Raw genomic sequence first — 144179 nt, forward strand, 5'->3', positions numbered from 1 at the left:
TACAAGAAGAATGTTAAATAAATTGTTTATTTTCAGGTTTAATTCATTATTTGAAATTCAAGTTTTTGATTTCTATAAAAATATACGTATTCAAAAAAATTCAAATTTTTATCCGCGCTTAGCTAAGGGATATATAGAATTTAAAGAAACGGTATTTTTTATTTCATAAAAAAGGGTCGGAAAATTAATTTATAAGCGATCTACAACATAAAAATGAAATATCTTTGTTTCTATGTTTTACTGCTAACTAATGGATAGAAAGTTCGATATTCTTGTACAGGGTTTTCGTAGTTTTAACCGTACATAAATTAAAACAATTTCTTATACTGTTGATTTACTTATCTGTACTACACAATGGCTGGATGTCAATTATAAATAGTCGTCATGGCGTCTGAACTTATCGCAAATGTCATTAATGTCAAATTTCACATTCGCAGCGAGTGATTCGCTATCTTTTCGTTAAGTATTATGGCGATATATTTCATACAATTTGTAATTACAAAATAGAAATTTTTATTTTAGTGTTCTGATCAAGTTTGTTAACTTGGTGATTAAGAGTGATACAAACTCGTACCGAGAATGAGCAAATTAAATCCACTAGGACTTTTAGTAAATTATGGTGACTCGGATGAGGATATAGATGATGGATCACCATTATCTTCTAAACATAATGATTATGCGACTAGAAAAACACCAGCGGCTTATCCGAGCTACGAAGCCAGTTACCAAGCAACGAACATCCCTGCCGGTATTCATCCGGCTCCCATACCGCACTGTCGTAAGTAATTTTGCGTCTACATCATTTTTGTTCGTTGTAAAACGAATATGAACATAACAACTTAAATACAATAATTTTGCAAGGAATTATCGATTTTATGTGAATTCATTGTTATGTTGTTTAAATTATTTTACACTAATTTAATGCATGGAAGTAAAAGTAAAAAATTTTAATGCATGTTTTCTCTTCTTCTGCCTAGCATTTTTATGGCCAAGTTACGCCAGGGTCCGCCTATAGCATGTGTTATCTAAAAAAAATCTTATAATAATTTCCTCACTAAATTTCGATCATGACGGTCAATCTCAAAGACATGCAACAGATATAAAAGTGCATAGATGGAAATAACAAATGCAATTAGTCTAAAATCAAGGTGGACCTTTTTTTTTTTAATATACATCCTTTAAATTGACATCTTATATTATTATTAACAATAAAAAAAAGATAGAGGCATTTATAGATGATGATGTTGATGATGATGATGATTTATAGATATTGTTAATTATCTGCATTTTAACAGTTCTGTAAAGAAAAAATTGGCATACAAATGTATTTATTAGTAATCAATCCATCACATCCTAAAGTTAGTAAGTGAATTTTAATATTATATTGGTGGCGGGGCTGTGAAGACATTAATACGGCATTAACTGTGTTAAAGTTGTTTGTTGTTCTTACAGCCCCCACCACATGTTCTAAAGGTTTAGGTGAACACTTATAATCAAAATGTATTTAAAAATAGTATACATCAAAATGATATTATACTTACTGACGGATTGAATGATGGTGCTTATAAATGACAAATGGCAGAGAGGAATTTAGTTTTAATTTTTTTATAATAAATCTGCTTATCTACTGTTTACAGCATGGTCTGCATGTTATGATGAAAACAGCGGATTCACATATTACTGGAACCAGCAAACAAATGCAGTTACATGGGAAGCTCCACCAGAGTATATGCTTGCTCTCAAATTAGCACAACAGCAGTTACATATATCAGGTACAGACAATTCAATTGAATATATAATCAAACTTAAAATTAACTTTAGACTAGTTATTAAATACAATAGTAGAATGGCTAATGGCTTGTTTTAAACTTGTTTTGATATGCAAGGGCTATGTTCCAAAACACAGGTTCAACAGAAGTATCAGCTGAGGAATGGCAACTTTACCAGCAAGCACTAGCTGAGAAACAAAATTCACATAATAAGGTTATTGCGAAGACTGCTGTTAATACTACAAAGAAACCAGAGAAGGGACCAAAGGAAAAAAATTCCAAGACTCTCAAGAAAAGGGCTGCTAGCGATGACGAGGATGAGTAAGTTGATTTTGTTTCAAAATAATTATCACAAAATAACAAATGTAATGTCATATTTCAGTACTAAAGTTTCGATTACTAACCACTTTCATAATTATTGTGATAATAAATATATAATACTGCAATTCAATTAGCATGTAAAATAACACATATGTTAAAAACCTTGTTGAAAAAATAATCAATAGAAATTTGTTATATTATCATTACAATGTCCTCCATATTTATTTTATTTTAGGGCTTAGTATTTATATATTTCGTTTTAATTTATTCAGTTAATTATTTAAATTGAAAATAGAATTGACTTTGGAAAGCCCCTGCGAAAATTAAATAAGAGAAAAAACTCAATTTAAATCAAATAACTTGTGTTTTTAAAAACAATTGTTTAGCAACCATTACATCTTCTTTTATAAAAAATCTTAATTTTTGTGTATATTTTATACAGGAAAATCGAACTCATCACTTCCTACCATAACTCTGACTCAGAATCCAATGATGAATCAGAGAAGACTCCACCAGCCAAGCCACCTCTACCAAAACCACCGAACAAGTTACCGAAGCATCCACAGAAGAAACAAAAAACGAAACCTCAAGTAGAATTTGGTCCACCATTACCACCAAACCAAAATTACACGGTTCCTATTGGTCCAGAATTACCGACAGTATTGCCAAAAGAAAGTAAACCCAAATCACCAGAAAAAGTGGTTGATATTATATTTAAACAAGTAAGTTTGCATAATTATAATTCTGGAATATTTTTCAATTTGTTATTGCACCAATGATGAGAAATGAATCTGATATTTGCTCAAAGAATAACTATCCAAGGACTCTGGAAACTCTAACTTTCATAAATTTATTTAATTTATATTCATTAAAACAATTGCTAGCTTAAATATATAACCATTTGAAAACAATTTCAAACAAATTAGCTTTCACATGGTTCTTATTGTATTGTTTATCGACAACATATTTTTTCAAACGCGAAAATTTGTCTCATGTCTTAGCAATATTAAAAGAGCTTCCAGTGAAATTGGAAATGTTATCAAGCATTGTGATGGCTAAAGTTTTCAATCTGAGGTGCATTTATATATTTATTAGTTGTATATTCATTGGAATTCTACAAAAAAAAAAAAAACAATAATCAAGTTATCATTGCTCTAAAAATGTGACATGTATAGACTTCATGTACTTGACATTAAAACAAGTCAAAGTTAAGTTACTTGGTGGTAGGGTTTGAATGTAGAATTTGTTGAATGTTGACTGAGCCAATGTAACTACAGGAACAAGACATACCATCTTAGTTCCCATGGTTGATGGTCCATTGACGATACAAATGGATGGTTAAAATTTCTTGCATTTTCAATGTCCACCTCAGGTGGTTCCTTTGTCTACTTATTTTAAATGAAAAAAATATTAAAAATAAATGTTTAATGTATAAGAGAGGCTATCAATGTTAATAGGGTAATATGTTTTATTAAAAGAAAACGTAAATGTTTTTTTTTTTACTATTGAAACAGATTGCTCCACAAACATCAAAAACCAACGACGATGACGTTCAAGACGAAAAATGTCTACTGCAAAAACTGAGAGACAAGGCTAAATTATTGGAAAAACTCGGCGGTGAGCTACCTTCCGACATACAGAAAATTATAAAAGACGATACTAAATCTAGCAATGTTTCCCCAAGGGGTGAATCTAATGCCGCTGAACTCGACATTGATGATTTGTTAGAAGAAATCGAAAAGACAGAATTGCCTAAAGTTGTTAAATCGAAAGATAAAATTAATGAAAGGCAACAATCGAAACGGAACAGTATAACAAATTCGCCTAAAAGCGGCGACAGAACACCATCAATAGAAGATCTGAATGCACATTTTGCGAACACAAATGGACCATTGACCTCATTGTTTCCAAGCGCTGTAAATATAGATGAAAGTAAACTGGATATCAAACCAGAGCCTCCAGTTATCGTAGAAAAGGAAAAAAAAGAAAATCTGTACTTAATGAAATCAGATGTACCGTTAGAAAATATTGGTAAAAAGAAGTTGAGGATATCAAATTCAGTATTGCCAGAGCGTAAAAAGGAAAAGTTTGAATTACCAGTCTACACCACGAAATATTCCCAATTTATTGAAGGGTTCTCGAATGAAAGAACAGGTTTGGGTTTCACTAAAGAAGAAGATAGTGAAAGTAGTCCAAAGAATACGATAAATTATGGCAACGGTCTAACATTTACTAAAGGAGAAACTTTGAACGAGGAAAAAAAAGATGAAGATTTAGACGATTTGACTGATCTAGTGGAGGCCAAGTTGAAGTTTCTTAATCAGTTGCAGCCGTGCGTGTTGTCGCCGCTGCAGGAAATGTTGATCCAGATGCAGGTAAATATGTGCGCTAATATAACATAAGATTCTGCTTTGCAACTTATCTATATATTGGTTACAAAGGATATAAGCATTTCATGTTTATTTTGTTGATATAAGATTTTAAAAGAATTACAAAATCTTATATAAAGTATATAAAGTTTAGAAGAATTATAATTTTGTTTTTGTTTTATATATAAAGTATTACGCTTTTAATATAAAGTATTCGTGATGTGAGGTGTGTGTGTGTGTGTGTTAACAGACGCTGGTGTCGGCGTTCCGCGCGGGCGCGCTGTCGGGCGCGTACTGGCGGCGCTGGGCGCGCGGCGCGGAGGGCGCGCTGGCGCAGCACGAGGCGGCCGCCGCGCCGCCCGGCTGGCTCTGCGTCTTCCAGAGGTACGCCCGTCCCTTATATACCCGCCCGCCCGCCGCGATGCCCGCCCGCCGCGCGTCACACCGACCACGTTGGATCGCTGCTTAATGCAAACGAAAATTTTACTTCGTTAAGGAGAAAATCCGCGGTTTAATCATACAATCGATATGCTGTTCGGTGATAACTTTGTTATAAAAGGTTATTTATTATCGGAATACTGGTCATCAGTGCTCAGTGACATTATTATCAGCAAATTTATTTTAATTTGATATTATATATTTACAGTTATTGTTATATAGACACTACATAACTAATTTGCTACTTTCGAAATAAAAGTGGCTTGTGCATAGACAGAATTCCATTACGATAATTTTCCTTTTAAATACTCATTTAAACTTGACAGGTTTATGAGCTTGAACTCTACCACAAAGATCAGCAATTATTGGTAGCAAATTGTACTTTCATCGCATGTTTCCACTGCTCAGCCTCTAGACTGTTCAGTGCGCGAATACTGTTAGTTGGTCATTGTTTGATGAACTGCATAGATAAACTGACATGCAGTCATTAGATTCAATAGCTAGTGATGTTACTAAAACATATATAGTTTCATCCATCATCATGATGCTGAGTCATATGATATAGAGCTATCTTCCTCTCTTCCAGAATTATTTACTGAGTTAGCACTATCACGAGATTGATAATCATTACTACTTCCTACGTACTTATTATCATCATACACACATTGCTTTCTAAAAAAGTAACATTGCGTGTTTTTTCATTCGGTTAACTGGATGTTTAGGCTCTATTTATTGATAACCCATTGGTATCACCGCAAGGTCCAACAAATACATAAGGCTTAGCCTTTGGATTCACTTTTGCTCTGATCTGAGTACGCAATACAGATGCGCAAATAAGGAATATCTGTATTTATCTTGGTCCACTTTTCTTCAGGTGCGTCAGATGTAACAGTAACAGTAACAGTAACAGCCTGTTAATGTCCCACTGCTGGGCTAAGGCCTCCTCTCCCTTTTGAGGAGAAGGTTGTGGAGCTTATTCCACCACGCTGCTCCAATGCGGTTGGTAGAATACACATGTGGCAGAATTTCAATGAAATTAGACACATGCAGGTTTCCTCACGATGTTTTCCTTCACCGTTAAGCACGAGATGAATTATAATCACAAATTAAGCACATGAAAATACAGTGGTGCTTGCCCGATTTGAACCCACGATCATCGGATAAGATTCACGCGTTCTAACCACTGGGCCATCTCGGCTATCAGATGTATCGCACGGCAATGTTAGACGAATGTTTCTTAAGATAGACTGCTGTGTGACAGTTTCAGCCTAGTACTTATTATCAAGACTGGCATCACACATAGAAAACTATATATATAGAATAAAGTCACATAGATATGTATATACTGTATTAGTTTCGGGCAGTACTCATTCTACATCGTGTATGTTTGTTCCGTTATTGATTGGAAAGCGTATACATTAAAGTAATTCCTTCACCCTATTGACGACCTTGAGACTATAACAATACAATATCATGTTCAATGTTTGCTAATGATTTCAATGTCACTTGGATAAATATATATATATATATATATATATGTAATATATTTCCGAATTCGCGTATGTTTAAAAATGTCACGTGCAGAAACTTTATTGATGCAATCCAATTTGTGTCGGTGTGACGAGCGGCCAAGAATTCTAAGGTAATGATCACGTGGTGTACTTTTTTCTACAGACTCACTATGGTGTAAATATATTATGAAAATATTAATCTCTTAACTTGATTAATACGTGTATAGCTATTGAAAGATTGATTACAATTATTACATACATTTGTTGTTTTTGTATTGTATAAAAAGTATTTAAACGAATTTGATAGGTATATGTTCTTCATGCGTTTAACAACATACTTTATTTCATTGCTTCTGTGATATATAAGTACCTGATATAGTTAATAGACTAATAAATTATTCTTCACAATCGTAGTTTCTTTAAACCTTTTTATCATCCCGAGTTAATAATTATAAAATTATAATTTTAGTAGGTGATTCAGTTCTATTATGGAGTTTTGTGCATTGTTATTTAAATCTAATTTATATCAAAAGCATTTTAACACCAATACAAGTATGTAGATATATGTAGTGAAATTTATGGAAGAAAGAAATTAGAAGGTAGAATCGAAGGAAAGGAATGAGAAGGGAATAGAAGGCGACGCGCCGTGGATTTTGGTGAGAATACAAATAATTTATTTAACCTTTTAATTTCTTGATAATACGCTTTGATCTTTTTCCAGGTGGCCTCTTGTGCGGCGATTATCGTTTTGTGTCTGCAAATATAAGAAACATAACATATTGGGTGTATACTTAAAGAATGTTTGTTGTACATTTTTTTGTGTTTAAAAAACGCGAAAGGGTCAAATATATTTTGCGAAATGGAAAGTTCTATAAATTTCGTTCACAAAATTAGGTTTAATAATTTCGCGGCAGACACGACCTGGAATTCTCACTAGAGGGATTAAGTATGAACAGAATTTTTATAATATTAACGTCGTGCGAATATTCTTCCATTGAATACGGAAATACGAAACGCTAATGGAAGAGTTTTCGTTACAATCATGTTTATGTTTTAAGAATGCCTTGTGATTTTAATATGTGACTTTTTTAAGCAAAATTATATAAATTGGTCTGAGTTCTATTTGAAAGTAGAATATGAAATCCAAATGAAAACATTTTGCGTATAATTTTTTAAGACGTTTTTAAAGCTTTTAAAATAGTCACAGATTTAAAACAACTTGGTTTACCAAAAAACTTCTCCACAGTGGATATTTCTACTGTTCCCTTGTGACTGCAGGTCTGAGGGGCGGTACTGCTACCGTCGAGAGTCGGACGGGTTCGTGCAGTACGAATACCCAGCTGTCGCCAATACAGACATGGATATATGTACCACACCGCCTCACCCCAGTACGGAACCGAAGGTATGTATATAATGACGAATGATCATTATTATGTATGTATGTCACAATCGAAATAAATAAAAAATAGTAAATAATAAATAGTAATTCTTAGAAATAGCGAAGATAAAATCTCAGTGTTAGTTAACTTTGGCCATTTAACTATTTAGCGCATTTATAATATATATTGTGATTGAGATGCATACGCTTGCAAGCTAGTTCAATAGTTTTGTAGTACGAAATAAAATAAAGAACTGGACGCATAACGTTTACTGTTCAGACACGAACAATTGTCATACGCAGTTTTTAAATAATATATTTTTCAAATAATGACCCCGTTACAAACACCTATATTAAAAAAAAAAAAAACAATAAATAAAACTGTTCTTAATATTTTGGTTTACTTTCCTCATTTTCTTTCTTCGTTTTCCGAATAGGATATCTCCAAACATATTCATTTGTCTTAACAAGCGCATTAAGAACATTAGCAAGGAAATATAAGAGGATCAGTTCCTTTATTTACGAAATAAAATAAAGAGCTTAATGTACGAGTATAACGTTTACTGCTCAGACACGAACAACTGTCAATTTATAAATAATGACCCCGTTACAAACACTAACTTTATATGTATAGTGATGATATCCTTCTGACTGATTGCTACCACCGCAGCTTTTTCCAAGTTTATTATAGTAGGTCACACTCTTTTATTGTTATATTATATATATTTTATTGTTATATTATATATATATTTAATGTTATATTAAATTTTATTGTTATTATTATAGTAGGTCACACTTTTTTATTCTACTTTTTAGTCACTCCTTTACTGGAAATTAAAATAAATTCAGATTTTGAATATATTATATACGGTATATATGAGGAAATGATTTAAAAAAAAATATAAATATAGGTGGTAGGGCTTTGTGCAAGCTCGTCTGGGTAGGTACAACCCACTCATCAGATATTCTATCGCAAAATAGCAGTACTTGTTATTGTTGTGTTCCGGTTTGAAGGGTGAGTGAGCCAGTGTAATTACAGGCATAAGGGACATAACATCTTAGTTCCCAAGGTTGGTGGCGCATTGGCGATGTAAGCGATGGTTAACATTTCTTAGCTAGACTTACCGTGTAGCGTGACGAATGTATATTACGGTTATTATTAAACACGTTGATGTTACTGTCACTGCAATATCAGTGGCGCCAAGACAATATTAAAAATAAATAATAAATCATTTTAATAGCCGTTCGCCAGATTGGTGAAAACTGATATATTTTGCTCATTATAAAATTAAGAGGGACCAAAAGGAACAAGCTCGGCTTTCAGGCATTCATGTAGTTACATCAGCTGGTAACTGCTGCTGTAAATATTCTAGTTATGAGAGTATTATGTATGAACAGATATAAGTTTTAAAAGAGTACAACATGACCAACATTACACGACTTAGTACTAACATTATATTGATTTATATTGACAAACTGTGTCTACAAATGTGTAAACTTTTTAAATTTTCAAGGCGACTTGGCATTGACATAATGTACGGTATGGTATGGTATGGTATTAAACGTATTACATTAAGACCAATTAAAATTAGTCGTAGATACGATAATTGTAAATTAAAATAACACGGGTTACCATTTTACGATAAAATTTCAAACATAAGCCATGAAACGCAGATGCTACAAATGTGAATCGTATGAATGTGTAGCAGGAGGTGAACCCTCCACCGCCGCCCCCATCCCCACCGCGCTGTTGGCGCAGCACCCCACCGCCGCCCGGCACCGACCCAGGGCCGCCGGAGGCCCCTTCGCCGCCACGGATCGTGAGTTGGCTTGCTATGTTAATGCTGCAATCAAATAACCGTTTGATTAAATATATCAATATCATTAACATTCTAATCTTAGATGGAAATGTGTAAGGGCATTAAAATTGTGATTCGTCATATATTATCACTTTAATAAGAATACAAACCCACATGTAACTTTTATTACTTTAGCAAGAACCAAAGAAAGAAATAGGCGATGAACTGCAATCGTTCTACAACGATATAGCGGAGCTGGAGAAAACTTCGGGCTCAACGGAACCAAACTCACCCGAACCGCCGCCGCCGCCAGAGATCAGCGACAAAACTAAGGATAAAGAAAACAAAGTGGCCAGAAAGAAGTCGAAGGTAAAGAACAGTTTTTAAATTATTGATTTGGTTTGTGAAATCTTTTTTAATCAAGTTATTTTTATTGATAACGGATTAAAGTTATTTTAAATATTACTAAACTTCATATAGAATGACTGTATCACGTATCACGGCGAGTGCTCTGAGGAATTATTCTCTCTAATTCCTGCTTCCCCCTTCCTTCATAAGTCTACGCGAGCTGGTTCTCGATGTCACCGCCTAACTGAGACATCAATTCCATCGCGCACAAAGAAATTTGGCAACTCCTTTCTTTGTCGCACTTCTAAAAAATGGAATTCCTTATCAGCTCACGTGTTCCCCTCCTCTTACAAACCGGGTTCCTTCAAACGAGGCGTGAAGAGGCATCTTGCGGGCCGGCAAGGCGAATGCGGCTAGTGCAGAACATTCTTCCCGACTGTACTGGCCGTCGTCGCGTTTGGACTCTACTACCACTTACCATCAGGTGGAGTAGTCATTTGCCCTCCCGGCAAATATAGAAAAAAAACGAATATCTTAATTATTAAGAAGTAGCGATTAGTTATTACGAAGACCCTTGGAATGCAATGCGAATGCTCGATCCTACGATAATAATTTCAGTACATATGAAATGACTGGTATTTTGTATTTTGCGAGTTATATGTACATTACAGTTTTATTATATGTATTTAATGTTGGCATTCTTAATTTTTAATTTGTTTCAGATGAAGGTATCGTCGTCATTGGGAATGAAACACAAATCCGTATCGACACTGGTTGCGAAATGGCAGCAGGTTGCTGATGAAATAAACTCCGACTGAGTTTTTAAATCAATTGTATATATTTGTATAGTAATAAAATATTTTTGTTGCTCTATGACTACCAAAAAGCTAATTTCCAAAAAATCCGTTTTTTCTTAATGACAATTTAATATTTACACATAGCAACATTAAATACCATAGATGTTTGATTTTCAGGATGCTAGTATTGCCTTAAATAGATTTTAATCCGAAATATTTATTGAATATATAATAGCAAGTTTACATACATTTTATATTGTACATACTAGTTATATTTTTTACTAAACTTTAAATGAAATAAAATTTAAAAATAATTATATTACAAGCGTTTTATTTGAACCTTACGATTAATGTTATTTGTAGTTTAACTTTCTTCTATAGAAATTGCTAATTTATAAAGGAAAACTTACAACTTCAACAAATTATTCGATGTAAAGTTTTTTAAAATTAAATAGTTAAGAGGTGTTCTACAAAAATATACGATATTAAAAGTGTGTAATATAATATATTAAAAGAAATATTTAAATAAAACCTGGTTAAAAAAGGTTTTTGTTATTTTGTCACAACTATTGCTATCAATAATTCTAAGTCAGCCTAGTTCTCATAATGGTGTTTACAATTGTGTAGAAATCAGCTATATAACCAGATTTTTCGAAAAACACTTTAAAAGTATTGACAAGACGGGTTTGAGTCAAAAAAATACTCATAATAATTATTAATACGGACAAGAAACTATTCGGTTGTAATCGTAGATGCAAAGTAAAAATGTATTTTTTTATAAAATAGGGTAAATGGGCCACATGATGGTAAATGGGCACCACCTATAAATTGGTCCATTTATAAAATATTAACCACAGGCATTGTGTGAAATATATTTATTATTATTAGACGTGCAGAGTTGTTTTACAAAAACAATTGTTACTAAAAATCAAACATATTGAGACAAATTTAAAAAATAGGAGTGGATAAGTGCGTTCAGTCTACGTGAAAGAAGCCAAAATAAGCCCGACTAAAAAACTAGCAACGATAAAGTTAAAAAGAACCCTGATAACCAGATTTTAAAAATAACTTACACTCGCTATCGAAACTTGTCATAAGCTATTATTTTTTCAATGCTAACATGTTAAGAAATGATTTAAATTTAAAATTCATTTAATCTTTCTTAGGGAAATAGTAATTTATTCAAATTTAAATATTAAATAAATATAAATGATAATAAATAATATAATAAATTATAAGTTAGTTGTATATAAAGAAATCAACTCAGTGAGTTGTTTTTCATAATTACCGCACGTTATATATTCGAAACTTTTTAAAAATTAAGTAAAAAGTTTTTATATAAAATAGTTTGAATTTTTGGAAAGTACCAAAATGGAAATAATAAAAAAAATGATCATTGTCATTTTGGAGCGCTATTTATGAACCTGCGATGTATAGTTGTTAAGAATGATCGTGTCATTCGTAGATAGAGAATTAGTTTCTTTGTCTACGGTGCCATTACAACGTAGTACCCATTATTGCTGTCAGAAATATATCGATATTATTGAATTGTATGAAACTTCAAAAACATTATACTAATTATCACAGAATATACATATTTTCTTAATTTATTTGTACATAATTCAAATAAAACAAACGCTACCAAGCCAAATTAAAAATCCACAAAGAATTAAATTTGTTTTTTTATGAGATTGTGGTGTGTACCGTGCGATCGTGTCAAAAAATATTTGATTACGTTTCAAAAAAAAGGTCCAGGTTTGATGAATCCATTCCAGATTCAATGAATAGCAATGACTGAATAACACTTGATTTGTGAATATATTTTGTCTTTTGACATGTGTACAGGTGACATCTTCATTAATTAACGGATTAAAAATATTACAAGCAGGTATAATATCGTTATTACTATTTTAAGAATTGTTAATACGTTGATCAATTTGAAAAAAGTTATATTCGTTAAAATTTAGAAAAAAAATATGATGCAATAATTAACACAAAATACTTAACAATTGAATAAAAGAAGAATATTAATCAGTAGGACCCGTTGTTATTGTTATTATATTATTTTATGCTAGAGTAATATTTAAAATTATTCTTAATAAAAAGTTATTGTACGTTAACTAGTCTAAATTTGGAAACTGTGACTACCTGTAAGTAAAATTATGTGTACCATCTAACCTAAGACTCAGTTTAACAGTGTAATATAAAAATACAAGTAATTGTGTTGATGCCGGGTGGTTCAACTAAAATAAAATAAAAAAAAATCTTATCGCAGTTAAAACACGAATATAATAAACAACAATGATTACATTACCATTCATATCAAAACAATAACGAAAATATTTTACTATCCGCGCCTTGTATTGTCTTTGATGTTATAATTAAATAAGCAAGTAAATAAATAAATTATATTAAAGTACAAAAGACATCTTACATCAACAGCAGGTTTCGTTTCTTCGGCGAAGTTCTTCCCCAAGGCCGGCAAGTTTAGTCGAACAATGAACAACAATATTTGTGAAAGAAATAAATACTTAGATGGCTTCATATTTGCAAGCACAGTAAGTTTTATAAGCAGATTTTGAGATGATTCTGAAAAATTCTGTGTTATTAGAGTGAGAATTTTTAAAACTACCTACATTTTTTAGTCTTTTTTATCCTATTTCACAATACATTTTTAATACATTAGCTACGTTCTGATAGTGCCATTACTTTCTATGAGCGCATGTCTTCGATAAGCGAGAGAATTTAATAATAAAATATGTCGGATATTATGCAAGTGTGGAACCGTGATTTTGTAGTTTATTTTTCCCATGGTACTCTACGAATATTTATTATATTTTATGATTAGTCGATATTACCTAGACATGTCTATTTTTTTTAGTTGAACTTGATAAAGACAGATAGGCAATTACATATAAAAATTATATAAGCAATAAATTTAGGACAGGACATCCATTTTTCCAAGCTTGCAATGTATGTTTGTTCGGATGGAATCTTGAACTCAATTTTGACTTATTCTTCAACCGATTAGTCTGAAATTTTGTATACACGTTAAGTTTGGATGACAATGCATGGTAAATTGTGTGACGTCATTCTAAATCAAATATGGCACAACACCCAAGACGGCGGATTATTTTTAATGCACTCCTACAATATGGGTTTCAAATGAAAGGACTTGCTGAACATAACTCGAAACATAAAGTGACGTCACTCTAAATCCAACATGATGGACTTCTAAAGATGGCGGACTACATTTTTTATGCTTTTCTACAATATGGGTATCAATTGAAAGAACTTGCTGATACGATTGCTAGTTGAATTCCGTTGCTCCAATCCGTCTGTAATTTTGGTGTACTGGGGTTTCGGGATTCCTCGATTATGATATTGAGGTCGAATTATTCAAGTCTGTAGTACCCCAGTCTGTAGCATTGGTTCTGTCCCAGTCTGTAACTTTGACTGGTGTCATTTGTCGAGATAGCCATAAACATAACCATTATACTGGTTAACTCACTCACAATATGCAATCTTATAATATAAGTTAGTCACTACGCCAACGAGTCAGACAAAAATACTACTTAGTGTGGAGTCTAGAACGTAATGTATTTTTTCAACGTACGAGTGTTTACAGCAAGAGCCTCTCGTTAAATACGAAAATATATATCAAATTTCTCTGTCATGCTATCATAGTTAAGTTAAATACAGAGTATAAAAAGGCGTATATATATTTATTATTAATTAAAAAAATACATTAATTTATTATCGTGTATTTATTCCTTGTAAATTTAAGTTTAGTTTTTGTAGTGAGATTAATGACTTTTTAAACATAAAATGTACCTTCTTATAATTTTTAAATAATAATGATGTGTTACACAACTCAACAAAATAAGTCTTTGCCTATTTGCCTATTATTACAACCTTGCCTGTAATGCATTTTAATCTTATTTTAATTTTATTAAAAGAAGTATCGAGCTTCTTGCCTGTTTTTTTCAGTAGAATCTACATTTCGTTAGTTTTGCATTAATTTAATTCTTTACGATGATATGAAAATAATTTAGCAAGAATTTTGAATTTACATTTTAATTCCAATATTCATGGATAAAGAGCTTAAAAGCTTTTGAACTAAAAATCCTGTATATATGTAAATAAAGCTAGTGGTAAATTTATTCTCACTATTCAGATTTGGTCATCGATTTTCTATATTTTTTACATATCACGCACTGAATTTAGTACAGAAAAGCAATTTTATACTGCTGTATTGCTCAAATGAAGGTCAACTGAGCAAATCTTAAGAGTCGTAACAACTTAGATCCCATGTTTGGCTGCTCAATTGCAATTTAGGGAATTGCTCCTTGGGTAAAGATAGTCATTTTCCTAAGAGGCTTATTTCCTCGTCAGTTTTTCTGCTATGAAATATGTAACATGCACACTGCTGTTTTAATTAACGCCTTAGCCAAGCAGTGACAGTTTTATCCGTGCAGTGACGGAGAAAGAATACATTTCACTGCCTCTCTCTTTCCCATGGGTGTCGTAAGAGGCGACTAAGGGATATCTGAGCGACCATCTGCTCATCTGGTGGTAGGATGCTAGCATCCGCCTGGCTTGTTACCACCATACGCATGGTGAAAAACTCGTGAAGTGGCTTGCAGCCGCGTTTCGAGGTCAGCCATCGTACAGCCAGTGCCCGAGCGAGTATTGCCGCGATGGGTGTTGGTCCAGTGGAGACGGCTGTTGAACCAATGCCGGGGAAACTGTATTGACCTGCCGGACAGGGAGACCTGAAGAAACGGCTGTTCCGCTGGCCGCCCGTGGCATAGTACAGGGGCCCGAGCGTGCCTAACCAGCTCGCGAGGCTGCCCCACCAGGCCACGCATAATCTCGGGGTGGACCGTCGTGCCGGTTGGTGACCGGAAGGTGGGGTCCCGGCGGCCACTTCCGGGGGGGTTCGGGGGCCCTTCCGTCCGGCGGATCAGTATATTTTCCCTTTTGGCAACCATTTGGGAAAACACGCCTCCATACTTTGCCCATCCCTATCGTGGCAATACGTCGCTCGCTTCACGTCTCTTTTCCTTATTTTTCCAAATGGTAGCGCAATTAAGAAATAACGGTCGTTCAGCGGTGCACACCCCCACCATACCCACGCTGTTTGAGGTCGAGTTCTCTAACATCCGCGGACTCCACGCTAACCTCAACGCTGTCCACCACCATCTCGAGACAGCACGGCCAGCAATGCTGTTTCTCACGGAGACGCAAATACTCCGCCCTGCCGACACCAGCTACCTTAACTATCCTGGCTACATGCTAGAAGAATCTTTTAAAGCGAAAGCCGGAGTATGCTTGTTCGTCAGGGCGGATGTTTGTTGTCACCGATTGCACTGCTTGGAGGACCCCTCCTTCTCCATGTTGGTGATACGTGTGGACCTGGTTCGTCAGAGTCGAGTCTACGTGTGCCTCTACAGATCCCACAATGGTGACTCCACCATTTTACCCTCATCCCTCCCTCTGTGGCATACCGCTGATGATACAAAGTAAAATCGCCATGCTGGGGATGGACGTTCGCTGCGACCTTAGTCCAAGGGATTACATCGAGGCTATTATAAAAACAGCTTCACGAAAACTCGGAGTTCTGAACAAGGTGCGGCGTTTTTTCACGCCGCAACAACTGTGCCTGTTATACAAAACCCAGGTACGGTCTTGCGTTGAATATTGCTCGCACCTTTGGGATGGCTCCGCTAAGTACCTACTGGAGGCCTTGGACCGGTTGCAGCGACGTGCAGTACGCATTATTGGCGACGTAAAGGTCACAAACACCCTTGAACCTTTACAATTGCGTCGCGAGATAGCAGCACTGAGCGCTTTCTATCGACTGTGTCACGGCGAGTGCTCTGAGGAATTATTCTCTCTAATTCCTGCTTCCCCCTTCCTTCTTAAGTCCACGCGAGCTGGTTCTCGATGTCACCGCCTAACAGTGACATCAATTCCATCGCGCACAAAGAAATTTGGCAACTCCTTTCTTTGTCGCACTACCAAAAAATGGAATTCCTTACCAGCTCACGTGTTTCCCTCCTCTTACAACCCGGGTTCCTTCAAACGAGGCGTGAAGAGGCATCTTGCGGGCCGGCAAGGCGGTGACGGCTAGTACAGAACATTCTTCCCGACTGTACTGGCCGTCGTCGCGTTTGGACTTTACTACCACTTACCATCAGGTGGAGTAGAGTCATTTGCCATCGCGGACATATATATATAAAAAAAAAAGTGGGAAATTGCCGACTGTTATTTTACAAAGGTATGAAGATAAACTATAGAAAAATTTGATTGATAGCATCAAAGTCAATTTCTACTAAAATCTGGTATTATGAGTAGTTAGAATATGTATGTAATTTCGCCTTATAATTTATTTATTTTATTTACTTGTTTATTTTTTTAGTTTGTTTTGGTCAAATCTTGCAAGCTGAATTAGAACAACTACTCCTTGTCCTACGGAGCTGAAGCATATTGGTTCAGTTATGATGCCAATGTATTTTTATGGTAAGCATCGCTTGATTATACACCCAGTATTGATTTTAGACGAAGGAACTCCTCAACGGTTAACAGTATTTACAAGAAATCTTATATATAAATAATAGTAATTTATTTATTTCAAACATTAAAATAATTACCAAATCGTAAAAGTAAAGCAAGCTACATATTTAAATTTGAGCCGTGTTGATTTTATCATTCCTACGCAAAGGGTTAACTGACTTAATAAAATTGTCAACCCTCACGTGTGTAATTTTACTGACATTATACTCCTAGGTGTTGAGTCAAAATTTTTGTATTTAATCTTTTAGGCGAAAAAATTTAACGAACGGCCTTAGAAATAAAAGAACGAATAGTATCCTACTGCGAATATTTTACCTAAGGACTGTGATGTGACTGAAAATTATGAGATATTGTGGAACCTAATTCGTCACCCAAATATATGTCTGGCTGACGGTTTAACGTATCCTAGAAATTATTGAGTAACACACGTCATATTCGTTAATATAGCGAAGATAGATAGAACTTTGTGACAATTTAATAAGAATATACATCTTGTAACGGTTTACAACAAAGTGAAAATCTTATCTTATATACAACATAAATGAAAATTAACCTCCACCTGTGTCCTCAAAAGAAATTCGTTGTTTACAATAAATATTTATTTATATGTATCGTGATAGTCATTAGGGTAAAGCCGTCGATTATCCAGTCTAGACTGCGAGTGACTGGAAAACGGGTTGTTTTTGTTTGAAATATAGAGTAATGTCAACGACACCACAACACATTGTTGACTAACTAGAATATTTTTTTTGTTTTCTTTCAAGTTTCTATTTATTAATCTTATGGGTTATTTTTAATATACATGGAGCATACATCTGTGCAAACGTATAAGTACATTAAACTTAGTGTGTGTGCGTAAGAATGTTTTAATCGCGACAGTTAATAACAGAGAAGAAGAGAAGAAACGTCAAGATAATGATATATTTAAAGGTGTGCTTGAAACAAAAGTTTGTGAATACTTCAAGTACAGTAGAGTTATTCTGTAAGTAAAAAATCGAAATTCAACACAGAACAATATACATGAAATTTCAAAAAGTCATATGTGATTACAATAAATATAATATTTAAATGATACACGCATCAAAAAAGACGTATTGACGTGAGTCGGCTTTTAACATTTTACGATTGATTAAAAAAGTAAGTTCTTACAGAATAGCACTTTAGTTGTCACAGTGCATATGATTGTGTCATCGTAAAATTGTAAATACCGTTAGATTATAATCGATCGAAGTGAAACTCTTAAATCACAATCTGTCGCACGTTAAATTTTCAACTGTCCGTTCTGTGTCCATAGATTTGAGAATGAAGTAAATGTAATTTAGGTTATGTTCGGTGACTAACACAAACTTTTTTATTATTCAAACTAAGTGCAGTTTGAATTTTTTGTTTATTCTTTGGTTAATCACAGATTCATTTTACTTCAACTACAATTTCATATAACTAATTCTAAAGCTGTGTGTTATTTTCAACACGAATTCTATTTACAATCACCGAAACACTGTTTGTTTACATTCGACAACAAACGAATTAACAAATAAATATGGCGGCGCGGAGCACATGACGGTTTCACTTCGATAAATTATAATCTATCGAAAAAAATGCGTTAAATTCTAAGCAGTATGATACGGTTGAGCTTCTTTCGACAGTTTACAATCTCGCGATATAGATTATAATCTAATGGTATTTACAATTTTACTGTGACAATTGTATATTGTTGCTTTGGAAAAAATGAATAAATTAGGCGCTTTAAAACAAAAGTACTCGTTCTATTTTATCAAGTAGGTCAACCGGGCTCACCGCTACTTGTAAGCAATTTTTTTTTCATAAATGTAACGGATACTCGTAGCTTAGATTGGGGTCAATGAAAGTAATTTGTCGAAATAAATTGTAAGTTACTTTGTTAAGTAAATATTGGTTTGTGGTTGATCTTGTGTGTGACCTGAGAGGTTTTAATGCTAGCGCTAAAGCAAGATATATAGTGATATACTTAAATTCTTTAAAATATTAACATATTAATTACGTAAGACTAAAATTAAAAGAGAAAAAACATATTTGCAGTATCCATTCCCACGCTCATGTGATATCCTCAATACACGGCTTTTGCGTTCATTTTATTTATTGAAATAGAAAATATTTTTAATATTTACGTTATTGTGTGGGTTCTATTCATGTGTCAATGTGTGTAATACATATGTATTTCATATTTTCGAATTATTTCAATATATGGTAAAACTAAACCAAACTAAGTGAATTCCGCCCTAATAAATCAATATTATGAAATTAATCATTTGTTAATAATAATTTGCATGAGTGATGCAAACAGTTGGGTAAAAGTAACCTGTACCTGTATATCTTTAATGTTGTAACTGACGAGTTGGTGGATATAAGCAATCCCTGCAATACAATACATTATGTAGACAATTTTTTGCCCGTAGCATCACCCGCAGGGTATAATAGCACTCGAGGGCGATCCACCCTGGGAAACTCCAGGCGGAGGTGCTCGCGGAGGTGTACCGCTTCCGGGCCGAGGCGAACAAACCGTCCAGGGTCGGCGGAGGTCAGGCGGATCAGGGCTCTAGTCCAGCAGGCCCTGATCACCCGATGGGAGGAGGACCTGGAGTTCCCCACGGCGGGCCTGGCGACAGTGGAGGCGGTACGTCCCCACTTGAGTCGCTGGGTCAAAAGGAAACGAGGCACGCTCTCGTTCAGGCTGACGCAAGTGCTTACCGGACATGGCTGTTTCGGTAAGTATCTGCACGAGATAGCGCGGCGGGAAATTATGTGGAATGGAATTAAAGTCCATTAGGTATCACAGCCGTAGCTGAGGTATATAAAAGACTAAAAGTCTTATCAATAAATCAATAAACTAGAACGTAGTCCAGTGGAAAGCACAGTCGTAACTGAGGTGTTTATAAAGTAGCCGTAGCCACAATAATAATAAAAATAAGGAACAAAGTCCAAGGGTCAATCAGTCAAAGCTGATGAATAGCCGAAGCCAACAACACAAAGGACAAGCCCAGATAAAACACTTGTTCTCATACCAACTCAAGCGCACAACCGCCAGACGGCCTAATGCAAGCATAACGCTTTACGTTTATATCCACTGATGTGGAGTGCCGTTATTATAATAATATGTATTAATTCCAACCATTGTGGAATAATATTCAATAATATAAATATTGCTTCCAATGCATAAGGTGCCACTCAAGTGATAATGTTTGTGATAATGAAGTGATAGTACATACATATATTTGTGATAAGTATAGATTCAGTTCGTTACAATCATAATAAAGATTAATAATGTTTATACAAATCGGATAGGCAGTTTTGCGTGAATCTAGTATAAACAAATTTCTGTATAATATTAATGTGATGATGTTTATATAAACAGCTTATTTTTTTAAGATAATTGTTTATTATTTTTATTATAAAGCAAAGTAGATACTTCGCTGAGATGAATTAAGACAAATTAAAATCAATTATGAATGCTATTAACTCTCAATTTCTGTCGTTGCGCCCCGCAAACGCTGCCGACTGTCACTATTGTCCCCTTCTCACTGTATTTTGGAGATCAGCTGAAAGCTGTGCTAAAGATGTCTCCCCCAAATAATTAGTGGTTTAAAATTCTTACTAAGTGCTTCTACGCGTTTAATTGACTTGAAGTTGTCAAGTTATCAATTATATTTCACATTAAAAAACAGAAAACAGAAAAACAGATTTTTTGTCATTACATTTTTAAAATCAATGGGATGATACACAATACACATGTGATTTGGTACTAGACATACCTACTCTAATCTCATTAGCACCTTAGTATTTAGATCCTTATGAGAAATAGGATGGAATGGCGGAAAGAAAAGAATTTTTGAAATATTAATTTCATATATACCTAGTAATGCTAAATAATAACACTATTCTTCTGACTTGGGTATCTCATTGCAAATATAATAATCTAATTTGGTTTTGTTATAATTAATTACTACACATTATTGCGTTGTTTTTATTGATGAAAATCACTGTTAAATATTTTACACATTAAATAAATGTTACTTCTATAAGCAAAGCTATGTATATAAAATAATTAATAATATGCGTCGCTGAGCCTCTTAGCTTGTTTTCGAAGAGGATTCAAAGTTTATTTGACCAGCTGTACTGCGAATAGGCATACATACATATTTTAGAATTTCTTAGACATACCGTATTTCACAAAATATCTTCTATAAAAATTGAGTACGAGATGATTTGAAAATAAATTAAGTACTTGAAAACATAGGAGTGCTTGCCCGAAATTGAACTCTTAACATTTCTGAACTGTAAGGAATAATTAGATGTAGTATGCACGGAATCAATATTGGCTCGTAGCACGGACATAATTGTATCTTCTTTTAGATGTTAATGTATAACGGTTACTGAGTTTTGAAGTCTTGGTACTTTGTAAAACTTCCCTTCCTTTGTCTTTTTTTAAAAAAGGTAATCATCATCATCATCAGCCCTTGGCCTTCCCCCAATATTAGCCATGGCACGCCACTGAGCTCGATCTTCAGCTCTTAATATCCATCCGCTGCCAGCCACTTTGCGTATATGGTCAATCCACCTAGCTAGAGGGCTACGTTTGCCAAAACGTGGTCTCCAATCCAGGACACGTCTACGCCAACGGTTGTCGTTTAAAGTTAAAATATACCATATTTAACTGTCAGATCTGATATAATTTTTTTATGTTTGAAAATGGTCGAATCGTTGAAGCTGATGATTTATATAACATAATTGTATTGTGATTTACATGCGTAAATATAAAAACCAATAAACTTTTTTTTGGAAACAATTTCTATTTTAATTATATACATATATAACATATAATTAAAAATAGACAATTAACCCTAACCATACATTATTTAATTGCATTGATTGTGAATAATTACGTGGATAATTAAACACCAAACAAAATAACGTTGTCAACGCTTTATATAATCAGAGTTACACAGTTGTTTTATGAAAGGTACTTCTTGATTTTATATATATTTTATATACTGGTATTTTTAGTTCTTTACCAATTAATTTCTTAGTGTTTTTTTAATTTTTTTAAGAAAAAGGATCGAAGGGTATACAATTTTTTCATGGAAATTATACTTTTCTGAATAAACGAAATATTTTTTCAAGATCCAGTAAAGCCTGAAATCTCTGAAAGTGATGTATAGCTATAAGAAAAAGGTCTTAAGAAACTAAGACCTTTTCTTATAGCTATACATCTGTGTAAACTTGTCCCGTCTCAAATTTCTTCTTTGTTAGACAATAAAGGTTGAAATGAATATTCATTGCTTTTCATGTAGAATTTGTTAATTTAATTTTAATAATTAATTATATCTAGTGTAATTTCTATATAAGGATATATTTTTGGTGAAATCTATCTTTAAGTGCTTTACGTTTCGTCACAAATATAAACCAACTACCATTAATATAGAAAAAAATAGCATTGGATTTATACTATGGTATAGATTTGCAAAACGCCTTTGGTACAGTAATCAATTCCATATTATTACAAAAGCTCAGTAGCATAGGAATATCGGGGATAGTTTATAAAAATCTTCAAATGTATTCGAGTAAAAATTCCTAAATTGTAAAAAATGGTCTATATGAAAGTATTCTATATCCCTAGAATACAAGGTTAAATTTTTGGACAACTGCTTTTTCTAATTCACAGAAATCCCACCCACGAAATGAAACTACAATGTCACTTGTCCCTTTATCCGGTCGATACAATAATCTTTTATACTTGAGGAGTTCAACAACCGACATAGTGAGTCTCGGACTGTATATACTGCGCGTTATCCAGGTTGATAGTGCCGTCAAATCTAACAAGATTGCATTATACAAGATCGACCTGATTTGAGCAAAATCCATCGCCATCGTCTCTAAAACTAGCTACATTATGTTTAATGTAAAACATAAATAAATAAATAAATAATATAAAAAACAAAGATTCACACCAATATCCCACTTAAAAGATCTACAAACTGCGCAAAATAAGAACGATAAAATGCTTTATAATTATGACCGACAGACAGACAGAAGATCTACTAGTATTATACAAAGACAAACAAAATTCACGAGTATTATACATATATACTAACAACAAAATATATAACATTTGATAATAATAATAAAAAAAAACTTAATAAATCCATTCAAACAAACGTCAGTTTCAGCAAAATACATCAGGTACAAAGTCTCAACAGTCGCAGAAGTCGTACGTACTCGTTCGTACTGGTCGAAAGAAACATAGAAACATACTTTACTATAAAAACTTCCTGTTATAAATACACAGATACTACACTGTCAACGATATCGTTGAAGAGCAGCTGGAGTAATAATTTTAATTGTTACTTATGACTGCTGAACGAGGAGAGTATTACAGATATCACTGTAAGTATTTATGAATCAATATTTTTTTAACTTATTACATATTAAAATTTTGGCTGCCGACCAAAAGAAGTGTGATATTTATAATTATTGTTTTATCTGTAAGTGAATGTACAATTCTTTGAGTAAATAAATTATTTAATCTTAATCTTTTTTAGTGACTTTATATTTGTTTGATCTACTTTTACAGTAGCGCACAAAATGAATTGTCAGGATTTCAAACCGTGATCACAGATTAGGACTAATATTGTCTGTCCGCCGAACTGCCTTAATTCAAAAATAAGTCGTACATGTTTCGTGTTTTAATTTGGATTAAATAATATCCATATTCCAATATATGAATGTTAGCGTACGTATAAAGCCCTATAGAATAAATTTACTGTAATTCTTCATCAAAAGTTTGTTAGATGACGTGTATTTGAATTGCTTGTAATAGCGTGTCAGCGTGAAATGAAAATGATAAGCTGAATACAAACTATGAAAATTGGAATTGCTTTTGAGGTTTCTTTCTTTACTGTCATATTTTATTACTTCATACAATAAACTTAAACTTCTACCGGCTCAAAATAACATTTTTGAAAAATAAGCACCCTCAACCTATATAGTAGTTAATTTTTTTTACAGATTAAAATTAATAAAAAAGAGTAATTAATATTAATTATTTTATATGAATGAAAGGAAAAATCAATATAACTGTCGTAGTTTCCCTCTGGTTTGAACTGTTGTTCTTAATCCAAACGTTATTTTATTAACTTTTATTTTTAATATATTTTATAAAGTTCGATGAGGCACATACATGTATCCATAAACTTAAGCGCTACAACCAGTTGTATAATGCTTTATTCCTCAATGACCTGCCAACTGTTTAATCAGTATTACTTGCTGTACACGAAATATGGCAATACATACAATTATTTAAATGAGCTTGTCAGCTTTCATATCTGATAATATAATATATTTCTATGATTATAAATTATTAAAAGGATGAAAGCAGCATTAAAATTTATTTCATAAAATTAAATTCTCGATCTTACGAAATATATGAATAATATGCAATAAAAGAAACTATAACACCTATAAACATATTTATAACGCTTTGAGGAATACTAAAATGAAAACTAAGAAACCAAACGACTCTTATCATACCTATAAATAATAGCCTAGAACATCGTAGCACACGACGCTCAGTGTATCTACAGCGGCCGATCGTAGCTGACGTCTACGGATTAACCGTGAAGCGCTACGTCATTTCGGTTTTTCTTTTACTATACGTGTTTGTGTTGAAACAATGGTTGTAAAATTTATTATTTAAGTTATTTTTTTTTTTAAACATATTGTTAAAATGTTGAAATGGACAGATCTATGTGATTAAGTACTGATTGATTTCACCGGCTGCTGATAATGGTAAGTAAATAATGTCCGCTTCAAATTGATATCGATGTAATTGAAAATACGATTGGTTGAAATCTATACTCTATATTTGAATTCGATTGCTCGGCATTAGTGGTTAAGTTTCGTTGAATTTAAGATTCTCGCTGCTGTTTCGTAACTTCTTAAATATACTTCTACGTTAGTTTACAACCGTTTAATTTAAATGAACATTTAATGTTTTCTTTTCAAATTTTAATAAATAAAACGCATATATATCGTATATACGTCGTAGTAAAAGGCAAATGAATGTCGTTTTTTTAAATTTAATAATGGAAATACATTTTTTATTATATATATATTTGCGATAAGCGTAGGCGGTTTGATAAAATTTTCGAGATAAACGGAATTTTCCCCCAACATCAGCTTAAGAATTAAACTAATCGGAATTATATTGAAATAATTCATAAAATAATCATTTCATTGTGTATATAAAGCCATTTCGAGTTCGATAGAAGATTGAACATATTGATTAATAAACTATTATCGAAATGAGTTAAGTATCGCAAATGGCCGTTACGGTATAAGTTAAAAGACATCATAATAATAGTTTTTTTTTAAATACTAATTCCAAAAGAGAATTACTGATATGGAATTTTACTTCCTATGCTATTCTTTGTAATTCACGCAGGTCATGTTATACAATATATCAATATTGGTACTATAACATAAATAATAGCTTAACATACTTTTAAACTAAATTGATGATTAATAGTAACTATTACTGTTTTTAATTTTAAGGCGAAAATAATTGGGTTGAAAAATAGACACAATAAAAAAAATAAAAAAACGAGGATAATGATAGGAGGAGGAAATAGGGAACAACTAAATATTGGGCTTCAAAAATTTATATCAAGCAATTTCAAGCTCTGACCTTCACGGTGGTAATTCAATTGCATCCATTATTGAGACATACATTACAATCTATCGCTCTCTAACTGTCTCATTTAATCTTTATGAATGTACTTTATGTATGTATCTAATGTTTTTTTCTCACTGAAGGAATTCACGGGCTGGGGCGGGTTGGCTTATAAAACCAATATATTTAAACTAGAATCTCTTATATTACGCCTAAGTCCCTAAGGAAATCATAGTTCAGTTAGTCAATTATAGTTTAGTTGCGTTCCAATTTATACTGGAAATATATAACAAAACGAAATATTGCTTATAACTTGAGCATGACAATGTTTAATTGAACCACCGATGAATTGCTTTGTTTTTTTGTTTGCAATTTCGATAGTTAAATTCAGTTTCTCTCGGTCAGTAAAGATTTCTCTAGATTCCCTTCAATATAACTTAGAAATCTAGGTCATTTTCTTTGAAAAGCTCGTAATTTGTTTTCTTTATGAGAATATTTTATTTCTTTGATTTGCTTTTTGTTGTGTACTTCCATTGGAATATTAAGTCCATTTAATTAAAGTATAATATTTTCCATTTATTTTCAAGGCAATAAAATGAAAGTAAGAAATCATAATATTTTTTTATAAAATGACCTAGTTATAGATTAGGTATTGTATGTATTCACGCATCGTTCATCCGATTGAATTAAAACTTTGTGCAGTTAACGGGACTTGTGTGAAGGTTTCTATCATAGCTTCCTCAACGAAATATAGAGGGCGCGCGGGTTACATTTTTATCAATATCATTTTGATTACAACTAAAAGAAAGAGTTTCAATTACTTTGCTCTTTTGTGTGCTTTTTAAGTGTATTATTATAATTGCAACGCAATATGATCATTGTTAAATTTTATATGTTACATTACATACAATGGGTTAAAAATTTCTTTAGTCGCTATAGTAATCGATTTTATTATTTGGCGATGTAATGGACAGAGCATATTTTGTTTTTAGGATGTTTGAAGTTCTATTTGTAACTTGGATATGAATGTGTATGACTATGACGAAGTCGCTGGTCTAGTAGCTAGATTTATAGCTACTAGACCAGTTGAACTCGTGGTTCTATGTCCGATTCTCAAATAATAAGCTGTGGGTTTTTTAAAAAGAAAAACTCAGTAGCCCTGAGTTTGGAGTACTTAAATTCCCGTGCATTTAAAGACGTTGGTCTTACACATGAACTCTCTTCGATCGTTTCAGATTGCCGTCTCTACGGCATCTATGAGGTTCGAATAGCACATATGTCCTATAATATCTTCGGCATTTCGAAATAGACGTCGTGGCTAAAATGGGTCAGAAGGATATCATCATTATAATTGATTAGATAACTCTCTTGTTTTAACTCATAAATATTATTTATTTACTATAAGCTTTTCCATCCGCTGCTTTGCCCACATATGAGTGTGGGGAGCATGTGTTAGATACCCTATTACTTAACTAGGCTCTCCTTAATAACTCTGACAAAACATATGTAATTTTTTATGATGATTGGTTGAGAGGTTATTGTGTTTGTTACGCTTTGTAACAAATAAACTAATTTTCGCATTTATTATATTAGTAAATTTGTTAACGAAACTGTAAAAAACTGTGAAATAAAAGTAATAACAATATCAAGAAAATAATTTTATTTTGTTATTTTTGTTTTGTAATCAGATATAAAAGTGAAACGAACGACGTTTTTGTAATAACAAGCTATTAACAGATATGAATTTCTTGCTGTGCATGAAACTTGACCTTACTAACAGATCTCAACAGAAACTGGCGACTCTCAGTTTAAAATTTTAACAAAAAGTAGTAAATAAGCTCATTAATGTGTTGAATTTTAACATTTGCAATCTCCATTAAAGCCACGCTATTCTAAGCGTCAAACATCAGATCGCGAACGCTCTAGCTTGATGATGACCTTAAGAAATTGCTAGTTTGCCCTCATTGGAGTGCAGAGGTCAGATAGCAATCATGCTGTCAAGTGGTGACCTAAAAATACCTCTAATTGTAGTACAGGATAAAGAAAACTTTTTAATTAGATTTATTAAAGTTTAGCTTTGACATTAATCAATAAGTTCTTTTCTAAGCCATTCTTTATATTTTCATTGGTAAGGCATTTTTTAAATAATACTTTACAACAGATACAAGATATTTTCAGTATTAAGAAAATATAGTCCAGTATATATAGTGCTCTGATATATAGTATACGGCCTCAGCCTTATCTATCTAAGCTATTTATAGTTACTATGTGAAATTCGAAGGCTTAATTCTAACATCGTAAGCTGGAGACGGGCGTTGCCGGTATTCATAGACACATAGAGAGAATAGTCAAATACAATATGATTTGATATATCCGGTGTAGGTATTAGGTACAAGTCGAGCTGGCTTAGTTGTTAGAGCACGTGAATCTAAATTGAAGATTGCTGGTGCGAAACCGCGCAAGCTTCATTGAATTTTCATGTGACAATGGCGATGAGGAAAACATCAATTTGCATGGGAGTAGCTTGATGGAATATGCTCAAATATTTTCCTCAAAAGGAGAAGAGGACTTTTCCTTACTATAGCGTTCCTTTTTTTAGGTATATCTCAATATTTGCTAAATAATCAAAGATGATTATAAATTTTAACATAATGTCATTCATCAAAGTGGTAACAATAAATTTTGTTTGATTTTATTTTCAAACATGTATTTTATTACGAATTATAACCTTACCTATATCTTTGAATATATATTGATTGAACCGTTCTTGTAGAGCTACATTTGTTTGGAAACATAAAACATTTATGACGGAATCGATATCACGTAAGCTTTTCGCTTGTAATATGTAACAATCGCTTATTAAATTTTAAATACAAAATGAAATATTTTTAACGGTAATCTTCTATGTAATAAAGGCAAATAATTGAAAAAAAAGTTTTTTAATATATAAAAATAAAATTTAACAATAATAAATTTTAAAGCTCATGTTAAAAAAACAATAAATAAAGCATATAATTTTGTACAAGGTTTCATAGATAGTAATAAAAGCGCTTGCGAGTTAGTATGGCAGTAAAAGTATTGATTTTGGTACCCACTCTAATAGGAATATATAATATATCATTATATTGGTATTAAGAACAAGAGTTTTGATCGAAATAATGTGGTTTTATTTTTTCATCTTATTTATAGTCAAGTAGTATAACTTTAATTTTACGTTATAAAGCCTCTTTCAAGATTAATTTTGTTAACAGTTGGTGATAGCTTCTACTTCCGCTTAAATTTCTCTCTTGATATTGGCAAGAATATGGAGACATTAACCTTAAATTTCTTTGAGACAAACTTCAGAAAATATAAAAAAAGATTTTTTAATAATGACACAATAGGCTTAATATCAACGTATAATAACGGCTTTAAAAGTAATATCTAGTAAGTGTTATCCATTGCGAATAATAGGAACACATCGCTAGACGATATCTGTAATCTATCAGCAGCTGACGTATCACGTCATGTTAAGCAGTTTCTACTTCCGCTTGAATTACTCCCTTGAGATCGGAAAGGGCAGATGATATGTTTTTTTTATAATAATATATACTTGTAAAATGCCTCTGCTGCAACAGTCTTCCTTCTGGCTTTTCTTAAATTATAGAAAGGGATAAAGAGCCTAATTCATCGAAGGGCAGCAAAGCAGAGGACTTTTCCTTTTTCTCAGCTCCCGGCTTTCGGTTAATTATAAATTTTATCTATTTTATAACTATTTATTTCTTAAATTGGAGCTGAAAAACCATGTCTTTAAATTCAATTTAATTTGTTGACAAAATATACTTGTCGGTTCTCCTGAAGACCTTTTTACTATTCTCCAATTGAAAGTATAAGTTCCAGCTTCGTCAACCTTTTATAAGGACTTTGTCACGGATGACACTTGGACTTCTTAATCAGACCGGTTTGAATATTGCTATTTCGTAAAAGTGGATTATAAATAACATTTTGAGTGAGTTTTTTGGTATAAAATTTTATTTAGCTGTAAAGTCTTCTTTGTCCATACATATATAGGTTGGGATAAAAAATAATATGAAAACATAATACTCTTATTTGTATTGTGACCTAAATCATTTTAATCATAATTAAAATAATTCAAAAAAGAATGAACATAATTTTCATTAAGATTTACTCGAATAAAACTTTGAATATCTCGAGCGTACATACCGAAAACCTATAAATTCTTCCAATGATTTATACGATAGTAAGCCCCACTAAATCTCCCGTGACGGTTGGAAATATCTTCTCCTAATATATTTTGAGCACGTGGGTTTTATCAGAATTTCTTAATACATACCTTCACTGCGTTGGTATTTGGACATCTGATTCCTTATTAGTTAAGAATTTATTTCCCGGTGATTTCGACCATTATTATTTAAGGCTTTTATTAAACATCGCCTTTTAGTATGTGTTGGATTAAAGTTTTGCGTATGCTTTAGGTGATGGTCGTTAATAATACATTTTGTATGGTAAATATTAGTAATGGATAAAAAAAAAAGTTAAAAATGTTTTCTTTAATAAAACTTATTTATACGTGGGCTTGGTAACTCGAATACTTTGTTCTTTTTTAATCTTTTTTAGGAGTTTCTTCAAAGGAGGTAGGTTAAGAATTGCGAATAATATTATACAAAGTATTTTACCGTTTGCTTGATAAAATTTGCTGGTCCCCAGGTAAGTGCCATTTACCAAATAGATATATATATATATATTACTATTTGGTATATATATTTATATATCTATTTGGTAAATAGATATAGTAATATATATATGTTCCTAAGATAGTCATGCAAACTAGATTTTTTTTAAATAAAGCCACTGGAGATTCGAAGATCTCTACTAGACATGAAATTGCTTTATAAAGTATTTAATGAAAAAATCGATGACGATAGACTGTTGAGTAGATTTAATATTAATGTTCCTAGAAGATATCCGCGCAACCTATGTCCGTTCTTTAAAATTGACCGCACTCGAACGAAGCATGGACAGAATGCTCCAATATCGCGAATATCGCGAGAATATAATTATTGTGTAATTGTGTGAAAGTTGTGCTTTGATCGTTCATGAAAAAATGTGATTTTTCTTTTAGTATAAACTGTTAATTTGTTTAAAAATTTAATTAGTTACAACCTATTCTTTCTATTTTTGTTCTTTATTTAAATATTTTATTTTCTGTTTTAATTCTATTTTTGATTTGTATATTTTGTAATTGTGTCTGTGAATGGTGTGTTCTCCTGTAATTGGTTGTGCATAGTTAGTTTTAAGTTAATGTAAAAATTGATTTGTATGTGCGTTATGTACAACTATTGGAGGTCCAAATAAATAAATGCAGACGGGCTATGTTGTCAAATTAAGTGAAATTTGAATTTCGAGATACACGTTATCGCCTAGTTTGGAAGACAATTGAATTATTTTTGAGTATCAACTATCGCCTACCACATGTACCTAGTTAATGTATTATAATTGTGTTTTTATTTTAATTTTATTAATTCTTTTTACTTAGTTATATAAAAACCTTGTTTATCTGTAAGGCTATATTTTTTTTTCTCAATAAAATCAATTTTAAACTCGTTACAGGCGCAGATATTGACCACAGTCAGACTGCACACGTTGTCGTCTGTTTGCTGTGATATATCTTTGGTATTATTTTATTTAATAATTAATTATTAATTGCGTTATCGCAAGGATTAATCCTTCCTAATATAACTCACCACTGCGTTGTTGGTCTTGCTTTTGGAATCACACGAAGTAGAATTTTACTTTGTCAGTAAACCTTATTTAAGGAAAATATTAATACGTAATTTATTTTAGGAAGGCAAATAGGTCACGTCATTGTAAGTGGTCACCTATGCAGCAATGTAAGAGCTATAAACCACTTTTGCACCGGTCTTAGATGTTATGTAAGGAACATTTCACTTTTTTTCACTTCAACCATAAAAGAATTAATGTGTGTTTTAATAGATTTACTGATGAAAGATGAATAAATATATGTACCATCGTTTATGTACCATCGGTGGTATATAAACCTTGTCACATAGGTATTGAATATTGAACAATTAAAGATTATTTATTTGTCCATTCTCGCTGAAGCTATATATTAAATAATTCAATTTATTTTGTTACATGTTGTAGTATTATTTGAAATAGTTTTTGTAATTCTATAAATTTGTTTTTGCTGTTCTATAGTTTCTATGTTCTCCAGAGTATAATTACCAATATTTGGCAATAGTTTGTCATAGTGATCACTCTAACTTGCTAGTACATTGGCCAACTCGAATCCCACTTTGTACAAACATTTGTACAGGACATTCTATACGATTGTTTGTCATCTCAGTGTCTGTGTTTGTATACACGGCATCTTACTGGATGTTGAGTGGATAGTTTATTTGTTTGTGTAATATATTACATATATGTAGTAACGCGGTAGTCTGATTTTTATTTTGGAAATTAAGGATTTAAGTGTATATAATTCCTAAATATCCTATGATTCATGTTTTAAAAAAAGTACCGTAATTAAGACGTATGCACGTAATCATTGCGTCTTAATCTTTATGTAAGTTACAAAAATCAGGTTTACGTAAGTAAAATGTTTGATTAATTATGAAATACCTTTTATTCTTTTCAAATAACAAAAAATCTTTCTGTCTGTTTTATATCCGAGTTTTATGAAGATAAAACAATAATACCTCATTCTGGATCCTTCATCAGGGGATTATGAAGCCGCGGCGAGACTGGACAATCCTTTAATCTTGAAAATATGACTAGCTATGACTTTTATACGAATCACGAAACTTATATTCTACGTATTGGTATAGGATTAGTGATACAAAATGTTAAAATTTAATAAATTCATTTTTAAGAATATAAACTATGATATTGGTTGTGTCTGCTAATGAAATATTATGAATTTAATGATATAACTCTTCTGGTCATTATATTCTATACAAATTTAACTTTGAAAAAATCGTTTCTTTGTCTGTACACATATTTCTTGAAGATGACTGCCTCGTTGGTCTAGTGGCTTGATATAAGGCCGCAGACCCGGAGGTCCTGGGTTCAATTCCCAGGTCGGGACAATAAAAAGTTATTGGGTTTTTCTGTTAGAAAAATTCTCAGTAGCAGCCCGGAGTGTGGAAGTTGGAAGTGTGTACACTCCCGTGCCTCGGAAAGCACGTAAAGCTGTTGGTCCTGCGCCTGAACTCTTTCCGGTCGTGTCGGATTGCCGTCCCATCGGATTATGAGAGTTAGGGAATAGAGAGTGCACCTGTGTTTGCGCATACACTTGTGCACTATAATATCTCCTGCGTAGTTGGCTTTTTTTTTTTTATTTTTTTTTTTATAGAATAGGAAGGCGGACGAGCATATGGGCCACCTGATGGTAAGTGGTCACCAACGCTCTTAGACATTAGCATTGTAAGAAATGTCAACCATCGCTTACATATCCAATGCGCCACCAACCTTGGGAACTAAGATTTTATGTCCCTTGTGCCTGTAATTACACTGGCTCACTCACCCTTCAAACCGGAACACAACAATACCAAGTATTGCTGTTTTGCGGTAGAATATCTGATGAGTGGGTGGTACCTACCCAGACGAGCTTGCACAAAGCCCTAATCTCTCTTGAGATTGGCCGCCGTGGCCGAAATCGGTCTGGAGGACATTATTATTATTATTTCTTGAGGATTAAAGGGTATACATATAGGTTTAACAAATAGAGAGCAAATATATGGTTAGAACGTATATTTTTCAATTTTTTATTTTTTATTTTTTATTGTATAATTTTTTTTCTATTTATTAAAAAGTTGATAAAGTTGAATAAGATTTTAAATAGGCAATTTTGTCAGCTTTGGTGATTATCGTTAGTATTTGACGGTAATTGTTTTAGCCCCCGGAAGTTGATTGATTCACTGTTTAATCTACGTTATTGCTACGCTATCACTGATTTATAATTGCTTATTATCTATGTTATTTGAATGTTTTAAAAGTTAATCTTGTTTGGTTGCAATGAGAATTAATAGGTCACGTCACATTGCTTAGCTAGTCTAGTTGCTAATCTTGCAACAAAGCCGGAGGGACTGCGTTTATGTAAAAGAGAAAGAGATAGCAAATAACGTTTGTATTGATCAATGTGATTGAACAAGTGAAGAGATTCATTGCATAATCACAAAAGTTACGCTTCTTTCGCTCTGAATTCATTTTATTGCGCTTTACATTTCTTCAAAGTAATAAATTAAAAAATAACGAATATCTATTCTACCAAAAACATCACTTTACAGTAATAAAAACATAACAACTACTGTTAAGGATATTATATTTCTATTGAATTCAAACTATGTTTATACTTTATTTACTTCCATGTATCAAAGCCATAATACACTTTGATGCTAAATATATGCAATATAATGCGGATAAATAAACTTTATCTACATATTTAGTTACAATAAATTTTATATTACAGTGTTACGCCGTTATAAATGACAAAGTGTGAGTCGAACTTACAAACTAACAAGTGCAAGAAACACTGCTGTGCTTAGAGCACTGCTCTCTTGTGAAAAGGTGGACTCTTTTGGTTTCAACGGTCTTTCTTGTCCAAGGAGTTGAGGTAGGCTATTGCCTTCCTACTCTTATCGAACTTGATGGACATTCGTGATGGAGGTAAAATACTTGATGAACTAACACTTGTTCCCTGGACATTACGGGAAAAGTGTGCTCAGTAACGTCGGACGCTACATGCGTTGACACATTTGTCCCGTATCATGTCAGAGAAATAATGATGAAGGTTGGTTCCGTGGACAAAACTGAACCGAATAAATGATGCAAATATTCGTTTTTCATTCCAAATTATATAAACACTTCATTCCTTTGACACTTGAAACACTAGGACTTTGGTTATAACAATGGTTTTCGCACTACCACTAGTACAAAAACTATTATTATATATATAATATCCCGTTTTATTGTTTTCGCACATTTACTTAAAAAATAAGAATTCGTTTATTTACCCTATTTTCGATTGACCGAAATTAGCTCATCCAAATCTGTATAAATACCTTTATAATTTATGTCTGATTTAAAGCAAATAGGCTGTGGCAGATGTTCAGACTTTTTTCTTCTCTCAACAAGTAAGGCTGCTTAGCAAGGCATATGTACTTTATTAATAATATTATCATTATTCATATAATTTAATTCAATCTTTGTTAAACAACAAAAAAAGATATAGAATTTCATCCGTAAAAGGGTTCTCTACCATGACAGAGACCTACACCTAAGACAGAGAAGAAAATAACGTCTGTAAGTGAAAATAAAAATTAGTCGAAAAACAGAACAACTTTAACCTTCTGTAGCACTGGTGCCACGGTAGAACTCGTACTCGTAAATATACCGATATTTCATGTTTTCCATTGAGCGGTAATAAGCGACGCCAAAGAAAAACTAATGAGGAAAAAACAAATAAATGACTGTTTTCAAAACTCAAATAACACTTACTATTGTGATATACATAATGTGTATACGTGTCACCTACACCCATAATTAATCTCCTAACAAACCTATTTATTTTTACAATGACAAAGAATAATAAAGCGTTTCTTAGAAATCAAGAAATAAATATACGTAATACAGTTCAATTGAGCGATTTCTTTTTCAAGCTAATGGTAGACTTATGATAATGTGTAGGACACAATAGTTAACATTCTTAACTTATTATCTGTCTTAGACGAATATTATATTAATATTATTGTCCTTATACGGATTCTGGCACAAATTATCGTACAAGTAAACTTAACTATTTAAGGAATTTCCATTATACAAAGGGCCCAATATCCCAATAAGAGATCTCTTTCAACTAACCTTTGAGGTATTGAAAGGAGAATAAATTATGAAGATAGATAAAAATTGTACAAAATAATATCAACATCGAATATATAAATTAAAAAAAAAACTAAAAAGTTTCATACCAAGTAATACTTACATAAAGATAAATACTATGTGTGAAAAATTAAAATGAATTGTATTAAATATATGACGTCTATTTTGCTGTTTTTCTAGAAACCCACGGAATAAAATATTCCGGATATTCGTTTTATTTTCATGTAGTATTTATTAGCCAAATATATTTCTTAGTACAAGTAAGATCATTTTACTTTATATGAAATTTCAAAGAGAAGTCATACAGATTTGTTGTAATGAGTTTCTGAGATTACACCGAAAATTCCTATCGCACCTAAGAATGAATAGAAGGGTCTTTGTTGACACTAAAAGGACAAAGGGTAGCCGATCATATTCAAAGGCTCGAAAAAAACAAATTGAACCCTCCTTTAATTTTAATTGATATATATGTATAACTTTTGAAAATCGTAACCAATGAGCTTACTATAAATACATAAAATATATCACACAGTCAAGTAACACAGATGCTCAAAAAAGTTGACAAAATATGGAAAAAATATTTTTTTCAATTCATAACATGTACTTGCTAGTTCCAACAAATCGGCTAAAAGAAAACCATTACGGTAAGGCTGTTAGATGGCGGTAGTAGTTTTAACGAAGTATTATAGAAACGTTAAAGTATCATGAGGCCTATATTTATTTATATTACTTCTCTACACGGTCTTATCCTTCCTTCACTTACATACATAGGTGGTGTAACAATAATGGTATTTTAAATATTTGATTTACAATCTATATTCTTTTCTATTCCGATAAAAGTATTGTTTTAATTAGTAATATTCTCCATCTTAAAGGAAATATTAAACCAGCAAATATTTTACTTCTAGGCTATGCCTAGTGTGTGTTTTTGATCCTTGATCAAAGGTCTATGAAACGAAGTAATTAGAAAGAATATCTAGTAAGCAAATGCCAACTTTGTTATCTTTACCTTGTTCCACTTAAAATATTTTAGACAGTGTCATAATTAATTAAATTTACATAACGCAAAATTTCCATTCAAGAAAACATCAATATTATCAGAAGATTTCTGATATGAAAATCTTAACTTTAACAAAGGCCTGAATATAAAAGTCAGGCTAATTTAAGCGTAACTTTATTTGAATAATTTTAATAAAAGAAATTCAATAAGTCGCTTCGTTAGTCTTATTATACTAAGTAATTTAGCACCGCCTTAGTATATGTCTTATGTCGGCTTGTCGGGTTTTTTGAGCACCAAACAAGAGGAAGGTCTTCATCAACATTTTAGCATTTACGGCCTGATACCTTATCTCTTTCAAAGAGTTATCTCGATATTATTATATAAAAAAGTTTTTTTATGTCCTAAATAAACGAACTCGATAACATTGTTCATTTGTAATAAAGAACGTATATAATCTTATAAGATATAACACTAATGCATTGCATTTAAGCTAAAGGGGTCATTATTTATTTTTATTTAGATGGTAATAACTGGAATTAACTGGAACCTTCTAAGTCGTCATTATGTTTTATTACTTAAGAAAGCATTACGTGAGCTTTAGCTGTAATTATATCATATACTTTATTCCACAAAAAAGTGAAATCTATTAAGCATTAAATGGTTACCGGTTTGAATTATAAAAATTGAATGTAAATAATAATAATATCATTTATTACAGGCATAAAAACAATACTTAAAATTAACAATACAGATTAATTGAAAAAAAAACCGACTGAGTTTCAGTGTTATTCATAAAAAAATATAGAAATAAGAGAAACCAAAAAATATTTTCGAAACATGTAAATTCGTTTAGGCGTTTAAAAAAATACATATCATTAACAATTTTAAGTACGCACCGTTGTTTTTTTAGTTATTTTTGTGGTTAAATTTCGATTCTGGCTTTAAAAGTTACATTAACTTATTACCTGTGGAAAGTGTAAACTAGCTGTGTAAAATTATAACTAAATTCTCAAGAATTCAAATGTTATTAACAAAAATATTATCAAATAATTCTAACATTCAATGTGCTTATGACCTACGACAACTCGACACTGCTAATGTTTTTTTAACTAAGTTCATATTGAAGAAACATTGTGTATTTTTTCAATATTGTGAAGTTTGGTGGACGAAAAGTGTCTAAAAACTGTGTTGAAATACTTTATTGCCAAACATACCAAAGTGCAAGTAGTAGAAATAAAAGTACCCACATAAATTATAACTACAGCTAGAGTTCGTACAAAATATTGATCTCCTTAAGATACACTTTCAAATATTCACACGATTCTACAAGTTCTTCAATGGTCTAGAGGAGCGGATATCGGAATCACGCTAGAACTCAACATTGTGGTCGTGGGCCAAACCTCAGCACTGTGTCCTTTTTTAGTTTAAAATAATGTTTAAATATTTCTTAAAATGTCAAATACATTTAATGTTTGCAAGTTGAATGTACAATTAACAAAAAAGAATTAACTGCGTTAAATGCCAGACCAAGTACCACTTTGATTGTATCGTTCAGCCTGGGACCAAGTAGCCCGTTGTACGAGGACAGTGGATTTGTGCGAACTGTAAGAATAAGTACCCCCCCCCCCCACCATTACTGGAAAGTGGTATCGCTATAACGGCTAAAAATACCTAAGAAAGTGTTGCTTCTAACAGGGATTGGCTGTCAGAAATAAGGAACGAAGTGCAGGAAATTATCATTCAAACTGTTAGTGTTGAATTGCAAAAAAAAATGTGATGAACTGACCGGTTTACAAAGCATACAATCATCTATAGAATATTTATCGGGTCTCTTTGACATAGTAAAACAAGAGTTGGAAGAAGCGAAGAAGGAAGTTCAATCACTGAAAATAGCCAATAGTGAACTCAGAGAAATCGTAAACAGTCACGCAAATACAATCAATATATTAGTTAAAGAGGCAAGAGCAAGCAATATTGAATTGCATTGTATTCCGGAGCATAGGGGTGAAAACTTACTCAAAACTGTAGAACAAATTAATGGGAAGAGTAATAAGCACCAATATACCTGAAGGGAGTGTAGTTAGTGCACACGCGTAGCAAAATTAAATAAAAAATCTTCACACCCTCGATCTGTTATTTTGAAATTTAGCTCTTCTTTAGTAAGAGAGAAGTTTTTGGCAGGAGTGATTAATTTTAATAAAGTGAATAAAAACGACAAGTTAAGTACAGCACATCTCGAAATAGCTGGAGGGAAGAAACCAGTGTACATTTCAGAGCATTTATCTTCTACAGCTAAAGATATCTATCAGCTTAATAGATTTATATTTTTTGCACAGTATTGTAAATGGAGGTATTGATTGTCCAAATTTGTTGAGCAGAGTTAAATTGGCAGTACCAAGGTATAACGCTAGAAGTTTCATTAAAAATAAGCAAACTTTTAGTCAAGGGTTTGCGAAAAGTAACCTGGGCAGGGCTGCAACTATTAACAGAATAGTTATTGCATGTAATAATATTTTCAAAAAAGTTTCAATTTTTTATAATGACGTTTACTTCTTTTTTGTTACAATTTCTGCATGTATAAGTAATTATTTTGATATTGTTCATATAAAAAACAAAAATCGTGATTACAAAAAAGGGTGACGGGTTAGGAGGGTGAAAATTTGGGGTTATATGTATTTTTTGATGCTAGATCAAAATAAAATATAAATAAAAAAATGTCTAACAAATAAAAAATAAATAATCTGAATAGAGCTACCTAATATACCTTATCAGCTAGCGGAATGAAATATACTTTACGACCTATTCTCAGACCTCCCAAATATACATAACAAATTTCATAAAAATAGGTCGAGCCATTTCGGAGGAGTTCGACCACAAACACCGTGACTCGAGGGTTTTATTAGATATTATCGTTTATTTAATCAAATGTATTTAATCTAATAATATCATCGGAATCAGTGAATTGAAAATCATTTTAATTAATGAGCAAATATCTATGTAAATATTTGTTATTTTGAAATATTATACAATAGTTGTGTACAACTGTGAGAGTTACGATTCAAAACATTTTCAAGTGTTCTTGATATATTTGATAATCGCGTAGTTATTTTTTTATGGTATAGGCGGTCGAATAAATGGGTCACCTGATGATTATTGGTCACTACCGCCCATAGACATTTGAGATGTAAGAAATAATAACCATTCCTTACATCGCCCATGCGCCGCCAACCTTGGAAACGGAGATGTTATGTCCCTTGTGTCTGTAATTACACTGGCTCATTCATCCTTCAAACCGGAACGGAACAATACTAAGTACTACTGCTTGGCGGCAGAATGAGTGGGCGGTACTCACCCAGACGGGCCTGCACAAAGCAGTTGTTCGTAGGAGCAGTCATTTGTTTTTTTTCTATTATTTATGAAGGGAATCTTTGTGAAGGTATTTGAACCCTCGAGGACAACTTTAATTATATTCCTAAACTTATCGATATGAAAAAAAACAGTAATTTAGTATTTTATCTGTCTATATAAGAGCTATATATAAGAGCTTAAGAATAGGTATGTATGATATTTGTCAAATAGATAGCCTGAGACCTAAAAAATAATATAGTCATATGAATTACTAAAAGAATCACTAAAATAGCGAAAATTTTGACGCGGATTGTCGAAAGGTAGTATTAAATAAAAAAGCAAACTAACACCATTTTAATTTCCTACTGCTATGATGAGGCGTCCTTTCCTCAATTGGATATGGTAAGCTTATTCCAGCCAGGATGTCAAATATTATATTATTTTTATATAAATTTAACACAAACGTCGATATTATCTACATCATCCATCAACGATATACTCTATCATTATGTAATATCAATATGTGTGTATTATATATTATACATACACATATATGTGTCTTATGCTACGAGTTTCAATTAAGGAAAGCGTATTCAAGATGATATCAAACATATTGTAATTAAGTGATGAACTATGGTATTTGTTTTTCAATTAACAATATATATGATATACTAGCTAAAATTAGGTGGCCTTTTATCCAGTAGTACATTTACTGGCTGTTACTATATTTTGACTTTATATATATAAATATTTCGTTAAAATAACTTAAGAGACAAAGTTAATGGCGGTGATTAAGGTTAAGTCAGGTCAATTTATTTAACGTCTCACTTTATGAGGTGTCACAAGCCCTGGGTGATTTATAGGGTCCCTACATTAAATTCAACAATTACCTTCATTATATTATTACAAAGATGGCCCATTTGTTTTATAAAATAATAAGAAAATAATAAAAGAGCTTGATGTCTCTCAGAGTGCTTTCATAGCAGATTTTTTGGCACTGTATGCATATGAGTAGAAATATTATTTACAAATAAATAATTCGTAACTCTGGGCTACTGAGAATATCTTGAGAGAAAAACTTAATATTTTTTATATTATATAATTTATAACATAATTTATTTTAATTTAAAAAGCAAAATTAGTGTTTCGCTTCTATTTATATACATATATGCGTGTTACCTTAAATTAAATGTAAATAAAGCCATCTCTGGTTATTTCGAGCCTACCTTTATCTATAGAAGATTAATTGTGACAGTATTCGTGTCTTAAACTTCACCGATTCTTGGTAAAATCGATTTAGTATGTCAGTGGCTAAAGACTTCGCCCTATTATCAAAACTTTGTTATTCGAAGATTCTAAGTGATTTCTTACATATTGTAGATTATAATTTTCTAAGGACTTGCTCTGGTTTTACACAATAAATGCTCTTCGTGAAAAAAAAACACATTAGGTCATATTAAAATAATTCGCCCCGGGGAATATTTATACTAATATTTTTTTTACTACATAAGTGTTACTTTCCAACGTTATGAGCTTTAAAATTTCAGAAACAAGCCTATCATTCAAATTAACATACCACTGAGCTATGATCACGACTACCATTATGAGGTAATACCATCACAAAGGTGCACTCACTCATCAGAGTTACGGTTTGAAAGGCGAGGGAGCCAGTATAACTACAGGCACAAGGGACATAACATCTTAGTTCTCAAGTTTGGTGGAGCATTGGAGATGTTGACTTCGAGGCACAGATGCTCCAAGCATATTATTATCGACGCACTGAGCATCAGAAATGTGGTATCCACATCACACCAACGATGGAGAGGAGATGGAGGGCAAAAAAACGGCCACTACTCCTTTAAAAAATGGGAGGACAGTTTAGCCGAATCAACTGCTATTCACCTTACGATTGGGGCAATACGGCCAGTGTTGCAAAAAAGGTTAGAAAGACGAAGCGCCTGATACCTGTGGAAGATTGCAGAGCCGTTCGCAACGTGTCACGCATGTGGTGCAAAGAAAATAGTACCAAACAATTTGTCTTCACTACATATAAACTCGTATATATGTATTCATCGTCCATGTTATACAGAAGTCCAATCTGTTTTGGAACTTTGGAAGGAATTGAATAATTAAACAAGGTTGATTTGTATCTTCGAAAGGCAGTTGGTGTTGCTTATTATGCACAAAGTATATACAAAGCCAAGATGGAATTGAAGATCATCGGTTCAAACTCGGGCAAGAAGCACTGGGTCTTAATGTGGCTAATTTGTGCTATTATTCATCTAGTGCTTTGTGTTAAAGAAAACATTAGAAAAGTTTAATAAAATTTTGACACGTGCTATTTATTACACAACGCTGCACCAACTCGCATTGAAACATAAACTCTAAACTTTACTTTTTTTCAATGTACTTATCTCCTTGAGAACTTTACGTAGCGCATGAATACATAAATATAATTGGTACTCGAGTTTGAATAATCAGGTTAGTTTTGTAAAATATTCAACGATAAGAAATGGCGCAGTCTATTCGTTTTTTTATAGAAAATTATAACTCGTTGCTAGACAAAATTTGGATTTTTGTCTTATTAATGAGGATCGAACCTTTTGGAATCAAATTTGAAGATTGTTAACACAAAAAACACTCGATGTTATTTTTACGTTAATTTTTATAAGCAAAAATATTGAAGTAAAAATTTTTTATTTTTGGATAATATTGTGATACTAAATTAAAGGATTTAACTGCCCGGTTTATTGCGTCTACTCGTAGGTGAAATAAGAATGGGCTGAGTTGGCTAGTTTAGTTTCGTATAGATACTTGGAAACGCGATTCAAGGGAGAATTTAATTGAAGTAGTATCGTGTATCGATCTGTAGAGCTATTATGTACGAACAAATTCAAAACCCACTACAGAACACCATCTTAAAACGTCAGATAGTGATATGCGACATTGACTATAATAATAATGATACGGGACAATGTGCGTTGTAATAAAAAAAATATATATTTGAAGAAAACGTAAGTCGGTTTTAGCATTTAAAATGCGAAGTTTAGTTTTAGTTTTACTGGTGGTAGAGCTTTGTGCAAGCTCGTCTGGGTAGGTACCACTCTCACATCAGATATTCTACCGCAACACAGCAGTACCTGGTATTGTTGTGTTCCGGTTTGAAGGGTGAGTGAGCCAGTGTAATTACAGGCACAAGGGACATACCATCTTAGTTTCTAAGGCTTGTGGCGCATTGGTGGTTAAAGCGATGGTTAACATTTCTTACAGTGTCAGTGTCTAAGGGCGTTGGTGACCACTTACCGTCAGGTGGCCCAAATGCTCGTCCGCCATCCTATTCTATAAAAAAAGTAAGTTTTTAAAAAATATAGCTGTTTGATGTTTTTTGCTTGTGCTTATAAATTCTCAAAAGAAGTGTCTAGTCAAAAATTTTGTAAAAACATGATTAGAACGCATAAAATTAGTATTTGTTGACTATTATACATATATAACCTTGAGTTTCCATTCCGAACTGGTGGGAGCTTTGCGTTTATTTCATGTGATCATTTTGTAAGCGATTTAAACGTGTTTGTAAGAGTTTAGAGGAACTTAAATAAAGAATATTTACATTCAATTATACGAATAAATTGAGGCGTAATTCATACATAATTATAGAGATTTTTATTCATCTCTTAAAACCGTTTGACATTCTGGCATACAATTTATCCAATAATCTTTATCTATGAGTTACTTGATTGATTATACATTTTCAAAGGAGACTAGACATCTGTTCTGGATATATTATAGAGTATGTACGCAAACACAGTCACACTATCGATCTCGAGGTAAGGCGCTAGACCAAAGGTTTACGTCTACGTGCTTTTCGAGGCATGATGGTATTAAATAATGTATGATATACAGGACTCCGATATGCTACACATTATAATATCTTGTTCGAAAAAACTCATTGTAAAAAAATATAATTTCAAATAAAATAAAATCAAAATATTTTTATTCCAATAGACTATTACAAGAACTTTGGAATCGTCCAATGTTGCCATGGCTCCGGAATACTCAAACTCGGAACTCATTACCTACACACGTATAAGCTACACACTAAATAGCCGTATAAGTAGTTTAATAATTGGTAATTTAAATAAATGATCACAACTGTTCCATCTTGAGTAGGGTAAACTTTGACAGGGTTCCGGAAACTAACACGATATACTTATATAAATGAAGCAGATATTTCAGAATTTATTCGATCACCGTAAAATAAACTTTACTTTTAAATATATATTATACATAAATACTGTACTTACTGTTGCTCTCGTTTTTCTATATTCCTTTGTGAAGTGTAAAAGAGATATATTTATTTAAATTTATTTAGATATATATTTTTATAGTATAATTATTACAGACAAAGACAAAATACCAATTACTAAAAATATAAATATAATAAATGCCGAATAAGATGCCGAAATGTACAAAATAACATAAAATTGTATTATGCTGATAGTAATTAGTCGTTTATCGCTTACCATGGGAGTTTTATGTTTATTTTGTCTGTTATTAAAACAACACACTTAGCTTCGCTTCACTCCCCACGCTCTTAATAATGAAATAGTCGATGAGTGATCCATCCAGAGGGATTTGGAGAAGGTATTTTTTTATATTTAATAATTGAAGATGTTCTAAATGTAACATATTGCTTAGTTTTCTGTAAGTGCCTAGTTGATCTAGTGGCTAGCAAGTGAGGCTGCACATCCTTGAACCTGGGGCGTTACCAAGGCGTAAATGATCACGAATACACCAATTAAAGTTTATCACCCGTTTTTTTATTTCCAATGCTGTCTGATAATATTTAGCTTACTACTTACATATGTATATGACAGTCTGAGAGTCGACTTAGATGAGGTTAGCGTAAACGTCAAAGTATGTATGAAATGTGCATGCATATATGTAAAAATATTTACTTAATGTCTATCATTTTTATATAAAAAACGTTACGTTCATTTTTTTCCTGTTCGAATTCGAATTTGAATTCCTAAAACTATGTCATATATTTTTTTTGTATAGATCACAGTCAATCATATTTACATCTATGTATTATATATTAATATTATAAATGGGAAAGTAAGTCTGTATGTTTTTCTTTTACGGCTAAGCCACTGAGCCGATTTATCCACTGATTAAATTTGTATGAAGACTAAACAAGCAGGCGAAGCCGTGGGTAATAACTAGTTTGAAATAAATATTTGTTCGACAATCTTAAATATTATACCGTAAATGTAAAAAGACATTTTACATTTAGGCTTTCTCAAAGTATGACGTAGACAAAGATGTGAATAATAAATGACCAAATATATTAAAGTGACGATGTAGATATAACAGCTCCACGGTGACACACGTCATACAAAGAAGTGGTCTGGAAATAGAAAATCGATGGTACTTCTGTAAACGGACGACACTTATAAATGTACAAAATGTCAATTATAATTAGCTTTCCTGACAAGGCTTGGTTGGGGGCTATTTTAATAGAGAATGATAATAGATCAGAGAAAATATGAATTATATGAACTGCGTTATATGCCTTGGTAAAATATACTGTATTAAAGTAGGCTCTTAGTATCCTGTTATTTTACAAGGTTTATTGTATAAAACGCTACTACAGTTTCTAAATGTAGATTTTACCGAGACCAACCGTCAAAATATTGTAGTATTTTCCATCAATTATATAACATAGATATGTTAATAAAAATTAAGATATGAAAATTAACAAATAAAATGCTACAAAGGGGAAAAATGGTAGTGTAGTTGTTGAAATAATAGTACATTGTTTTTTCGTGTAGATGTAGCAACTTATATATAGTTATCTAAGTTACTAGTTGGTTTACCTGATCAATAATAAAAAGGTCTACAAAAGAAAGGTGTGTGAGCGTCATATAATCTAGGTTCAAATAAAGATACAAATGAAAAGAAATAAAAATATCGCTTTTCAATAATAAATACAAAAAATAAACACAAAATTCTTTTCGCTCGGCATTTTGTTTTATTAAATATTTTGCTTGTATATATTTGAAACAACGTAATTCAACGAAATAGTCGTTTTAGCCTTGTTGAAACACTGAAATTCCAATATGTGGCGTAGGTTTTCGAGTACATTTCGTTTTATTTAGCGGATGAACAAGACTTGAAAACGTTATACTATTTCAAATAATTTAAAAAAACCAGTTAAATTTTTTATTACAATAACTTTCCCTTATGGTTATGCTTAACCTTTAATGACGTTGGAGTTATATATTTTATAAATTAAAAAAAAATGACTAGTTTAATTAAATACCTTCTATCATAAAGCGTAATATATTTTGAAGAAACATTTGATAATTGGTTAAGTAAGCAGCTGATATGAAATCAGCAGCATAAAGTCACCTTATTAAGAATAAACTTACACGAAAACACTTTTCACTCTTGTGCAAGTAGACGATAAATGATATATTCAAGTTTCAGCAGCCAAATATTTCTTTAAATAAGTTAGATAGACAACTCCCTAGTTCCAAGGTTCGTGAGATACCTACCCAGCCGTAAAATCTGCTAATTAACTTTGCTATTTCAAGTCTGAGACAATTTACAAGGCTCATGTATTATACACGGTAGGCAGGCAAGCCTGGTAGTTCAAACCTCGCTCATTAGACGGCTTCTTTTAACAAGCAGTTACAATAACAACTCCTTACTATGTCAAGTCGTCTTTTGAAGTCGCAGTGTTGTTTCGATCGTGCTGTTTTGTGTGGAATGTACTTTGTTTTCTTAAGCATATTCGTTTACAGTTAAACATTCAATTTAATCACTTGTCTCAAAGTTAAGCGTGTCTGTAAATGGCCCAATGCTGCGTTAAGGTCATTTGAGTAAAGGTATAGAGCCTTTTTTTTACGCACTGGAAACCTTCAAAAGGTACCTGACTTATTTAGGGGGCTGAATTATGTGGGATTTTTATCCACTAAAACCACTGCGATGGCCGTCCTCGGCACTGATCGGAGAAGCTAGGGTATCGTGTTGATATAACACACATGCGGCCCCTATCCGCTCGTGGTTCAGCGAAGCTCTCCTCAGGGGGCGAAGGTAATTTCGCCCCCCGCACTCCTCGCTAGTGCGTACGGCAGCGCGAGGCCATCTCGGCTACCTCGGCTCCTCAGGGCCGTCTGACATAAGACACGCGAGGCCCCCACATCACGCATCTACGGCCCCAGGGTACTCCCTATCTTTTAAGCCCCGGGCGTCTGGGCTGTGGGAGGGCCGAGACGACTCCATCGTCGTCTCCGCTGAGCAGGATTGGCCCTTTCCCGTTCCCTCTCCGCCGTCTCCTTCTGGACTATGACGGTCTTACAGCATCGCCAACACGATTGCTCGCAGGAACAATCCGACTCCGACTTCATGGACCAAGATCTCCCTCCCCGCACTAAGCACGAGGCACGCCTCCAACGTATGCTGAGCGGTGTCCCGGTCCATGTCACAGTGGTGACACATCGCCGTCGGTTCGCGTCCGATCTTACACAGGTATTCTTTCTAAACAACAGTGACCGGTCATTACCTGCGTAAGCCGCAGGAAGGTGGCTCTTCGTTTTCGTCTCATCCAGACTTTTAAGGCTGGCAGGATTGCTCTGACGACGCGTTTGCGCGCGTACTGTTCTTCGCAAAGACAGTCGCGTCACGTCGCAAGAGCCCTCCGGTGTTCCCGTCGCTTCAACGCCTCGAGCACACTTGAAGAGGGCGTGGTTTTACTGTTCTGGCGGAGGATGCGGGGTTGATGGATGGTGATAGACCCATCGACATCGACCCACGTCCATATCCGCCAGAATATCTAAGGGCGGAAAGCGCGCTAGGACGGTTGCCGCCTCGTATGATATCGCGTGACATCCCTGCATTATGCGGACTTTTGATTTTAGTCCTACAGCGGCGGATGCCCGATAGCCTGTGAGACCAAACGGATGCCCCGTAGAAGGCCATCGATAGCACGACACCGTTATAGAGACGGCGAACTTCCTCCCTCGGTCCCCCGAGATTAGGCAGCAGTCTGTGCATGGCACCCGCTACCTTCTCGATCCAGGGGGCTAGGCGCTCGAAGTTCTCTTCGAAGCCCCAGCGACTATCCAGGGTGAGGCCCAGGTATTTCATGTACCTGGCCACCTGGACGTTGGAGTCACCAACGCGGACGTACGGCCAGTTCCCTGCTCCTCGGCAGTTTGTGGAACCATAGCGCCTCCGTCTTATGGGACGCTATCCGAAGGCTCAACTCGCAGATCTTTTCGACGACGATACTCACCCCGAGCTCGGCGATATCTTTGGTTCTCTCAAAATTCTTTCCCGTTGTCCAACCAACGTGTCGTCTGCATAGCGAACGATGCTAACACAAGGTTTAGAGCCTATTCCAACATGCTGCTCTAGTGCAGGGTACAGTAGCATGTGATAGATTTACAAATGGAACTTCTTTATGATGTTTTCTTTTTAGTGTTGAATTTTTACCAGAAAAATCATTTGCAAAGGATTTGCCTGAATTGATTTTTTATGGTGTTGATCGACGGACGGATAAATGCGCCACCTGACTTTACGTGACCACCGCCCATGGACTGAACATCGGAGAGCTTACATGTGCATTGCCAGCCTTTAAGAAATGTAGGGTCTTTTCTTACAGGTTTCTATGTCATATCATATTATATTCAATTATTCAATCGGCAATTTATTTTTGCAAAAGAATAACATAAAAAGTAAAATTTTTGTTTTCAATATATCGAACATTTTTTTAGAAATTTTCTATTTTATGTTACATTACGCAGAAAGTTTTAAAATAATAAATAATGTCATAGTGAATAATAATGGTAATAATATAGAAAAAAAAACAAAACAATAAATATGTAATACGGAAATCCGATATGTATTCTTCAGTTATTAAATGTTGAATTCGTATAGAAATTTTAAATCATTTATTTCAACATATTCTGGCTTAATTACCTATTAATTACTTGTACGAATTTCACGTGACTGAAATCGATCCGATCGAATCGGATGGTTTGCAGGATTAATATCGGCTTGGATACGTTTTAATTATATGAATCGTATTCACATTTGACCTCAAATTAATATGGTATTATATACATACAATAGAACAATTGAGCAGATTACATTCTGACATCATCTATCTATCTAAACCAGGTTCACCGTTTGCTCTCCTCTTACACATTATTAATAAATAACATTTAGAGAACATACATTCTATTATATACAGAATGTATGTTCTCTAAATGTTGTTTGACGAATTGAATTCATATAATTTACATAATGTTGTATATAATAGAATATTATACAAACCTTGTGTTTTCATTGTCGGCTGGTATCGTATTACGATAGAATGGGTTTCTATTTATTATATAACATAACAAAAATATAAGCGTGTTACAAACCATAATACACTATTTTTATAACTTAAACTTTTTGGAAACTGAATGGATTTTGAAACTGTATTCGTATTAATTGGAATATTAGTCCTATGAATTATTATAACAGTTAAAAAAAAAAAAACACTTTAATAACAAAATTAAAAAATATATCATTTTAAAAGCATTACGTGTGTGTGAGTTTGTGTTTGTACATTTATGTTCTCGTATATATGTTCACAAATTTAGTTGGTTGGTTGGTAATGCTTTGAATACATATTTACAAAAAACTCAAATTCAAAACTAATTTCATCTAAGGCTGTAATAGCATAATTATTGGCAAATGATTTTGTTCACTTTAAATTCAAATGATTTGTTTTCTCTCATAATTATTTTAACAGGACTGAGTAATAACTGATAAACTCACATATTTGTTTTCTTATGTTTTAAGAAGGAGCGTATTCATACCAAATCAGCGCTCCGACCAAATAATTATCCAACGGCAACATTCAATTACATTTTAGTAGAAAATTCAAAAATAATATTGTGAACAGATTAGTTTTATTTATTTGATTTATGGTATTCGCGCGGAAACTACTAAAATTAAACACATTGATATGAAACTTTTAAACCTTCATTATCGACGTAGGCTAGATATTTTACAATATTTGACGCACAGCCATGCAGACGAAGTCGGTATTAAAATCAATGGTCCACGTGCTTTCTCTACTCTGCTCTTTGAATTCTATGAAATAAAAGCTATCTATGAAAGATAATATTTAAGAAAAAGGGGAAAAATTACAAAGACTGTGGTTAAGTTTAATTACGGTAAAGCATTAAATCTTCAAAATATATAACATATTAATTTTGAATGTTTTATCATGATAACCAGATTCATACCAATGGTTTCTGAATTATACTATACGGGTTAAATAGATTGGTTGGCAAATGTTTGTATATTTCATGATTGGTTAAATAAAAATATCTCGGTATAAAGTCCTTACTTTGTCCGTACGAAGTCGGGACGGGCAGCTAGTACATGGGACACCTAGAATTACTAAAACTATATAATCCTTATTGATCGTTTATAATCATATTAAGCTATTATGTATATTTTATTGGAGCTCCTTTCATATAAACAACTTTAGAGAGACAAATATAAAATGGTTCATTCGAGATATAATCCTGTTATAACTTAATTCTTGCTATTTTCCATGTACAACTTTGAGGGGGTAATTGCATTATTCTAAACTGAAATGCATAATCTTATAGTATAAACATGCATAGTATTAATACCGAGTCTCTCTTATTGCGCAGCCAGATTATTAGGAGCTACGATTAGCTTCTATTAAAATATTACGAAACGTGATACTTATAGTTTGGTTCTATGGAGATATAAATATTAGATATAATAAGTTGGCTTATTTCGCTACCTATCATAAAACTTCCAAAGTGTTCGTTGGCCCAGATTACTGCCTTTATTTGCTGCCAAATTCATATTTTTTTGTATTAATATTGTTTAACGCGTTTATAGTATTTGTTTGCAATGTTTGAATCAAAATGTTACAAATCATTTCACAGTGCGTATTTAATCTAAAATATTTACTAAAACACACATACATACACACACACACACACACACACACGATCGGACAAATGCCCAACGTATATAACACATGTAAAGATTCTATAAACAACTGTAAAGCGTTTAAATTCAATCAAATGAACGATGATAGAACACATAAAAGACAAACACAATAACATATATATATGTTAAATAAGAATTCTCTATCCGCTTAAATTTTCATTTCTTTTCCAAACGATAAAAATCTTTTCACGTGACTTTTAATTTAAAAATCTATTATAAGCGAAATTCCATCTGGTATAATTAAATGTTATACAAGAGAAACAAAGGAAATAATAGAAAGAACCCTGAGCTAGGTCTGCAGTTCTAGTTAATAATTTTAGATTAATGAAAAATTACTTGTACAAAGTTGGTTTCGTATAGTTTTGATTGCAAAATTATATTTAAGTGAGTTTTTTGTATGTATGAGATTTTATCCATCATGATGAACGTATTTAACGTTCATGAAAATGACATTTTCCACACTCCGTCCTTTAGATAGGTCTTCCAGTTTCATCTCCAATTTACATGCTATTCGTACCTTAAATACGATGCTGTGAATTGTGTAAAGATTGATTAATTTAAAGGACATTTAAATATTTGATTGAATTCATTTGTTTTATCTTTTATTTATTCTTTAAATTTAGCTGCCGGTAAGCAGCAAGGTAAATGCATAGACTAGTTTTATTTTTAGATTCCGAACGTTGCGGCGAACCTAAGCTTTATCGCTTAGATCTCTAAACGCTTTGGCCAAGAAAATGCAATATCCGTAATATAACAGACTCTTTTATATACCTAAATAATTGCTTACTAATTTCGTTCATTAGTTGGATTATCCTTGAAGTGGTTATCTTTAGGCTTGGTGGAAATCAATACTATAATAATTTTTAAACAATTCTAAATAGTTTTTAATCTCTTCATATAAAGAACTCTTAAAACACGGTTTTCGATTTGCTAACACTAGTGAAACACGTTATATCGAAACGTCTGTCAATCGCAGCAGAAAATACGTTTTTTTGTGCCGGTCAATCTCTCCGAATGGTTACGAATAGTTCCGAATTTAGGTAAGTTCAAACCTATCTACAACTTGATATTATTAAAAAATAATAATCAATTACAAAATTAAATATATATATTAATTTATAATTTTTTATATATATTAACATCTTTTTATTTTGTTTTTTGCTAGGCATATGCATAAGCATAGGTTGCAGTTTTTACCGCAAAGAGTCAGGGTCATTTGTATTAACTTTGCGCTAATTAAAAAAGTTTTACGTCTCACCGGCCAGCGATATCGAAAAATTAAGTTGATATTCGAAAGGTCGGAGTTATAATTAAGCGAGGTATTTTGCAGCTACTTTCAAAGTTTCATAAGATGACATTCTAAAATAACCATTATAAATTAATTTGGAGTTTCTATCGAAACGTCGAGCAGAGTAATAAAAAAGAAATGCTACTTAAATAACATACACTGCAAAGTTAAAGGCTAACAAAATTTCATAATTAGATTTTATAACAGATGCAATAAATATTACAAGAGAAAGATTCATTGTCTATTGAATGTTTAATAATTCTCGTATAGTTATATAACGTACAATTTAAAAAAGAAAGTAAATTTAACTTTTTAGATGTTCGTGGCATATATATATATTTTTAAATATATAGGCTAGCGCTTAACTGTTATCACACCTAATGGAAAGTAAAGATACAGTCTAAGGTGGAGCGCGCTTGCCTAGAAGACGCTATTCACTCTTAACTTGAAGGTAATCATATTGTAGGTGGTGGGGAAAACGGAGGTCGGGAGGGTATTCCAGACCTTAGCGGTGCGTATCAGAAACGAGGAAGCAAATTTTTTCGTACGTGTCTTCAGTACGTCAACTACGTACGGGTGCAGATCTTTACGATGCCTCGCAGTTCTGTGGTAAAAAGGTGAAAAGGTATATCAGAAATAAGTAACGATTAAAACAGGAAAATAAAAATAATGACGTAAGAGAAATCGAGATAATTAGCTCAATGAATTTAAGTTCATATATAAAGTAGTTTAAATTATTTTACAAGAGTTCTCAAGTGACGAAAGTTAAATTATAGTTTTTTACTCGTATCTTAAATTAGTACGTTTTCTTATGGAAAGAAAACGTCAACGATACTATTTTAATTGTTTAGAATCTTTTTATTCTGAGATTACAATAGTTTTTTTTTAAATAATCCTATTTCATACTATGTAATGATTTTATGTAGTATATATATTTATTTAATACTAGTGACTTGATCAGGCTTTGAACGGATTTTTAATTAAAATAAGGATTTTAATTCAAATTATATTTTCAACAATGAGACAATATAAACATTTTTTTTTTATAAAATAGGTAGGCAGACGAGCATATGGGCCACTTGATGGTAAAGCCCATAGACAATGGCATTGTAAGAAATGTTAACTATCGCCAACATCCAATGTGCCACCAACCTTGGGAACTAAGATGTTATATCCCTTGTGTCAGTCATTACACTGGCTCACTCACCCTTCAAACCAGTACACAACAATACCAAGTACTGCTGTTTTGAGGTAGAATATCTGATGAGTGGGTGGTACCTACCCAGATGAGCTTGCACAAAGCCCTACCACCACTAAATATCCGCTAACCGATCTATTCGCCCATACTGTATGTCGTACAACATACCCAGGGTTTTTTTTTCAGGTATCTTATTTTATTACTATATTTTCTGTTGTATTATGTTGTTATTGGTATATATGTGTGTTACCAGTATAAATAAATACACAACCCATCGTGATTTTAAATTTCTAGTAAGAGATAAGACCGCACTTTGTATACCTATTTTTGCTAGATTATTATTTACTTATTTAATAAAAAAATAAGTAACATTGCGATAACCCACAAAATCTTCATTTTTTGTTCAGAACAAGTTTTGAATCTTTTCACCATGTTGCTACACTACGTGCTTTACGTTGAAGTGACATGATATTCTAACAAAAGAGATTCAAGAGTCTTGTAAAAGCCTACTCGTAAAGTAACACGAGATATTCCGATTGTTCTGTTGTAAAATATTTTTTAAAAACCCCATTTTTGATATATGAAACAATTATGTTTACAGTTTGAAATTCTAATTTAAAATAAAAAAAAAACACTAACTTCTTAATCAAGCTGTCACAGTGATGTATTGTTCTCTTTGTGGAACATATAAAGATAAGAATGTATGTACGTATGTCCTAAGAAAGTTTTGTTTTGTCGCTGATGTATGATTCTTAGTCCATTGTACAAGCGGCTTAACTGTCGACAATAAAACACAAAGAATGTTTTGTTGAATACATGGAAATATACAATTATTGTTATTATATACTCTTCTCCTATTCTAACGCCTATTGCTTGCGGTTAGAAGGGTCAGTGTACTAGTGAAATAAGCACAGGATTTGTGAAATAATTTTTATCTTTTACAATGATATTGTATAAACATAGATTAATATCTGGTGTCTTATTTGCCCAACTACCCACATATAATAATAATAATATCCTGGGACATTTTTCACACACGGCCATCTGATCCCAAATTAAGTTTGTACAGAGCTTGTATTATGGAAACCAGACAACTAATATACTACATATACTATTTTTCTTTTGTAAATACATACTTATATAGATAATTACACCCAATGATGTTTCTCACAGAGACACAAATACTCCGTCCTGCCGATACCAGCTGCCTTAATTATCCCGGCTACATGCTTGAAGAATCCTTCAAAGCGAAAGCCGTAGTATGCTTGTTCGTCAGGACGGATGTTTGCTGTCACCAACTGCGCTGCTTGGAGGACCGCCTCCTTCTCCATGTTGGTGATACGTGTGGACATGGTCCGTCAGAGTCGAGTCTACGTGTGCCTCTACAGATCCCACAATGGTGACTTGGAGACAAGCCGATTATTTGACCATCTTAGTCGGGCGGCAGATGATTAAGGAAACTGCTCGTTTCCTTAAGTGGAATTGGTGTTTTTGGGGGATTTTAATGCTCACCATGAATCATGGTTGAAATCCCTCAAAACTGACCATGCTGAAAGGACTGCTCAAGCTTTTGCTCTTCCCAAGCTTCCCACTTCTGCAAGCGGTTCCCAAAAAAGGGACTCGGTCTGACCCGGAAAATTATATTTACTTTGTAAGGTGATGGAACGGATTCTAAACAACCAACTGATCCATTACCTAGAAGATCACTGTCTAATTAATGATCTTCAGTACGGGTTTCAACCAAAACGGTCTACAGGTGATCTTCTAGCGTACGTAACACACCTCTGGGGTGAAGCTATCGACAAGCATGGGGAATCGTTGGCTGTCAGCCTCGATATCTCCAAGGCTTTCGACAGGGTCTGGCACAGAAGTCTTCTCTCCAAGCTGCCGACATATGGTCTGCCTGCTCAGCTTTGCACCTGGATTGATAGCTTCCTACACAAGCGTAGCCTTCGTGTTTTAGTTGATGGTTGCGCTTCACAATTCTTTGTAGTGAATGCTGGGGTCCCCCAGGGATCTGTGCTATCTCCCACACTCTTTCTTTTTCATATCAATGATATGCTCTCTCTTGGGAACATACATTGCTATGCAGACGATAGTACAGTGCATGGTGGATACCACGGACGCGCAGTGGCTGGGTGAGCGGAAATTCGCTCATCGCCAAATGGGGCTCTGATAATCTTGTTGAGTTTAATGCCAAGAAAACACAGGTATGCGCTCTCACAGCGAAAAAGTCAACATTTTCCCCTCTTCTCTCCCTCTGTGGCACTCCGCTGGTGATACAAAGCAAAATCGCCATGCTGCGGATTGACGTTTGCTGTGACCTTAGTCCAAGGGACTACATCGAGGCTGTTATAAAAACAGCTTAACGGAAACTCGGAGTTCTGAACAAAGTGCGGCGTTTTTTCACGCTACAACAACTGTGCCTTTGTACAAAATACAGGTACGGTCTTGCGTGGAATATTGCTGGCATCTTTGGAATGGCTCCGCTAAGTACCTACTGGAGGCTTTGGATCGGTTGCAGCGCCGTGCGGTCCTCATTGTTGGTGACGTAAAGGTCACAAACACCCTCGAACCTTTACAATTGCGTCGAGAGATAGCAGCGCTGAGCGCTTTCTATCGACTGTATCATGGCGAGTGCTCTGAGGAATTATTCTCTCTAATTCCTGATTCCCTCTTCCTTCATAAGTCTACGGAAGCTGGCTCTCGATGTCACCGCCTAACAGTGACATCAACTCCATCGCGCACAATGAAATTTGGCAACTCCTTTCTTTGTCGCACTTCCAAAAAATGGAACTCCTTACCAGCTCACATGTTCCCCTCCTCTTACAAACCGGGTTCCTTCAAACGAGGCGTGAAGAGGCATCTTGCGGGCCGGCAAGGCGAAGGCGGCTAGTGCAGAACATTCTTCCCAACTGTCATTTGCCCTCCCGGCAAATATATGTTTAAAAAAAGACTCGGGACAAACAAATATGTATCCTGGGTGGGAATCGAACCCACAACCTTCACCACGCTAACCGGCTCGTCAAAATATAATAATAAACAATATTAAAAAATAGTAAAATGAAGTAATAGGTTTCAGTTTTTGTCTATGGAACTCTAAAACGTAGATCATCTACGATACTACGGTCGGGTCTACGAGTGTCGTGTCAACACTACGCAGAGCTACACGATGGGGCGTGTTCTGATTGAAGTGCTTTGTAACTGAATAGTTTGATAGTTTTATATTGATCGAGTTTCTGTGCCCGCGATTCTCTTTACCTAAATGCTAGAAACACCCATCTTGCTTTTTTTTATTTTCATTTTCTATCACCTGTTAAATATTTCTTTCATAGAAATATAAATTACTAGTAAAAGCAAGTCTATAAACATATTTAATTAATTGATAAAAAAATACTCTTTTTTATAATATTGTTTATCGTATCTAAATTTATAATAACTTCGATCAACTTCGATCGCCATTTATACTAAAATATGTCGAAAAAATAGCGGTAAAAATGTTCATGTTGTATTATTTTCCTACTTCAAAACCCTGTTAGCTTCTGATTTACCTGACATTCAAGTATCATTATAATAATCCTTCAACCACAAAATCTGAAAAGGGTCCAATGAAGGTTAATCCTAAGTGAATTAAAGTGGTGGTTTTGTATAGTCAGTAAATATAAAATTTAACACAGGCTTACATATACATACACGCAAATACCCATAGCAGAGTCGCTGGAACAACTCACCGAAATGCTGCGTAGCCTAGGCGAGTCTTCCCGGTGTGTCGGTCTCGGTATAAACTTGGAAAAGACCAAGGTCATGTTCAATAGGCATGTCGTGCCGGGACCGATATACGTCGAGGGGAAACCTCTCGAAGTTGTTAGTGAATATACCTACCTAGGACAGATAATACAAGTTGGTAGGAACAACTTCGAGAAGGAAACCGATCGAAGAATTCGCTTGGGATGGGCAGCATTTGGCAACCTTCGTCAAGTCCTCAAGTCGTCTATACCGCAATGTTTGAAGACGAAAGGCTTCAACCAATGCGTCTTACCTGCCATGACATACGGTGCCGAAACGTGGATACTAACTGCGGGACTAGTCCACAAATTCAAAGTCGCTCAGCGTGCTATGGAGCGAGCTATGCTCGGAGTATCTTTGAAGGATATGATCAAAAATGAGATTATCCGGAAAAGAACCGGAGTCACCGACATAGCTTGCAAAATTAGCAGGCTGAAGTGGCAGTGGGCTGGTCACGTATGTCGTAGAACCGATGGCCGTTGGAGCAGACGAGTCCTAGAGTGGAGACCGCGAATCGGCAAGCGCAGCGTAGGGCGCCCTCCAGCCAGTTGGACCGCAGACCTTAAGAAGGTGGCGGGCACCAACTGGATGCGAAAGGCGGAGGACAGGGAGCTTTGGCGCACCTTGGGAGAGGCCTATGTTCAGCAGTGGACAACGACTGGCTGTTGATTGAAAAATTTGAACGAATGAACATTTTTAGTTGTTATTGTTAAGATTCCTTAAATGTTTTATTAGATAATTTAAATTATAACAAGATTAGCTTTTGGTTACAGACATCTCAATTCAGTTTTAAAGTCATATTTCATAGCGGTGTTTGGCGGTGTGCAACTATTATTTACGAAAATCAGTATGGTTTAACTGTTTAAACAATCCTAGCGAACAATTTTATTTTATTATATATCTAGCAATCATTTTTTTACTTTTATGTACGCTTATAACGTTTACAACATTATTTTTTATGTACGTATTTAACAGAATATGTATATTTTTTAATTTTATAACCAATCATAAATCAGCGCTTATTGTTTATTATTATAGTTTGTTATCATTGATCATAAAAACTGAATTTGACTTTGTTTTGAGAATCAGTTGTTACAAATAGTTTCATTTAAACTTAATTTATGACAAAACCGAAATATTTTTTAATGTTTTCGATTAATCTACATAATATTGCGAGGAGTATCAAAATAAACGTCACTAACAATTGTTAAGTCAATTCAAATTGTACACAAAATTTGTATTAATTGTCAGTCCCTCTGAAATACATCTAGTATTTTCATTTCCATATTCTGTTACTGAAACATTATTATGAAAACACAATTGAAATTGCATTCGGAAAACCTTCCATGTTCAAATTTCATTAAATCAAGAATTAATTCTGTTGTGTTATTATAATTTTGGTAGGCGTTACGATTTCGAGTATCTTGTCAATATAATTTTGGCCAAGCATGAGATTTACGAATAAGATGTAAAATCCTGAGGTAGATAATTACACTAGCTCGAAGCACAGAAGCTGCTTGGTTAGAATAACATATATGAAATCTATACGAGCATGCACAATGCCACAAATAGTGAAACTGTAAGTTAAGTTTTAAGGATTTTTGTACGTATGTTGATTCGAGGTTCAGCTTATTTTCTTATTAGTCAACTAGCTATCACGTATTGTCATAGTTTGAAGTGTAATTATTTTTTATGATATAAGCGTTTTTGAATTGTCATGTTACAATATTACATTAAATTATAAAGTCAGCACCGATTCGGATTCAAAAAGAAACTAATTAGTCACTTACCGATTAGATTAAACGTTTGGGTATGTATGTGGCCATCATTTTTGTATTAAGATTGAGATTCAGTACCCATATCATCGTCAACCCCATATGTCAAGTTATATGGGACCACAACATAAAAATATTTCGCATATTCTCGCACATATAAAGTCCTAACCTACACAAATAGAAATAAGCTCAATAAATAAGTGTGTTAAAGATTTCCTTACGAAGGCTTGATTTGGGAAAAAGGTAGAGACTGAAACACCAATTACTTACCCGTCTAATGAAGGTATACGAAAGTTCAGCAAAAAGTTTTAGCTTACGCGAGATTACTTTGCTGCAAATGAAAATACCGACGAGATTAATCTCATGTTATAAGGACGACTACGTAATTCAAAAATATATTGCTTGTAGAATTTCAAAGAGCTGATGACACGGCTTAATAAGTTAAGTCGCGCATTTGATTACTTCAAACTGAGGAGTTCGCCATTGAGCAGTGGAATGAATAGTGTAGTCATAGGTTCGGGTAAAAAACAGACGGAATCGATATATTGCTGTAACGAAAAATAGGTGCCTTAAAATGAAATTCAACTATTATTAGAATGCTCTGAGGTTTTCTTTAAGTTAATTACGGTCACGGCGAAGGCGATTGTTCTTTAATTAACATATTCGAATGAGCCTTTACGTTGAATTCATTCCTTTTTTTACTTAACGAAGCTAAAATCTTTTACATCTAGCTTCTTGCAACTTTGACTAATTATAAATAATATACCATATATTTGTTATGAGTCAGTATTTATGGGTTATTACCTGGATTATTAACCAGTGAATTGAAATGAAAGGTCATGGATTAAAACAAAATTAAGTATTATAGAGTTTTTATGAGCTTTATTTGTATGGATAGTTTATCTTGTTATTTACATTGGATAAATTTCTAAACTATTTTCAATTTTAATTTGTGCAAAAGTATCGTTGTTAATCGTTTGTGTTCGATACTGTATTGTTATTCAACGTAAAAAAATTACAGGCAATTTGTAGTCAAACCGTTATAGTTTCTTTTTCATATCAATAAAAGTTTCGATATTATTTTTTATTTTATTTATTTATTTGGGAATTATATATATAGGCCTCTGCATCTTTGACAGATGATTTAAGCGGCATCGCGAAGGCACTTGCGTTCATGACTGAATAGACCAATGCGAGAGAGGATCCTCCGGCCGCACTTCCGACAAGTGTATGCGCCCCCAGATGGGCGGGGGTTTGAAGCATTTGGGAATTATACAGCGTAATATAACACATAAACATTTGATAACAAAATAAGTCTCACATAAGCCAACAAAGTTTCCACTTTAACATTGAAACATGGAGTGAACCTAACCAGAACAAGTTATTTAGCAAGTATTAAAGTATATAAAATAAAGTATTATCAAGTTATTTAAAAAGCAGAACAAAAAAAATACGATGAGAATATTAATACATTATTTGTATTATAAAAAATAACTCTTGATTGTCTTCGTATTTATCTTGGATTATATTACTAAATTCGAGGCGTCACAATAAACAATTGTGTTTATGCTATTCGATATAATAATGAATATATTTATTAATAAAAAAAAATAAGGTTCATTTATGCGGAATGATCGTGAAAATCCATTTGGAAAATGAATAAATTATGAGCAGAAGCATACTCGCTACGACTCGAATGACGATCGTTTCTGAGAAATTGCCTGAGTAGCATTAAGTAATCGGTTTACTTGAGAACACGTTTATGAAATATGCGAGTTAATCATTAACTATATTTCACACGCATACGATCTTGATAATTCTTGCTCATTTCTTTTACATCCTTTTGTATTAAAAATGTATTTTTTGCATGTTTTTGATGTATAAAGAAGCAGGGTAAGCATTTGTTATAATGAGATACTATGAAACCGTTCACACAGATTTATTTCTGGATATAATATCAGTGTACCTTTGATATATTTTGATCCAACTTAGTTAAAGCTTCGGTGATCAATTGACTTTTTTGTATGTATATATTATTATTTTCATTAAACGCCATAATACTTAAAGGAATATTTCTATTTCAGATATTGTAATCTGATATAAACAGGAAAAAATATTTCATTAATGTTTGATGATAATCTCATTGCGTTTATATTTATGCTTTCATGAGAACAGTTAATTAATTAAGTGTATATAATTTACTTTTATTTCGAAGGCCTTTTCATAGTCTTAAAGTCGAGAGTAAAATAAAAAAAAACTTCTGAGGTTCTTCCGCGTATCAATCGTATTCTTCCTATTTCTGATGTGGCTTCATTTTCGAACAGGTGATAGTTTTATCTTGAACAGTAATATAAATAATGTGATGGTTCTTGTTAAGAATTTTAAATGTAGAATTTAAATGCATATCCCTCATATAAATGCAATAAAATTGATCTGATTGAATAATTTAGAATGGTCTTCATCCATGACAACATTTTTTGTCTAATAAAAATGTTGTCATGGATGCCAAATTGCAGTGGCATTATTATACTTATGTGAATGAATTGGTAATAAGTTGGAAAACTTAAGTAATAAGTTACCTCTGCAATTTTTTTATCACAAATATTTTTACTTTTGATATTTACGTAAGTCCTTCACCTGTTTTAACGTATGAATACATAGATTATACTATCTTTTATTTGAACAAACAAGAGCCGAAAAATGGTCAAAAGAAATTTAAAGACAATAAAATAACAATGAAATAAACAAAATTTTACTTAGATTCAATTGCGTGTTTATTCAAAATGTATTATTGTATTTGTTATGATAGCTGAAGGTGTCAATTGATTTAAAAATGTAACAAATACCTTAAGGTACTCTTATAAATAGGATCACGATAGTTTCAACTGGATTTTATTGAACTGTTTGACAATGAGTGACAAATGTAATAATAATACATAAATTTATGATAGATTTAACATTAAAATAATTAATACTATTTTTGGTGTAAATGAACTGATCTTAGTTTATACGAATTGACGACACAAACAGTTTACAGTGTGTTCGTATGTAAAAGGACACGCCCACGATCAATGAGACCATTAGACGTAGGAATATGGATGGGTTTCTATATCGTAACTAATGTAGCCAGTTATGTATATAATACAGAATTTACTTGCTCATTTACTTCCATATAAATAAACAAAATTATTTATTAAAATTAAGATCCACACTAATACATAGACTTTTTCATATTATATTCTGACATCTAACAGGTTTTACGTCAGAACATTTTACAAAAAATCTTTTATATAGTATTTTTATTGATGATATATTTATTAGAAGATTTGTCTGATATATCGTTTGTCTTCTTATTAATATAATAATGTGAAACTATGTTTTTATTAAGTCCTTTTTTCACGCATTAACGAAGCAACGGATGTATATCTATATATACATCATCATCATCACCCTTTTCGCGTCCATTGCTGGACATAGGTCTCTCCAATGACACGCCACTGAGCACGATTTTCAGCTCTCAATCTCCAACCGCTGGCAGCCACCTTGCGTATATTGTCACTCTACCTAGCTGGAGGGCGTCCTACGCTACGTTTGCCAAGGCATGGCCTCCACTCCAGGACACGTCTACTCCGACGGTCGTCGGTTCTGCGACATATGTGTCCAGCCCACTGCCACTTCAGCTTACTAATCCTTTGGGCTATGTCGATAACCTTGGTTCTCTGTAGGAATTGAAAACATTAGGAATTCGATCCTTCAGAGAAACTCCGGGCATAGCCTTCTCCATAGCTCGCTGAGCGACCTTAAAATGGTGGACCAAAAGCACTGTCAGTGTCCCCGTCTCGGCTCCATAGGTCATAACCGGTAAGACGCACTCGTTGAAGACTTTTGTCTTCAAGCATTGCGGTATCCGTGACGAAAAGACTTGACCGAGTTTTCTATACGCTGCCCAGCCTAGCTGTACTCTTCTTTGTGCCTCCCTCTCAAAGTTGTTTCGACCAACTGCAAAGTTTGCCCAAGGTACACATACTCCTGAACAACTTCGAGAGGAACTCCGTTAAGAGCTATTGGTTCCGGACTGACGTGTTCATTGAACATTATCTTGGTTTTCTCCAAGTTCATCCGGAGACCAATTCGCACAGAATTGCATGTCCTGCACGGTTTCTGCCACGATGATGATATCGTCTGCAAATCTCAAGTGCGAAAGGTACTCGCTGTTTATGTTTATGCCCCGCCTTTCCCAGTGCAGCGTCTTGAACATATCCTCTAATGCATTAGTGAACAATTTCGGTGAAATGACATCCCCTTGTCTCACTCCTCGATGCAAGAAGACAGGGTCAGACTGCTGATTCTGTACTTTGACGGTCATAACAGCAGCGTCATGCAGGCCTTTCAGCACTTGGATGTATCGCCAATCGATTTGGCACCATTGTAAGGACTCCAGAACAGACCAAGTCTCAATAGAGTCAAAAGCCTTCTCATAGTCCACAAATGCTAAGCACAGGGGCTGATTATACTGTTCGGTCTTCTGTATAATCTGCTGCACTGTGTAAATGTGGCCTATGGTTCCGTACATATATACTAGATCAAGTAATATAAACTCTAGGAAAATGTCGAGATAGATCTGTAGCTGTATTATAAAGCTATTGAAAGTTATGTTATTTGTTAATTGTGACTGCCTCGTTGTTCTGGTAGCTATATGGAAGGCCGCAGACTCGGAGGTCCTGGGTTCATTTCCAGGTCAGGCTAGTAAAGTTATTGGGTTTTTCTGTCAGAAAATTCTTAGAAGCAGCCCGAAGTCTGGAAGTTATAAGTGTGTACACTCCCGTACCTCGGAAAGCGCGTAAAGCCGTTGGTCCTTGCATCTTAACTCTTTCCGGTCGTATAGGCTTCTCGTCCCATCGGTTTATGAGAGTTAGGGAATAGAGAGTGCATTTGTGTTTGCGCATACACTTGGGCACTATAATATCTCTTGCGCAGTTGGCTAATCTCTCTTGAGATTGGCCGCCGTGGCCGAAACGGAGGACATTATTTGTATTACAAAAAACAATACGAAAATTATACTTTACTATTAGCTCATAGTGAAATATTTTTATCCTTTGTAATGTAAGTGGGACTACCAGAAGTGATTAATATTTAGAATTATGCTGAACTAAAAATCTATTTATTATAAAACGTGTTGACGTTGACGATCACAGACTCGTAAATTGTTTTCGAATCAGGAATTCCATTAATTAAATTACTCTTAAGGTTGGAATGTAACGATTGGGTACGTAACACCCAATTATCGCTTAGTGTACCGCTAAACAGCACTATTTATTTTTACTGGTGGTAGGGCTTTGTGCAAGCTCGTCTGGGTAGGTACCACCCACTCATCACATATTCTACCGCAAAACAGCAATACTTAATATTGTTGTGTTCCGGTTTGAAGGGTGAGTGAGCCAGTGTAATTACAGGCACAAGGGACATAAAATCTTAGTTCCCAAGGTTGGTGGCGCATTGGTGATGTAAGCAATGGTTAACATTTCTTACAATGCTAATGTCTAAGGGCGTTTGGTGACCACTTACCATCAGGTGGCCCATATGCTCGTCCGCCTTCCTATTCTATAAAAAAAAAAAATATATTTAGTATTGTTGTGTTCCAGTTTGTATCGTGGTGAGCCAGTATAACGTAAGATATAATTTCTGTGTTCCCAAGATTGGTGATGCGTTGGCGACGTAAGAATGGTGAATATTTATTACAGCTACACACAGAACAGGCAGCCTATTTGTGGGAAAAGCTGATAGCTATCATAGATTAAAAAAAAACATCTACAGTGCATCACCAGTAACAACTGGTGGTAGGGCTTTGTACAAGTTCGTCTGGGTAAGTACCATCCACTTGGTATTTTTGTGTTCTGGTTTGAAGGGTGAGTGAGCCAGTGTAATTACAGGCACAAGGGACATAACATCTTTGTTCCCAAGGTTGGTGACACATGGGCGTTGTAAGCGATGGTTAAGATTTCTTACAATGCCAATGTCTATGGGCGTTGGAGACGTATCATCAGATATGCTCATCCGTCTACCTATACTATTAAAAAAAAAACGAAAAACTGGTAATGTAAGAAATCAAAATTACCATTTAAAATAGAACACAGTGGGAAAAAGTATACTAAGTGAAGCTGTTGCTAGGGTTGGCAGATTTTAAAACCGATAGCCGTACTGACGAGCAAGTTTCGCTGGACATTTGGGTAAAAAAGCCGGTATTCGAAGTTGTGTTCTAAAACTCATGTTCTCTAATCACATATATGGTTATGTTTAAAAATGCAAGGTTTTATTGTCACCGTCGCTGCTTTCAGCTGACTCTTAGTAATTGAAAGCCGAGTCGATATATACGCGTGCATAGATGCAATAAGCGTGTATATTTAGTTTATTTTTAATTTTCTGTCGTATAATACTTTTTTGTCGTATAAGACCGGGAGCCTTGGCGTAATTTGGGAGAATTTTTATTTTCAGCAGTGGACGATGATTGGATGTTGTTTGATTAATTGATTGATAATACTTTTTTATATTTAGTCAGTTTGTTTAATAAAGTAGCATATATTTGCATATATTTTGAGACAACAAAAAATTATTTTATGTAATCGGCTTTTGTTATCGGCGGTTAAAGAAAGAGTGAACACCTGCATAATATTTGTGTATGCCAAGTAATGCAAAACAAACAATGTTGAAACATTTTCTTAAAGTTAGTTCAGTGATTTTTTATTCCCTTGGTCAGTAAAGCAATGTTAAAATAAAATACACATTACATTTTTAAAATAAAATTCAAACACATTTTCAACACTGACGATGTATTTGAAAACGCCAAGATCGCATAATTTACTGCCTTTCTAAATGTACCGCACACGTGCAGTGCATGCTTTACACGACCACTTACGACGGGTCTGATAGAATCTAGCACTTAATGGGCTCTTACAGCATAGACGTGCGTCCTATAACGCTCACATGTATTACCAGCGATGATTACTAAAAATAAATTGTAAATCAAAAATATTAATCAAAATATACTTTAGGCTCTCAAACACTTTAAAAGATTAAAATACACAGTTATTATATTTATTTTATTGCTCAGAAAGTAGACTCCACCGGACATTTTATGCTTATAATCAAAAGTTTAGTCAAAAATAGCAAAAAACAAGTTACTCCATTACAATTATTCAATTATGTTATAATATTTAAATTTTATTAAATTAATAATTCTGGGTGAAAATTAACAAATTCTGATTTTGTTCTTTTATATAATATTATATATTCTCGTATGTGTATATTATTTTAATGAGTATTATGCTTAATATAACAATATTTTTTAATATGAATTAACATTTATTTATCTGTCCGTTAACGTTCTTATAGCGAATGAGAATTATTATTGTTCTAAGCCAAATTTATATCAATATAAAAGGTTGGTCATTTATAATATAAAATAATTTTAAAAAATAGCTTCTGAAGTTGATAGTTGTGGAACGCAAACTTTAAGCATAGACTCAGAAAACTTCATTCCATGCTCACTGTTAATATATAAGTATTTCTGACTAGCCGAGATGGCCCAGTGGTTAGAACGCGTGAATCTTATCCGATGATCGTGGGTTCAAGCCCGGGCAAGCACCACTGTATTTTCATGTGCTTAATATGTGATTATAATTCATCTCGTGCTTAACGGTGAAGGAAAACATCGTGAGGAAACCTGCATGTGTCCAATTTCATTGAAATTCTGCCACATGTGTATTCTACGAACCCGCATTGGAGCAACGTGGTGGAATAAGCTCCACAACCTTCTCCTCAAAAGAGAGAGGAGGCCTTAGCCCAGCAGTGGGACATTAACAGGCTGTTACTGTACTGTACTGTGACTACCCCAAACTGACTGTCAATATATTTTTTTATGTATCTAAAATAATTCTAATTCTTCCAAATGTTAGCTTTGTAATATACCCGTAACGGAAAATCGGTATTTGCCAAGTAAGGTAAGGAAAATCTATTTAAATATGTGCATCGATTCCAAGACCATATAAAACTAGCCTTGTATAGAATAGATACGTTTAAATTGCTCACAACTAAATATTTTTATACTCTTTTGACATATCGATTTGTATCCACTAGAAGTTATTATTTTTATTTCTATTACATAAAGACGTAACTTAAATCGTAACCTATGGTTTTATTATTAATATACTCTGTCACCACTTTGTCGCTTTGGGTTTCCTGTAATGATAGGTGTGGGATTTCAATAAATAAATAATCAGTTTCATTATTAAATACTTAGGCAATAACTATTTGAGATTTTCGGCTAGATGTATAAGTAATATAGATTTTTGTTATGAACTGACCTTCAGATTAAAACATGTTTTAAAATATTTTATGTGATACGTATAGACAGGTAAGTTATACGAATGATATATCGGCGCTATAATGGACAAATTTTAAGCTACAGTAAGACCGGACAGCGAAAACGAATGCTTGGAGAGCTTACATTCATTCAAGGAAATGGAAATAAAATTAGTTGAAGAAGGTGCTTTTGTATGTTCTGAAGTTGTCTCAAGAACCTCAGTATGGATCCGAAAACAAGTTCAAATATTCACAATATAATGGAAAGTGGAATTTACAATTTATAACCCGCCAGCTGTATGTAACAGAAAAGTTTTTTGGGTATAAGTTAGTCATTAAATATTAATTAACAATCATCCAAAAAGAATCTTGGCGTTTTGACTTTTCACGTTCAAATGAATAGGACAAAAATTAAAAAAAAAATTACCGCTCAATCTAACTTGGTCGCTTTTACGATAATCAGTTGATCGTTAGAACTCAAATTTCACACTCACATTTTTTTTGCCAACTATCATTGTCATCATACCCCTAACATTTTATTTTGACAGAGTGTTATTTACCCACTTATTATTCTTTAATGAAAAGCCGAGATGGCCTAGTGGTTAGAACGCGTGAATCTTAAATGACGATCGTGGGTTCAAACCCGGGCAAGCACCACTGAATTTTCATGTGCTTATTTGTGATTATAATTCATTTCGTGCTTGACGGTGAAGGAAAACATCGTGAGGAAACCTGCATGTGTCTAATTTCACTGAAATTCTGCCACATGTGTATTCCACCAAACCGCATTGGAGCAGCGTGGTAGAATAAGCTCCAAACCTTCTCCTCAAAAGAGGAGGCCTTAGCCCAGCAGTGGGACATTCACAGGTTGTTACTGTTACTGTATTCTTTAATCACTAATTGCTAATTTTCATGAAGTATATTTATATTGTAATAATCAAACTGATTTATTTTTAAAATTGTGACATAAAAGCAAACTTGAAAGAATATAAATAATTTATATTTGCGACAGGCTTGCTGTAAGTTACGCAGAAGTCGAAACGGTAGTCATAAATTTGCATCTTAACATCATACCATAAAGGTTGTCCAAGATATTAAGTACTTTGGTTCAAAAAAGTTGTAACAAGAGTTTCCTAAATAAAGGACATACTTTTATGTTTTATGTTTCTGTAACGATAATTTCTCGCTTCAAGAAATAATTTCAAGAATAAAATATAATAAGAAATTGATTATAAAAAATTACTCCACTAAACTACTATACTAAAAGACTAATTATTAAAGGACTGCAGCTAGTCGTCTCCTTATTAAGGTTAACAATAAAAATGAATATATAAGATTGCCTATTATAAAAAATAAAATCGTTGGAGTTATCAGTTTAGTAGCTTTTCAACGTAAGATAATCTCCATTTAAATTTGGGTTAACTCATATAACCACAGTGAGAAGATTATCTATCTATTCCAGAACTTTATTTGACGTTCCAATTCGTCATCAAATTTTAGTTTATTGTACGTTATATATATATTTACTAGGAAGCTGGCAAACATTTCGGTATATGATTTGCTCATGTTTCATATCGAAAGTAATTAAAGTTCAGATCAATACGAATCGCTTTAATCCAGTTACTTAAAGTTCTATGTCGCTGCGTTTTGAGTTATAGCGTTTCAAATTTGTATATATGAAACGGGCTACTAAATAATTTGCTCAATCATGCATCTAAGTCTGATGATGATGGTCAAAATCAGCCTGGAAACAAAGACAATACATGAGGACGACATCCAGGATTCTGCATTATTAATATCTAACGTTTTTTTTTTAAATAATCTGCCCTTGGTAATCCTGTCCTGGGATGTTTGCCTCGTCGATTTTCTTTGTTTTTATATTTTTTGTAACACTTTTAATATAGATTTTATTACAAAACGGTGTGGCGATGCTCCAGGCGACAGGATTTATATGAATTTCGTATATCCTGTATATCTTTAATCATCTTTGCTATTGAATAATAAAGTGGTTTAGTAAAATAGGCTAAAGCTCAAACATTGAATAATATATGTATACGCAATAACGAAAACATTAAAATATCAACAACAAAATCAATACTTAGCAAAACGGCAATGGCTACAAAGGCAGGTATAGATGTAAAGGTATAAACAGCATAAATCCTTCTTTGACCGTCTAAAAGGTTAAAGGCTTTAATACTTCAATGGTTAAAGTCTAACGTTCAACAAAGTTAAAAAACACACGTTAAAAATGGTGGCATGATGGTAGAGGTTGTCCTCAATGTTTCTTATGGCACTACTAATCCATTAATAATGTCTGCTACATGAGCAAATAATATTGAAATTTTATTTGACAGCTATAAAAGCTTATTAAAGTTTTTTTTTATTGAATAGGTAGACTTACGAGCATATGGGCCACTTGATGATTAGTGGTCACCAACGCCCTTAGACATTGGTATTGTAAGAATTGTTTACCATTGCTTACATCGCCAATACGCTATCAACCTCGGGAACTAAGATTTTATGTCCCATGAGCTTGTAATTACACTGGCTCAATCACACTTCATATGACAACTAAATATTAAAATTATCTATAGGATCGTAGAGTTTCATCTTGTCATTCCAATTCAAAATTACTGTTCTTATATCAATATTCTGAAGTGTAAGACAAAAATACTTTAAAAAAGTTTACGGATTTAAATCACTTTAATTATAATGAAATCATATATATTTTATAACATAATACGGTCAACCGTTAAATATATGTATAAAATATATAAAATACAAAAATGTCGAGATAGATTTCTAAAGATCACTTTGGTTTTGAAAATATACTTAATTAAAATATCATAAAATTTGAAATAAACTTATCATATTAGTCTATACATACAGAAAGGTTTTATTTAAAAGAAAACTTCATAAAAATGATGCTGGTAGATAGCAATCTATGTAGCAAAATAAACGATATATTTACTCTTTATAGCCAAGAAAGTATTTTATATCATACAAACTTTGCAAAAAAGAATAACGAATGTCTCAAACATTCGGCAAAAGCCTCATACGGTTTTTTTCAAAAAAGCTTATAGTTTATTTTACTTTTGTAATGTCAGAAACGATATTACGTCTAATAAAATTGATGACAGCTTAAGGGTCGATACTACGTGGTCCTGACGACTTTATTCACTGTAGTCTACTTTTATGTGACTTTTCTTTCATTTATATGATTTTGAATAGTCAGCAAGTAGCAAGTACGTTCATTTATTTGTTTAATTGCCTTTTTGTTTTCACACAAATCAAACTGTTATGTGCGCACATTTGTGCGTGTTGTGTGTTCGTGTTTATCTAGTGCATTTGTAATTGTGTTTTCGTTTATAATAACTTTCTTATTGAAAGCATCATTCACATCGTTTGTCCAACTATATCATTAGAGTAGGACATCATTGTTTTTAATTCACCTGAATTAAATATATAATTGTTAAATATTTTATGAAATATTAATACGCTTCTTTTAAGTAATTGCCTATATTTCAATTTCAAAAAGGATTAAATATATTAAAATTCATTTATTTCTAAATCCAGGTTTAATTCAGAGAAAATTGTTGTTAGTTCACAATAGAAATCAAGACTCTTTCAATACAAAATGGAATCGTTATTGTTAATAGAATACATTCAACGATATTTTTCATACAAGTATGTTGTTGTAATTTTCACAAAGCTCATGGAATCCATACAAATATTCACTCTTTGTTGAACGTTAGACTTTAACCATTGAAGTATTAAAGCCTTTAACCTTTTAGACGGTCAAAGAAGGATTTATGCTGTTTATACCTTTACATATATACCTGCCTTTGTAGCCATTGCCGTTTTGCTAAGTATTGATTTTGTTGTTGAAATTTTAATGGTTTCGTTATTGCATATACATATATTATTCAATGTTTGAGCTTTAACCTATTTTACTATACCACTTTATTACTCAATAGCAAATATGATTAAAGATATACAGGATATACGAAATCACTATAAATCCTGCCGCCTGGAGCATCGCCATACACGCCGTTTTATAATAAAATTTATATAAAAGCGTTACAAAAAATATAGATTATAAATTGGATTTTACTGAGTGGTAGAATTGGAATTTATAAGACTTTTTTAACGAAGCCTAAAGCACTATTGTGCCATACTGCTATGCTGGCAAGGCTTGATATTTTTATATATAGATAGGTAAATTCTATTTGTTTAATTTTTAGTTCACATAACGTCTTTGAAATTATATAGAGTATTGTATAGATTTGATATAATATTGTATAGATTCAGAAAGGACGCATGTTATATTAAATTAGGTTGCAGATTTATGAGACAGCTTATTATGTCAAAGTAATCTAAGAGAAAATTTTCATGTCAAGGCGCTTTCCAAACGAAAATTTACTAAAATATAACACATACAAAAAACTTTGTATGTATGATTTGTAAATTTTACAAAATGTCTGCGGAAAAGTACTTCATTGGCCTTAATAGGCCAGCCATTTATGTTTAAAGTTAAATATAATAATCGTTATTAAAATAAATTAAATATTAATTGTATCCGTTTTCAACGTTGTCAATAAAACCATTTTCCAATAAAGTTTTAAACTTTTTATAATGTTCGAAAATATGTTAAGATGTATTTTTATGCGGAGACGATAGCTTCACTCAATTCTAATTGTATTATAAAATTACTTTGTATCTCATAATTGAAAAATATACTTATGAAATATGTAAGATAATGATTTATATATGATAAAAAACAGATTTTTACGTATTCTTAAGTATTATAATTAATTCTGCAAATATTTTTTAATCCAATTTAATTTAAAATAGGATTACGTAAATAATTTTTTTATAGTATAGGTTTGCGGATGAGCAACCTGATGGTAAGTGGTCACCAACGCCCAAAGTCATTGGCATTGTAAGAAATATTAACCATCGCTTACATCACCAATGCGCCACCAACCTTGGGAACTAAGATGTTATATCCCTTGTACCTGTAATTACACTGGCTCACTCACCCTTTAAGCCGGAACACAACAATACCAAGCACTGCTGTTTTGCGGTAGAATAGGTCTGATGAGTGGGTGGTACCTATCCAGACGAACTTGCACAAAACTCTACCACCAGTATTACGACTAACGATTACATAACGAAATATTTGAAATTCGTTTTATGAGAGTGAAGTAATAGAAAGTACGCCTGTGCTTGCGCGCATACTTACGAACTATAATATTTGTTTAGATAACGAGTCTCCTTTGAGATTGGTCTTTGTTAATTGTCATCGACTGCAGGACGTCATCAAATTATTAAGAAAAAAAACAGCTGCTTTGTGAAGAATAAGAGTTAGTAATGTATTAATATACCGGTCTTTGTATTTTTTCTTACGTGAAAATGCTTATATTTGTTATGTCACAGTTTCTGATAATACAATCAGCTTAAAAGCAGAACAAACAAACAAATCCACTAACTCAATATAGATTTATTAGTATTTGTGTATGTTAGAAAAGAGTTCGAACGTATAAGCGGATTATAGGTAGCAGATGTCGTTATGTTAGAGATTTAGCTGTAATTTAAGAATTGGAATACAGCAAAAAGTAATTTTTGCAGGTTTCCTTATTGTCGAGTTTTATCACGACAGGCAATTAGACGACAAGTTTAATTAACTCCTCGTATACGATATTCCAGGAATACGAATTCAAATCGTGCCTCTGCATTTTTAGGTTAGATATTTATAGCTTATATCGTTATGGGAATGGTTAATTGAGGATTAAATCATAACATTCAAAATCGACCAGGATTTTTAAAATAAAAGATTTTAGATATTGTAGGCGATGTTTATAACATATATTAATAAAATTAGTGCCAATTTTTTTTTTTACGCTGAAAACACGCATTCCTTTGGGAGGGGGTAGGTGGGACTCGCCGATAGTAAGTACCTGCGTCAACCTGAACAAGAGCGTACCGCCTTTTCTTTTGACCAAGTGACTCAAGTGGGGACGTGCCACTTTCATTGTCACCAGGCCCACCATGGGGGACCCCAGGTCTGGAGTTCCTAAAGCGCATCGCCCACGAGGAGCGCTGCCACTGTCCAAGACACGCTCTTATCGCCGTACGATACGCTCTTATCGCCCTCACTGCTATAACCCTCTGTGACCTCCGCAGGAGGGCCCGGTTGTGAGCAGTGAGCTCGTCGACCCATATCGGGGCACCGCACAGTGCCAACGACCTCACTACACTAGCATAGAGGAGCTGGCATTGTGGTCCCACGTTGGGTAGGAAGCGGCCCAAGGCAGCGGCGGCGATAACGAGCTTCGAGCCGAGTTGCACGAAGTGCCTGAAGCTTCATCGTCCGTCCAGGATCAGGCCTAGAGACTTCATCTGGACCTACACCTTGATCACCATCCTCCGAACCGTGATACTCGCCCCTCAAGAGGGGCCTCTCCGTGGACCGTGGAAGAGGAGAGCCTCTGTTTTGGATATGGAGTTCACTAAGGATCTATCTGTAAACTCAGTAAATTTATAAGATTGTTAAAATTAAATGTGTTTTAGTAATTAGAATGAATTATTGAGGATGATGAGAAAGTAAAACAAGTTATTATAGTCATCACCATTATTCACCTTTATTCTATTGATATTTTATTGCTGCAGTATATAAGCGGTATGGGATTCATTTGCGGAGTTTTTAGCTAACCCATTAGCTAGCTAATGTCTGACATGCATTCGCACCCTTGTGTTTAAGAGTTTACGTTTTCGGTTGATGAATACGCTTACTTTATCACTTTATGCGTTTAAAGTATATAAGAATATTTATCTGAATTCTTACAATTTTTAAAAGCAAATGTTATCATTACAATTTAGGTTATGTAAAAACGTTGTTGTTGTTGTTATGTTGTATTATGTGTATTCGTTATATATTTCATGAGATAAAGGTAATTAATGTCAATATGGTGGCAGAGTTTTAGTCAGTTCTGGTTGTGTCTTGGGTGACTTTTCGGCTAGCTAAACTATAAAAAAAATATATTTAATAGAGGTCCTATCTCTTTTGTGTAGTTTTTTCTTATTATTATTAGGAATAAAAATATTGATTCCAATTAAAAAAAAGACTACAACAGGAGTTTGTTATGCAATAACACTAACCCATCACCTTAATCGAAAGCATATCATAAAATATGTCAAATGTGAGACTTTTAATGGGTTAATTCGAAAAATTCCAGATAGAAATATGTTCCGAGTCGACTCTCATAGTTGTAATGTTCGTCGAGAGGTCCGACGTGATACCATTGGAAATGTACTGGCATTCTACGTGGACGGAAAACAATATTTATTACTCTTACGCGTATAATAGAGTTGTCTTTATTTGTAATTAATCTCGTAATATTTCTTTAATATAATTATTATTTATTCACCCGAATACTTTTCGAAATTGCTTAATGATGGAATATGAGCTGGCAAGTAATGAAGACATTTGTCATTATTATTTTATGAGATACAGTGTATTTTCCTCTGATGTTTCTCAGTATTTTTAAAATTTAATTGAATTATTTGAACGATGATGAGCTCATTAATAAGCTTTAGCACAAAACATTGTATCTGAAGAAACATTGTTTTATCATGGCACGGCAATTGATTCAACTAAGCTTTGTTGATACTTAATTATTTGTGTTATCAATTATTTTGATGAGACAAATAATTGAGTTGTTATTCTTGAATTGAGTTTTTACTTGACTTGGATTGAGAATATCGTGAGTTGTAATGTAATATTATAGACTATTACCGTAAGAAACAATTTTACGGACTTAAGTTTCTGTTATATATATATATAAAATACAAAAAAAGAATTAGGCACACGTCAAATTCATAATATAATGATTGATGATATAGAACTTCTCAGCGAAATATAATAAATTGGCTAAGATCTTAAAATCTTAATTACATTTAATCGACATTGCAAAGTTTGATCTAATAAGTGGTGCGTATTTACACAGCTTTGCTTTAAAGTCGGTTAAACTAATATCAACGCGGTTGTGAGCTTAAAATGATTTAATTAGTGTGTTTGTGTTGAAACACGTTTTCTTTGTGTGAGGGCTCTGATTATATTGTACATCTATATACTCACACACGATTAAAATTATGTTTTCAATTATCATTAAGATTTATTTCTCGTTTGTATTTATTTAATTGTTTAAGTTACTGCTGCTACAGGTGTCAATGTAGACCAAAAAGCACATTGATAACCCTTAGTCGAATAATTGTAACTGATTAATTAAATTAATTCCGTCAAGGCTTTATAAATCGCCTCCGTCGAACAAACAGTAATTGATTTGAAAAAGAGATAGAAGCGTTTAAATATTTTTATGTGAACTTTTTTTGGCAAGCATCATGACACTTTCTTGTCTTGCCCTCTACTTATTGTAATATTTATTTATTTTGATTATAACTGTATATGTAGTAATTTATTTTTAGTAAAATTCTTTTAATGACCATACATTTCGATGCTTAATAACATGCCAGGTGTCCCGTGACATTTTGTGTTTGGTATTAGATATTTAAAAATTTATGATTCAAATGATTCAAAATGTCTCATATCTAACCTAGTCTTACATTAATAAAAAACCTGAATAAGTCATATATATTTTTAAATGATGCAAAACTTAAAACATTAATTTAATTCCTCGATTTATTTAATATCTAATTAAGTTTACAACTATAAAAAGGGCGAGTCCTGCGGGTTTTGTCGTGATGATGGCAATTACCTAGGAATGAGGATGGGTCCTAGTGTGGAACGTTATATGTTTTGACACATTGGGCCCGTCTCATATCAGGGAAACAATGTTAAAGGCCGGAGGCACCGCAAAAAAAGCTGAAGCGAAAAAACGTTGCAAATATTCTCTTTATCTAAATTATTTCATTGTTCCGTTACTGGTGTAATAGTGCAAAAACTTTTATTTAAAATGTAACCTCTCGTTTTAGTGCCGCTACTGGTGATGGAGTGATGGTTTATTTTTGGTCAAGATGATCGGAATTGCGATTCGAAGGTAATATTCTGCTAGGATTCTTGTCATCATTCCATGAGGTCATGATTTGTAAAAAATCTTATAAATAGATATATTTTTTATATATTTTTTTATTGAATAGGTAGTCTGCCTATCGCATATGGGCCACCTGATGGTAAGTGGTTACCATAGATATTAGCATTGTAAGAAATGTTAATCATCGCTTACTCATCGCCAATGCAACACATACCTTGAGAATTAAGATGTCCTGTCTGTCCTGATGTTATGTCCCTCGTGCCTGTAATTACACTGGCTCACTCACCTTTCAAACCGGGATACAACATCACCAAGTAGTTCTGTTTTGTGGTAAAATATCCGATGATTGGGTGGTACCTACCCAGACGAGCTTACACAACGCCATCTTTAAAAAATTAACAAAGAATATATTTGGACTGTATATATCTTTTATGTCGAAGCAATGAAAAAATGACTTAGTTTACTTAGGTTAACTTATTAAATTTATGTAGTCATAATCAAATAATAATCATCATCAAAATAATAATACGAGTACTAGTAAAAATATGAGTTTTATGACATTATAATTCAAAAAGGACATTTTTGGCTTGATTACTTTTCGCTCTACTGGGACGAAATCCATAAGAGCAAATTATAATTAAATCTCATAAGGTTAATAGATTATAAGGTTAGTAAAATATCAGCCATAGTACTATAACTTAGCTAACATTTCTATCTTCTACATAAAGCAGTCACTGCATTCTTCCTATTTTCGGCTCAGCTTTGGTTTCCAGGAGCCTTTACCGTGCATATCTATTCTAAATGGAAATTAGTCTCATAGAGAGATCAAATTGGCAGCCCTGGAATTAATTTTGGCATTTAAATTTCAACTCCAGCTTGTTAGCTAATTTAAGACTAGTTGGTGTGGTTATGTAACGATTGGATGGCCCGGGTTTCTAGTGGTGGTGGTGACCACTTACCATTGGGTGACCCATTTGCCAGTCTAGCGACCTATTATAAATACTGACAAAACAACTCAAAATAGCTATACTTTGTATTGATATGGTCCAATTTATAGGGCCACTGGCATTTACTAGTGTAATAATAGTCCTGAAAGACACACGATCTTAATCCATTTGGGTTTATAATAAACCATGGATTACCAGAAGTTGTATTTTTCCGCCAACATTCTCATCTTATTTTCACCAATTCATTCTCATTCCACTTTCATACAGAGTTCCACCATCAAAAATGAATAATCTTGTAGCGTCGGGTAATTATGATAATAGGCAACGCGCTTCGTATCCAATTTGCGATCTGACGGGACGTGTAACATCTTCCTTTTATTAATGATTTAATTTGTTAGTCCAGACACACGATACTTAATATGTACAATCATTAGCCAGAGTTTCCTTTTATCTAGCTAGCTTTACGAACTTGCATAATTACATAAGTGGAACGTGGCTATGCTATGTACATTACAGTATGTATGTACACTAATGACATTTATGATTTTGGGAATTCTTATTATTATTTGCGCGTATCTGTCTTTCTGTCTGTCTCATTTACAACAGATATAAAATATTACTCATAATCTATTAGTACTTAATATATTCCTTACATTTGAAATTGGCATTTTGTACGGGAGGAATATAAAGTCATTTTTTTTATAAAATATATTTAAATAATCAAAGTATGCACCGTTGTTATCTATGCACTTTTGCCATCTCATAGGTAGTAAATTGATCCCTTTACTAAAAAACCCATGGGGGCGAGAATCAATAAACTCTTTGAAGGCGGTTTGGACAGCCGCATCGGAGTTGAATTTTTTTCCTTGTAAGAAGTTGTCCAAATTCCGGAAAAAATGGTAATCTATTGAGGAAGGTCCGAGGAGTACGGTGGATGTCGCAGACATTCCAATTGTAGCTCATCTAACTTAGTGGTTGTTTGTTGTGCAGTGTGTGGTCTTGCGTTGTCGTGAAGCAGCAGTGGCCTAGAGCGATTGACCAATCTCGGTTGTTTAGCAGATAGTTCTTCTTTCGTGGTTTGCAGTTGCCGACAATAGATATCTGCCGTAATCGTTTGGCCAGATTTTAGAAAGCTGTAGTGAACGACACCGGCGCTAGTCCACCAAACACTCACAAGTATCTTTTTCTGAGTCAATTTTCGTTTAGGGCAGAATTTGGCTGGGTCTCCAGAGTTCAGCCATTGCGACGAGCGCTTCCGATTATCATACAGTATCCACTTTTTATCACAAGTAATGATTCGATTTAAAATCCCTTCATTATTGTGTCGGTTGAGCAAAGTAACACAGCAGTCGACACGTGTTTGCAAGTTCGATTCACTCAATTCATGAGGTACTCATCGTTCAAGTTTTTTTACTTTCCCGATTTGCTTTAAGTGGATTTATACATTTTTATCACTTACCCCGAAGCCTGCAGGTATCTCTGAAGTACTTTGTGATGGATCCGCTTCCACAATAGCCGTTAAATTCTTCATTTTCCACTTTGGTCTCCGACCGTCCACGGGTTTGGTTCTGAAGGTCGAAATTTCCAGAACGAAAACGTTGAAACCAAAAACGTACCATGCTTTCTTTTGCGATACCAGCGCCGTACACATCATTAATCATTATTCTTCGAGCTGTGTTTGTAGCACTGGTGCCACGGTAGAAACTCGTACTCGTAAATATACCGATATTTCATGTTTTCCATTGTGCGGTAATAAGCGCGCCAAAGAAAAAATTAATGAGGAAAAATCAAATAAATGACTGTTTTCAAAACTCAAATGTACCAGCTAAATGAATTTATCAATTTGAATTTGGAATTCTTAACCAAAGAGGAGATATTTCTGATCAAAGTGGTCAGTACGATAAAACGCTAATTTCATATGTAAGGACCTAATATATATAGCTTATTGGAAATCTATTTAACGAATTTATAATATAAGCTGTAACAACCTTACTTATAAGCGTTGTTTAGCGGATGATTAGTTAAACAATGTTGTGTCTTCTTCTTTCGAATGTCAAATCAATAATGTCAGATAGAGCGAAATCATTGCTTATAAAAGAAATATAGTGAAATATATACTATTTTTCATTGAGAAGAGTTATAGAGTATAACTAAAAATTTTCTTAAGTAAAAGTAGAAATCCCAACAGGCTATTACTGTACTGTAACCAAAATATTTGCATATAATTGATTATGAATATATTCAATAAATATTTTGGGCGACGTATCATCGATATACTAAGCGAAAAATGTCTCGTAAACTCAGTAAGAATTCAACTATTTTTGTAAACTATACGTGTGCAATTAGACATGTTTTCCGAATTATTACTTCTTTATTTATAAATTCTAGAAAGTTAAAAACATATTATTTTATTGCAATAGAAATAAAATCCCACTTCAAATTTGTCGATATATAATAATTGTATAGTATTTTATCATTATGACCTTTTCTTGAACGTAAATAAATATATAATAGGTTTTTAGTATATAATAAGCACACAAGAAGACAAATGTTGTATTTTTGATTTGGAAATTTTTGGTATGAGTATATACAGTAACAGTAACAGCCTGTTAATGTCCCACTGCTGGGCTAAGGCCTCCTCTCCCTTTTGAGGAGAAGTTTTGGAGCTTATTCACTACGCTGCTCCAATACGGGTTGGTAGAATACACGTGTTGCAGAATTTCAATAAAATTAGACACATGCAGGTTTCCTCACGATGTTTTCGTTCACCGTCAAGCACGAGATGAATTATAAACACAAATTAGGCACATACAAGTTCAGTGGTGCTTGCCCGGACTTGAACCGGAACGATCGTCGGTTAAAATTCACGCGTTCTAACCACTAAGCCGTCTCGTCTTTTATAGTAACCATATATATACCAATAACTTGTATTAGACCCTCATTCGAATCTGGGTTTTCGGGATCTGCCGCCTTATAAGCAAACCATTAGACTAAGGGGAATATATAATCAAATAAGTACTCGTTAAAAGTATCAGACACTGACATTTATAGAGTTTATTATTTATTAATATTCTTTTAAAAATGGCTTATAACGCAATACATAGCGATGCAAATTTAATGTGAAGTGCGCATTATCTTAATAGTACTTCGCGTCTGTAAGCCTCATGCTCCGCGGAGCATGGTTGATTGGATTACACTGAAATGTTACGTCATTTATACGGCAACATTTTTAAAAGTGAAAACTTGACCCCATTAATATATCCTGTGTTTTTTTAACAATTACAAATGCTATGCATTATGTATTTTATACTAGACTGTTTATTGTTATTAGAATTTTTTAATTTAATTGTGTTGCATGACTTATCGTAAGAACAGAAAAATATCATTAATGATGCGGTATTTGAAACCGTGATCATTACTTTGTTGTGATTTAAGTCTATCAATTGAAAGAAAAGAAGTTACTCCTATAAAAGTAATTCACAGATAAAGGAATTATACTTATATTAATTTTGGAATTTAAAGCGCTTTGATGGAACATATATAGATTTACATATAATACTATTATTATATTTCTCCCGCGTATCCTATTCTTTTTTGTACCACTGACAACGTGTATGCAAAAGCGGATTATAAGGAAGTCTAAAAATTATCAGTCTGTGTTGTTCATATAAGCCGTAACATACGAGTACATTGCTAAATATAACGCTTAAAAAGTTGCATATTAAATATAATAAATATATAAATAAAATTAAAGAAATATAATGAAGTTTTGACTGAAGCTTATGTCGTTAAACTTAGTGTCGGTAAAGTTGAAAAGCTGTCGAAGCAGTGTGTAGTAAAATTTTCTTTCGTAATGTATAAGTTATGCAGACTAAATTAATTAGTAGCAGAATTTAGAACATCATTTATTTTTGTATTTTAATATTTTGAGTCAAAATTTATAAACAGTAAAATTTTAATACAGGTAGAATACACACTGTATTTTAATAAAACACTAGAGAGTGTGAGTAATAGAGAGTAAAAACTGGGTAGGTTATAAATTGTGTGATTATATTGAAGAAATAGAAGAATTAGAAAATATTTTTTGTCTGTGTTCAACATATTACAGGTCTGAATGAAACCAAACTTATATGACTTAACAAAAGGGGTCGCCGACATAGTCGCGGGTCTAATGTCAAAATATATGAGACTAGCACGTTATGGTGACAATGGCTTAAATAAATGCACTTTGGTATTGGTAATGAGACTAAATTTAAATAATAATAACGACGATGAAGATAAATCATCTTATGGAAAAAACATAAGATATTTTTGACGAGATAAATAAATAATATTAATTACAAACTGTTTCCTTATGTGATGTCTCAAAAGCCGTGAGTACATGTTCGTTATATAAAATAATGCATAAATAATGCGATTCAATTAGTTGCGGCTGTGGATTTACTAGTGGTGGGAGTGCAATTAAGATAATGCACGGGAAACTATGCTCGCAATTTACACTGCGATGCGTTGCTATAATTGTTTTGTTTATACCGCTAATGGGTTCTACCGCAAAACTTAAGCAATTCGGCTAAAGTATATCGAAGATGTATCGTAGAGATGACTTCGTATTGTTGTTAGATAATAATATTTATAAATCATAAAAATATTGGTATTGTAAATATAAATTATAAAAATAATCATGACGTGGATTGGTGGAACGAATTAATGTACAATTTTGTAGTTGAAATGTAATATCGTTATGTACGGTCCTAATTCTATATTCGGGTTTTATTTGTAAATGACTCGAATATATCATTGAAGCCTTTCATGAATATTATGATTGAAATTCTGCGCATCTGCAGCCGAGCAGACCTCATACTCGAATCATTTTAATTGTGTAGTAGTCTGGTTATTTTATCGGAAATGCAACCAAATTCCAAAGTATTTATATTTTATCTAAACAGTCATTATGTCAGCCTCGATCAATAAATCAAACCTTGTAAATTGGTCGCAACAGTTAAATATATAATTAATCGTATAGTCACGATTTATTTGGAGTCGGCGTATTGTTTTTTTATTACTTGAAATTGCAGCATGTAATCGTCTTACTGGTTGGTAAATGCCTCCTTTCTTTTTCGTTGTGAATAAATTTGGTAGATTTTAATCCAGCACATGGTGTATGAGAATTATGATTGATGATTAATTTTTTACGTTTTTCTTTACCACTGAGCGAAAAATTAATTATAAATACCAATTAAGCACAAGCGAGTCATTATTGTTCTTGGCGGTAATGCTCTTTAAGGCGATTTAATTTTCGAATACATAATGCCATCTCTTATAATTTTATTACTAACTTTTTACTCCATACAACAACGGAGCTTCAAATAACAGGAATATAAAGCATAATTACTGACTGGTGCTCTGTTGGTTAAGAAGTTGTAGTAAAAAACTTCTGAGTTGGTTTTCTTAGTTCCGACCCTAATTCAAGTAAAAGTCAGTTTCGTAAAAACTTCGCCCATCTTTACTTTTCAAACACAGCTAAAATTATGTTAATTTTCGTCAACATAAGCTAATTCGTGTTCTTTTGTCAAATGAATTAATTTAGTGTCATTGTAATTATATAATTTTAGGAATACTTACCGATTTCGGCAACGGTGGCAAATTGTCTTCTGCGCGGTACATGATATTGTGGTACAAATTTGTGCGCAAACTATAAAGTATTGTCACTATTTATTTACTCTAATAATTCGATAGTCGGCAAACACAACTCGACCGCTGAGAATGCTTTTACGTGTTTTCTAAGCACGAGAGTGTAGAAACTTCTTTATTTTGGGCTGCTACTAAGAATTTTTCGATGTAACTTATTACTGGCCCGATCCGGTGTTTGAACCTAGTATCTCGAGGTTTTCAATCTTTTAAGCTAGACCGACAATGATATTAATATAAATAAGAACCAATTTGGATGCTGTGTACATAAATATCTTTAATAGTTAATTAAGTAACTAGGGAGGAATTGCTATATTTTATCAAATATTTAACAACTAGGCAACGATTTGTCTTATTTAAGTTACATTAATTATATAAGTTTTGGAACTTTTGCTCAAATATGCTGGTATTCTAATGATTTTTCTTTCACAATATTTGGGAATTTATTTCTTTATCTTGTTCCGAAAATAAACGTTATTGGATTTTGTTAAATACTATGTTAAAGATTGATAAGCTTGCTACCGTATCATAGCCAATATATTTGAATGACAGTAATTACTGGTATGTTTACAAGACAAACGGTTTCTAGGCTAATGGCTTGCCGTATCGATTTGTTGAACCTACCCTCGTTACTTGTGTTACTCGCCGTCGTCCAGTCGTTAACTTTAAGTTCAGGCTTGAAAAAATAGCGTTTTAAATTTGTGTATCCTGTATGCAGTATATAGTTATATTATAATATGTTCGTTTTTGCTTACCAAAGCAATTAGATCGTTAAAAATACTATTTAAATCTGACCTTTTTAAAAACACATGCTTTTATATACAGTATTCTATCTTCATACAAACAGTCGGAATGCGTGTCATACCTACGCGCCTTAAGTTCGGTACACACTCGGTTCACTATATTTAAGAGTTGCTAACTGTTTTTGAGTAAAATAACGTATATATTATGATATTAATTTAATGGAATTTAATGTTATTTTATTTTGTTTAATGTGATTTAATCTAATTTTATTTTATATATTTGATTTAGTCTAATTTAATATAATTTAATATGATTGATTGTTTGATTAGTGTGAATTTGAATTGATTTGATTTAATTCAGATTTGTATTATTGTAATTTTTATCTTTTTACTATTTATTTGTATTTAAGATCCCTGTTTGGTCGAAATAAATTATTTTATTATTATTATTATTATTATTATATTTGTTGAGTAGAGAAAAAATAAAGCATTAGGAAGAAAAAAAGTATTTAAAAAAAAATCTTACCCTGTAGACATATTTTTGTATGCCTCTAGTACACGCTAAATTTTTATATTCCCAATTTAAATTTATATAAACAAGCAACTATTTTTTTAATAAATTTATAGATGTCATGTTTCACGAAGTATCTATAATCGTTAATAAATATCCATATAAGTGTTTTACTCTACGTATCACAGTAAAGATTGAAAATAGAGTATTTTCACATAAATTTATTTTTATGCAAAATTGTAAAGTATATTTAAAAAAAATAAAGGATACGTTACTTAAAGTATGGTTGGCAACCTTAACTACTGCGCCGCAGTGACGAATGAACGGTGTGATGATTGTATAAGTAGTAAGCGTGCGATTTGCGTGTAATGTTAATTTTGTAATTATAATTTTGCATACATTTTGGTAGTTTTTTATTAAATTTATTAATAAAAAATCAGTACAGTACAGTAACAGCCTGTTAATGTCCCATTAGGCCTTAGCCTCCTCTCCCTTTTGAGGAGAAGATTTGGAGCTTATTCTACCACGCTGCTTCAATGCGGGTTGGTAGAATACACATGTGGCAGAATTTCAACGAAATTAGACAGATGCAGGTTTCCTCACGATGTTTTCCTTCACCGTCAAGCACGAGATGAATTATTAACACAAATTAATTAATGAAAATTTAATGGTGCTTGCCCGGGTTGAACCCACGATCATCGGTTAAGATTCACGCGTTATAACCACTAGGCCATCTCCGCCTGTAATAAAAAATCGCAAACCTGGAAATAAAATCAAGTAGGTAGATGAAATTAAAATACTATATAATACAGCTAGGTAGGTATTTATTTCAAGGACAATGCCGTGCTTTTACCGTCTTCATTTGAATGATTATATTCATTTTAATGATATACCTTGATAAGAAATAAAAACAAAAATAAGTGCATATAAATTTAACAAATAAATCATAAGAAATTTAAACTTTGAAAATGTTTGTTTCGCCGTTTATTTATATGCTTATCTTCCCGGCACGGATAGGATAAGAAGAAAAATGTATTTTGGATAGGATTTGCGTAAATCCGTTCTAAGTGAGCGTCTCTGCCGAGGAAGGAATAACTGTGACAAATTTTAAGTCAATCCGGCGAATAGTTTAGAACACATCGTGTTGAGTGATATTTCGCTTATATATACATAATTAAATTTAGATTATCACGGCAGATCTTGTATAAAATATCGTATAAATATGGATATTATTGCTAGGAAGCAATTTTTAAAAAACACGACTGCCTTTCTTTTATCTTTCATTACAGAGATTATGATCGCACTCTCGAAAACATTATTGAGTTGTGTGTTACTGTGCATACACGCGCTTGTATACCCACATACATACAACCACCTTACACACATACAAGCATATTTAATACATCACATGAAGAGTAGCCAAGTCTTCCTTTAAGAATATGCTTATAGCTGAAATTCGATCAGAAAGTCATCAGTTTTGAATATCGTCAATATTGTCACTTTATGACATGAAAATGACATGAAATTTAACTGTAACGATTTAGGGTAAATAAGGTGGGTAAATTCTATTACCAACCTGCAGATCTCCTTATCTTCAGATCTTTTTGTTTGTGTTTGTCTTCGCCAATTTCATTGAATTTCTCCGAAACGGCCGACGCTTATTAAATTACACCGCACCGTCGCGTTATTCGAATGACAAAATTGTTGCTTTTATTAAAAAATGGATTATAATGTTTTTTTTCTCACTGTCACGGGACTGGATATAAATTATAGGGATGAAAGACATAATTGGCAAGGATTTTTTGGAAAAAATATTCCTTTTAAGTAAAAAAGCGATGAATAATAAAATGCTTGGCAAATTCGTGTCGAAAGGCTTTTGCGTAATTTACGGATACTGCGTGGGTTTGTTTGTTCTATTTATATGAAATAACTTCAACATTATCTTCTTATATTCAATTTAAGCACAAGTAAATCATAATGTTTTTTTAAATAATGATAACTAATTCAATAAATTCGGGTGTTGCAGGTGTCTATGGGCGATGGTAGTCACTTTCCATCAGGTGGACCTCCTGCTTGTTTGCGCTATCTTACATAAAAAAAAAACTGGAGGCTTAGTAGATCCCACAAAATGTTTAATTAATGTTTGTGTACTAAATAACGCAACATTAAAGTCTTACAGTAAATATATCATAATAGCAACAAAGATTTAGTCATTAAAATACGCAAAATGGTGCCTCGTTTAGATGTATTCCAACCACTGGATTATAAAATTGGAAAAACGGCAGAAGACAGAAGGCTGAGCGACATGACGATCCATTTACATCTATGAAGAAAATTGAATAAATTTTAATAACATATGTAAAATAATACACTCATATCTGGTTCTATTACATTCTGAGTTCTAACTATAAAATAAAATTACTTACACAATGTATGTAATTTTATTCTATTTTAAAAACTGTGTTGTGCTTCATTCAATTACTTACAAACATAGTTCAAAGAATCTTCATTTTCAAAAAAGACGAACGTCACTTACATGAGAACAACATGACATAAAGTTAAATATAATAATGGTCGCCATATAGGTAGGCACTGAGCTAACGAGATATCAAGTAAGTTTCTTATGTCATCAGTATTAATTTTTCAAAATGTAGCGTTTTGAAGAACACATATCATCTGTTACTTCGAAGTGTTACGCTTTACTCAAAATGATTTATAAGTTTAGACCATTTTTGAGTGAATCAGCGCTATCAAAACTTGTAGAATCCTTGGTTCTATCTCAGTTGGACTACTGTGATGTTCTTTATGGCCCCTACTTTTATAAAAACACTGAAAGGAAAATACAGAGGATACAAAATTCTTGTCTAAGATTTTGTTGCAATATACCTCGATATTCGCATATTACACCTTATTTAAATTCCAAGAATATATTAAATATGAAAATTCGCCTTACACTTAAATTAAATAATATCACTTTCACATTAAAATATCGTAAAATTCCCAATTATTTGGTGGATAAACTTAAATGGTCTGAAACAAATGAACCCAATTGTAGATTGAGCCGAGTTCCGCGACTAGTACTGCCTAGACTACATTTGCAAGCATTTAGAGGTAGCTTTTGTTTCGTTGCTTCTATATGTTGGAACGATATCCCACCCGATTAAGTACAACAGTACAGAACAGTACGTCTCAAAATAAGTTTAAGGCACAATGCAAGCAATGGCTTCTATCTATGCAAAAGACACAATGTGTCTGGACAAATGTGTGTAACTAAACTTCAATACTTAATTGTTATTTTGATTGTAATTTATTAAAACATATATCTCTATTTGCTTAAACATTTTAAATATTATTATTATTATTTTGTTTTCATTTTTTATTCAATATGAAATATTTTCCTTTTTCTAGAATTTAACAAAAAAAAAACCTCACTATTTTAGTAATGCTTGCATGTTTTTTTTTATTTTAGCCTATTGGGCGTGCTATAAAATTGTATTAACTTTTATTATTTAAGTAATTTTATCTTCTTTTACCTTTTACTGCACTGAATGTAGCGTTTGTGTTGGCAGCATATGTACAAGGCGTAGACTGAAAAGCAGCCTAGCTGAGACTACGACCTTTTTACCAAATTATCAAATATGATATTGTTAACTCTTTTTTCATGGTTTTGTACCTTAATTTTTTTTTGTCTTTGTTTCTTTTTGGTGATTATTATAAGTTATTTATTATTATTATTATTTATTACTTGAACTCTTTAATTGAGCTTACATTTTATAGTAGGTAGTAATTTTTTATAAAGTTGTACTCCTTCAAACGTCCTTCTTTTCGTGCATACTTAGTTCTAATTTTCGGGAGAACTAGTAAACTAGATCGGCGGGTGCTACGCTTATTTACACAAAGGGCTCACAAAGGGCAAGTCAGAATGTATGGATTTAATAATGATTTTTTGTATTAAGATACATGAGTTATATATATATAAAGCTGTCGTAGGTTCATAATCCTTGTTTCATTGTAAATTTTTGTTGTAAGTGTTAGAGAGGGATATCCAAAAAGTATTTTTACTATTTTATTTTATTTCCTTTGAAGTTCTTGTAATTTTGTTTTATACAAACATACTTCGCGGTTATAATTTATGGCGTTGCTATTTTTAATTTTGGTCTGTTTATAGGTATTTATTTAAATATCAAATAAATTCTAAGGCACCGAAGCACTTTGACATTTGCCCCCCATTCCGAAATTAAATTGTAATTAAATTATTTTTGACTGGCAGAGCCGGTGCCTTGTAAATCTAGGTATAAATGTTTAAATAAATTAACACACTTAATTGTGATTCATTAAGAGATTTTTGGTGGTTTCATTATTTCTATTACATAATCAATACATTTAAATCAATATTGTAAAGAGTTATTACGCGATTTACATTTTACGTTCACTTCAATAGTATATGATGAGTTTTAGTAATATAAAAGTCTAATTAATAAAGGATAATTATAAGATAAGTAAATATAAGATAAATAAGTTTTCCTTTAATTCGACTTCAACTGTCATTAAATAAAAAATAAAATAAAAATTTTATTCGTATACTAAAACTTATTTAACTTTCATACCTCATAACGCGTTTAACAACTTCTAAATTACGAGTACAACGGTAATTTGCATCGCATAGTACCTTTGTGATTATAACATAGCTTAATATTACAATGCCAAGTTCCAAAATTATGTAATTTCATTAATTCAACAAGAAGTAGATATTATTCTTTCTAAAGTTTGAGGATTTTGACAACCTATTTCGATGTTATAACATAATATACGATGATAAATAGACACGCACTCATAAATCGATGATTACGAATGATATTTATAAGCCTGCGTTAGCAATTCCGAGTGCGCTCATACTTTATATGATAATGTAAAGTTAAGTAAAGGGTAGATATGTATCCCTGAGGAGAGCTCCGCCGAGCCAAGAGCGGAGCAAAGCACGGGAGAGGCCGCGGATGCGCTATATCAACACGATCCCGCAGCCTTGCCTTTTCATCGCAGTGGTTTTAGTGGGTAAGAATCCCACATAACCCAGTTCTCCCCCCATGGGAGCTGGGTACCTTTCTGAAGGATTCCACTGCATGAAAAAAAAGGAAATGTATGTGAGTGGTATATTTAGAAGTCAATGTACACCAAATTGTTTATATTTAAATATGATAATAATGCATTGAAACAAAATAATAATGTATAGCATAACCATTTAACCTCAAGTGGGTCATCTCGTTACATTGTATGAGTTCGTTGTAAATATAAAAAATACTGTATTCTAAAGGTCATTATTATTATTAGTAATAATTCTAAAAGTTATTACTGGAAAATATTTCGGCGTGTGTATAACGGCCCATTATATTAATTTTATTACAACAGTACCGTTTTACTTTGAGCCAACATGCTAAAATGTTCTAATAGAATTTTTATACCTTAATTTAAAGATGGAAACGAAAAGCATTTCAGATGATTATTTTGCTAACCGTTATTAGGATTCGTAATATTTATCTTATATCTTTGTCTCTGGATATGAAATACAATCAACGATAAATTTTCATGCTTACGAGGTATTTAACGATTTAGTAACTGAAAAATAAAACATATTTATAAATCATCTCATAAACTGATTGTCTACTTGTTCTTTATTGTCTAATGCCGCTATTTTACTAAATTAATTTCGAAATGTACTAATTTTCAGGTTTATCTATTCCAATTTTTTTTAATATAATCTAAATACGAATAAATTTTAAATTTATATTTAAAATTTTTGTGCTCTAGTTATACGAGTATGCATACGTGATATGCTTATTGCTTAATGGCACAAACTTTGGAAAATTCTATAAAATTTCTCAGAATAACAAACAAGAACTGGTTTTTATAGCATGTTAACGGAAATTTATTAAATGTTTAATAATCTATGGTTTCAATAACATTATATCATTTGGATGTTTAGTTATATTTATGTATGTATTACGGTGTTTTTGTATTATATTCTTTTACATACTGAGACGGGTCAGCAGTATATTTAAAATTTTTGTGCTCTATTTACACGAGTATGAATACGTGATATGCTTATTAAATTTATAGTTCACTATTTCACAATACGTAGGCATTTTAAAACAATTTTAGGAAAAATGGTTAATTTAAGGTATTATATTTTTTTACATGACGTTTTTTATACACCGTTGATGTGAAATGTTGTTTAACTTTCCCCAACTACTAAGCCTCTATATAATTTGCGTAGTTTACACTATTCATGGTAAACTTTTGTTGTAAAAACAAATAGATGGTATAATTCTGAAGCCCGTTTTATTAGTATTTCACGTTTGTTTTGTATACGATAAACATACTAGGAAGTTCCTAGTATGTTAATTTAATTTATTAATTGACTCGGATTTTTTTCCAATTGGTTAATAAAAACCTTTTCCCTGTTAAGGCGCTAGAAACGGATAGCTTGATCAACCCTTACACATTGATACAATGTGAATTTAAAATATACGAGTGCACATAAATATTTAAATACAATTGTGAAATTTTTATATTAATTGTCGTCAGTAGTCAAAACACTTAAATCATATAATATAATATTTAAAATCAAATAATTAAATACAATATATTTACCTATTCTATATAATCATCTAATCTGTTACAATTTAATGTACATTAAAATGTATATTTACTTATATAATAGCATATGATTTTGAGATATTAAAGAGTATTAATAAAAATATTGCGTATAAAAATATAAAGATATATTTATTTAGTAAATATCAAAGATGAAATGTGTCAGTTTCCACCTACTGGCAACATGTAGGTGGGCGCCAAGCACTTCCTACACCTCGAGGCAGATTAACACCCACCCACGCACTTTTTTTTTATTCTACCGCCAACAGTACGTTATTTTCCTTTGCTCGTGATAAAAACTTTTATGAGCTTCTGCATCTAGTCCATCGGCTTCGATCGGGTCTATCTGATCATATGATGTAACTCAAAATACATACCGAGCTAGTTCTTACTATACCAAATGACCATGACCAATGGAAGCCGATCGATAGTGTTGATGAGCACCTTAAGGAAAACAGCAAGTATAAAAAAATTTTTAAATCCTTTATTCGGTACCGTAACCTTGGCTAGTGTAAAGTACTTTGTGCAGTGGTGACTCCCTCCAGATCCATTTACCTGTTTATATAACCTTTTGTTTAACTTCAACTGTTAGTATTTTATGCTAATTTCTTTCAACCAATTAAACTAAAATTTTATACGGATTTGAGAGCGTGTGACAACGCGATCGACATATATATGTTTTAGTAAAGATCAAATACTTGAAAGATCATTAATAAGAGTTAACAATTATTAAGAAATGTAACTTTAACAAGTTCATGCAACGATTGTGTGTAAAATATTCGTTAAATTGTCACTCAAGTCGTGCACGCTCAATCTATCAGAAAGATTTACAATGAAGTAGCAGATGTTCACCGCAGCTGGTCGTCTCTTTTAGCAAATGCAAAATAGTGTTTGAGCTATATAGTTAGAGTTTCATGAATTCATATTCATACAGTAAAATATATTATATTTTATACACAAACACTTCTTTAGTGTGTGAATACTGAAGCATAACTCTTATAAGGGTGGGGCAGCTTTCGATGACATAAAATTTGCCATGATATACATACGTACATATCGGTAATATCGATGGTGTTCACATTAAATTAAATCCTGTGACATGACGATTTAAATGTTAAAAGGACCTTTTAAAATAAAACATTATTTTGAATTTACGTCATATGAAAAAAAATATATTCACAAGTGATTGTAATTTTTCGCATAGTCTAATTGTAAGTACTAATTTTTATATATAAATCTTAAACCTCTCAAACTCAAACGCAAGGAAAAACCAACCAATACATATTTTATATATTCCTTAATTAAATCTTTCGATTACATAAGCTATTTTGTAAAGTAAATAAAAACGAAAAAACTGCGTCAATATAGATTGATGTAATGAAACGAATTTTACGATACCATTCCGCTTGTAAAGGATTGGATTGTTTCTAACGGGGACTTGCGTTTATTGCCTAATCTAGTTTCACCCACAAATGTTTATCGGTTCCGTTATTGAGAAATAAACTTAAAGCATTAAATTTTCCGTCACAGCTGGTAAAGGTAAGGAGGGTGTTATTTATTAAACAATTAATAAACAACTTGATTTCAGTGTAGTACATGCTTAGGTTAGTAAACAGAAAAATAAATAGCCAAATGGGATACCTGGACGTATTTTAAGAAGTGTAAAATATAATTTTCAATTATGGGATCTATAATTCTATATTATACAGTACAGTACAGGTTGTACATTTGTAAGACACTTGTTCAATCTTATTTCAAATAAGACCATAAAAATATAATGTAATAGCTGCTCGATCCGAATTTGTACGAGTAAAATATATACAAATCCATTCTAAGTGAGCGTCTACGTCGCGAAAGGAGTAACTATGTTAAATTTCAACTCAATCGGGCCTATGATTTCGGTGATCACGTGATGAGTCAGTCAGTCATTTCTCTCTTTCTGTCAATGTTGATAAGATATTCGAAAGACTTTGAAGAAATTGCAGGCATTGTTTAACTAATCACTCGATAAATAAGAATTTATTAAATAAGAACGTTCTTGCTTAGCAGTAAAATAACTTATGAACATTGATAACTACTCGAGTAAAATCTCATGGAAAGGAAAAAAAACTCCTAGCTTACTACAGATTCGGGAAAACGGTAATGAGATTGGCATAAATAAATTATATTAAGATAGCTTATGCTTTCAAAACCGTAAGGGTCTTAGAGTTAGGCATACTTAAATGTCGTATATTTTATAAGATTATATATAATAAGATCAAGTATCATTATAGTAGATATACTGAAATTTTGTGTAAAATTTACAAGTATACCTCAACTTTAAAAAAACATTTTTAACGCTTGCGTCTTTGAAGAAATATTAGAGTAAAATAATTAGTAGCTTCAGCTTGATTTTTTAATAAATTTGTATCAAAAGTATTTATTATATAGTAATGTTTACATTCAGAAAAAAAAATTGGCGTAAGTTTTTAAAGATTATAGTTATACTCTTACTTATATCATTCGAATCACTTACAGACGTTTTTAGCGGGTAGTTAACTAACCAATGTCTTCTTCTTTCAAATGTCAAATCAAAAATGTCAGAAAAAGCCAAATTCAGTGCTTAATTAAACAGTTGTTAAATAACATCTACAAGAGGGGATTAGCACTCGTTAGTGAACAAAAGTAAATTTCAATATTTCGACAAAAAATTAAAAAAAGTAATGGACTGTATGAAAATATGTTTGTGTAGAAAAGTGTGGAGGTTTATTATAGTAATATTTATGTAATTTCAAAATTGTCCTAACCTCAATTACGTACGCAAACATACAGGCATACATATTAATTATTGCATTCTTGTATAGTTAGACTGGATTATATATATATAAAGTGAGAAAAACAGAAAAGAAAATTACACAGCAAATAATTTAATTGTCAACTTCGTTCATACAATACAATGTACAATGTAGTTTCAACAATTACAAAATCCTTGATCAACTAAAGCCTTTTTTTCACTTTATCACGAGCTTCCGAACGCTCAAATGGTCTTATTGAGCTCGCTCGGGCTTTTGTTCACACTGATACTTTTAAAATAAGGTTTAAAGGAATAAAAAGCTTGGAATCGAATAGAATATACGTTAGCCGTATGGATTTCAATGAATAAATAGATGAGTGAAATTATTTTCGTATAAGTGTTTCCTTATGTATGTGTGTTTAAAGACTTGTTGATGGCTTGCTTGTAAGTCTACAGGCTCCTAGGTTCAAAATACAAGCCCGGGTCGGGCAAGTAAAAAACGATTGGGTTTTTCTGTCTTGAAATTCGCCAGGTGCCGGTTTTTTGCAAATAGATTCCTGGAATCAACACTGTATATAATTTAAATTGAACGATTCTATACAGAAAACGTACACATATGTTTAATAATATGTATATAATATTTAAACAAAATAGCACTTGCAATGTTTGTCCAAAAATTTAACATTTTATAATATTTAACTAAAACTAAAAACAACAAAAACCCTTATCACTCTTGAATGAATATAATGGATTATATTTAAAACGGAATGAAAGCGGCTAATGATCCGAAGTGGCAAATTAATTCAGCTTGCTTTGATTAATGGCGCAAACTTTGGAAAATTCAATAAAATTTCTCAGAATAACAAACAAGAACTGGTTTCCTATACAATGTTAACGGAAATTTATTAAATGTTTAATAATCTATGGTTTCAATAACATTATATCATTTGGATGTTTAGTAATATTTATGTATGTATTACATTGTTTTTGAATTATATTATTTTACATACTGAGATGGGCAGTACACGTGCATTTTAACTAAAACGAAAATCAGAAAAATCACAAAACAAGTCTCAAAACCAAAAAAAACTTATCCTTTTTTTATTTTTGCCGCCTGTATCCCGTTATTCGACCAAATTAAATTAAATATAGTAAATTCTCTGATTAATTTGAATTTTAATTCAAATCATGCTTGACGGTGAAGGAAAACAACGTGAGGAAGCCTGCATGTTGTGACAAACATGTGTTCCTACAAACCTGCATTAGAGTGATGTTAGAATAAGCTCCAAACTTCCTTCGGAAGGAAAAGTCGCCTCTGCTCAGCAATGGGATATACGTACATATACAGGCTTTTACTTAACTTTTTAACATATAACCCATCGTGAATGTAACTTAAGCTGGCCTGAAATTCACGATCTATAGCTTTATAAGCCAGCTACTAGACCAACCATGCCTAAAACATTAATATTATACGCGTGACTAGCAATAACATCGTTGCATGCCGTTATATTGTACATACTTTGTATTGTATTGTGCGACTTCATTTTATTGCGTGTCAACTTTATCATCGGTCGAAATAAATTATATTAATATTATTTTATATTTGATAACAAACTTCAAAATAGCGTCTAAAATTAATTTGAATGAAAAAAATATTTTTTATTATTTTATTTTATAATTTTATAATATAGGTAGGCGGACAGGCAAATGGACAACCTGATGGTAAATGGTCATTATCGCCCATAGACATCGGGAGTGTAAGAAAATAATAACCATCCCTTACATTGCCAATATACCAGCAACCTTGGGAACTAATATGTTATGTCCCTTGTGCCTTTAGTTGTTTACACAGGCTCACTAACTCTTCAAACCGAAAGACAACAATAAGTATTGCTGTTTTGGGGTAGAGTATAGTTGGTGGTACTTACTACTTACCCAGAGTGGCCTGCACAAAACCCCTTTCACCAAGAACTTGAATTTTGTAACAGGACTGAGTTTTGTAATAGATAAGGTTTATTAAATAAAAATTTACTTTATTCAAGTAGGTACTTGCGAGCACTTTTGAATCGTCATGTTACACCATACATACATACATACATACATTCCACCGAGATAAACCGAGAAGAAACTCATTATTTTACACATGTAACTTAATTTTTGAAATGGAGTAGGTGTCTTTTTTTAAATTAAAAATTGTTGCAAAATAAAATTAATTAAATCTATATAATTTTTGTTGTTGTTGTAATTCGCCTTATTAATCATTTTAAAAATTCAAGGGTTGCTAATGATTTTAAATATATGGACAATTTATTATGATCGTTAACGAACTCATGTCGTTATTTGCGGTTCCGGAGGTCAGGCAATGTGTACACATTTGAAATTCAATCATTCATCCAATCACTCGGATCAGATGTACTGCGTCGATTTATCGATTAATTTTACAACACGATTGAAACAGAAGGCCTTAATAGTGAGTCACATGCAATATAGTTAAAAAAAAGAATATATAAATTTTTATTACTTTAACATATTAGTCTTGTGAAAAAAACAGGATTTAAAATAAAATCACTCACATATCAAAAGTAGGAAAACAAACTTATATAACAAATAGATAATCTTTGTTTACGTGTTATACTAAATACTTACGCCATTTCAATATTTAACTTGTTAAAGCTCGTTAGGTACCATACCTTTTTATTAAATGTATATTATAATATATATAAGAATATATATATTAATATTAATAATAACGATTAATCTACTAACTAACTATATAATATACTATTGCATACGAAACTACATTACTCACTTACATAAGAAGGTCAAGTCAAGATCATGCCTGTTCTCAGTTCCCAACGCAAAAAGGATTTTCATGTCTCAAAGAACTGATAGTTTTCAGTTCTCAGCGAAAGAACTGATGTGTAATTTGTCTTTGTCTTACTTTATATAGAATGCAATTCAGTTTTTAGGCTCCATTAAGTAACATCGTTTATCTCTATTCTTCGAAATCAGTATCTGTGACATATTTTATTTTGACATTGAGATGTAAGTGTTTTCTGGTAAGTGAAAAAAGGAATAAATGTATCTTATCATTATTGATGTAATGCATCTATTAGCTTAAATTGGGGGTAAGATCGACTCTATTCTCTCCGCGCCACCGCTCTCTACTTCCTTGTATTATATATTTCAGTATATTTATACCAACTGATATATTTATTTTGTTTATGGAAACGTATGTTTTTACTTATTTACTCCATAATATTTTATTTATAATATTAATAACTCCATATTATTTTATTTATTGGTTTTCTTTAATTAAATATATAATTTTTATTATGATGGAATTATCTCTTACAGTGGTCATCTAGTGATTTTCGTGATAAGCGCATCGAAAAATAGACAAAAAATTTACTATCTTTTCGTTCATACAGAAGAATGAACTTTCTGATCTTATCTTCTACTTCTAATATGAGTTTAATATAAACTTCTCAAATAGTAAAAACAAAATCTTTATACTCTGTATTCTAAATCTTGAACTTTGCATAATATATATGTAAAACTTTTGTTCCTAAACAAATTTGAAGTTTATCTGTTCCCCAAACTTGTAGTTGCAAGTTTAACTTCGGCTTACATAGGTTTAGATATAATGCAAACCAAACAAATTATATTATATTATTATAAGTATATTTCCCTTTATGAGATATCCTTAAAAAAACAAAATCAACAGATAAACTGTTAATTTTATCACATATTATCTAAACATAGATTAATGAATATAGAACACAATAAACATTTCATCATAATACTGAAAATTAATAATTAAAAAATAAAAAGCCGAGATGGCCTAGTCGTTAGAACGCGTGAATCTAAACCGACGATCGTAGGTTCAAACCCGGGCAAGCACCTGAATTTTCATGTGCTTAATTTGTGATTATAATTTATCTCGTGCTTGACGGTGAAGGAAAACATCGTGAGAAAACCTGCATGTGTCTAATTTCATTGAAATTATGCCACATGTGTATTCTACCAACCCGCATAGGAGCAGCGTGGTGGAATAAGCTCCAAACCTTCTCCTCAAAAGGGAGAGGAGGCCTTAGTCCAGCAGTGGGACATTAACAGGATGTTACTGTTAATGTTACATAATAATAAAATAAAACTTTCAGCCGTAACCTCGATAATCGCAAAAAGGAAAATAAATTGTAATGATATAATCATTTTTCTACAAAATTGCGATTGAAAGATCATAAATAAGGTAGTAAGGTTTTTGTGTATCTTGAACAGTTTTATTACAGCACTTGCCTTTCGAAATTTCGTCAACTTGTAACATAATTGTCATTGATTTATAATTGAGAACTGATGAAAGTCGAAATTAATTATATCGGAACGGGTTCGGAATTTTGTCTTTCATTGAAGCATTTTTGAGATATTGATCGCGATTCGATTACGAGCTGGGCCCGAAACTTTTCATTTTCGAAAACTTTCACTATAGAAATAGTTTCCGTATTCCGTTTGGAAACGCTTTCGTTGTTCAGAATAAATTCCAAAATATCAGCTATAAATTTAACCAAATGTTATTAAAGTAATGAAAAACGAATGTAGTGATAAAATTGAATTTATTTTCTTCACAAGCTGTATTCTTGAATAATCAGAAGATTAGATTTTATACATAGGGGAAGGAAAAAGTAAAGCTGAATGACGAACTTGAGTAAATTTGTTTTTATATATAACGTTTTCTAGTCCACGTGCTAGAATAGGGTCCAACCCGTCTCTTTAATAAGGAAAGTAGGATTTACTCCAGCGTGATATGTAAAGGCGTTACGTAAAGTTTGTTTGTGAAAAAAATGTAACATTTTTTATACAAAAATAGAGTGCTTTTGGCTGCAAACTGAAATGGCTTTACCAATCATTCAATTACTGATATTCAAAATTTTATGCCCTGTTCGGCTAAAATGAAACACGTTAGGAAAATTGTAGATACTAAATATACTTTTTGAAGTGATAATGCCATTTAACATTATAATTTTATTTGAATATCTGAAGTTACTGCCAATAGTAGAATAATAAGTTTAATCAGTTTTTATTTGTTTATTAACTGACAGAAGGTTTGCAGTATAAAATTTTCGAAAAGTTACATTTAAAATAAACACCTTTCTTTAAAAGAACGAATGTCACTATTTTTCTTTGCTTTAGCGTTTTGCTTAGCGTGGCCAAATATATCAGTTTAAAGGCGTAGTGGTCAAACCGAATTACCATAAAACTCATTTAAACTGGGATGCGTAGTGCGTGCGGGCTTAACAATATCCGTCTCACTTCCCTTGTAATCACGTAAGCAGGTTATTCCAGCGGCATTTTAACTACATAGCTGGCGCGTTTTCTCACTATTTCCTATGACGTCCGAACGATGTATTGCCGAATGGATCTGCATCATTTTTGTCTCTTTAGGTATATAGGTATATATTATAGGTAGTTAGTTAGATATTTTTGTTCGCATTGTTTTTCTACGTAACATTCGTTTTTGTATTAGGTGATAATATAAACTTGAACCGAAAGAACGCCGAGGCTCAACAGTATAGTAATATATAAAGTAATTACCCACTTGGGAAATCAGATGAAATATCTATTTATTTCGTAAATCTTATTGAATTGAACAATTGAATAATTTTATATTTGTCACTTTAATTAGAGCTTTCATTAAAATTTTCAATATACAAATTATAATAATATTCATTTTTTTTATCAAAGTAAGGTGTAATTTTTTAACAATTCATCTATTACTTAAGAAAATGTTTATTTGTACAATGTCAATTTTAAAGCGGGTGTAAAAAGTATACTTAGATTATGAATAAAATATAGCTGGAACTGAATGAAATTGAATTTCAATCTGTGTGACATTCGCGAGAACTAAATTATGAAAAATGTAATGTAATAAATGTAGCAAATTAAAATGAACTTAAAAAAATTAAATGTTAACCCTTAAAAACAGTAACTGTTTCACTGTTGCTGAAGGATACACGTGGTAGATTTTCATCGATCATATGGAGGTTTTTCATCACCACCGCGCAATGGGCCACTGGGCCGCTGCGCCATCACAGCTCAGTAGTTCATTTAATAAAATAAACATCAATATTTTAATAAACAACTTTAAGTGATTTATAAGTCACAAACAAACGGTAACGGTAACGGACGGTAAGCCATCAGTTGATAAGCACTATAATTATTGATTATTATTACCTACATAAAGTAAAAAGTAAAAGTAAAGTAACAGCCTGTTAATGTCCCACTTCTGGGCTGGCCTTAGCCTTTCTTTCCTTTCCCTTTTGAGGAGAAGGTTTGGAGCTTATTCCATCACGCGGCTCCAATGCAGGTTGGTAGAATACACATGTGGAATAATTTCAATGAAATTAGACACATGCAGATTTCCTCAGGATGTTTTCCTTCACCGTTAAGCACGAGATGAATTATAAACACAAATTAAGCACATGAAAATTCAGCGGTGCTTGCCCGGGTTTGAACCCATGATCATCGGTTAAGATTTACGCGTTCTAATCACTAGGCCATCTCGGCTTTTTACCTACATACGTTACTATATTTTTACAAATTTAAACAAGACATGACTTACGAAAAAATAATGTTAAAATTCTCTAGGTTATTTTTTTTATAAATCGTCTTTAATCTTGTGTATAATTTGTGATAAACAACATGTCCGATTTGTACCAAAAAAAGTAATATCCACTCAGAACAATGTTCAATGATCTATTCTTTTGTACAATGAGGGGAAAATTGTTTTGTTTCACTTTCGGCTTGACAAGGCTCTTTATCGATGTTAAGAGATTTATAGCTGATCCAGGGAACGGGATTATTATGAATATAACTTGCATTTATATCTTTTAACTTATAATTATATGCCATAATTAAGTTGACAACATCAGAATTCAAAATGAAAATATAATTTATTAAAGTAAGTATTTACAAGGAATTTAAAATTATCCTTTGAGAAGTGAAGCTACCAACGGTTTGGAATGTTGATTCTACCGAGAAGAACCGACAAGTATTTTTAATTACTCTTTTCTAGCACTTGAATAACATATATGATTTATTTTAACTTCCATTTTAGTCTTCCAAAGATTGACAACAAAAGAGTATTTAGGATTTGCTATCCATGTATAAAGTAAGTTCGTACAAAATCTAAGATGTATCTTATATTGCCAGTGTAGTTACAGGCACAAGGGACATAACATCTTAGTTCTCAAGGTTGGTGGCGCATTGGCGATGTAAGCGATGGTTAAAATTTCTTATAATGCCAATGTGTATGTTATGTTCCACTACAAAGCAAATGCATTTATTCATGTTTCACTTAATTGACTTAATGACAATTGTGCCTATAAATAATCTATATAGAATATTACAACCCGTATTTAATTAATAATAGCCCTAGTTCAATAATCTGCTATAGGCACCGTCTGCACTATATACAATAGTTGTGCCACCCTCGCTACAATTGATATTATCGTGTAAATGTGTTTTATTATTTTATAACAATGTTTAATAACGATAATAAAACTTGCCTCTATTACACTGATGTAATCCGAATCGGCTGATATCAAGAATATTTCCCAAAATGAGCCGGTTACCTTAGACGCTTTATAAATATCTAATTTTATTTATCATACTATAAATATGACTAATTCAGAATCGAAGACAAAAGTAAATTAAAATATTTTGATAATAGATTTTTTTATATGTGACTAAATAGTAAATATTGTAATTATTTGTCTTATGAATTATATAATAATATTACCAGTGATAAAATTAGCATGTCGTTATTTAGTTGATTATAAAGTACGTAAACGTTATTTAAAACGGGGGATATTCTTTGCAAAATAGAGCTTGTTTCTTTAAGTTTATGTGTAGACAATGATATACAAATCTATATCAAGACTATCTGCAGCAAAACATTAAGTACGGACACATTGCAATAGTATAGAATTCGTGAAAGTGTAATCAGGACTAAAGTTCTATCATTCTTTAGAAAAGAAATACAGAATTTCTTAAAGCGGTCGCATTTCAATTTGTACCGGGCCTAAAACATCAGGGGAGAAAGATTTATGGTCGCGCTATTAAAAAACTGTTACTGTGAGGCCGAAAATGTAGAGCTTTTTCTGTATCTGCTGAATGTTAATGAAGATATAAATATTCAGAGTTAGGTCGATACTGTTAAAAAAATAAACTTAAGGACGGGCAGAAATAATTTTGTTGCCAGTAATATTTAAAATAATTTTAACGAATGAAATAATACCTGTTTTATCGAAATTTGCAATTTTTGTAAGTAAAGTATTGAGAATATATAGAAATTCAGAGAATTATTGTTGTTTATAACAAAATATATTATGTTTATGATCACAACAATATTGGTACTACGACTCCTTTATTTTGTTCAAAGATTAATTATATGAAATATTAAAATTCAAGTCACGTTTAGCGATTGAACATTTAAAAAAATCTTCTAATATTCGACGTGCTTCTGATGGAATTTGCGCTAAATTAAGGGCGATTACCTCAACAGTGAAGTTTTTCAAGTATAATTTAGATTTATTGGGTGCGCTTGTAAACCAAGAACTTAAATTGAGGCCTTAGAAGTGCCTTAAGAACTTTCCTTATAAATCTATAAACATCGAAACTGAATACAAATTCTTTTCAAGTTTAAATGAGATCGACTTTCTTGGTTTTGTTTCTTTTACCGTTTAAATTATGTGCTTTATGATTAATACATGTTTTTGTTACAGATTTCTCAAAGGTCAATGACATTCAAACAAAGTGAATTTAGCAACATTTAAGGGTTTTGAAGGGTACAAATAATGTTGCACAGAACATCTTCTTCGCGACGGCGCCGAGCGTCTCGCAGTGCTGCAACTTCTCCTCAAACTAGATCTCCAAGACCTTCAGCTCAATCTTCTCGTCGAGCTTCTTTGGCAACAACTGAAACTGACGATGAACTAGAACAACCGCCACAAAGAAGTCCCCGAGCAAGCTTAGCACCAGATGCGGCACTAGAAATATACCATCGAAGTCCCCGTCACTCCCTCGTACCAGAGACAAGATCGGCAAGGAACTCCATTACGCCAGAAACAGCATTAACAAGAAACACTTTGGCACCTTCTAGAAATAATTTAAGCGTAGAACAAGCTTACGGATCACGATTAAGTTTAAACCCGCAGGATTTTAATAGAAGTCCAAGAAATAGTTTAACCCCTGATATATCAGCTAGGAGTCCTAGAAGGAGCTTGGTTCCAGATGGAACGTCATGGAATCAACCGCGAAATTCTTTAGTTCCAGATGTTGGACGTAGTCCTCGACATTCAGTTGCCAGTATACAAATTGACCCCGCTCGGGCTCAAAAAGAAATAGGACCAAGTTCTCGAACTAGTCCCAGAGGAAGTGTAATTCCAGAGACGTTCAAAAAGGAATTTTCCGATTTAAACAGAAGTCCAAGGGGTTCGTTAATTCCAGATTCACAGAGAAGTCCAAGGGGATCGTTAATTCCAGATTCACAGAGAAGTCCAAGAGGGAGTATTGCTCTTTCGGAGAGGAGTGCGAGAGGAAGTCTAGTCGCTGGTGATGTGGAAGCTGCTAGGGCCAGCCCAAGAGGAAGTCTCACACTAACTTTTCAAGAGCCTCTGGTATCTAAAGAACGACGAGCTAGTGAAGACAGTCAGTGTGCTGGTAAGTTAATATTTATTTTAACTTGTGTTATAAATCAGTGGTAGGGCTTTGTGCAAACTCATTTGGGTAGGTACCACCATTTCATTGGATATTCTACCGCAAAACAGCAGTACTTGGTATTGTCGGGTTCCGGTTTGAAGGGTGAGTGAACCAGTGTAATTACAGGCACAAGAGACATAGCATCTTAGTTCCCAAGGTTGGTGGCGCATTGGGAATGTAAGTGATGGTTAACATTTCTTACAATGCCAATGTCTATGGGCGTCGATGACCACTTACCATTACGTCCACCTACATATTCTATAAAAAAACTATTAAGAATTACACATAATTGAATTTAATCTGAATAATTAATACACTTTTATTCTGATTTATTATTATATTAAATTATGTAAAGTAAATTAACAACTCGTGACTGTAGCGTGTATTACCAAGGTGGTAACCTTGGTAAAAGCCTAATCTCTCCATAAGGATAAATTTAAGAGCTTATTTCAATACCGAGTAACTTTTTCCATTGAGTTGGTGCCGATAAGATAAATTATAAGTTTTTCTAATCAATATAAATTCTTAGCCAAAATTTTTCGGTTAAAATATATATACCATTTCTCTACTGGGCCACCTTGGCTATTTATAACATCAATTAATGTAATTTATACGTTTATACAGGTATTAGAGGACGCAGTGTGTCACCATATCGGGCATCGTTGGGCGGTCGGCAAAGTGGAACTGCGGCTTTATCTGACACTGGTTCCCGGCGAGCATCAAGTTCTGTTAGTCAAGTATGTTATATAGTATATTATGTAAAACAATCTTAACAGATGTTAATAAGAAATCACAGTAAGAATACATTCTCTTAGATACTTTATTTTATAGAAAATATAAGCTTCAAGCAGTATTTTAATTGTTAAGATTTTTGTGAACCGGAATATAAAAATAATTAAATCAAGAAATAATATTCCATTTTATAAGTAGAATTAAGCAAAAATGTTTTGTTAAGGTATCTGGCGATGAGCAACGACGACTATGCGGAGAACATGCTAAATACACTGAAAGAAGTGGTCTGGGGCTGGGCGTTGGTCTCACAACGTATGGTTCTGTTGCTTATCAGCTCAAAGATGCAAATATGGAGGCAACGGGTACAATTGACTTCATTTGCAGAGCTGTCAAGATTATGAACAGAACAAGTAAGTTTTACATACTAAAATAATTTAATTAAATGTCAATAGTAAACTCCATAATTTACACATATTATATAATCGTAAAAGCAATAGAATCAATATTATTTGGTTCATACTTTTCGACACAATCACAAAACACATCTTGACAAACATCTCCTGTTTTTTTTTTAATAAATTAATCAGTAGTAACAACTTATCATGTAAAAGATGTAATAAGCTTTTTATAATCTTCACGTTTTTGTTGGATGAGAGGTCGGTAGATGTTTTAATTTCCATGAATACCGGAAATATTTTGAAATCACGTCTTTGAAATTGAATAGTTCCTTCCAATATTTATTGTATCTATCTTAGCTTTATCGTTATGCTCTAATATTAATGAATATAATCATTACCATGGTAACGGTTCAAAGACTTTTTTTATGGATTAGGAAGGCGGACGAGCATATGGGCCACCTGATGGTAAGTGGTCACCAACGCCTGATCAACTTCAGTAGTTACTGTGAGGAGAGAAGATTGTTTTGTTAGGCGCATAAAGCCAAAGGCGTTTGAAGACAAAAGTTAATTTCAATATTTTTTTAGAAATGGCTTCACTTTCACTAAGATGAAAAGTCAATTTAATTTCAATACTATCGAGGCTTTCTAAACGTCTAAAATACCGTTGTAGGACTTGACCAGTAACTTTGAATGTTTTTTTCTTTTAATCTGAAGACCTGCAGTTGTTGTGGTAGAGCTTTGTGCATGCTCGTCTGGGTAGGTACTACCCACTCATCAGATATTCTAGCGAAAAACAGCAGTACTTGTTATTGTTGTGTTCCAGTTTGAAGAGTGAGTGAGCCAGTGTAAATACAGGCACAATGGGCATAACATCTTAGTTCCCGAGGTTGATGGCGCATTGGCGATATAAGCGATGTTTAACATTTCTTACAATGCCAATGTCTATGGTCGTTGGTGACCACTTACGATCAGGTGGCCCATATGCTCGTCCGCGTACCCATTAAATAAAAAAAGCCAATATTTGTAGAGGATATGTATGTAGATGTTTGTAGCTATCTCAAAGTTTGTGTCATGAATATGTAACTTTCAGGTTAGTGAAAAAGCTCTTGTCTGAATAGTCGATTGAAAGGTGAATAGAAATGGTAGCAATAGCATTTCTAGCTTTTCGCTTTAGTTGGACAAGAGTTATAAGTTACTTGTTTTTGTTACAGTTGTGATGACCGTTTTCCTGGCCATCCTTTCAACCTTGCCGGTGATCATGTTAATAATGGGTATGTATTTTTTAAGGAATTGTACACTTATTTGCTTAATGACTAAATTTTATCATGTATTAAATAAATAATTGCTTCCGTCAGTTAAAATTAAGAAGGGAGATTACTGGCTTATACCGGAAAAAACGACTACTTTACCCGAGGTGTTATTATTTTAAATTGCTCTAATTTTTGAGCAGATAAATAGGAAATCATAAGGGAAATGTATCGTAAGAAATTCTGAGACTTGTACATTAATATATTGTAATTATATATATATATATATATATATATATATATATATATATATATATATATATATATATATATATATATATATATATATATATCGGGCAATCTACCGTGAAATTAACTACGTATCCGTCTCAGTTGGACAGCGAAAGATTTTCCCATTTTAAAATTGAATATTCCCGAAATGATTGTAAATGTTAGGCTAGATATAATAGAATAATTAATAAAAAAGAATATCAGTACTTTTTAAAAATGATTTTAGGAGAACGAACGAACGAACGGGTAAACAAGCTATATGCTAATCGTAACTGGTCACCTATGTCCATAAGCATTTGCAGTTTAAGTAGAAATATTTGTAAAACGTAATACAGGGTTAGAGAGTATTTATGAATCCTCAACCACTAGGAATTCGTTTGGGTTAGTAAAAGACTAACAAAGTAGTTGTCTGTGTAACAAAGTTTATTAGGTGGTAAGGCTTTGTATAAGCTCGTCTGGGTAGGTACCACCCATTCATCAGATTTTATACCGCTAAACAGCAATATTTAGTATTGTTGCGTTCCGATTTGAAGGGTGAGTGAGTCAGTGTAACTAAAAATCTAGACACAAAGAACATCTTCGTTCCCAAGGTTGGTAGCACATGGCGATGTGTGGAATGGTTAATATTTCTTACATCACCAATGTCTTAACCATAAAAATAATTTTAAAAAAATCCTCATACATTCTTAGATCTATAAGCTGAAGAGTTAAAACATTTTGGCATTGGCGAACTTTGATACCTGACGAAGAGGCAATTGCTCATTAAAATTAATAATACCATTTAAATCAGTACCCGCGGCACCTGTCAAATTCCAAGCTACTAGGATTCTGATTTTAAAAAAGGAATTATATTTAAAATGTACTCTACTGTAACTTCACTGTATTCATTTCCTCCGGTATATATTTTTAAAATTTTTAGAAGTCTAAGCCTATGTAATCTTAAGAACATCTGTCCCAAGTTTTAAGACTGTAAGATTTAAAATTAGAAATGGGGAAATTTAACTCTAATGCTGCAGTCCCATTAGGTATTCGTAGTTAATTTAATATTTATAGTATGGTAACCGTATAAAAAGGGCCAGCAATCTTGGGAGCTAAGTTGATTTTATGCCCGTAGTTATACTGGATCACTCCCCCTTCTAACCAGAACCCCACAATACGTATACGTACGTATTTCTGTTTGGCGGTAGAATATGTGATAACAGGGTGGTACGTAGGTACAAGACAGGTTTGCACAAAGCCCATCAAGTAAAAGTAAAAAAGTGTTTATAGAAATACTTTTATTGTATACACACATACTATTCAAGCTAAATTGTATAATCTGTTTTCTATAAAGAGCTAAGCTTTGTACGAATGGATGTATGCGGTTATCGCCTGATCTCCACGTCCGATTTCATAAATTCTATCATTAATATTTAGAATTAACTTTTAGGGTGGACATAACCTATAATATATGAACGCTGCCTTAACGGTAAGAGATACTGGTACATGAATGCTTTCAAAAGAAAATGTATATAGCTTAAAATGACTTGTAAAAAGTGCGTGACGGCATATCTACATACATATATGTTATTTTCAATTAACAAATTGTTAGATTCCTTGCGAGTGCTTGCTCCTAGATTAGTTATATAAATAAGGTAACATAAGGTTTTTAATTAATTACGTTGGCTTACACTCCTATGGGTTAAGATGACGTGGCAGTATTCCACTCAGCTTAAAACCACAGTTAAAATATATTAAGTATGTAATCACATTATAATGAAGAGTATAGTATATATTTTCATACACAAAAATCGGAAGAAATATGAGGCAAGCAGAACGTGAGTTATAACGTATTGCTGGGTTGGCATTGTTCTTAACACTCTTTTGTTTTAGTTAAACACGCAGAAATATAAAAATTTGTTTTAAGTGCAGAAAAGCTTGTCCTTTTTAAATTAATGAACAACGTATGATTACCTGTATAACGGGTCAAAATATTTTTCGGATCATATTTTTGAAACAATGTGATACACAATAATAATTATTATATATTTAGTATCCCACTTAGTGATCTATATATAAATTGATATGACAAATAAATTAAACGTAGTTATATTTTTTAAATAAAGGCATAAAAATATTTTAACTTATCTATTAAAAGCATTACGTTTCCTGCAGACTTTTTGGCATTTAAGGGAACTATAAATCTTTCATATAAAGTTCGTCTGTTATAATTTTAAGAGCGGTGGCTCGGAAAATGCCTGCTGACAATTTTCTCTCGTATTACATTGACCTAATATAAGTGAAAAAGCTATATCTCAAGAAATATGCATCATATTAACGTTACTTTATCTATCAATAAACTGTTTTAAATTTAAAACTTCAAATAAGTCAGATAAGTAGATTTTTTTTGAATCATAAAAAAAAATAAACAAACGAAATTGCCGTCTTTATGATTATTATTATTCGTGAACATCACTGAAATGCAGATATTTAAATAATTTGTAACCAGTAATATTCAATTAGTCTGCAAGATGGATGGATCACTAAAGGGATCCGAATTCCAGACCCACGACACGATTTTGTGATTCAAAAGACCTTTGAAATTAATGACTTTTGTACAATAAGGTAGAGATCTCACTTTAAATAGAAAGTGTCATGATGATAATCCATTTCCATCGTCAGAATTGAAATTATAAATGGTTCACTCTTATTAGTCAATGCAAATTTGTAACTTCGCATAATATAAATTATATATAAATTATTATCTTTAGAGTACAGTACAGTGACAGCCTGTGAATGCCCTACTGCTGGGCTATGGCCTCCTCTCCCTTTTTTGAGGAGAATATTTGGAGCTTATTCAACCACGCTGCTTCAATTTGGGTTGGTGGAACACACATGTGGCAGAATTTCAGTGAAATTCGATACGTGCAGGTTTCCTCACGAGGTTCTCCGTCACCGTCAAGCACGAGATGAATTATAATAACAAATTATGCACTTGAATTAGCACATGAAAATTCAGAGGTGCTTGCCCGGGTTTGAACCCACGATCATCGGTTAAGATTCACGCGTTCTTATCACTGGGCCATCTCGGCTGATCTTTAATTTATGAATAATTATATTAATGTTTTTATATTTTAAAAATAAACAAAAAAAATTAAACTCTAAACTGTAACTCTTTTAGTTGATATACTTCGATTACATATCTTAAAAGTATTTTAAATGAATATGTATTTGATGTTAAATCTTTTGAAGATTAAAGATAATTTAATCATAAAACTCAATTGTAACATAATTTTAATGGTCTTTACGAATTGAAAGAGATTTTATTAAAATTCTATTTTTAACTCTGACATAATATTGTAGGAAACTCAGTCAGCCTTTCATTATGATTATTTTGAAGGCAGCGCAAACCGGAAGCAATACTCGGATAAAATATAAATACATGTGTAATAAAAAAACACATCTTTTGTGAGGAGTGGATGATATACTTAATTGATTTTGTAATAATGACGAAAATATTTTTAATATATCTGCATATTTAAATTTCTAGTTAATTTTTAAATATCAATATCGAGTAAGCCAGTGTAACTACAGGCACAAGGGACATAACATCTTAATTACCAAGTTCGGTGACGCATTGAGGATATAAGGAATGGTTATTGTTTCTTAGGTCACCAATATAGCAATGGACGAGTGGTGCTGACCATCAGTTGGTTTATATGCTGAATGTATCTTGTTATTTGGGGATGAGGCCTTTGCTTACACGTGACTTTGATTTACGGACTGGTAGCCATTTGAAATTAGGATAATAATTATTTCATTGCGCTCTTATTGATTGTGCCAATTAACTAGATTTTTACAGGTAGGACACTTACTGGACTCAGGGTTTTGTGCAAGCTCTTCTGTATTGGTGCTAGGCTTTGTTTATTCTACCACGTTCCTCTAGATTTAAGAAATAGTTAGCATATTTTACAGAAACAATTTTTATGTGCTATCTTTTATCACATACAATTAAACCGCCCTTTATTTATCTGCATTCCTAATAAAAAAATATAAATTCTGATCATCTATCATCAAATTTACAAACATACGATAATTCTAAGGAATTATTTCTTTTCTATTTTCAAAAATACGAATTTGTTGAAAATTCGAACAAATGTCACTGCTTAAGATAAGTATGTTTAGAGGATCTCGTTATAAGTCTGCGATCACCTTAAATGAGATCACTAGCAATCTCGGAATTTAAGCGTTTGAAATTCGACTCTCTTATTTGGAAAGACAATGAAATTGAATCTCGAATTATATCTTGGCAGGAAAAGCTATGATATTTTATTCTACTTATACGAAAAATCTCAAATAGCTATAGTTGCTATGAAAGCAAGAATACTATTAGGATTTTAAAAGGACACGCAATGAATATTGTATATTTTGTTATTAATTTTTTGTAATTGTGCTTACTATGTATATGTATTACTATGTATTGTATTATGTTGACGAGCCGGTTGGCGTGGTTGGTAGAACACTTGCCTTTCACGCCGAAGGTTGTGGGTTCGATTCCCACCCAGGACCGACATTTGTGTGCATGAACATGTCTGTTTGTCCTGAGTCTGGGTGTAATTATCTATATAAGTATGTATTTATAAAAAAAAAGTAGTATATGTAATATATCAGTTGTCTGGTTTCCATAGCACAAGCTTTGTACAAGCTTAATTTGGGATCAGATGGCCGTGTGTGAAAAATGTCCCAGGATATTATTATTATTATTATGTATACTATGACTGCTTTATTAACGTTCTTGCTCCTGAAAAAATATTTTATTTATTTGTTTATTTAAATAGTTACACCATCAACTTATCACTAAACACTTAAATTCATAACTACAACAGATAATCTTACGAAGTAATTCTTAAAAGATGTAAACAACTATTGCCGTAAATACAAAAGTAGCCTATATAAAAATTTAAAATTAATTTATTAAAAAAAAAAAAAATAACATTAACTTGTATTAAATGATAATTAAATGACAATTGAGGCATTTATTTTGTATGGATAAGATGATCCGTTTGCGGCATTTGAAATAATTTCGCAGAACACAATTCCGTCCTGTCATGTGGCAGGATGTAGAGACAAGCACGTTCTATTCAATTTATTTCGTATTGCAATACGAGTATGATGAAATTTTACACATTATACTACTGGATCTAGTTTAATTTTTATATAAAAAAATCAGACGTCTTTTCTAGATTTCCTAAAACGCAATTAAATATATACTGTCGTAATTGATCTATTTACCATAAATTTTGCACAGCGATAATTAAATGATTCTATTAGATTATTACTAAAGCTATTGCGAAATAGTAGCCGCTACAGACAATTTATTAAGAACTAATTTCATCAGTACATCGAGATATACAGACCTGAGAACTGGCGATTGAAACTCGTCGATATTTTATCATCAATAACTTGGTTTAAAATAAAATAAATAACATTAAATTATTAATTGAAATCGCACTACCGTGAGCTTTTTACTCAAGCGGTCTGTAACTATCGTTAGTTTTATTAAAGGTCATTGAACTGTAATTGTAACTAAAAAACACCAGACGATCTGTTAACATTCTTGAGTTTATTTCGCGAATGCTGCAGAGCTAAGTTTACTTGCCAAGCTAATAACGTTATTGGAGCTTATCATCTATTATGATGTCAAAAAATACGTTGTATTTGTAAGCTTTAATGTTTCGCTATTTTGAAGTACACAAGTTTTATGATTTTTCACTATAAAATAGTGTAAGTAAGTAAGTTTTTGTCACTACGCTATTGATTATAAATTTGATTTTATTAGCAGTTATAAGCAAAACTAGTTATATATATTATTAGAAATCAAGATAGAAATAGGTTTTTTAAAGAGATAAATCAATATAACTACACAACAATAAAGTAAACGTAGATCGACACGTACAATTTACACACACAAATAGAACAAAGGAATCAAAACTGACCAAATGAAATATTATTTATGAGATATCCGCCACAACCGAGAGTCCAATCAGAATTGTCTTAAAGCCAGACTGGCCGGCCGATGAGTTCGGCAGGGCCAGTTCCCACTATGATGATAATAACGTGATCAAGTCGCGCCGCCAGGCCACCCCCCGTTGGAAGACATTCCTAACAATATAGTATCCAAATTAATTTCTAAATGTATATTGGAATAAATATATACACTGAAATTTCGAATAGCCGGAATTCGAAACTACTCAAATTTCACACAATGAAGCTCGTATTATGCATCTATTCATAACTATGTATACACATATTATATACATATGTATAAGCTATTGAAAACATAGTCTTAATAATATTCATAAGCATCTAATCTACTTATTTAAATAATGTATGTATATCAATTGCAAATAATCAATATCATCTCGCGTGATAGCCAAATGAATACCTAATTAGGCTTGTTTCATAAAGTGTACATATAATAATTATAAAGTTTAATTTCATTAAATTTATTAATAGTCTACCATGCATGGCCACGCAGATCATTTGCCATCCGGTGGCTTATTTGCCAATCTGTTTATTTAAAATAAATAAAAATATATATTATTAAAAATATGTTGATTAACCATGAGCTAAACAGAAGAATGAAATTTATTCATTTTAAAATATTAGATTCATGAGGAAGAGATAAAGACGACAATAAAAAAAATGTGTAACATTTTCTGTTATTCTAATGTCAATCATGTCACTGTGGACAAGGAATGTGCTGCTTGTTTTCTTTTTTTAAATTTGATGTGTGTAGCGATCTATTTGACAACTACTAATTGCGATATCGGGAGTGTGAAAGTGAAGTACCGTCGCATCGTTCCCTCTTTTGGAATGCAATCATAGATAGCTATTTACAAGCGATATCAACTGGCATCGACTTGCGTAGACCGTTTCATTAATATCCCCTGTTCTAATATAGCTATTATTTAAATGTATTTATCTTGAATACAGGTGTTCAGTACATTCGTGACTGTCCAGCCGAGCCTCGAATACCAGTGTATATGGTCGTTGGTGGTACCGCTGGAGGTGTTGGCATTTACTGGCTGCTGTGGGCTCAACTTGCCAGCAGGAGCTCCACTTCGACTGCTAGCGTGCCCGAGCTAATACTCGCTTACACCCTGACTCTATTTCTTATAAGCTGGTAAGTTTAATTTTAAGAGAAACAAGTAATAAATATTTGTATTAAGAGTTCGCTTAATTACTGAGTTTTATTCAGATTTTCTCGGTAGAATCTACAAAGTTGGTGGAACCTTTACACCTTATTACTTACTATTCTTCGAAAGTTCTTATATGTGTCTTCTTGTTTTGTTTTTATAGTTACCTCATTTGATTTAATTCGTTTATTCCAGAATAAGAATAATAATCCACTCACAGATTATCCAGAGTGATAATCTCTTCGTAGTAGATAAAAATGTATATAACAACCATCTGTTTTAAAAAAGCGCATAAACTAATTAACGGTCATGTAAACTTGTTCATGATCTATATCCAAATTTAAAAGTTCTAAAATACATTTCACAAAAACACTAAAACAAAAACTCACTTACATGAGAAATGTTTACAATTTTTGAAGAAAATATTATGCAGTAGTTCGTTGTTCTTGGTAGGTATAATATTAAAAATATATAAAAAAATATAAAACTATTATATAAACATATTTAATATAATTTAGAAATAAAATATTACTTTAAAGCAATTTATTTTATCACTTCAAAGTATATTTTATACTACAATTCTTAAGCCTTAGAAATATATATTTTTTTTAGTTATATCTTATAATATTTGTGCCAGGAGTATAGACGAGTGGGCTTATACAAGTATTTAAAATAGTAATCATATAAAATTATCTTATCCAAGTAAAAGTAAACCGGTCCTAGAATTGGAAAAAATACTATTAGCATTCCCTCGTTAAACATTTCTGTATATCTGGGCGAAACATAAACCGGCCGTCCTGTCACCAGGAAAAGTAATACAATTTACGTTAAGCGCATTGAAATAATGAATACTAATTATTGCCTCGCTTTTTTACTCACCTCCATTACAAGCCATATCGTTGCTAGGCAAAGATCTCTTCTTAACGTTTGAAGGTTATTTCATTACGCTATACCAATGGGAGCTGGTGCATTTACATAAAAACGTGAGATAATTTCATCCAATATAATGTAAATATGTAGGTTTTATTATTACATTTTCTTTCACCGTCGCTTACGAGATTACGTGGATGGGCTAATTGGCCACCTAATGGTAAGCGGGTACCACCGCACATAGATATTGTAAGATTATCCATTCTTTACATCGCCATTGCGCCACCAATCTTGGGAACTAAGATGTTATGACACTCGTGTGTGTAGTTACGCTAGTTACTCAATTTTTAAACCGGAACATTACGCTACTAAGTAAGCAATACTTAGTAGTATTGCAGTAGAATACCTGATAAGTGGGTGGTGCGTACCTTTGCTTGCACAAAGCTCTACCAACAAGTAAATTGATATTGGTAGAGCTTTGTGCAAGCTCGTCTGGGTAGGTACCACCCACTCATCAGATATCCTACCGCAAAACAGCAGTACTTGGTATTGTTGTATTCCGGTTTGAAGGGCGAGTGAGCCAGTGTAATTACAGGCACAAGGGACATAACATCTTAGTTCCCAAGGTTGGTGGCGCATTGGTGATGTAAGCGATGGTTAACATTTCTTACAATGCCAATGTCTAAGGGCGTTTGGTGACCACTTAGCATCAGGTGGCCCATATGCTCGTCCACCTTCCTATTCTATAAAAAAAAAAAAAACTTGAGTTCGAACTTTAGCTTTCTTATATTACTTTATCGTTATCTCATTATTCCTTTTTTACAATACTACTAATTCAAAACGAAGCCACGAGGATAATGTAGTATGAAATGAAGTTTTCTTTATTGTTAGGCTTTTCAACAATTACTTCCAAGTTTTAAAAATATACCTTTAAACATTCAGGCGATGTTAATGGGTATTGTGAAAAGTTTTCAAGGAATAATAGATTGAAATTTGCGAAGGTAATTTTTAACTTAATTTGTAATTTCAAACTAAAATTTCGATATTGAGGAGAATATTAATAATAACTTCCATTTAATGTTTTATCACCTCTTGTAATATAATCGTGTAATAATAATAAATTATTAACAGAATTTTAGGTCAATTAAAGAGTTAAGATAATAGGCAATCGGGAATAAACAAAATAAATTTCTTAGAAGATTGACATATAAGTTTGGGTCCACTTCTGATAACGTAGGGGAAGAGATAAAAATTTTCTATATATAATTGTAAATAATATTGTCCAGTATTTAGTAAATGAAATCTTTATCAAATGTCCACATTCCTTTGCTAGTTCAAAACATACCTTTTCATATCTCATTTTGCAGAATGAACAATGCAAAAAATCGCTTTTATAATAAATTTTACAGTAAAAAACTTTATTAATGTTTTTTTTTCTTTTTAATTATTATTGTTATCAAATTCACTCCATATTTTAATGTAAAATTGGAAACTTTGTTGGTTTGAGTAAAACCTTCTTTGTTGTCAAATGCGTATGTATATTATGCTGTATGAAATACCAATAACGTGGAAACGTGTTCTAGCCACTGGACCATCTTGATTCTTTCATTCATCTGTACTTACTAGAACCCATAAATTTGATTTTGTGTGTTTTTTGAACTTTTCGAATCCAGCTCGTTTCATGTCAGTAATATTTTCGATTCGCGGTTTCGTGTCATTTTAATTGGTATCCCTCGGGAGTTCTCATCCGAACGCGTTTGTTAGCGATTCACTTTGCGGGAATGATGTTTATTTTGTTTTAACATTAATTAGTTAATTTCAGTTGGTTTCACTTGTATTTGCTTAATTTCGGATATTTTGTTGTAAAATGATACTTGGAATATGCGTGTATTTTTATTTGTTGTTTTTGTGTATTTTTTATATATTTGTGCGTACCTGTGTATATGTATATCATTTAAATTCTTATATTGTCTATTAGAGTTAAGGTATAGGCTGCAAATAAACACTCATGGTTACAGAATATATTATTTCTAAAATAGAGATTTCCGTATTTGTATAGAATAATCGCGCTGAATTTTTTTTTTCACCAGCTTAAAAATGATTTTGATGATATTTGAAGGAACCGTGGCCGGCACGGGACGCAGAGCAGATGCGATAACATCTAAATGGGTGGTTATTAAAAGAAATTAACTTAAATCTGCTGTTTTTATAAAAAAAGTTTCGAAATCGGTACCAAATTCTTAGCGATTTTTGAGATTATGTGACTATTCTGAAAGAAAAAAAAATGAATATAAACATTTTTTAATGCATTTTTTTAACTTGAATATGTACTTGTCATAATGAAATCAATTAATGCAATAATTTACTTAAAATTAAATGTTTTTAGTGATAAATATAACATATTACGATTGAACTGCTTCTTATATGTTATGACAATCATTTTTAACTATACCATTCTTTAGTATAAGTGTTATATAAACTAAATATGTTAAGTTAAATTACTAATATCATTAAAGTAAATCTGATATTTGAATTGGATGAAACCAGTCACGCTGAAAGCCCTCGAGCGATGACAGCTGGCAGCTGCCACAGTAATTAACTACAAACAATCAGACGTGCCAATATTATACAGGAATTCAATGTTTAAATAACGTGTGAATAATTTCGTCACAATAGTATAACTGAAATTATTTAATGGTTATGAAATATGTTCATTTCGTTCGTTCAAAAGTATCGTGTGTGCTAATAAGATCCTTAGATCAACATATAATGTTTAATATTACTTTATAGTGGATAATTTATTGGAAGATCATATTTTTTTTGGTGTGCCAAATTGATATGAACATTGCTGTTCTTACAAACTTTGTATGGCTTAAAATGAATTGTTATTAAACAAAAAAATATTATTACATAGTGAAATGATTTGAATTCATTTTCAATTAATTTCAATATTCATAATATGTTTTGTTTACAATAGCTTGGTAATTATAATAAAATTATATTTACAAGCTTTAATTTAACTTGCAATGTGTGCGAGATTTATCTGTGTAGATAAAAACAAGTAAATTAATTAACTTAATCAAATTGATTTTAATTTATAAAATTTTCAAACTAAGTTAAAATGTGCGTACTTAAATCTCGTGACAAGCTTTTATATAATATAAAATATGCAATGATGTTATAAGTTGATGGTACAACTTTTAAAGGAAAAGCTTATTTTAATCTTTTTAAAAAAGTTTTTTTATTTTCATTTTATTAAACCTGAATGCAATGCGGTGCATTGATTTCTGTTATTATATTGTTTGGGCTTTAATTTATTAATGTAAATTTTGCTTGCGAGAATGACAGGCTGTTTTTATATGAGTTGTAAAGAAACTATTCGACATTATATAATATCAATTGCTATTAAGTAAGTTTAAATGATTTCTATTCCGCAGGTTCGGATTTGGGAACTACTGGATACTTAACACGATGTGGCCAGATTTTACACCAACTCTATTTGAACCCAACAAATGGTGCCACCGCACTCTTTACGTGTTTGCTTTGACTCAGCTGGGCTTGGTGTGGGGTGTGATTGCACTAATATTGCTGATCATGTCAGCTCTGGTGATCTGTCAAGTAAGATAATTTTATAAAACTTAGTACCGAGTAAAATTGCATAGAGACTGGTTTATTATCGAAGGTCAGCAGTGCTATTCTTTAAGAACTCTCTTTATTACTCACCCGTGAAATGTTAACAACCGACTTATGGTGATATATTATTCTGATGCGTGTTTTCTTAAAATGTTATGATTATTAAGGTCAATGTCGCATTTCACTTTCTACGGTGCGTTTCGAGTTTGCTCTTACAGAATAGCCATACAGCTGTAATTTCAATAACAGTGTCATCATTTTGTTGTAGTTCATAGAAAAATATGTTGGCCACTAATTTTATTTTTATAATCTTAATTATTTAATTTAATCGTATGACAAAGAAAACCTGACCTGAAACAAACAGTGACCTTTAAAATTATAAAGGTTACTGTTTCAGTACCTAAGGTTATCTTTAATTTTTTGAACTAGGTATTCGGCTGTGGTTGGCTAGGACCACCGAGATACAAGTAGCAACGGCGCAGTGTCGTGCTTGAGCTGTGGCACAGAAATATCAACAACACGATGGACGTTGCTGGCGCACTTCTACCATTCACCCAAGTCGTCCGCCCTGAACTAACTATCCACGTTCAGGAAGTCCTTACTCAGGCCGAAAAGGATACACCGGACACTAAATTGAATATTCCAGAGATAAACGAACCAGACAAGAGTGACGACGAAGGTTCTAAAAATGATGTCAAAAATGGTAGTAGACGAAATAGTGTTAGCCAAGCCTGATGGTTGTTGGTCATGCTGCCGCCGCACGGCAAAAAGCACGTGCACTTCGAAGGAGCAGACAGAGTATACTATTTCTGATTAAGAGACTACTCGTGAAGTGAACGTCATCGAACTTACATTGTTTTTTGCAGTAGTGCGTAAGTGCGTAAGTGCGTGCTCATTACGAAAGCGATTATAGTAACTTTGTGATATGATAATTTTTTTATTATTATTTCACGCTATGTAATATGATTTATTTGCTGTGAATAATTAAATTTAACAACGAATATGTACATGTAAATATAGTAGAAATATATGTGGCCAATTTTAATATGATATGATATACGTCACCTTTGTAAACATATCCTATATCAACTGCGTGTAGTAGTGTATGTTATTTTGTATAAAATTATAAAAGCACAAATATTAATTATTAATATACAAATTATTAATATTATAAGATCATGTATTGTCCAAATTATTACATTTGTGATTCGAATCTGACCCTTGAGATCATTACCTTTAAGGTATCATGTATATATACAATGTTAACAGCTCGTTATTTTTAATTCATTTTCGAAGTAAAACTTAAACAGATTAATATAAAAAAAAATGATTAATTTAAGTCCTATGTGGCTTTTCATGGTTCAAAAAAAGCAGTTAACAAATTAAAAAAATTCTGTCGTAATTAACATGAATAAATAATAATCTTTTTTTTTGATATTCAGAAGTTTTCGAAACAACTACAATCAATACATTCGTTTTATTAATCTACAAGAACAAGAATAATAACCCTTATCACGTTAATAGTCTAAATTAAGAGCGAATGCGATGCGGAGCGAACGAAGTGCAGCTACATATACTACATTCTTAAACCTTCTTGGAAATGCAATGTATCTTCTGGTATAAGTTTTATGTAAATTGGTCTAGTGGTTTATTAGTTATTAAAAAAAGTCTCCTTAATTATTAGTATAGCTATGAAACATCATTTATATAAAGACGAAGTACCATTACGATTTATTGTATCTATCTACAATAATTTATCTAACGGTTATTTCAATTTGTAATGAGGCTAATTATCTCAGGGTTCAGAAAAATTGAATCATAGTAACTGCACGGAAGAGGCTTTAATAGAAATCGTGGTAACATGATATTTTTATAAATAGTTGATATTTGGATATTATGTTTTGGTGTGCTTATCGAAACTTAAAATTGTTTATATAGGCTTCAAATTAGAATATTATATTTACATTTAATATCATAATTTGCAAAATAGAAATCTTTAAAACTATTCCGTGTGAAACAAATACGTAAATCTTACAATATAAAAAATCACAAGTATCCAACAATTAAATGATATAAGGTTCAAACTTTAAGTCAGTTTTGACATTTTGTCGAATTCAATCGAGGTTTTAGTTTTTTCCTACAGAATTCTACATATAAGATTTTAGATAAATTTTGTTTCTCCATCTGAAATAAATATAATAGTAAACAAAATAATGTAACAAATATAATATTGCAGTAATTGAAAAGAGTCGTATGTGAAATTTTTTTTATGTTAGTGGAGTCATATAGTCTTCTTTAGTAAAAACGAAACTAAACCATTTAAAATAATAAATAAATGGATCATGAAGTCAATATAAAAATAAGTACCATACGACGTTCTAAAGCTTAAAATTATAACTAACGTGTTGCAGTAATATTAATCCGTTCGATATCCTACCTATCAATTCTTCTTCTCCTCTGTATACTTCATTCAAAGTTACATGTGCAAATTAATCTGCGACCTTTCTAGCGCATATAAATCCATAAAAAAACATTGATACTACGATAATCTTTCATTAAGCACACAACTGTTCTGTAGGACCAAAATTTTTAAACTCGGTTTATATAATTTCCATTCATTAAGTTTTTTAAGCTAGTGAGTCAAGGCACAAATGTTGAATTACTTAAAATTAAAAGTATAATATTCAACCTTTATTATCGAAGTAGCGGTTTGTTGTATCAGTTTTATGAATGATTTCATACGAAAATATATTTTGCTCATAGTTTTACATAAAAGAGTTCTAATAATGCCTTTATTGTAGAACAAGATAGAAATAATATAATATATATTTTTATATAGTATAAAAATTAATTCATATAATGGAATATTTACTTTCTGTGGCAGTTTAGAAAACTATAAAAGAAACATAAACTACGAATAACGTTACATGTAGTATTAATATAGTTCTCATAGTGCTTGTTACTTTGAAACATTGCTGTGGTTGGTACTAAGAGATGTTTTATATTTCAAATTAATATGTACAAAAAAAGCATTCTTTCATATCAAATGACGAATTTAATAATATCCGTTTAAAATATTTTTATCAATAACAAACAAATTACAAAATATAAATTTAACATATTATCACAAGCCGATTAATTAAATATTTTATATTGCCCATTAAGAAGATATTGTTTCATTATACAGTAAACTGTCTTGATTGTTTCTAGAAAGATCAAACCTTACAAATATTAAATGTTATTTTAGCTTTTAGTACGATTTGAAAAAAATTTACGCGACACGTACGAGTTGAATGTTTCGTAGTGATTGCCGAGCACAAGATCCATACGCACAAATTAAGAAAAATAAAACTCATTGATGTTTACCAGATTTTAATCTGAAATATGTTATTAAAATACACTATTTAAGTCCGCAGGACTATTTTTGTTCTTCATATTTATGCAAGTAAATTTGAAAAATCATTACAACATAAAACTTCATATAAATTTAAAATCGTCCCAGAATAGACCAATTTATGAAGAAAAGCTTTATATGTATATATATACTTATCTATCTTTTATCTATTCTTCTCTATACAATATTCGTACCAATTTATTGGAATTTATTTTTTATAGGTATTTTATTATTTAAAAATAATATAAGTATATTTATGTCAAGTAAAAATGCTTTAGATTTGAAATATCTGTGTAGATGACTTTGTGGATACATATATTAAATGTATAATTCTATAATATAATTAAATAATTATAAAAAAAATAGTATATAGATTTTCGTAGAGTATAACTAAAATGTAGGTACTATTATGAACTAGTAAACTCTTATTATTAAATGTTAGAAATAGATACAGGTTAAAGTCTACTTCAAAAGTTGAGATACTGAAGAGCTATTCTGTAAGGATAAAAAGCACTGAAAAACGTGGTCGTGAAATGTTCGAAATTGATATGTGACGTTAACTATAACAATTACACATGAAAATACGCATTAAAAAAGCGTATCAACGTAAGTAAGTTTTCAACATTTCAACGAGTGAGATATTATGAAACTTCAGAATAGAATTACTGCAGTCTGCAGGGCTTGAAACCCTCCATATCTTTGTGTCTGAACTCTATATGATAATTCAAACAGTACTTTAAAGTGATTAACTTAATAACTATATAATAAATGTAAAGTGAGGCAAGTACCTCGAGAATATACTATGCGGTGTAATATCTGACTGTAACGCTTTTGATAATTTTCAAAGTAAATCAATGTAACGAATAGAAATTTTCGCCTAAGTTTAAGCATATTTTTTTCTATAACGCTTTTGTAATTAATATGATATAAAAACTATATAATCTTTCCGTAGATTAAGTGATTAGAACTAAGAAATATTGTAACCAATATCATTCTTTCACACAAATTAATCGTTTAGCATAGTTTTATTCCTTGTAAAAGTTAGTTACTGTAGCTACAATTAGTATAACAAAAACTATTTCTGGAATTGGGAACATAGTTTTATGTAGTGTTTTTTATAAATAAATATCGAACAACATATGTAATACATACAAAATCACTACACATATTAAAAATGTATATAACGTTTAATATACAATATTTAACATATGTATATATTTAATATGTGAAGCGAATTTGTTTCGTGTCAGTGTTAGTATTAGTATTTAAATTATAATAAATTGTATTTATCAACTCATTAGAAATAGTCTTGTATTTTATTATTTGAACATATTATGACATATACGATATAATCGAAGTAATGCAAAATAAATAATCACACTGTGTAGTTAGATATATATATAATAAAATAACTATTGTCTTATTGATATAAACTTTTATTGTTTTTTTTTTAATGTTTTGAGGTATATTTAAATATCAGCGTGACTAAATGCTGTTATAAATACATAAAATCAAAATATTAAAACAAACATACAAAAATTAAAGTGCTGTTTGTAATATTGATTTTTTTAAATAAAAATCTAAAGAATCAAAATTAAATCGATTAAAATTGTGTGAGTCAATACCTTCGTTTATTGCTTGTAGACAAAAAATAAACTTTTTAGAAGGCTGATCTACGTTTTTGGTGCTTCAAGAGTTGGCGTTTACCTAACTCAACCCTCGCTATTTAAAAAGGCAATAGCGCCTGCGACGCGACTTGAGTACAATGACACAGGACAGTATTAGATGTCCCGTTTTGTTTTCTATTGTTTTAATTATAATATATAATCATTTATATTTATTAATAATTGAAAGTATACATAAAGTAAAAGAACAAGTCTATAAATTTTCCACTGCAGAGCAAGAGATTTTCCTCTTGATGAAAGAAATTCAAGTTAATTCATGAAAACACATGACAAAATTTCGTTCGACATAATATGCAGGTTACTTCACGGTGATATTCTACATCGCTGAAAAGGGCTCTTAACCTAAAATTCTTGGTTAAGACTTATGTGTTCTGCCACTGCGCCATTTCGTCTAAAATATATATACATTTATATAATAATTTATTATATTTTAATACAAATATAATAAACCTCAATGGCGTATGTGGAAAGTTCTATTCGATGAATTATTCTTTGATTCCTCTACCTTGAACTGGTACAAATCGCTGAACATATGTATTAACTAAAAAAGATTCAAAAATCAAATATCGCAGTTCAGAAATAAATGCTGAAAGCGGAATAGAAAATTTTAATATTCTAATATTATTTTAATTAAAACACGACAGAATTTATTAGGACTGTTCGATTCTATATTTATTAGAATTGATTTTGTTTATGTAGAACAGTTATTTCTATCAAAGTATAAACAAAATTGGTAAATAATATCGTGGTATTTCATAGAAATACTTGTATTCATTGAAAGCTTACATTTACAAAGTCAAATAGAAAGAATTACAAGTCAAATAATTAAAATAATTTCAGCTTAATTTATTTGTAACACAATATTTATTCTTAAATAAATTATAGCTATTAAAATATCCTTTGAACTTTATATTTTTTGTCAGTTTATAGATATTTAAAGACGCTTAAGAGTATAATTAGAAAAAAAAGGTCGCGAGGTCCGATGTAATACCATTTTAATTAGTTACTTCTAATATTATTTCCGAACATTTCGTTGGTAATTATTGACTTATTTATTTAATATTAATATCTATTTTATATTCATACAAATACATCTGCAAAATTAATTTGAGGTGTTAATTTTAATAATATTTTTATTAAAAACAGTCCTGGTTTTTATAAAAATAGAATTAGAGATCGTTCTTAAAATATGATAAAACCTACGCGTAGTACCATAAATGTCGGTTATCATCATTAAATATAAAATGTGTAACTAAATTGTTGATTAACGATCAACCCAGGGAGGATCGCTTGTATTATAGAAGCCAGTATTGTGACATTTTCGAAGCATAACATAGTGTTTTACGGCCGTAACCTCAAACCTGTGACCTCCATAAAATATGAAATACGCGGCGGCAGATGTAATAAATTAACCCTCACCGCTCCACATTGTTTCTGCTTATAATCTACCTGTTATAGCTCGACATTCATTTCAATTAAAAAGTGACCGGTTTTGATGAAACTCTTGAAAAGCTTATTTTAACTATAATTTACGAGTGTTTTTTTAGGAATATACATACGTCACGTGATATTATGTCTGCTTTTATGTCTGTTTGCTTATAGATAGGGCCGTTTGGCGTTGTTGGTAGAAACTTGCCTTTCACGCCGAAGGCCGTGGGTTCGATTCCCACCCAGGATAGACATTTGTGTCCATGAACATGTCTGTTTGTCCTGAGTCTGGATGTAATTATGTATATAAATACGTATTTACAAAAGAAAAATAGTACATGTAGTTGTTTGGTTTCAATAGTACAAGCTCTGCTTAGTTTGGAATCAGATAGCCGTATGTGAATTAAACTGAATGAAACATAAGTAACAACTTGTGAATGTCTATAGCCTCCTCTCCTTTTTAGGAGCTTATTCCACCACGCTGTTCCAATACGGGTTGGTGGAATACACATGTGGCAGAATTTCTGTGAAATTAGGCACGTGCAGGTTTTCTCACGATGTTTTCCTTCACCGTCAAGCACGAGATGAATTATAACAAAAATTAAGCACATGAAAATTCAGTGGTGCTTGCCCGAGTTTGAATCGGTTAAGATTCACGCGTTCTAACTACTGGGCTATCTCGGCTATTGAACGAAACATAAATGACTATTGAAATCTTAAACGTTCATTGCTTTTCAAATCATGGGATCTAATATGTCATATGCCTTGTGCCTGTGATAGTGATACCGTTGGTTCACATAATTCGAATAAGAAGATAGCAATACAAATAATAATTGGCCGTAATAATGTAATAATATAAAATAATAATTGATTTGACCCAACTATCGGGTAATAATAAAATACAATATCCACATAACAACATAAAAGCGTTTCAAATAATAATTTATATGAAATGTTCAGTAAGTTGTCGGATAATTTTGTTAGCAGTATGCGTTGCAGTGAAATATATTTTTGTTGTAAAATATTAGAGAATCGTGGAATGGTTATAAATTAAAATGTATAAAAAAAATCATTGTGATATAAAAAAACAAAAAGGGCAAATAAAATTCTAATTTCTATACTTAAGATTAAATATTTGTCGTGATTATAATCTGAAAAAAGAAGTATTTTCAAAATAACTATCTATCTCTACGAAGTTACGAACCTGCGAAGGGTTTTTTGCAAGTCCGATTGGATATGTACAATCTACTCATCGGATATTCAATCCCCAAACAATAATGCTTAGTATTATTGTGGTTCAGTTGGAAGCTAAGAGCCAGTCTACAGGAACAAGGGATCTAAAATCTTAATTCCCAATGCTAGAATGCGAAAGAAAGACAAAATAGTAGCTGTCACCTGATGGTAAGTGGTCAAGTCGGGCCATACAACAATAATTTCAATAATTTGATAATGTAACAAGGTTACAACCTTGTTACATTATCAAAGTTTCTGATACCCAAAATTATTATATATGTACAATTAACAACGAGATCTAAATGTCCATTAAACCTGTAATTACTGGTTCACTGACCCTTTAAACATAACAATACAATATGTGTGAATAGGTGTTAGTCCCCGATCCATCAGTTAAGACCAGAGTACCAGATGATTTTGCACAATTGCTAACAAACACTATTAATGACATAATAGTGTTATAATTACAGCTATTTAAAGCTTACGTAATTTATATTGCTCTATTTAATATTAAAAAAATTCAGTTATTCCACTGATTATAAATAGGCTTCATATGTAATTTATTTGAGTCGTTACTATGTACCCGTCCCGGCTTCGAACTGGTACAATAAATGTCTACAAAAACATTTATATCATAACATATTATACTATTGGTTTACATTGCGCACGACTTTAATTTCCAAATCTGCATATATTGATCTGACATCAACAATCATCGATATATTTCAGCCAATTTACACAAAACTGTAATGAATTATACACCTAAATCTTCGTTATGAAACACTCCATCCAATGAGGAGAACAGTATGAAAATCTGTTCAGTAGTTTTTGAGTTTATCGCGATTGACTTGGCGGGGGATTTTGTTGTATAATATATACTGATACACCCTTTTTATTATGAATATGTAATTCAATTCGATTAATATTGCATAATAAATTCAATACTTGAAAAAACACTTTTATTAGATACACGAACTATGGCAAGAGGAACTCTTTGTAAGCATTTGTATAAAAACACAAATATGAAAATACTTTTGGTTTTCGAGGAAACAAAATGCCAACGTTTCTGTGTTGTGAGTTAGTTATCTCGCTTGGTGGCACACGTGTGGCTGTAACTTTACAGATGATTAGACGTCGTGCTCGCTTTCACTTCGCTAGGTCGCACAGGTGTGTTCGACTCTTTATCGAAATATGTATAACTTTTACTTTTTCATAAATGAACGTAATTAAAATAAAACTAACAGACATTTATTAGATTATTAAAGGTTGACTTTATAAGTATCATTACAGGCATACATAATGTTATAACAATTAAATACGGATTACTTTGATTATATGAATGATATTTTTTTTATAAAATGCTAAATTTAAATTCAGAACGACAACATGTCCATCGTTAATTTAAATAATTAATTTATTAAAGGAGACAAATCTGAAACGAGAAACTCTGACATTGTTTTGATGTTTTAATTTGACGTGACCGCTACGCGGGCCGAATGGCGATTAGGGTTCATTGTATACAAATATTTGAAATTGAAAAATACTCTTAATACTCTAAATAAAATAATTCAGTAGTACAAGCCGTTGGATGTACTTTAAATGCTAGAGACATTAATACAATACCTGATATTGCCAAGTACTTAATTTGATTGGGACTAGTCCAGATTTGAAAGTTATAATCCACTTGCCCGATATTCAATCGCTTAACTATATTTTGTATGGTTTTATCTACACTAAAATAATAAAATTTTCAAATTTGTCGAAAAATTAAACCAAATTATTATGTTATAATATATTAATAGCTGCTTAAAAATATATATGAAAATTAACTTCATATACAAAAGTCGGGAACAGCTGATGTACTCAGAGAACACCTTTAAAGATCTGGTATTATAGGCACAAGGGAAATCAGTTCTAACGATTGGTATATCTTTAAAATTTAAGGAATTGTATCACAGATGTGACTGTTTAAAGTTCATTAAATTGCCTTATATATATATTACACATTATATATATATTATACATTATCAATCGTTTGTATATATTGTGATGCTCCCTTTAATTTCTTGATGATGTTCACATTTGTGTTTTTTCATACCATTTTATAAGGATTTTTACTTTTTATAACTCAACAGCGGACTTTTTTCAACAAATCGGTGGTCTATTAAAAATAAAATAAAATAAATTGAAATATCACTTTGGTTACGTTCTAAGTTGTTCAAAAACTTTGTATTAAAAGAATATTTTATTTTGTTCGGCAACTTTAAATGTATGCAATCACTTCTAGATCATGTCACATCGAAGCAAATAGTCTTCTACAAAGTTTCTTATATTAATGACATTTTAGTACGAATATTCTTAGACCATTTTAGAATCTTTTGATATAATAAACAATAAAATTACATAAACAAATAATTTACGTTAAAATGAAATAAATCCATTAATATAATTGAATAATTCTATTTATTTCATTATATAACTTATCGTTATAATAATCTTGATACTTGGTTATATTTACTATTTTTTTTATTAAGTATATATACTACTTTATTGGACAACAAAATCAACTGCATTCTGTACCAGCAACTAGTAGTATTCAAAAACATAAAAAGGTATTAGGCGTACAAAATGAAAGTAAATAAAATAATACTAATAATATCTATATCCAAATATGGAGTAACTACGAGTAGTTATGTACATTTGAACTAAATTCACATATTAATTTTAATATTCACTTGACATCATTCAAACTTACTCAGTTTCATAAGTAGTTTACCTAGTTATTAAATCAGTGGTACATAAAAACAAATATACTATCATATAATAATGATGTAAGAAAAAAAACTCGTATATTCCATATTATTGTCCATAGATTATATTCAAGTGTAGATTAAACAATAATATACATATATATATAATTTATTAGTTATTATGTTGTGATTTCTTATTATATACAATATAAATTGTTTATTATATTCGATGTATAAATAAAGTATGTAATGCACGATTTTCTTGTAAAAAAGAAATAAATAAATGTTTTTTTTTTAAATTTCGATATTTATTTTACCAATACCTTATTATAATTTCTTTGTCTGCACTTGTGTGTATTGTACGTAATATTATATTACGTTTAATATAAATCACAAGGAATTTGCATATTGAATGTTTCAGTTTACTTACGCTGTTTATCGAAGAATTGTATACACGTTCGCTTTATTACAATACTGATACAACAGTTTCCTGAAAAATGTAGCATTACTTGATAAACAACTTAAGTAGAATCAGAACATTTTATTAGAATAGTTAATACCGTAACAAATATTTTTGTTTGTTTTTATATAATAATTAAGTTAAATAACGTATAACCTGTAAGTGTTATACTTCCAGAAACAGATCTATCCTCTTAAAGGGAAGGGTTAGAATTGAGATATTTATGTGATTAGAACTTTATCCACCATGTTGTTCCAGAAAGTTCTAATAGCTCCGAGAGAGAATGAAGTCTAGACTTTGAAGCCCCGGAGTTTATTCAGTGTTTATAATTACTAGTGTTCGCTCCGGTTTTTTTTATTGATAACACTAAAGCTCGTCATTAGCTAGCAAACAAAACAAATACAGAAAATCGGTAGACAAAGAAAGAAGTAAAGGCTTTAAACTGTTCTGTATTTGTCTATTTTATTCAACTCAATTGAAAACTATGTTTAAGCTTCGTAGTCATATTTGGGAATGTCATCTAAAGTTTCCTTTACCAACAACGTTAACTTTACATTGTATTAACAAATTATGCATGAATGTCGTTAACTGTTCGTCAACCGCATGATAAACATGTTAATGCGTATCTGTGGGCCTCTGTGGGTTAGTGACTTAATAAAGTGAAACTTCTTAATTAGATAACTAATCAAAAGTGATAAGGGTTGTCAAGTAACTTGTACACTATAGCTTATGTCCTTGTAACCCTTCTTGATGAAACGATCTGTCATATATATAAGATGAGGCGTTCTCGCGACTACCCCACTTAGATTGTTAGAGGCTCAACCAATACTGAGAAATGAGGTTTCATTACATTCCTAGATGTATCTAAAGCGGTATGAGTCTTATGACGTTATGAGAGACCGAATATAATACTATTGCAAACCCTCTATATACATTTACATCTACACATTTGTCTTTGCTTATATTACTGAACTTGTTAAACAACTCTCATTTGTATTATTTTATAAATATCATTATAAATTTTGCTCTCGTATATTTATCGCTTCAAATATTCCGATACAGATTCAGACGGAACAGAGAGCGAATAACCAACGAACCATAAATTTCAACATCGCAGACATATTTCCATATTGAACAATTTATATGAAGTTACACGCATTACAAACATACGTTTTAGATATTATATAAAAGTAAGAAACATTAGTTTGTTTGAAATTGTCACGGAGACGTTTGATGTAAAAATATGGTAAAAAATGGTGGCTCCACCTTAAAACGGCTCCATTTTTTTCCATCATCCTCCATCTACAAAAATAACATTGCATTATTTATTATAGTGGACGAAGACTTATTGAGGTGGAGCCTTGATCTGTCATATTTACCAAAAAAATATTATGTGAATGTTTTAAAGGTAGTTTCACTGGAGAAATTGATAGATACAATCGCAGATTGGTTCTGAATTAAAATTAGAAGAACTTTAATATCATTATAATTCATGACGATTAACCTGATTTAAGGTTTTTAGTTTTTAAGTAATTCAAGTGTTCTTTTATGGGTGACTATGTCATCCATAAAATATATAATAATACTGTAAAATTATCAGCTTATATATACTTTAATCAAGTGATTGCTTATTGGATGATATTTTAATACATACAGTGTATCTATCAACTCGCGTTAAAGGTGGCTGGAGAAAGGGGTCCAGCAATGGAATTTTAATCGAGGTCAATTCCACGAAGGTTAGTAATAGTTGTAAGTATATACCGCTAATGTTTGTAGTCAAATTTACATTTAAAGCACGCTGTAAATAATAAAAAATGTTGTGATTGGTTCGCACTATTTTACATATACATATTATATACTCGGAGCCACTATAATCCATATCAACCAATAAATTACATTCAGTTTATTTTTAAGATAAAAATGTTTAAATATATTGAGTTATTAATTAAGCGTGAACGCTTGATTACACGTGTCGAATGAAACTTGGAGTGGATATCGTCAAGGGGTTCTCAAGGTGATGCAGTAAATTTAGGTAAATACAAACATACATTTTAAGCAGACACAAATACTTATACACTCTGTAAATAAACAAAATTGAGATTTAAATAGTTACAAACTTTCAATATAAGGAATAGTTATTTTTAGAAAAAAAAATCGTTATTGAATTATTTCCTGAACGAAACAAAAAGTTAAGTTCAATATTTTTTTACAAAATCTTCGATGTCACGACGTGTCAAAATAAAATCAATATTTGCCCTTCAGAACGGCTCTCGAATAATCATTCGAAGAGACGTGAACATTAATAAAAAAGGATATGAGAAAGAAAATCCTTTCTTACAAGATGTCAGCATCGTATTGAATTCAATTACATTTTAATATATCTCAAATTATAATTACATTTTTTTAATGCATGAATCAAACGGACTATTAGTTCACCAAATGAGAAGTTACATTTGCCTCTATAATATTTCCTTATTTATCCTGCAATCATACCTCAGTGTCCTGCAATTACATTAGCTCACTTATCATTTGATAGCAATACAAAGTTTAGAGCACCGGGTTGCTAATATGTAAATAGTACGAGTACCCAAACTATTTTGCAAAATATCTTACATAAGATAATAAATAAAACTTAGCATATACATCGTCTAGCCGCTAGCTTTGACGCTTATCATTCACACATAGAATTGATGCTAAGTTAGTATCAATTTACCACTTAATATCAATTCTAGGCTCCGAGGCCACGAGGCTACAAGCAATTACGGTCGATTAAACATGTAAAAGTAACAAAATATAATAGCTACTAACCATTATGGGAAATTCATAGTGAATGAAGTTTTATATTTTCAGCTTTAACTTTAGTGTTAAAGATATTATATATTTAATAACTCTGACAATCGACGGTCGCAACTTTTCTTAGAACTCATATTAATATTATAAAAACCGTTTTGAATGTATGTATAACAGTTTGGTAAGATCATTCTAAATTCGGGACGATCTATGTGCTATATCTTTTTTTGAATCCCTGACGTAAAAAGAGGGGTACTGTAAGTTTAACATGAGTATCTGTGTGTCTATGTATCTGTCTGTGGCATCGTAGCTCTCAAATGAGTGGAGCGATTTTGATGCGGTTTCTTCTGTGAAACCTGATGTGATCGAGATGAAAGATGCTATAAATTATGTGTTAAATGGTAAATCAATATTAATTTTTTTTGATTAACAGTATTACAATAAAAAAAACATGATTGCACTACGGTCATTATGACAATTAGTACATTAAATCACACTTAAGTATATAGTAACTTTTTTAACGCTGGGAAAACGTGTTACGCGTTTCCCTCTCGGGAACAGTGGGGGGTATTTGGGGCTCGCCGGAGTCCAAGGCGCCGAGTGCGCTCCGAACATCGGAATACCCACTAAAAAACCAGCGGTACCCCTTCCATCTTAACGGAGGAGGAGCGCCATGGGATCGCTTTCGCGTGCTACCGTGACGCAAGTATATAGTACCTGCGGTATCGGTGCTTGAATCAATAATTATTTGATGAATATTATTTCAAAATAGTCTGAAAAATTACTCTCAGCCTGTGGATATAAGGAGGTAAAGTGCTACTTTAATTTAGCTAGTGCAGTACCATGTTCCTCACATTCCCTTGATTGCGAGGTCTGCTTGAACTGGTGTAAGAATTATTTTACTATTTACTATATCAATAAAAACCAGTTCTTGTCCCTTTAGTGTCGTCTTTTCTGCAGTATTTAATTTCACCATGTTATTGATTAATGTTATTGATGTGGTTAGTGCTACTTTATATACATGGAAGCTACAGCTAATAATACTCTCTGGACTACGGTCTAATTTATCGGTTTATTGATGAGACGTCAATCTATTTCGGGACCGCAGCTGTGTTACCCACTGAACTTTAGTACTTCGATTATATATAAATCAAGTGCAAGCGCACTACGAAATGACATGTTCCGTGCACGAGGAAGGTACACTAACACATCATTAGAATTTATATTTAATAGTTCATAGTTTGTCGCGTTGACATTTTTTTTTATTAAAAAAGGCTTTAGTAAAAAAGAAAAACTACCTTTTATTTAAGTTCACTGTAGTCGATTATACTTATAATCTTTGAGGCTAAATTATAATTGTAATAAAACAACGTTACATAGATCCTAATTAGACAAAATCACGACCTGCTGATATTTAATTATCAAAAATTATAACATTAATATCAATTTAAATTACGATACGCAATATTGTAAATCCTATTTGTATATATCGAGTCCTTTTTTCACTGTATACATACAACGAATGTGATAAAAAACCATTTTCATTTTGTCAATTATTGTTGGAAAAAACAAGTTAAGGGGAGGTTTACATAGCGAGTATGAACAGTGTTGCCACGCTACTGGAAACTATACAGTATAATATATTAATGAATACCGTAATGCTATTTAGAACACTATAGAATTAGAGCTTCCGTATTGGAAGAAAATTGTCTAACAGCATGATTATAAAACCAAAACGAAATTTTTATTTATGCATTAAATTTATACTCGAGTTTTTATAGCCTGAGAATTCTCATAAGGTAGACATTTTCATGAATTCTAGTCTAAGCGTTAAATAAATGACCTTGCTTATATTTTTTCCGCCTCCTACTGATGAAGCACGAAATTGATATAAAGGGACAGAGGCTACTTTATTGTCATTAAACAAATAGTGACATTGTTGAAAAAATTTTAATGAACTACCTATCTTCTGCTTAAAATTTCCCCGTTCTTGGTCGAAATATATATTTTTTTTATATTAGCACATTCATTTTCTTCCGAATGATTACAGTTTCATTGTTAAATGAAACTGTCATGTTGAATGTTTCATTGTTAAATGTTTGGAACGGTCTATATTTATCATTATGTTCATTTAAACCCTTTCTGTTGTTTGAGCGTGTGTGAATTACAAACATGCAATCTTTCGAATTTTTCATATTAGTAATATGTAAGAATTATTTGGGTGACTGCAGTTCTTAGTCTATATATAATTGCTATGTAATCTCTAATAATAACTTGTTCATGAACGGAAGCCTTCCTTGAACGGAAAGAGGCAAACAAACAATATTTTTTTAACCGCCTACGCTGGAGTGTGTAGGTTGCTTACTAGTTCCAGAGGCATTTATCCCGTTGCTCTCACAACGATACTAGAATATCTTGTTTAAAAGAAAATGCTAAATACTTAAAATTGTATTTATTAATCTATTATCAACTAATTATTCTTCTACATCATTATTTGTTGTTCGTTTATTGAGCCATTAAATCTTTAAAGTATTTTATATTTTATTATTAAATCAGGCTTTATTCAATATATCATTATTAGTATTGAATGATCTGTATTTACTTGGATATATATAGATATGCTATATACGATAATGCTTGACATGTTCCCGGAAATTGCTCTTGCCATCATCGTAAGGCGGACGCGTCAATTCCGCTACAACCGGAAGACAGAATAATAATAATTTTGATTATTTAATCGCGTCAATATTTACGAATGAGAAATTGTAACGTTTCATAAAATCCTAAATATGACAGCTAACAAAAATAAGGTGCTTGATTGAAGAATTTTCCTCTCTATTTGTATTTTTATTTTAAGGTTTCAAAGATATTTCAACAACCATCTCACGTAATTTTATTTGGTTAAAATTAAATTATGAAATTAAACTAATAAGTAGTTTTGGCAGACTTAGTTAAACATATCGTCTACATGTTTCTCTTTGTAGATTATTAGGGCAAGTAAGTGACAATCATTATTGCCAGTAGATGCTGATGGGAGAACGACACTTTTCGTACGTTTTATAATAATTCAAAAAAGAACAATTTTTTTTTAAGTTTTGTTCGTGATTTTCATATAAAAACCTTGCTAGTTACTTTATACGAATATTTCTTACTCTTGAATCACCTCTATTACAAAATATGTTTTCATATACCTAAAGTTAAACCTACAGCGTTCATTCTGTTTCGAAATTCATACATTCAATACCGACGATATGACAGCTAATTAATTGTGTAAATCAATATCAAGCGTGTAAATATAAATAATTTTCGATTTAATTCTGCGTAAAATTATTTTTTATCGGTATTTCATCACAAAAATCCTGCTGTGTATTCTATCCCTTATCGGTTTTCGATTCGCTAAAGGTCAAGGTCACCGCCCACTGAACTTGTTGGTGCCTAACTTTATGTATATCGAATTACCGACTCATCCCTTTTGACACGGACTTTATTTGTGTGAATTACTGTGTGTATGAAGGTTTCATAACATTTACCAATATTATTTTGCCAGTGTCACATTTTGTTGTTTATATTTTATGTACTTACATTCCTTTTTTTGTTGATAGTGTTAAAGAGATTCGTATGTTTATTATTGGGACTATTTTAAATATAATAAAAAAGATTTTTGGAGCAATGGAATAGTAGGGATTATAGTACCACGAGTATAATCTGCATGAATATGATAAAAATATTTTATACACACAAACATTTTTATACAATGAATTTAAACTATTCGTTTTGCTAAATTTTTGCATTACATTTTATGGGTATATTTATAAAAGATAAATACTTGAGATGGGATATGAAGACCAATTTCTATAATTAGGAAGATGAGCTTATTTTTTATGATCTCAAAAAATACTGGTGAAAGAATGTTTACGATATCTGCAAAAATGAATTTTTTACAATTTTTTAAAGTTATGAGTTCTTAAATTCTTTTCTGGAGCGATCGATCTACGCGTGACGTCACATCGTCCAACGTCGCTCGATCGCCCATACAATTTCGCCAGTATTTTCGCGTTATTCTTGATTTTATTTATATTTCGCTTAATATACAAAACATTTTATATATTACATTATACAGTACCATAGCACACTAGTTCAACAAATCGAACTCAGAAAAAATACTTTTTTCATATATATTATAAAAAAAGTGACCAAACATGAAATCAAATAATTCTTCATTCAAATAGGCTTATAAGGGCATTTTTGAATCAGTGTAGAATTAAACGTAAAGCTACCACCGGTGATCTTCTAGTTTATCTGACCGATGGGCTGAAGTAGTTGAGTCCACCTCTTGGACTCAACTACAACAAAATTAGCAGTTAGTCTGGACATAGAAATAGCCTTTGATTGGGTATGGCATAAAGCGCTTGTTTCGAAGCTTTTTTTCTATGGGCTTCCCAGGAAATAATGCAACTGGATCGCCAGATTTATCAGACCAGACATCAAAGTCGTTGTCGACGGTGCATGCTCTGACTTAAAATTCGTGTCAATTCTAGTGTTCCCAAGGATGCGTATTATCACCTACTCTGCTTTTTCCGCATTTTAATGACATGTGTAAAAAGTAGGTTCCACATCGCTATGTGACCAATGCCATAGTATGTTTGCATCCTTTCTTTGTCCTTATGATCTTGCTCTGTTGGTATTGGAGTATATTTATGTTGGAATCGCTTGCGCTGTCCCATAGTTGCAGACCATATGTCCAAATGGGTTTTAGGATGGCTAATATATAAGGAGTTTGTTATCCAAAGAGTCTAGAGTTCCTTCCTAGCATCCAGTATAGGCTGTTGTACTTTAGTTGAAGCTCTTGTTTTTTACACTTGATGTGGTGCCTCCAGGTTAGTCTACGATCAATGTGTAAGCCAAGATATCTTACATGGTCACTGTTGGGTAGAGTACATTGGCCCAACTTTACAAGTGGACAGTCTCCTTTTCTAAGGGTGAATGTCACCTGTACTGATTTTGTAGCACTAGACTTTATTTTCCATTTTTGGAGCCATTCGCTTAATTTGTTAAGGCCCTTTTGCAAGTTCTCTGATGCCAGTTTTGGGTCTTTATTACTTGCTAATATTGCGGTGTCATCTGCAAATGTAGCTGTGGTTACCCCTGGCGTTAGCGGTACGTCAGCAGTGTACAGCGTGAGCGTAGAGCATGGGGCCGAGAACAGATCCTTGTCCCCGGCGTCAATCTTTTATAACTTAGAAGTGGCGTCACCACATAATATATGCGATCCTCGAGGTAAGATTTTAATATTAGAAAGTACGAGAGGGATATATTCTGCTTGATCTTACATAGTAAGCCTTTTCTGGCCTTGTCAAATGCCTGCTGGATATCCAAAAACGCTGACGAGCGAACATATTCTGTGGGCTTGTTTCCACTGTGGCATGGCATCCTCGATGGCGATTGCATTAATTTTATTTGCACTTCATTAGAAACAAATTTACAATAAAATGTACGGCATTTTATTGTAAATTTGTTTTGTGCCGGGTTTTATATAGTATCTATCGCGCCCCGAACCGTGTACGTAAAATTAAAATGTAGGAAATGTATATTATACGCTATATCGATATTATCTTCTATCGAAAGCGGAAAGCTCTAGTATCGGCATGAAGAATACGGACTTATTGCCGATCACAAATATGATCAATCTGCATTAAAAAAAGATTAAAATAAACTATAATAATAAGCTCACTAATATATTTCGCATGATTTGTGAAAGAATCTGCAATCCGAAGATCGACTTTCAGTTGATTATTCGTTAGTCTACGTGAAAATACCCCTATTATTTTACCATAAAATCATATATTAATAATCGTTCCAATATTATTATAAGTGGAAGAACGTATTTGGGGCGTCAAATGACAAAGAGGGATAAAATAAATACGAAATTATCAATGCGCGTATCGCATAAGAGTCAATAACGAATGGGCGAAGTGACGTCACAGTCAAAACTCATAATTTTTTCATACATGTTATTATAATCATTTAAAGATTTTTTTTTAATTTACATCTTTCTCATTACAAGAAAATGTTATAAATAAACTGACAAAAATAATTAAAAAAATATAATGTAATATGTTTTCAAAATAAGAACAATATTATTTATTAATTTAAAAAAATACTTTGGTAGTGATTACATAAGAATAATTTAAGAATTAAGTAAATTTATACACTTTTAGCGAGACGGGATTTGGGATCAACCCTGAATCGTGTCTCCCGATAAAGATTTAAATGGATCTTAAGTTTTCGTGGATAACTGAATTAAACAACAAGTCAAGTTCCGTTTTATATATAATTAAGTTTATTAACCTTTGTTAAAGTATTGAAAATTAATGCATTTGTGAATAAATCAATCTTAATAATAGCATTGTTATGATTACTTATATGTGTGATGATATTATTTTTACTTGCAAAACTTACAATATAATTTTTTAATTAATTTTTTTAGGATGGCAGACCAGTAAATAGGCTATATTCTGATGAGCTCTGGTATGGGATACTTGTAATGTACGAAATTTAAAATACAAGACACACTGTCACACAATCAATGATCCAATCACAGGGTCTGTTATATACATTTTGCTTATACACTTGCTAATTTACAATTCAAACCGAAACACAACAATACATATTGTTGCTGATGATAGCTAAATTATGTATATTTACAGATAATGTAATATTGAACAGTGTTTACGTATCTACTCATGTCGGTTCTTAAATATATTTAGCATGAACAAAAATTGTGTTAAAAAAACATCACATATGGGAGATTTCTTCAAGTCAAAATACATCAATATTATATTGTCAGTGGCTTGTTATTACAAATAATATTTAAAGTGTGTAATCAGTCCATGGCTGAATGTACGAATCACCAAAGCTCAAAGTGATATAATAGCCCCTCCTCTTACAACCCGGGTTCCTTCAAATGAGGCGTGAAGAGGCATCTTGCGGGTCGGCAAGGCGGGGGCGGCTAGTGCAGAACATTCTCCCCGACTGTACTGGCCGTCGTCACGTCACTCTACTTCCACTTACCATCAGGTGGAGTAGAGTCATTTGCCCTCCCGGAAATATAAAAAAAAATATAATAATAATTGATGTTTGTTGTATGTCATGGCAAGGAGCGTTATTATAATTTGACTAGATTTTAACGCTAATTAACTTTATCTTTTTGTTCGACGAGCCGGTTGGCGTGGTTGGTAGATACTTGCCTTTCTTGCCGAAGGTCATGTCTGTTTGTCCTGAGTCTGTGTGTAATTATATTAATTATATATAAGTATCTATTTACAAAAGAAAAGTAGTATATGTAGTATATCAGTTGTCTGGTTTCCATAGCACAAGCTTTGTACAAGCTTAATTTGGGATCAGATGGTCGTGTGTGAAAATGTCCCAGGATATTATTATTATTATTGTTTAGTTTTTATTATATTATTTAATCAGCTGAATCGTTTATGGTAGTATCATTTGTATATGTCTAAAAATATTTTTTAAATAAAAATTGAGGATATTTTTGATAAATTAATTGTAAGCTATTACAACTAGAACAGCAATTCTACGCTGAAAAACGCAATCCGTAACTCACAGATGAAATGTTAAAAGCCAGCTTAGGGTGATTACTCTATTTTGATTCGTGTATTCTTTAATCGTAAATGTTATAATAATTATTATAATTAATGATGCATATAATATTTAGACATTTCACGATCGTGTCTGCAGTGAGTTTTATGTCTGTTCTAATAGAATTGCAGTATCGGTCACAAAAAGTTTTTATAGTCAGGAGAATAGTGAGAATAGATTTACTTTTATTTTTAGATAAAAATTAATTGATGTGTAAACTACTTGGCGCTCCGTACACGGTAGGGGCTAATAAGAGTTTGAGCGTCAGATGACGTCAGCGTAAGGTTTCGAGCGTCAGATGACGTCAGCGTAAGATTTGTTATTGTAAGTGCGTTAAGGAGTGCTTGGGATTGCTACATGAACTCACATGTTTACACACCAATTCTCGTAAGTACCTTGGCACTCACACCATTTTATTTTCAATTGTAATCCTGAAATAACGTTCGTGATGCTGCACATAAACAAAATAATATAGGCACATAAAAAAACGCAATCATAATAATACACATATAATATACACAATACAACAAACACGGACAACACGCCTATAAAGATTTATAAAATATAATTAAAACATTTAAAATACACATGTGTTACATATTACTTTGAGATGTATATATCTCAAAGTAATATTAATTTTAAGCATAAAACATCTACGTTTTACTGCGACGTAAGAAAATGATTAAACCGCAGTTTTTTCACATCCAATTAATTAGTCAAAGTCGCCGCTTAATTAGCAAAGGAGAGGAAATCTGACGATACTTAAAATTTTAACACTATAGGATTTACAACATTTTCCCGGAAAAATGATTATAAGACTTACATATATAAGTAATGGGTAGTTACTTATTCCTTCAGAATTTCAGTATAAGGTTTCATTTTTTTTTTTCAGCCTTTTTCCGTCCACTGCTGGACGAAAGCCTCCCCCATAGATTTTCACAATTCAGATTTTTATAGCAACTTATTTATTTCAGAAAATAAACTAAACAAATTGATGTGATTATCAAAATTGCTAAGAATTACAATAAATTTAAGCACATGAAAACTCAGTGATGCTTGCCCGCATTTAAACCCGTGATTTTTAGTTAAAATCAATTTTCGTGTACACTGACCGTATCGAAAGAGTTTATTTTAGCGTAGTTTTATTTTCATTTAGCATGACCAAAGACGTTGTTTAATTACAGCAGTAATAAATAGATTATGATAGATTGACTAACAATCTTCTTGATGTAAACTTTTCAAAAAAAATTATATCTTGATTGGAATCATGAGCAATTTAATTATAAATAGATACGTTATTGAACCTATAGGTGATCGTAATATATTTAACCTCTATCGTCACATCTATAATCAATGTGTGAATACTACTAATTTGATAATTTTTCACGTGATTTATTTATGTTTATAATTTATCTCGTGCTGGGCACTAAAGGAAAACATTTTGAGATAACTAGCATATGTTCGATGAAATTCTATCACATGTTTATCCACAAATCTTCGTTGGGGCAGCGTGGTGGGCTCCTCCTCATCCAAGCCTTCTCCTAAGCCTCTCAAAAGGATAGGATATTTCAGTCAGGCCGTGGGACATTAGTAGGTGTTATTATTGAGCTCAAAATTTTGTTAGAGAACCGATTGTTTCAAACTCTTCACTCCATATCTAAAGTATGACATCGCATTGTTTAAAAACAATTGAAACACATACCACCTCAAGAATGGTACTCAATAAAACGTACGTTAAATTGTACTGTATAACTCGAGAAGCCAACTTTTGATGCCATTATAAAAATGACACTTATATAATCGGGTCATGACCTCGATAAACCTACAAAGATATTACCCTTACCCTATTTAGATAAAAGTTATCTACACGCGATTAATCTGACCGCCTTCTGAAGAGGTAGCGTTTCAAACGCAATAGATTCTAAGCTCTCAATAGTCTAGGAGAATTAGTAAAAGAGCACTAAGTGCAGATTAGATCGCGTGGACTGGAACTCGACGCCGACTGTTTAGAAGGCAAATTATAACTAGAGTATATTTTTCTACAATTGAATTAATTAGCGATGTTATCGCATCAAAGTTACTTTCTTTTATAATACCATTAATATAAATATACTCATTTCACGGTATAAGAAATATTATAAAGTAAAACAAATAAAATAAATATTGAATAGAAGTCGGTATCAAGTGAGACCTGACCTAATTTAACATCAAGCGTAAGTTAGAAAAGCTCATGGAATATAGGAAACAGTTAAGAAACGGTATCAAAGAGGGACAGTGGCTTGACGATAGAGATATCGTTGTTTTTTTAATTTTTGCAATTATAACATTTCGAGTACGGATAAAAATATTACTAATAAGTTTATTTTGGCTTATGACTAGACACTGTCGATTAAAATATTATTTTTGAGAAAGAGTTCCGTTGGTACTCATAAAAAATATATCCTATCTTTTACTCGATTTATTCGAGAAAATCTCAAATTTCCTTAGATTATTTTGTAACAGTGGATATGGATGATATACTGAGACCAGGTTGTTTTAAATTATAGCTGTCCGACCCGACATCGGGTAATAGGGGCCGTTAAAATAATAGCCAAAATAGTGACACATAAACAAATTATTATAGTACAATCAGTGTCGAGCCAAGCTATTTGCTTAGCTTCAATTATTGTGTTATACATAACTCAAGCAAGCAAGCCTCGTCTTTTTCAAGTATCTTCATTATTCAAATATCTTTGCAATATTAACTCTAAAGATACTTGTCTAAATTCCAAGCTGTAGCCAATAATTCAAAAAAATATATACAATGTTTCCTGAAAATCGAAAAGGATCTATTTCTTTGTATTAACGAATTCTAACTAAAGTTAGCCAAAAGTTTTACCACTTTTTTACCCATAAAAATTATTATTAAATTCGACGTACAAAGAAACTACTTTTTAAGAGTACCTTTTATAAGATCTAAAATTCAAGAGCATACAATGCAAGCTCGTCTGGGTAGGTACCACCCACTTATCAGATATTCAACCGCAAAACAGCAATACTTGGTATTGTTGTGTTCCGGTTTAAAGGGTGAGTGAGCCAGTGTAATTACAGGCACAAGGGACATAACATCTTAGTTCCCAAGGTTGGTGGCGCATTGGTGATGTAAGCGATGGTTAACATTTCTTACAAGGCCAATGTCTAAGGGCGTTTGGTGACCACTTACCATCAGGTGGCCCATATGCTCGTCCGCCTTCCTATTCTATAAAAAAAAAATACTTTACCTTTTTATAACAGATCATCAAAAATTCTCTACATTATCGAATTTAATTATAAACATGTATCATAACAGAAACTTCGTTGGTAAATTTATTTAAGTTATTATGTAATGTCATAATCCATCGTGTAGTTTTGAATAAGTAAGCGATCAAAAGGATGCGTATATAAACGTAAGAAACTATAAAAATAATCACTCTTATATAAATTAGGGACTTGAGAAAATGAATATCAATCTGTCTAGCAAGTTATTTAATAACCAGTTTTAAAACATTAAACGAAATATAAATTATAATGTAATCTCAGTGGAGCTTTTCCTGAAGTAGCGATATCTTCCTTTTGAGTTATTAAGTAACAAAAAAACCAATAACTTTTTCCAGTTTAACAAAATTTAATGTAGAAAATACAGATGAATAAAAAAGAGTTGTCAAATAAAATATAAAACAACTTATTTGAATATAAAATTAGTATAATACAATAAAAAAATACATATTTTTAAAACAAGAACATCAATAACAACTATAACATTGGTTTTACGTTACAAACGAATGAGACGCAACAAATTGGAAATAAAGTAATAAGAAACCTTAACGCCGGTTATCATTGAGGGCTGCATGGCAGAAGTGCGTAAATATCTGTAGCTGTGTTCATTTATTCTTTTAATTAAGGAACAAATAAAAAAATATATAAACATTTAAACAGTATTATTTACAAATAAATAACAAAAAAAGATAGGTAAGCTTTAAAAATCATTGCTATGCGGCATGACCCCGACTCATCGCGTAAACATTCCGAAACAGATCAATATCGAACTTACTAGTTCGATACTTCCGGTTCACCTGCAGTGGCAGAGATGTTTTACAATGGAAATTTCATAGGAAGTCTATTGTTTATTTACGCGAATATTAAATAAAAAAAACAGCAAAAGTTAAGCGATTAAATTATGTTTTTTTTTAAATTATAATCGCGTGTCTATCTAATTATTAGTTCTATATTAATTATAAAAGTAGGATGTTTTTTTTTATTTTGAAATACAAAATAAAAGTCTTGTAAAATGTTTACGTTAATCTATTTTTAGTAGTCGAGTTTAATTTTAGAAGGGGTGACATTTTACAATCTTTATTATTTAATTCACAGTGCGTCTCTTTTAATCCTTAACATATAATGAGTTTATGTAACGTATGACGTACACCTAACTTCAATATGTTAAAATAGAACGTATCCATATCAATCTCTCGCATCTAAGCCTTTCGTTGTAGTCGAAAAATAATATCACTTTTAACTGTTTCTAAATTTAAATTGAATGGGTTAGCAGATAGGAAATAATAGTGGCAGTAAT

At 32.1% G+C, this 144179-nt stretch overlaps 2 protein-coding genes across 3 annotated transcripts; both read left to right on the forward strand.

Moving 5' to 3' along the window:
* Positions 1-403: 403 nt before the first annotated feature.
* Positions 404-11036, forward strand: LOC126772322 (formin-binding protein 4-like). Of its 2 annotated transcripts, none has more exons than XM_050492636.1 (10): positions 404-778; positions 1638-1772; positions 1907-2090; positions 2533-2812; positions 3605-4465; positions 4710-4843; positions 7687-7810; positions 9496-9606; positions 9781-9954; positions 10656-11036. In XM_050492636.1, the coding sequence occupies exons 1-10, from the start codon at positions 580-582 to the stop codon at positions 10749-10751; spliced, it is 2298 nt and encodes a 765-aa protein (XP_050348593.1). In that variant the 5' UTR covers positions 404-579; the 3' UTR covers positions 10752-11036. The 2 variants fall into 2 exon arrangements, with proteins under 2 accessions (XP_050348593.1, XP_050348592.1); XM_050492635.1 differs by having other exon boundaries at positions 405-778; positions 9493-9606.
* A 14035-nt stretch (positions 11037-25071) lies between these two features.
* On the forward strand, positions 25072-118976 carry LOC126772342 (uncharacterized). The gene is made up of 8 exons (XM_050492677.1): positions 25072-25130; positions 102871-103807; positions 104471-104583; positions 104802-104988; positions 106188-106247; positions 113490-113679; positions 118000-118180; positions 118625-118976. Exons 2-8 carry the CDS (start codon positions 102943-102945, stop codon positions 118664-118666), a joined length of 1638 nt encoding a protein of 545 aa, XP_050348634.1. The 5' UTR covers positions 25072-25130; positions 102871-102942; the 3' UTR covers positions 118667-118976.
* Positions 118977-144179: the final 25203 nt, after the last annotated feature.

This window comes from Nymphalis io, chromosome 12 (genome assembly GCF_905147045.1).
Source record: "Nymphalis io chromosome 12, ilAglIoxx1.1, whole genome shotgun sequence".
NCBI lineage: Eukaryota > Metazoa > Arthropoda > Insecta > Lepidoptera > Nymphalidae > Nymphalis > Nymphalis io.

Excerpts from the sequence above, each read along its gene's own strand:
- LOC126772322 (XM_050492635.1), top strand. The coding sequence starts at position 580 with ATGAGCAAATTAAATCCACTAGGACTTTTAGTAAATTATGGTGACTCG. Across the intron at positions 2,813-3,604 it reads TTGATATTATATTTAAACAA|ATTGCTCCACAAACATCAAA; the intron begins GTAAGTTTGCAT and ends CTATTGAAACAG. Across the intron at positions 9,607-9,780 it reads CCCCTTCGCCGCCACGGATC|CAAGAACCAAAGAAAGAAAT; the intron begins GTGAGTTGGCTT and ends TTATTACTTTAG.
- LOC126772342 (XM_050492677.1), top strand. The coding sequence starts at position 102,943 with ATGTTGCACAGAACATCTTCTTCGCGACGGCGCCGAGCGTCTCGCAGT. Across the intron at positions 103,808-104,470 it reads TGAAGACAGTCAGTGTGCTG|GTATTAGAGGACGCAGTGTG; the intron begins GTAAGTTAATAT and ends ACGTTTATACAG. Across the intron at positions 118,181-118,624 it reads CAGCTCTGGTGATCTGTCAA|GTATTCGGCTGTGGTTGGCT; the intron begins GTAAGATAATTT and ends TTTTTGAACTAG.